This window comes from Salvia splendens, chromosome 1 (genome assembly GCF_004379255.2).
Source record: "Salvia splendens isolate huo1 chromosome 1, SspV2, whole genome shotgun sequence".
Taxonomy (NCBI): domain Eukaryota; kingdom Viridiplantae; phylum Streptophyta; class Magnoliopsida; order Lamiales; family Lamiaceae; genus Salvia; species Salvia splendens.
Genome location: NC_056032.1, coordinates 44318710 through 44441596, shown reverse-complemented (window position 1 = coordinate 44441596; position 122887 = coordinate 44318710). Strand labels below are relative to the sequence as shown.

At 36.3% G+C, this 122887-nt stretch overlaps 13 protein-coding genes and 1 pseudogene across 16 annotated transcripts; 6 read left to right on the top strand and 8 right to left on the bottom strand.

Moving 5' to 3' along the window:
• Positions 1–8639: 8639 nt before the first annotated feature.
• LOC121792492 lies at positions 8640–9674 on the top strand. The gene has a single exon (XM_042190470.1). It carries the CDS (start codon positions 8640–8642, stop codon positions 9672–9674), a length of 1035 nt encoding a protein of 344 aa, XP_042046404.1.
• Positions 9675–24032: 14358 nt separating this feature from the next.
• Positions 24033–27218, top strand: LOC121801459 (protein spinster-like). Its single transcript, XM_042200956.1, has 3 exons — positions 24033–24507; positions 25427–26178; positions 26291–27218. The coding sequence occupies exons 1-3, from the start codon at positions 24220–24222 to the stop codon at positions 26763–26765; spliced, it is 1515 nt and encodes a 504-aa protein (XP_042056890.1). The 5' UTR covers positions 24033–24219; the 3' UTR covers positions 26766–27218.
• A 5339-nt stretch (positions 27219–32557) lies between these two features.
• On the top strand, positions 32558–34964 carry LOC121801449. The gene is made up of 5 exons (XM_042200945.1): positions 32558–32953; positions 33047–33120; positions 33843–33978; positions 34064–34348; positions 34439–34964. Exons 1-5 carry the CDS (start codon positions 32837–32839, stop codon positions 34697–34699), a joined length of 873 nt encoding a protein of 290 aa, XP_042056879.1. The 5' UTR covers positions 32558–32836; the 3' UTR covers positions 34700–34964.
• Positions 34965–35311: 347 nt separating this feature from the next.
• Positions 35312–37723, bottom strand: LOC121801441 (annexin D2-like). Its single transcript, XM_042200933.1, has 5 exons — positions 37593–37723; positions 36497–36642; positions 36159–36377; positions 35852–36064; positions 35312–35768 (listed from the first exon to the last, which is right to left on the bottom strand). Exons 1-5 carry the CDS (start codon positions 37666–37668, stop codon positions 35472–35474), a joined length of 951 nt encoding a protein of 316 aa, XP_042056867.1. The 5' UTR covers positions 37669–37723; the 3' UTR covers positions 35312–35471.
• Positions 37724–46073: 8350 nt separating this feature from the next.
• Positions 46074–46765, top strand: LOC121805410. Its single transcript, XM_042205256.1, has 2 exons — positions 46074–46267; positions 46486–46765. The coding sequence occupies exons 1-2, from the start codon at positions 46091–46093 to the stop codon at positions 46627–46629; spliced, it is 321 nt and encodes a 106-aa protein (XP_042061190.1). The 5' UTR covers positions 46074–46090; the 3' UTR covers positions 46630–46765.
• A 923-nt stretch (positions 46766–47688) lies between these two features.
• LOC121754606 lies at positions 47689–52077 on the top strand. The gene is made up of 8 exons (XM_042149938.1): positions 47689–48099; positions 48592–48732; positions 48855–49082; positions 49778–49985; positions 50287–50423; positions 51241–51321; positions 51491–51557; positions 51634–52077. The coding sequence occupies exons 1-8, from the start codon at positions 47792–47794 to the stop codon at positions 51931–51933; spliced, it is 1470 nt and encodes a 489-aa protein (XP_042005872.1). The 5' UTR covers positions 47689–47791; the 3' UTR covers positions 51934–52077.
• A 75-nt stretch (positions 52078–52152) lies between these two features.
• Positions 52153–54964, bottom strand: LOC121754615 (nudC domain-containing protein 2-like). Of its 2 annotated transcripts, XM_042149949.1 has the most exons (7): positions 54829–54892; positions 54691–54749; positions 54498–54602; positions 54274–54422; positions 54110–54158; positions 53073–53215; positions 52153–52445 (listed from the first exon to the last, which is right to left on the bottom strand). In XM_042149949.1, the coding sequence occupies exons 3-7, from the start codon at positions 54544–54546 to the stop codon at positions 52359–52361; spliced, it is 477 nt and encodes a 158-aa protein (XP_042005883.1). In that variant the 5' UTR covers positions 54547–54602; positions 54691–54749; positions 54829–54892; the 3' UTR covers positions 52153–52358. The 2 variants fall into 2 exon arrangements, with proteins under 2 accessions (XP_042005883.1, XP_042005879.1); XM_042149945.1 differs by lacking the exon at positions 54691–54749 and having other exon boundaries at positions 54829–54964.
• Positions 54965–59186: 4222 nt separating this feature from the next.
• LOC121754598 (14-3-3 protein 7-like) lies at positions 59187–62553 on the bottom strand. Its single transcript, XM_042149932.1, has 7 exons — positions 62385–62553; positions 61270–61576; positions 60883–60970; positions 60603–60712; positions 59946–60094; positions 59540–59574; positions 59187–59419 (listed from the first exon to the last, which is right to left on the bottom strand). Exons 1-7 carry the CDS (start codon positions 62449–62451, stop codon positions 59414–59416), a joined length of 762 nt encoding a protein of 253 aa, XP_042005866.1. The 5' UTR covers positions 62452–62553; the 3' UTR covers positions 59187–59413.
• Positions 62554–63463: 910 nt separating this feature from the next.
• Positions 63464–66071, bottom strand: LOC121754587 (5'-adenylylsulfate reductase-like 4). Of its 2 annotated transcripts, none has more exons than XM_042149924.1 (4): positions 65663–66071; positions 64576–64793; positions 64367–64491; positions 63464–64276 (listed from the first exon to the last, which is right to left on the bottom strand). In XM_042149924.1, the coding sequence occupies exons 1-4, from the start codon at positions 65864–65866 to the stop codon at positions 63837–63839; spliced, it is 987 nt and encodes a 328-aa protein (XP_042005858.1). In that variant the 5' UTR covers positions 65867–66071; the 3' UTR covers positions 63464–63836. The 2 variants fall into 2 exon arrangements, with proteins under 2 accessions (XP_042005858.1, XP_042005863.1); XM_042149929.1 differs by having other exon boundaries at positions 64576–64763; positions 65663–66069.
• Positions 66072–69840: 3769 nt separating this feature from the next.
• Positions 69841–74892, bottom strand: LOC121754576. Of its 2 annotated transcripts, XM_042149918.1 has the most exons (5): positions 73875–74892; positions 72960–73101; positions 70742–72871; positions 70550–70668; positions 70245–70440 (listed from the first exon to the last, which is right to left on the bottom strand). In XM_042149918.1, the coding sequence occupies exons 1-5, from the start codon at positions 74825–74827 to the stop codon at positions 70386–70388; spliced, it is 3399 nt and encodes a 1132-aa protein (XP_042005852.1). In that variant the 5' UTR covers positions 74828–74892; the 3' UTR covers positions 70245–70385. The 2 variants fall into 2 exon arrangements, with proteins under 2 accessions (XP_042005850.1, XP_042005852.1); XM_042149916.1 differs by having other exon boundaries at positions 69841–70440; positions 70550–72871; positions 73875–74891.
• Positions 74893–80585: 5693 nt separating this feature from the next.
• LOC121754569 lies at positions 80586–83888 on the top strand. Its single transcript, XM_042149910.1, has 5 exons — positions 80586–80772; positions 81036–81408; positions 81506–82913; positions 82999–83145; positions 83237–83888. Exons 2-5 carry the CDS (start codon positions 81352–81354, stop codon positions 83746–83748), a joined length of 2124 nt encoding a protein of 707 aa, XP_042005844.1. The 5' UTR covers positions 80586–80772; positions 81036–81351; the 3' UTR covers positions 83749–83888.
• Positions 83889–85955: 2067 nt separating this feature from the next.
• On the bottom strand, positions 85956–87521 carry LOC121801433 (protein WHAT'S THIS FACTOR 1 homolog, chloroplastic-like). The gene has a single exon (XM_042200920.1). It carries the CDS (start codon positions 87459–87461, stop codon positions 86268–86270), a length of 1194 nt encoding a protein of 397 aa, XP_042056854.1. The 5' UTR covers positions 87462–87521; the 3' UTR covers positions 85956–86267.
• A 688-nt stretch (positions 87522–88209) lies between these two features.
• LOC121754562 (probable pectin methyltransferase QUA2) lies at positions 88210–93294 on the bottom strand. The gene is made up of 9 exons (XM_042149903.1): positions 92982–93294; positions 91752–92479; positions 91540–91669; positions 90860–91100; positions 90073–90298; positions 89794–89966; positions 89389–89692; positions 89051–89189; positions 88210–88738 (listed from the first exon to the last, which is right to left on the bottom strand). The coding sequence occupies exons 2-9, from the start codon at positions 92465–92467 to the stop codon at positions 88580–88582; spliced, it is 2088 nt and encodes a 695-aa protein (XP_042005837.1). The 5' UTR covers positions 92468–92479; positions 92982–93294; the 3' UTR covers positions 88210–88579.
• Positions 93295–111216: 17922 nt separating this feature from the next.
• Positions 111217–113299, bottom strand: LOC121801424 (annotated as a pseudogene).
• Positions 113300–122887: the final 9588 nt, after the last annotated feature.

Sequence of the window (122887 nt, the reverse complement as noted above, 5' to 3'; positions counted from 1 at the left end):
TCGATTTGGTGTACACGTGGTTCAAATTGATGACGTTGTTGAATTTTTATTAAGTGTGTTAAGGGGTAATTTTCACGAACTTTGAAAGTATTCTTAAAAATCTTAAACTTTTGAAGCTATGCAATTTTCCTAACTTGCCCGAATCGAAATTTTTCCATAGACATGAACTGACGTGGATAGCCGTGAAATCAATGGCTTAGTCTCAATTACAAATGAAACGATATCGATTTGACGCTGAAATTTTTGATTTGATATTGAACAATATGTGCCTAATCGAATAAAATATGCCTCGTAAATCTGTCTGGTTTGAAGAATAGCCCACCGTGGAAAATTGACACTAATCTTAAATTTTGTGATTTTTTTTTTATCACTTTCAAAGTTAGTGGAAAATATCAGAATTCACTCAAAGATCATAAATTATAAGCACAATATCCCTTTTTAAAATTACAAGACGAACCAGAACTTAATTAAAAATCATGAATTTCTGATCATTTTTCCTTGTATAAATTCTAAAATTCGTGCAAAATAATAATCGTACAATTTATATGCATAATTGAGAATGGAGAATTATGAACACTGGCTTCTACAATTAGGGTTCTTGTTTTCAATTTCCTTTTTTGGGAGTATTATGTGTTACATAAGTACGTACAAATATAAGCATACAGACTGGATATTTATGTATTTTATTGTAAACCCTATTGTTTGTTCTAGGAGGTGATGTTATTGGAATTTGAAATTCGGAAACATAATACTTTTTCCTTTCCAAGATGGTTTTCTTTATTTATAAATAATTATAATCAGCTAGTATTGTTGTTTTCTGATAAAAGTAGTTATAACCATATTTTTTTTTATCGATTTTACATATCATAATACAAGTATTTAATTATATATAGTAGTTTGAGGGATCCAATCTTTTTAATAAATTTATAAACATTGAAAGTGGTGACCACATCAAGAACGTAACGTGGAGCAATAATCAAGTGAGGATGAAATGATGAAAATATTCTTTACACTAAGCGGAATTTTAGGTAGTATACAAATCTCAAAAGTGTTACAGATGTTACTTTTTCATAATTCTTAATAGTTAATTACGAACTTTAATATTCAGATTTTTGGGGATTGATACACATATAATCCCATCATTTGCTTCGTCATCAACATATTATATCTACTCAAATATATACACCAACTTTTTCCAAGTAGTAGTACATAATTGTTTTATTTTATAATAAATATCCGTTGAAATAATTACAAAAGGATTATTATAAATAGTTTTACACAAATACTTTGAAAAGGTTTCATAAAATGACAAAGAAGTAGTATATATTTGAGGTTATTTCGATAATATAAAATATAACGTCTTAATATCACAAAACTAAGTAACGAAAATAAAGTGTGTTAAAAAACTTGAATTTTATTATTAGGCAACAATTAAGGCTTGTGGACATATTTTAAATATTTTCGAGCGAAAAATTACATTATTTTATTTCATATAGTATAATTATGTGGACCAAGCCCAAATATAATGGGCCTTTTGTATTTAATAATTAATGCTGCAATTTTTAATATATTTACTCTGAAATTTAAGTGGACCCTAGATTCTTTAAGCCCAGTAAATAATGGGCTTTGGAAGCCCAACAATAGTTCATTATTTGAAATTCGACCCACCTTATATCTGTTAGGTAGACCGCATCGGGCTTAAATGAAAGGCAAGTGTCCTAATTAGCAGATGCAGCAGATGCACCCTAATATATACACAAAAATAAAAATCGTTTTAATTGAACATCGAAATCGGAGTAATTGCTAGGTATATTGAGTTAAACTTAAAATGTCAAAATTAAAATGACAATTTTTTTTAAATAAATGGAAATAATAGTACTAACGTAAATAATTTTTTTAAGATACAATTATATTATACCCCATGTTTTCCGCTAGATTCGTCGGAGTGTGTTAAGAGATGATTTCTCTTAACAAGATTCCGGCGTCCCGATTGCAATCGTCGGAGGGATAAAAGGTAGTCGCGAGAGTTTTGTCCGTCGTTCAAACCAAGAACAATACGAAATTGAAATAAAAGCGATATTTCTTGATCGAATAAAGAGAATAACAATAGTCATATTTATAATAAGGATACTAACTTAATGAGCAAGACAAAAGATATGAAAAAAATATGCACTCCCTAAATATATAAATAATGCAACTAAATAATAATGCAAGATATGAAAGATATATGAAATAATAAACGTATCAACTCTCCCGCGGTTAAAATCCACCTTGTTCTCAAGGTAGGAACCACGACACAACGAAGAGCGACGCGAACAGAAGCTTTGGCGAGCTCTCCCCTCCTGGATCAAACGCACACCGAATGGTTAAGCGTCTCCCTTCACCAATTCCTCGGCGACCAGCTTGGCCGCTTGATTTTATATACTCCCCACCAGATATCCACCCAAACATGATAAATCCATCCTGGAATAAGATTTCCATGACTTCCTTTCGTATGGGTAGTGAACCTAAGCCTCGATTCAACAAGGGCAGCAAAATAGAAACATGCGGCAGATTCTTATCATCATACACCATATTTTTCTCGGCCGTTGCCTCAACGAGCACTTGCGGCGACTCCTCGACGTTCTTGACGATCTCTTCAAGGACCTTATCGTTTGGAACATCAAGAGTAGCACCAACATTGTGAGTAGCGTTGTTGGGAACTATGCCGTCGGAAACATCCTCACCAAATACCATCGTGGGAGTATTATCAGCGGACAGCGGTGATGGCAGCGGGGCAGCAGCGAGCAGCGTCGCTGTTACTGCTGAGCGGCAGTGACTCGACGGCCACCAACTCAAGGGTGAGCGTGGCAGTGTTGGCGGCAGCGGTGGGTGCAGCGAATGGTTGGAAAAATGCAGCGGTTGTGGTGGTCAATATTCTGGCTGCCATGGATGATAACCAACTTCAGGGATACGTTGCTGTATGTGAAGATTCATGCCACTATAAGGCAGGCGTGCGTGAGGGCTTATACTCGGGCTGCCATGGGGGGTACCCGAAGGTCGAATATCGCGGCTGCGCGACTGGATCCCAACCATTATCTGGCTGTCGAGCAGGTTGGTAGTCTGGTTGATCCCAACATGAGGGCCGGTACGGTGAGTGTTGGCCGTATTGCTGAAGTCCGAGATGCCGGTGTTGGATGGGTGGGTTCCAACAAGTTGTTGGGTATTGTGGCAGGGGATGCAGCGTCGGGCTTGGTTCGGCGGTGTAGCAGGGCTGGTGGCCGGTGGCCTGGAATGGCGGTTGTGCGGCGGTGTACAGCATGGCCGCGTCGGGTGGATCAGGTTCGGGCCGGAGCGGAGAGTGCGTTGCTGCTACCCTGCGCTCATGCTCAACCAATCGGGTCTCGAGTCGGGCGAGCCAAGCGTGGATATATTCCAACGTTGCTGTTGTTGAATTCAGTTGCAAGCCTTCAGATGCTTGCGATATCTCCGGCCATGAACGGAGATTGACTTCGGCCATGAGTTCGAGTATGAAAGCACTAATTAAGAGATGATTTCTCTTAACAAGATTCCGGCGTCGCGATTGCAATCGTCGGAGGGATAAAAAGTAGTCGGAGGGATAAAAAGTAGTCGCGAGAGCTTTGCCCGTCGATCAAACCAAGAACAATACGTAATTGAAATAAAAGCGTGAAACTAAAATAAAAGGATAATTGATATTTCTTGATTGAATAAAGAGAACAACAATAGCCCTATTTATAATAAGAATACTAACTTAATGAGCAAGACAAAAGATATGAAAAAAATATGCACTCCCTAAATATCTAACTAAATAATGCAACTAAATAATAATGCAAAATATAAAAGATATATGAAATAATAAACGTATCAGAGTGCTTGGACTTATATGTAGTGTTTATTCATTTACATGTTTAAATAAATATACATAAACTTTTTTCATTCCATCAACTAGTCACCGATCGATAATCATTAATTCGCTCTTCATTGGCTAAAAAATACACAATTTATTCATTTTATACATACAACAATAAATATCACTATCAACCCAAAGAAGGGGTTACACGCGTTTCATTTTCGTACAACGAAAATATGTCACTTTTAGGTTGGATGTTACCACTATCATACCCCATTGCTAAATTAATAGAATTATGAAATATTTTTCCAAACTTAGGAATAAAGGTGGAACAAAATAGCCGCAATTTTCAAATATTCCTGACCGAAATACGTGGGGAATTCGGATCTTAAAAGTTGGGAATTTGATTGAGTTGGCCAATGCCTCCACCAAAAGGAATATAATATTTTTTAAATAAATTAATACATAAAATCCAACAGATTTTTAAATATTTTTATATAATTCGGTTAGCAAAATATTTCTCTGACGTGCAAGTTCCTGAGCACACGCTGGTCACTCGAAAAATGTGAATATATAAGTGCCAAACGTTGTACGAAAAGGATATCCTACTCCAACACTCCTACTTCATTTCTACTCCAAAACTCACGAATACAATAAAACAAAATAATGTTATAAATATGTAAATGATGGTGGAATTTTATAATATTATTTTATTGTATTGTGAGTGTTGGAGTAGAAATGAAATAGGAGTGTTGGAATAGGAGATCCGCATTGAACGTCGTAAAAGTAGTATAGTATATTTGTTGAGTGTGTGTATTCGAAAGGGGGAGTTTTTTTTAGTTGCAGCTAACAGAAATGTGGTTGAACTAATCAATCCAAATAGTTAATTTTTAACTATATATCAGCAAAAAAAAAATTAAATGGAAATCAACCAGCTCTTAATTAAAATAGGCACAAATCGAGATTTGAAAAGAATATAACGTGAAGATTGTGGGAGAGAATATTCAAACATGTGTAGCAGCTACGGTTAGACTTTATCAAAATTACATGTTAATATATATGTATTCATTTGTTTTATTCACTAAATAATATCTTAAAGATGTTGATCTCAATATTTTTTGGGGGGATAAAGGGATAATAGTAATATGGAGTAATACATTTGGTAACTTGTCCAGTAATCTTTCAATTAATATTTACATTTTACACTCAAATAAATTAAATAATTCAGTCGGTGTTTATGATTATATATTCATTTCAAACATGAATATATTGCCAGAATATATACAAACTATATTATTCGCCAACATGCCACTAAATAATGCAGCAGGTGTAAATGATGATTTTAAGCTCAATTATTGTTCAAATTAAACGAATATTTATTACTCCCCAAAAATATAAATTAACACCTGAATTAAATATATAACCACATATAATTAGTTACAAGGAATAATAATTAAATAGACACTAAAAAAAAGGAAAGAGCATCAAATGTGTACGTACTCTACTTTCCAATATTCGAATACTCATTTAGATCTTGAAATTAACGTGACGGCGGCGATACCAACCATCTAATTGCAATTTGTCCTTGTTAACCTACCTTTTTACCCAAACTTAGGCAATTTTTAATTAACCTAGCCACTTATACTGATTCCCTTAATTAATTAAACTAATAGTACTTTATTTCTTGTAGCCCACTATTCCGATTAATGAATAAATAGTGTTTACCAAATTAATTTATCTAGAGTCGACTATATTACGATACATCGTTATACATCGATGTTTTTAGACAGTAGTACTGTAGTAGATCATATCAATTTCAATAATTAAGATATAATAAAATAATTGCCAAATTAGCAAAATAAATGAAAATGAGTGGATTCGATAAGTTAGTGGAATATGAGTCTCACTTATATATATTAGTTTTATAATAAAATGTGTGGGTGAAATAAATTGGTGGAATGTGAGGTATATTTACCATTTATGGTAAAAGTAAAATATGACACTTATTCAGCTGCAGACGTAAATGGCAAAACAAAACTCTTATTTAAGGACGAAGAGTGTATGTATCATAAATTTTTCAATTTCTCAATTGTCTCATAACCAAAAAAATCTAATATTCCATTGATGTCTTTAGTAGTTTTTCTTGCCTTGTTGGTCAGTTAAAAAACACAATCCAGAGACTATACATCAATAAACGAAGACGAAGGCACATAGAATGCTAATGTTTTGTCTAGACAATTCAAAGAGGGATAACATCAGTTACTTCCATCAATTTAAGGCACTTTCTGAGTTTTCTCATGAACTTCGAAAATAATCAATTAAATCACAAACTTCTGAGTCACGTGTAATTTTCTCAACCCTTCTTTTTTTTGGTGAAATTTAGCTGACGTGTCACGCTGATAAATCTATGTGGAATACGTTGGGAAACCTGACGTGAGAAAATTACACAAAATTTAAAAATTTTATGAGTTAGAGCATCCAAAATGGCGGCCGTCCGCCATTAGGCGTGGGAGGGACTGATACGGACGTCCACTGTGGACACCGGAGTTCCGCGGCATTCCGACGACGTCCGTCGTGACGTCCGCCATTGCGGGTTCCCGACGGACGTCCCGAATTTTCATTTTAAAAAAACTCTATATATACGGCTCGTTGAACTTCATTTCATTCGCACCACTTGTTTTAACGAGTTTCTTTCTCTACGTTTCTGATGACGTACGTCGGCGAATTATAGAACAGTTGCGGGCCGTTACGTCCATGGAGATAAATCGAACGATACAAGCGTCCTTGCAGCAGCAGCCGGCGGTACCTCGACCCATCCATCGTCCAACTATAGTACCCCGGGACCACATCGCTGCACACCGTCGGTTGTATGAGGACTACTTCGCTCCAGAGCCGCGATTTGGGGAGAACATGTTCCGGCGACGTTTTAGGATGCATCGTCCGCTATTTCTGCGTATCGTGAGTTATTTAGAGCGTCGATACGAGTATTTCAGGATGAGGGAGGATATGGTGGGTAAACCCGGCCACACGCCCATACAGAAGTGCACTGCCGCAATCAGGCAGCTGGCATACGGAGGTGCAACCGAAATGTTTGATGAGTATCTCCACATCGGCAAGACGACTGCCAGCGATTGTCTGAAGTATTTTTGTGAGGGCGTTAGGGAGATATTCGGGGATGTGTATCATTGGGCAGCATAGATTGTATGCATTGGGAGTGGAAGAACTGCCCCGCCGCCTAAAAAGGGGTGTACACTACCGGTTTCAAGGGCAAGAATCTCACGATGATCCTTGAAACGGTAGTTGACTACCGGCTGTGGATTTGGCATGCGTATTTTGGAGTAGCCGGGTCGAACAACGACATCAATGTCATCCAGTCATCACCCCTTTTCAACGACCAGTGTATGGGTGTTGGTCCGGCCGTCAGTTTCATCGCCAACGGCAACCAGCACAACATGTGCTATTATTTGGCGGATGGGATATACGCTATGTGGCCCATCTTTGTGAAGACGATCAGATTCCCCACAGAAGAAAAGAAGGTTTATTTTGCGGATCGTCAGAAGGCAGCAAGCAAGGATGTAGAGCGGCATTTGGTATGCTCCAGGCTCAATGGGCGGCACTGAAGGGTCCATCACGACTGTGTTATATTGACAACATCGCTGATATCATGTACGCATGTATTATCATGCACAACATGATTGTCGAAGATGAAGGTCCAACACTGACTGATTGGGCAAATGATGATGTTGATGCTGCCGGTTCAAGCCACGGCGTGGCCACCGCCAATGTATGTATGTGGATACCCCATGAAGAGGCCGATCGAGTCCGTGCATTTGCCGACATGCGCCAACGACAAGCCCATATTCGACTCCAGAACGGTATTATTGAAGAGATATGGACGCGGAGGGGTCGTCGTTGATATTTATAATGTAATTTGTTTAGATTTTTTTTGTTGAAATGTACTTTTTTTATTTTTTTTATTTTTTTATTTAATGGAATTATCATTGCACTTTCTTCGTCCGTATTCGTGTCGATATTTTAATTCCGTAAATTGTTTAATTTGGTTAATTTGTGAATTTTTATTATTGAGTTAGATACATGGAGATAATAAAAAAATACTACTAGTATATGATTTTTATTTATAAATAGTTTTAATTTTTGTGAATATAATCTCATATAGTAGTACCTTTCTCTCTGAATCATTTTCCTTCAATTCACACTCAACATCAAACTGGCCAACCATTTTTCTCTCACTTTCAGTGTGTGTGTGTTTGAGTTTGACCCGTCGCCACCTACCAGCAGCTTCCTTCCTCTGCTCCAATCCCGGTCCCACCACCCCTCTTTTCTTTTAATGGCGTAAACAAAATGCAAACCTCTTTTTTAACTGCCTTTATTTAATCTCTCCTCTTCTCCCCTTTCACCCCTTTTTTTTCCACCTCCCAAAACCCTACTTCTCATGAGAGCTACACCAGTCTCTCTCTCTCTCTCTCTCTAAACCAATCCATGAGAGAGAAAGGATGAACTCATTCTTAGATAGATGTGTGTTTGTGTGAGTGTGATATTTATGCTTATATATGTGAAGCTTTTTTTTTGTCTGATTTGGAAGAGATGGTGTGATCTTACCTTTTACATGCAGTTTTCCTCAGATTCTCTCCCCTTTTTCTCTTCAACTTTTGCAACCATCAATTTCTGCTTGCTGCTGCTGGTTTACCAACTCCATCAATAACACCATCTTTAAGACTTTAAGCACCTCTCCCTCTCTCTCTCTCTCTCTCTAGAAATTGATTGAGCCATGGATTCCGGCAATAGCGGGAGTATGCAGTCGTCAAGCGGCGGCGATGATCAGGAATTCGATTCCAGCTCCTCTTTCCTCACCGCTCCGAACAATTTCGGCGGAATTACCGCGCCGCAGTTTCTCTCTCATCAAAGCCCCAATTTCTTCGACCCTAATCTCACGCAGAGCCTCGATCACGCCGGGGGATACGCCAACGCCAACGTCAACGACGGCGATCTGATTTGGTCGAGGGGATTGAGATCGGAGAATCAATCCGTCGCGAATCTCGGGAATTCGGCGCGGCCGGCGCGGCCGCAGCAGGTTGCGGCGGCTCCGCCGCCGCCGCAGCAGGCGAGAAACCTTAAGAAGCGGACGCGAGCGTCGCGGCGGGCGCCGACGACGGTGCTCACCACTGACACCACCAATTTCAGGCAAATGGTGCAGGAGTTCACCGGCATCCCCGCCGCGCCGTTCTCCGGCGGTTCGCCGTACTCGCGGCGGCTCGATCTGTTCTCCGCCGCATCGGCGTTGAGATCCGCCGTGCATCTGGACGGCCTCGGGCCTCTCTACCCGCTTCGCCCCGCCGCGCATAAGATCCTCTCCCCGTTCTCCTCCTCCACCTCCGCCGCGCCGCCACCTCAATTTCTGAACTCCACAATGATCGACGCCATAGTTCCGACGATGATCGCAAACAACAACAACACCGCGTCCACATCGAACGTCAGTCCGAACAATTTCCAGCTCTACCAACACCACAGCATTATTACTCCACAAATGAATTTCTCGAATTTGAGCGGCTTCCTCAACCGCGACGGCGGCGCATCCGCCTCCTCCGCCGCGGCGCAACACGACGATCTGAGCATGTGGAAAAGCGGCGAAACGGTGAGGAATAACGATCCGATTCAACAAAATCTGCCTGAATTCAACAACAACAATATAAACAGCGGTGGATCGCAGAATTACAATTTGAATGTTGCAGAAAAAGGAATGGAGAATGCTGCTTCGTCCACTGCTGAAGGTACAGTTGCTTCATGGATTTGTCCTTCCGATTAAATCAATATTTTTTTTCTTTATTTGTAGATTAAGTTGAAGTAATTACGGATTAGTACGTTAATTAATATATTTGTATACATGGATATTTTTTTGGTTTTAATTTTATGATAGTACTGTTTATTATCACCCTTTACCGTGATTTTTGGGATTTTTTATAAATTTTTATTGATAATTGTAGTACTGTGATGCGGCTGCTTTACTGTTCTTTTAAATATCTCAAGGTCCAATTATTTATGAATATGTTTTTCGTATTAATTAATCTTTTGATACTGATAAGAAAGTGAAATGTAAGATGGATTAGAACACAAGAAGATGATGTTTTTGGAGCTTCAAATTTTCATAAATAAATAAATCTACTATTTTTCATTATCTTATTTTTTCTTCCCACCAACCCCCATTTGATAGAAAGGGATAAATTGGAGAATATACATAAAATAATGTGGGTTGTATTAGCTCGTGCCACGTCCAAATACAGTGTATTAGGACTGCGACAAAATTAATTTTCAAAGTCATTTTCAGATATTATAGTTTTAAATTGTTATGCAAGATAGCTAATTATAGATATAAATAAAGAAATAGGATTGGAAGTAACAGAGTTTTTACATTTTATTAGTTATTACTGCATATTTGTCATATTTGTAAATGACATTCTAATTTAAGTTTTATTAGATTTTTCAAATTTTGATTTAAAAGACGTCATCAACCTGAGACGATTTCGCCATTGCAAAATAAACTTTATTGTGGAGGTGTGTTTAAATCATCAGTTCAAGACAAAAATAATTATAGGCAAAAATAAATTCTGTATCCAATATCATTATAGGCAAAAATAATTATAGGAAAAATAAACTTACAATATCTTCACGCCGAAAGAAGTTCTAAATAATAATTACAACAAACTATTGAGATAAAATCAAATAACCACATATATCAATAAATATAAATAAAGTACTATTGATCAGATAACCACAAATGACAAACTTTCAAATTTTGCAGAGTCAACTATATATTTTCTACTAGAAGATATCAGCAAAATAAAAAATCATTTAATGAGTTTTATGTCATTTGGAGTAATCTTACAAAAGATAGTGAAGTGTGTATACATATCTTGCTTTTAATATAATAACCCATGCAAAATATAAATATATAATGATTTGAGAAACTTCTCATATCTTTATTTCGTTGTATATTTCACATATTGTACGTTGTAAATAATTTATATATGGAGTACTATATGATATAAATGAATGAACAGATTGATATATTTCAGTATTATACGGTTCCCATGCATTTATCAACCGTGGAAATAGGAGTATGTGATAATGTGTTACTATTTGATATTTATACTATGCAATTAAGATTATCAATAAATATCATACTTATTTGTGTGAACGTTGTCGCATCATTCTATAGACATGCTAATTTGATTCTCTTATATAAGTATATGTTACGAATAAAAGCGTCAAAATATATGCCCAAAAATAGAATATCAAATGTGGATATATACGAATGATGATTTTGAGCTAGACTGATAAATTAAATGTGGAAACTCATGTATTTCTAATTTCAGTTTCACAAAATCCTAAATCCTATAGATAACACCGAGAAAATTATTTTGGTGTATTTATAATTTATTTAATAAATTGGAATATTTTATAATCCAATATATGGGTGACATGAATTATGATTTTGAATGCGTTATGCAAACTTTTTTGTATAAATCATCGTGAATAAAAAGCATACTCATATCCAATTATTTACTACTTACTACTCTCCCCGTCTCATATCAAGTGATTGACTGCTTTTCGTCACATGTTTGAGGAAAATGAAAATAAATAGTTAAAGTGGAGAAAAAGTAAAATAATTAATATAATAATGTATATACGACTCTCTTCTACATATTTCTTACTTTACTTTCTCTCCACTTTAATTATTTATTATTATCTTCACAAAACAACGGCCAAAAAGAAATTAATCACTTGAGCTGGACGGAGAGTGTACTATTATTAAAAAAAGCATTAAATTTTCATGCATAAATTTAAATGACAAAAAAATATGGAAATATGACATCTGAAAATTGTAGCCTGGCATGTGCACTGCAATTTAATCATTATGTGTGCTGCACGAGTTTGTTGAAATTGATGTAAAAATGAGTGTGCAATTAATTACTCTAACTATGATGACAAATGATTACAACATATCTAGTCGGTAAAAAAGTTTAATAACTCTTTCCATCCACCCTAACAAGTCCACATTTTACATAACACAAATTTTTAAAAATATATAAAAAATAGATAGAAAAAAGTTAATCAAAAATAAATCATAATTTAATATATTAATTTTATAATAAAATATGAATGAAATATAGTTAGTGGAATCTAAGATCTATTATCAAAAAAAAAAAAAAATATAGAATATTTATTGGTGGACGGATGAAAATGATAAAATATGATGTTTATTAATGGACGGAGGGAGTAGAAGATAATTAACCAATCATTTTAGAAATTGTATATACGTACATTATTGCAATTGTTCATATTAATTTATGTGAAGCTTATATATTTTCATGTTCAAAGTTATATAATATCTACTATATCTGCATTCAAGCTGTGTTTAGCTCAATTTAATCTGCCAATAAAAGACAACCAATTGTAGCTACAAATTTATAAAATATACTGATACATATAAAATAGTAATTATAACTGTTATTGTTATTGTTATTATTATAAATATATAACAACATGTTTGGCTCCACATTTGTTTTTGTTATGAAAGTATGCAAAAGATCGATGATAACAACAACCATGCGGAAAAAGAAAGAACACTAGAGTTTTACGTGGTTCGATCGTAAGATCTACGTCCACGGCCAAAGGCAATATGATTCAGTATATTGAGAAATATGCAGAGATTTACAATTACTCAAGAACTCTCTCCAAGAACTCAACACCTCTAATCTAATTCTAAACCAAGAACTAATCAAGTGATAGTTTGGAGACTCTTTTCTTGAATATCGAAGTAGCTGATTAACTTTTCCAGATGCAGCCTTCGTCTGCTTTATATCAGTCCCTTCATCCTCCAACGGCTCTCTTGAGATGTTAGTTAACAAACCAGTTATAACTGTTCCAACGGCTACTTCCCGTTTCTTGGTTTGCATCAACATGCCGAAGTGCTGCATGATGCCGAGCTCAATAAAATGCCGAGCTCAATAAAATGCCGAGCTCAATAAAATCTTGAACGAGCTCAACCTCTAACAAATCTGCAGCTGTTGAGAATGACATTGATTTTAGCTTGCTGCATCCAACGGTGATTGTGAGATTATACTCCAACAAACTCCACCTTAATCTCAGAATCAACAATGAATCATAATCCTCTGACAAAAATCTCAAACTCATCACTCCACAAGTCCCACCAGCCCCAAGCAGTATTTAAACTTCATGGCTGGCAACGGCTTTGTCAACATATCAGCCGCATTATGCTCAGTAGATATTTTCACCATCTTGACTTCACCTCTCTGTATTTCATCCCTTATGAAGTGCATCCGCACATCTATGTGCTTACTTCTTTCGTGAAACACTTGGTGTTTGGCAAGGCATAAGGCGCTGCTGCTGTCACAGTTTATCTCCACTGTGTCTTGCTTCTCCCCAAAATCTTCTAGGATTCCCTTCAGCCATATTGCTTCTTTCACAGCCTCTGTCATTGCCATGTACTCAGCTTCCGTAGTAGATAAAGCAACCACATGTTGTAATCCAGATTTCCAGCTTATAGCAGTGCCATTTAGGGTGAACACATATCCAGTTTGAGATCTCCTATTATCTCTATTTGATGCATAATCAGAATCGCAAAACCCCACCAGTGCTCCACCTTGATCCTTACAATCTGCCTTGTACAACAGACCATAATCTGAAGCACCCTTCAAGTATCTGAGCAACCACTTCAATGCTATCCAATGCTCTCTCCCATGGTCTGACATAAAACGGCTAGTAACACTTATAGCCTGAGCCAAATCTGGTCTTGTGCATAGCATTGTGTACATTATGCTTCCTATGATGTTTGCATAAGGTATCTTGCTCAGCTCTTTCCTCTCTGAGTCATTCTTTGGTTTCTGATCCATGCTCAACTTAAAGTGAGCAGCCAATGGTGTAGAGACAGGTTTGAAGTCATCAGCCTGAAATTTCTTCAAAACTCTCTGGATGTAATTCCTCTGCAACAACCTGAGCTCTCTCTTTGGCCTATCCCTCAGTATATCCATGCCAAGGATTCTCCTTGCATTTCCAAGATCCTTCATTTCAAACTTGGATTCCAGTTCAGCCTTGATTCTCTCAATCACTCCCAGATCTGCTCCTGCCACAAGCATATCATCAACATACAAAAGTAGAAAAGCAATTGGTACACCATTCCTTTCTCTGATGTAAACACAGCTATCATACTGCGATTTTCTGAAACCAATACTCATCATATGCTCATCAAACTTGAGATACCACTGCCTACTACTTTGCTTCAATCCATACAAACTTCTCTTGAGCAAACACACTTTGTCTTCATTCCCAGCCTCCATGAACCCCTCGGGTTGATGCATATATATTGTTTCTTCAAGTTCACCATGCAAGAAGGCTGTCTTGACATCGAGTTGGTGTAACTCCCAATCATACTTTGCAACAAGAGCAAGCAATATCCTGATGGAACTGTGTTTTACAACCGGAGAGAACACATCATTATAATCAATCCCCTCTTCTTGAGTGAATCCTCTAGCAACAAGCCGTGCCTTAAATCTGACACTCTCAACTTCACCAACTTCAATCTTCATCTTGAAGATCCATTTGCAGCTAATAAGCTTTTGGGTCCCTGGATTCTTCACCAAAATCCAAGTATGGTTTTTGAGTAGTGACTGGATCTCTTCTCTCATAGCTGCAAGCCATTTCTCCTTTTCCTTACTCGACATAGCTTCAGCATAGGTGGATGGCTCTAAGCACTCCAATACCTCAGCAACACAGAGAGCAAAAAAACTCATCTCATAATCACTGAACCTGGCTGGCTTTCTGATCTCTCTTCTGTTTCTGTCCCTGGCTATAATATGTGATCTCTGATCATCATCAATCTGATCTCGTTGCTGGGGTTGCTGTGGACTTGAAGCTTTATGGGAACTTGAAGCTCCACCTCCATTCTGATCATCTGGATCACTAGGTGGTGGCTGGCCATGCTGAACTTCTTGATCAATAGATACTCTTTCACCCATCTGATCCTCAGTCTTCAAGAATGGCATATGATGCTCATGGAAGACCACATCTCGGCTCACAATTATCTTCTTGTTCCCCTCTTCAGTGCACCACAACCTGTACCCTTTTACTCCATGTTGGTACCCAACCATCACACATTTCTGAGCCCTTGCATCAAGCTTTCCCTGCTTGCAGTGGGCATATGCTCTACAACCGAACACCTTGAACTGATTGTACTCTCTATCTCCACCATACCATCTGACATCTGGGATTTCATTTCCTATAGCTGATGATGGAGAACTGTTAATTAGCACCGCAGCAGTACACACTGCCTCCCCCCAGAACATCTTTGGCAAGCCTGATGATAAAAGCATGCATCTGACTCTATCGAGGAGTGTTCGGTTCATTCTTTCAGCAACTCCGTTTTGTTGCGGATTAGCCGGGACTGTCCTATGCCTTTGTATCCCATTTGATTTGCAGAAAGACTCAAAATCTTCAGATAAGAACTCCAGCCCGTTATCAGTCCTCAAGCACTTGAGAGTGGTGGATTTCTTCAGCTTCATCTCTGTGCACCATTCTCTGAATTTTTCAAAAGCTTGTGACTTCTGCTTTAGGATGTATATCCAGACTTTTCTGCTATAATCATCTATTATCGACATGAAATACCTGCCTCCTCCCATAGAAGCAGGCTGAGCTGGACCCCATAAATCACAATGCGCATAGTCAAGAGGTAATTTGGAGGTGTGTTTACCAGCCTTGTATGGTAGCTTCTTGCTCTTTCCCAGAGCACAGTGTTCACATTCCTTGAACCTCTGATCACTTCCAGCCGGAATGACCCCTTTCTGGATCAGTTCTCTCATCCCACTTTCTCCAAGATGGCCGAGCCTCTTGTGCCACAGACTCATATCAGAGTCCTCTGCAAGATTCACTGAAGCAACAACAGTTTCTGCTACTAGATAGTATAAACTGTTTCTTCTCTCAGCAATCAGCAAGATTTTTCCATTAAGTGAGACATTCATATAGCCTTTCTCAGAAGAAAACCTGAAACCTCTAGATTCAAGCATGCCAAGTGAAATCAAATTCCTCTTAATCTCAGGAATGTACCTGACTTGAGTAAGCAGTTTTGTTGATCCATCATGAGCTCTCAATCTGATATCTCCAATGCCTTTGATGTAGCACATCTGATCATTCCCCAACATTACTGACCCGGTTGCCTCAGAAAGGTTTTCAAACCAAGCTTTGTTGGAACAAATATGGAAGCTGCACCCGGAGTCCATTATCCAAGAACTCTCTATCCCACCGCTCACCACATTCATGATCTGGGGTGGATCTGTGTCTTCTGCAAGATCAGCCTGATTTTGGGTAGCCTTCTCTTCGTTTTGCTTCCTTATCCACGAGTAGCAATCCCTTTTGAGATGCCCAGGTTTCTTGCAGTAATGACAGCTTCGCTTCTCCTCATTTTGCTTCTGATACTTAGGCTTTTGATTCTGATTGAATTTCTTTTTCTTGCCTTTGAAAGCCTTTACATTCAAGGCTTGACTGCCACTTCCTTCATTTGTCGTCGAAGAGTTCTTTTCCAGCTCCTTTGATCGAAGAGCACACTGAACTTCTTCATATGTGATGCCAGATTCTGCATTCCGGCCAAACAGCATTGCATCTTTAAGATGCTGGAATGTTTTGGGAAGAGCATTCAAGAGCAAGATGGCCTTGTCTTCATTCTTCATGGGGCCATCTACATTCTCCAAATCATCCAGATTCTTGCTGAAATCATCAATCTGCTCTGCGAAGGGTCGGTCTTCAAGAATCTTGTATGAAAAGAGGCGCTGCTTCATGTATAGGCGATTAGCAAGCGACTTGGTCATGTACAGCGCTTCGAGCTTCGTCCATACCCCATGCGCCGTGGTTTCCTTCGCAACCTCGCGCAACACCTTGTCCGTGAGATTGAGAATAATGGCGCTATGGGCTTTCTTGGCAATCTCAGCCTTCTTCCTCACGCTCTTCTCATCGAGATCTTCTTTTTCTTTCCCCTTCGGATCAATTGGCTCGATCGCTTCATCGAGCCCTTGCTGGATCAACAGAGCCTTCATCTTGATCTGCCACAGACCAAAGTCATTCTTCCCCGAGAATTTCTCCGCTTCGAACCTCGTCGTCGACATCGATATCAACTCCGATTGCGTTTCCCACAGACGGCGCCACTTGTTATGAAAGTATGCAAAAGATCGATGATAACAACAACCATGCGGAAAAAGAAAGAACACTAGAGTTTTACGTGGTTCGATCGTAAGATCTACGTCCACGGCCAAAGGCAATATGATTCAGTATATTGAGAAATATGCAGAGATTTACAATTACTCAAGAACTCTCTCCAAGAACTCAACACCTCTAATCTAATTCTAAACCAAGAACTAATCAAGTGATAGTTTGGAGACTCTTTTCTTGAATATCGAAGTAGCTGATTAACTTTTCCAGATGCAGCCTTCGTCTGCTTTATATCAGTCCCTTCATCCTCCAACGGCTCTCTTGAGATGTTAGTTAACAAACCAGTTATAACTGTTCCAACGGCTACTTCCCGTTTCTTGGTTTGCATCAACATGCCGAAGTGCTGCATGATGCCGAGCTCAATAAAATGCCGAGCTCAATAAAATGCCGAGCTCAATAAAATGCCGAGCTCAATAAAATCTTGAACGAGCTCAACCTCTAACAAATCTGCAGCTGTTGAGAATGACATTGATTTTAGCTTGCTGCATCCAACGGTGATTGTGAGATTATACTCCAACAGTTTTGTTTGCAACGTATGAGATTTTAGAGATCAAGCAATAAACAAATATTCTTGCAATTAAAAAACACTATGCCCCTTAAAGTGGAACATCATGTTCGCTTTTATCTTTATATATTTTTGATAAAGGCTTACCAATTCTCATGTGTCAATTTTCATATGTACAATATTGTTCAAATATTTATTTGTTTAAATACATGCGACGATATTACAAAAATAATGGTGGCCAATTATGCTAAATGACATTAATTAATATTCCATGCAAAAATAATGTCAACTATCATATTTATATTCTTCTATCTTCTTATCTTCCTTCTTTTATTTGAAGCTTTTTCACAGTTTGTTAGAGTAACAAATATTATGGTGGGGGGGGGGGGGGCATATAGTTAATAATTGAAGATACTAAACCTAAGATTCTCTAAAGATTGAATAAAATAAAGAAAAAATTTAGAAAAAAAGAGGATATAAAATGACATGAAATGAAAGATTAGACTATGATTACCGTGGAGAATTTGAAGAGATTTGGGGCCTCCCCAATTTTTGATAAGATATACACATAATTATTAATATATGGTGACATGTGACATGGTTTGGTGGGGCCCAACTTCTTGAGAAATAGAGAAAATTGGTGTAGCTTTTGCAATTATATATGAACGTTTCTCTCATTTTTTCAATTTTTCCCACTCTCTTTGCACGTGTGACATTTTCATTTTATATATGTTTTTGCAAAACCTAAATACTATTGATGGACCTCGTGTGCTGATCAACTTGACCGTTGTCCTTCACTTTTTTAGTTTTATTTTGTCCTATAATATTTTTATTTATCAATTATTCACCTTTTTTATTTTACATATTTTAATTGCTAAACATTAAAATGACAGGTATTATAAAAATTAATTTCTCTAACCAAAAAACTGAGAGTTCGAATCACCTCAATAGTGTGATTGTGAATTTTACATTAGTTTTAAATGAAATTGGTCTTATAAATGTGGTGAGGTTAAAAAAGGAATAGTGAAATTTATATGAAATAATTTGGCGAGGTTATAAAATTTATAAGTATATATATTACTAAAATATAAGGTGAATTAATTAGTTAGTGAAATTGATGGTTATTATTATTATTATTATTATTATTATTATTTACATATTTAGAATCCCCACTAAACATTTGTAGATCAAATCTGTAGGTAATAATTCAATTAAAAAATAAAACTAAGCTTTATAAGAACAAATGAGAATCTTTTGGGTCAATAATATAATGAATTTGACGTTCACGTTTGGGCACATATACATTAGTTAAATGCGAATGTTTTTCAACATATAGTGTGGAGTAAAAAACAATTATTAGACACATCAAAATCATATATATAGCTTAAATATTACGGTAAGTTGCAAGGAGTTAATTAATAACTCTTTGATGAGAATTTATAACTATTTAATTTCCTAACCAAAATAGTACAAAGTTGACATATTATATTTATCTATGCATCATATAACCTATTTTATTAACTTTAAAAAATATTATGAAACCCTAGTCCACTAACATTAAATTTAAGGTGCCATATCAAATTTATATAAATGCGAAAAAGAAATTTTCTATTTGATCATCAACCTAATTAAATTTTTTTATAATATATAAAAAATTATAATAAAGTGTAAATTGGAATTTTGAAGTATTATGGACTAGAAGAGTTGTACATTTTTAACATCCTCCAATTAAAGTTAGGGTAAAAGGTCATAAATGACATAGTAGTAAATAAAGATGGGCTATAAATGTTTAAGCTATTTACTATAGATTGAGTTTAAATTTGTTACCCCACAATTTTGATATTTTTAGTTGTGTCCCAATTGATGTATAGGTATAGCTCTCAAAATTTATCTTAGCATTATTAATGAATTCAGTAGCCAACTTTGTTAACTCCCATTAATTACCATGTCCAACGCAATTACTGTTACACATGTCAAATTTGAGTATGTTTGACAAAGAAATCTCAATTGTAAAATCTCAATAGTAAATTATGATGAGTAGAGGAGAAAATAAAAGGTCCAACATATTACATATATTCCTTTTAAAGCATCAATATATTAGTATTATTTTATAAACAAACACTCCATCAACTAGTCGGCACACGATTTATTCCAAAACGTGACATTGACAAATATAACTCCCAATTGTGTCTATCACCTATATTTGTAAACACAACATCATTTTAAACATGTAGAATTAATTAGTCACCATTTTTAAATTTGGGTGAAATTAAATAATCCTACTATTTTAATTCTAGGTTAGCAAGGAGGTCTTACGTGGCCAATAGAAGAATCCATGTTGACACGCCCCATGCCAAAAAGATGTCTTATTGTTAAAAATCAACATTTCAATTTCATAATTTTCTTGTTATAAAAAAAGTTGAATAGCTATGCCCATATATAAAATTCAAACTCAAACTCGAAATGTGTGAGCAAAACGAGAGTCAAATATATATGCCACGAGAAAATATCATTGAATATAATTACTAGATCTACATTAATGATGGAAATTGAAAACAAAACTTGTGGCATTTTAAATATAAATATAATTGTCGGTATTGGAAGGTCAAGATAGTGCAACGGCAGTTCCTAAAATCGAACTTAATGGGATCGTGATCACTATTAGCAAAATACAATGGTCGAAAACGATGTATCTTAAAGAAAATGTTATATAGCATATAAATGAAAATATGAGTATCTTTATTGCCTACATTTAATATTCCCGTCGAATTGCGATGTACCCACTATGTGATAATTTTCGTATATTTACCCAAATTTTATTTCTTACAGAACAATAATTTCATAACTAGGAACTCATTTTATATTAGCACACTATACACTCATTATTTTTTATAAACAAAATATATGGAGTCATACTATCATTACTAATGGGCCATTGTAATGGGTCAAACATCGTACGGTACATGAAAAGTCCAAAATGACGGCCCAAAATGGCATTGTCTGACTTTTTTCAATTTTAATTAGACAATAGTCACGTTTTCTTTGATGCGCAATTGTCACATAATGCAACTAGACTTTAGGACCACGCTTCTGTTTTTGTTTGCAATTAATATACAAGCAAAGTCGGTTATTTATTGGAAAAAATGAGGTTTGTGTTCGTATACATAAATGGCTTATTTTGTGTAAGGCGATTTTTTATTTTAAAAAAAATTATATGCTCGAATCGATAATCTTTCAATTGCTACTAGTATTAAGTAAGTAAAAACATGAGATGACATTTTCATTATAAATTAAATATTACTACTAGTAATTAACAATGTGTTTTCTATATCATTATTTAGTATCTATATATAGCAACGCAGTCAAAATCATATACTATTAAAATGGTAAAAAAAAATTCTAGAACAAAACCTAAGATAACCAAATTTTTATTAAAGGTACGGAATGGTAGAAAATTGAAAGTATTGATTCTATTGAACCGGTCGAAAAATAGAAACTCATATTTTGCGAAGTATATGTGATGCGCTATGATCGAGAAGGTCGAATATTATGTACGCACATATTGTGAAACAAGGAACAACATGACTCAACTAACAAGTACTACTACGTTAAAAACTTGAAATGTTGACCAATAACGCGGCAATTATCGTATTAAGGCGGAACAAGCACGCTGCATTGCGGGTGCCCTTAACACTTCACTTTTATTAGGAAGTGTAATTTAAAATTGCTATGCTACCAATTTCATTTAATTAGTACAAAAAATCATTTAATTACTTCTTTCGTTCCCTCATAGTTAAGTCGTTTTTTTCATTCTGGGAAGTTTCTTCATAGTTGAGTCATTTCCATATATAGTAACTTTTGTCTCTTTCTTACTTTACACTCTCTTACTTTATTTTCTCTACTTTATTCACTTTGTATTTTACTCTCTCTACTTTTTTCTCATTCTTACTTTTTTATCTATTTATTTAACACACTCAATATCCTTTTTTTTAAACCTCGTGCCCAAAAGTTTTGACTCAACTATGAGGGAACAGAGGGAATAGTATTTTTCTAGAAAAGTGAACTACATAAATGGTACCTGATTTTTATTTTATATCATTTTTTATACCTATAAATCACATTTTTGGTACCTGATGCAAATTTCACCCTAAAATACCCTCTAAATAAATTCATTTTTCCATTTGTGTCACAACGGGTATTTTGGGCATACACAAAACTAAGTACCAAAAGTGATATTATAATATCTTCTCTCATTCTTCTCACTCTTTATACTATTATTATTAATCAATATTAATATTATTATTTTGATGTTATAAATTAATAATTAATTTATTTTTTAATATCATTTAAATATACTTAATCATAATTATAGTTATAACTATATTTAATTATTATAATAGTATTATTGTTATAATAGTAAAAACTAGTAAGTAATTAATAAATAATAATTATTATTTTATATTAAATTAATAACTAATCAATATAGTCTTAATCAAAATTTAAAATTGTGAATTGTATTCATAATGATAAAGAGTTGAATATTTTTAGTTAGGTGTTTCAACCCTAAAATGAGTATAAATAATTTAATTAAATTTTGTGTTCGTATACATAAATGGCTTATTTTGTGTAAGGCGATTTTTTATTTTTAAAAAAATTATATGCTCGAATCGATAATCTTTCAATTGCTACTAGTATTAAGTAAGTAAAAACATGAGATGACATTTTCATTATAAATTAAATATTACTACTAGTAATTAACAATGTGTTTTCTATATCATTATTTAGTATCTATATATAGCAACGCAGTCAAAATCATATACTATTAAAATGGTAAAAAAAAAAATACTAGAACAAAACCTAAGATAACCAAACTTTTATTAAAGGTACTGAATGGTAGAAAATTGAAAGTATTGATTCTATTGAATCGATCGAAAAATAGAAACTCATATTTTGCGAAGTATATGTGATGCGCTATGATCGAGAAGGTCGAATATTATGTACGCACATATTGTGAAACAAGGAACAACATGACTCAACTAACAAGTACTACTACGTTAAAAACTTGAAATGCTGACCAATAATGCGGCAGTTATCGTATTCAAGAGGAACAAGTGCGAGACGCTGCATTGCGGGTGCCCTTACACTTCACTTTTATAAGAAGGAAGTGTACTTTAAAATTGCTATGCTACCAATTTCATTTAATTAGTACAAAAAATCATTTAATTACTCCCTTCGTTCCTTTATAATTGAGTCGTTTTTTTCATTTTGAGAAATTTCCTCATAGTTGAGTCATTTCCATAAATAGTAACTTTTGTCTCTTTCTTACTTTAGCCACTGTTACTTTATTTTCTCTACTTTATTCAGTTTCTATTTTACTCTCTCCACTTTTTTCTCATTCTTACTTTTTTATCTATTTATTTAACACACTGAACATCTTTTTTTTAAACTCCGTGCCCAAAAGTTTTGACTCAACTATGAGGGAACGGATGTAGTGGTATTTTTCTAGAATTGTGAACTACATAAATGGTACTTGATCTTTATTTTATATCGTTTTTTGTACCTATGAATCACATTTTTGGTACCTGATGCAATTTTCACCCCAAAATACCCTCTAAACAAATTCATTTTTCCATTCATTTTGGGCACGTATACATGATGTCGACCATGCTCTCCATGAACCACGTACGAGCCGGGGCTTTGATGATGTTGAAGCACGCTTGGAGAACCCCGAACGCCCTCTCCACATCTTTGCGAGCAGCCTCCTGCTTCTGCGCAAAAAGAGTTTGCTTTGGGTTCACAAGCCTGCTGCACGTCTTCCATTATTTGACGCATTTGCTCAAAAGGATCCATTAGTTTGATTAAATTTGGTAGAAGAAAAACAGAGTTGGTTTGAGATGAAAATTGGAGTGGAAATAGAGAGGATTTGAAAGGAATAGATGTGTGTTTGTGTGTGAAATGAGTATGAAATATGAGTATTTATAGAGTAAAATAATTAAAAAAATAAAAAAATTTGAAAAACGGCTATAAAACGGTAACATTACCGTTTGGATTTTAAATTTTTGTTTTTTTATATTTAAATTTGTTTTTTTTTTTAAAAAATGAATTATTGCGTCAGTGTGACGAATCCCACTCGCGGGCCAGCGAGTGGGCGTCACGCATGGTCTGGGAGCTCACCACGTCGCCTTGGCGCGTGGCGAGAAGTTGCGTTACGCGTCTCGGAGGGACGGAACGTGGGACGGGACGGAGCTCTGCAACGCGTCTCTCCGCCATCCCGTTCCCCCGTGACGGAACGCGGGATACCCGCCTGACGCGTTGCGGGTGCCCTAACTCTTTCTAGAAATATTTTACGAATTCAACATTTCGTGGCATTTGCCGCGTGGAATATTCCCGCCTTTCGTCACTCCATTTTGACTACCGACAACCAATCCGCCACCGCACCGCCACCGCCTTCCACCGCTGCTTCTTCCACAAATAACAAACTCCAATTCAACGCAATTACCATAAGCAGACAAATCTACAAGCAGATCATAAAATATCAAACCTAGAAGAAACATCCCCAAATTCGTGGAGGATGAAGGCAGGAACTCTGACGCTTGTGCTGGTGAATCTCGCCGGAATAATGGAAAGAGCTGACGAATCGCTGTTACCAGGAGTCTACAAAGAGGTCGGGGAAGCTCTTCATTCCGGCCCAACCGGCCTGGGCTTCCTCACTCTCTTCCGATCGATGGTGCAGGCAATTTGCTACCCTGTCGCCGCTTACTTGGCGGCTCGGCATAATCGGGCCCACGTCATCGCATACGGCGCATTCCTTTGGTCTTCCGCAACCTTCCTCGTCGCCTTCTCGTCCACCTTCTTTCAGGTTTTCGATGAATTCCTCGTTGATTTGCTATTGAATTACTTGAATTTAGGTTTTGTTGGTAAAATTGGGGATTGTTAGTTTGTGAATTGTGTTGCTGTTCCGGTCTTGTGATTGAAGTGTTAACTGTTGTGTGGAATTAATTGTTGGTGCAATCAGTATTATTCAGTTTCTGTAGCTCAACATATTTAAGTGTTTCATTGCATTTTAGGAAATTTTGTCAATGGAAACTTGCAAAGCAACGTGATTTCTTCTAAACATCTTGGAGCATTGAGATTTCTGTGAAATGAGAACCTGCTATAGAAGATTATATTGGTTGAGCAACAGAATTTCTCGCCTATAGGTATAGAAATGGTGTTTGGTTTATATATGTTGCCTGTGTCTCCATCAGTCTACGGCCTCTCTAGGAAGCTATGATGCTAAACTATGCTGTCGCAGCCCAAATTGGACAAACAAGTAGTGATTTTGGGTTACACGTGCATATGAGCGAGTTGCGGGCGTAAGAAACCGTTGCAAATTTTGATGGTACTTATCGACAAAGCTGTCTTAGTAGAAAAATCATGTGGACTAGGATAAGCTTCCAATGCTCGTGTAGACTAAAACCGAGTTTTGAGTTCTTTTATGCTGTATTGTTTTAGTGAATCATTTGATATTGTTTCTGTCAATGCTTCTTTAAACTTCTTCCATGATCAGTTTGAGTCAGTAGATGACGTGAAAATGATAGCTTGTGTCTCTATGCTGCAGTCCCCTTCTTGGCAATCTGAAGAAATAAAGTCTTGCAAAAAACGATTTGAGACTGAAGGACTTGTTCCGGTCTATCAGCTGTAATACTTCTTTGTTTAAATGCATTGCAAGCTGAGGAGTGCAGGGTGGGAGGGTAACCTTATAGAGATGTAATTAACCCGAAAAAATTTTCTGCCAGGTAGCAGTATCGAGAGCTTTGAACGGGATTGGCCTTGCCATTGTTGCACCGGCAATTCAGTCCCTCGTTGCTGATTCAACCGATGATTCTAGCCGTGGTACGGCTTTTGGGTGGCTTCAGCTCACCAGCAATCTTGGTTCGGTTATTGGTGGACTGCTCTCGTTATTGATAGCTCCAATTACTTTGATGGGAATCCCTGGCTGGAGGATTTCTTTTCACCTTGTTGGCATAGCCAGCGTCATTGTGGGTTTTCTAGTTTGGTTATTCGCCATTGACCCTCACTTTCCGAAAGGTGGCGCGAGCGCTAGTGATCAAGCGCCCCGCAAGTCCTTCAAATCGGATGTGAAGGACCTTGCTCAGGAAGCCAAATCAGTGATCGGGATCCCTTCCTTTCAAATTATAGTAGCTCAAGGTGTTATGGGTTCGTTTCCCTGGTCAGCTTTGTCGTTTGCTCCGATGTGGTTGGAACTAACTGGTTTCTCTCACGAGAAGACAGCTGCCCTCATGGGCACATTCATCGTGGCAAACTCCCTTGGTGGCGTATTCGGAGGCATGATGGGTGATTTCTTATCAAAGCGCCTCCCAGATTCTGGCCGGATAATATTGTCACAGATAAGCTCGGGATCTGGAATCCCTCTCTCTGCAATTGTTTTGCTAGCAGTGCCTAACAATCCGTCTACTGTGCTCGTACATGGTATTGTCATGTTTATTACGGGTTTCTGCATATCTTGGAATGCAGCTGCCACGAACAAGTAAGACATTCAAGAAACTTTCTTTTTCATTGTGAGGCAAGTATTGAGCTTGCATTTCGTTCACATTATCGTTCTATGATGTTGAATATCATAATGACTTAGCCATAAACAGTTCAATTTTTGCAGAAATAGTCCCAGAGAAATCTCGAACAAGCATCTACGCATTAGACAGATCCTTTGAGTCCGTATTTTCATCATTCGCTCCTCCCACAGTCGGACTACTGGCTCAATACGCCTATGGATATAAGCCCATCATTCCAGAAGGTTCAGATGGCATCTCTACTGATAGAGAAAACGCTGCATCTTTGGCCAAGGCTCTTTTTGCTGCAATAGCTCTCCCAATGGCTTTGTGTTGCGTCATATACACTTTCCTGTATCGAACTTACCCAAAAGACAGAGATCGTGCCCGGTTGAAAGCTATCATGGAGTCGGAGATTCAGCTGATGGATTCCGAATCTTTACAAGCTGGAGGAGACCATGTTCAGATTGAATCTGGTGAAACAAGGGAGCTCAATCTTGATGGAAAAATCATTCTGTTGCCTTTTGAAGACTACAGTGATGAAAGAAGACTACTTGTTACCCAATAATACATCGTTGTACAGGACCGCTCTCTCATATTGACTGTACAGATAAATTTGATCCTCAAAGCGCTGGCATCGTACGCGCACCATCAACTGTTCCTGCATTCGGCGGGTAAGTTCTTGCTTGACCACATAACCGGTATTTTAGCTTCGATGCTCTTTAATGTGATGCCAATGAAGAAACCTTAGTAATGACTGGAATAGCGATGAATCTGTGTTATGAATTTAATTTTGTTACATTTTATCAGTGGCTCCTAACCGAGTTGGATAATGGTTGCGGGTAGATTGGTCAAAACCAGTCCAATCCAATTTTTTATCGGATTGGGCTCGACTGGTAGTATTTAGGTCCGTGTTCAATCGGGAACCCTCTGTTCGACTTGAGCTGTCAAAACTGGTCTGGCTCGGTTTTGGATGGGACTGGGAAATTCTTGCGTTGATTGATGCAAAATTCAAAGCTAATACATTGGTCGGATCATTCATGTAAAATTGAATTGCAATATACGAAAGATGAAATCTTTTTGTTGATTCCTTAAAAAAAAATGTTTTCTTGGTTAGCTAGAGCCTAGATGAAAATTGTGTTGAGCATAAAAGAATAAAATAAATATGGAGAAGTGTACAATAATTTATGTGCTGTTAGCGACAAAAAAAAAACAGCTGGAATGTAAAGCTAAACATAATCTAAGAAGCAAAAATCTTTCGGAAAAAAAATTAGAATACTTATTACTATGTGAAAGACTTAAAACTCAATGGCATACATATATAATACATCCCAATAATGTATTTTTGGAAAACTCATTAAAATAGCTTTATTACTATCTAAAATGACTCTTTATTAATTGTGCCACGATAAATACTTAAACAATTTGGTCATGAATGTATAAAACAACAAATTGTAAGAGAAATAAAATTATTACTACTACTACTACTACCTAAAATTATTGCTTTATTATGGAATCCGATTATAACTGTTGAAATCACCGAGTACTGTTAAAATATTGTTAGTGTCATTTTTTTGCAAGTATTATATCCGTATACAGAACAATGTCTTTTGATAATACTCATATGTAAGTCGTTTTTTTATATAGACAAGACAATTGGAAAAAATTAAAATTTTGTGATTGAATTCATTTGCATATATAAGGATATATTGGTAGTAAAAATTGATCATACTTCATGATTTAAATAATACTAATTCCCTTGTTTTATCAAAAAATTGGAATACCAAAATTCCCTTAATCAAGGCAAAAGTGGAAGTTGAAAGGATGAGGTATTTATGGCTTTATATAGGATTCTCATTTGTTGTGTGTGAGCCAAGTTAGCTAAGCTTGCATTGCAAAAGAAGTTGATATAATCATAACCCCCCACGTGTATTGTTGCACCCTTTTCAGCCCATCCCACTTTCTCTTTTCTTCTTTTCAATACTTCAATTTTTTTATTTATAAAAAAATAACTAACAAATTTTGCAATGAATCACAATATCAATTAATTTTCTACACATATTAGAGTTGAACTTAGAGTTTAATGACTATTTGACCTTTAATTGTGATTTGTTAATTCAGTGGGAACGTTACTTTAAGGATTGATAATTGATATAGTCTTCTTCATAAATGAAAAATAGTGGTATTCTAATGCTGTAGAAAAATAGTGGTATTCTAAAGCTGTTGATTACAAGCGTTCCTAATTAGATTAATAAATTCTATAATAGACTAATAGTACTATAGTTTAACTAAGATGTATTTTAATGAAATTTTAATCTTTCTGCGCACTTTCGGGAAATATTCATGTGGTCATTTTTTACAATTGTCAGATAAATAATTAATAGGCACTTTTGTCGAAATTCAGTGCTAGGCTGCTAGTCGAGAATGTTCCATAACATTGCTTTTCATATGCAATTTTTGTATGTGACGAATAATAATTACTAATCGAGCGAACTACATAAATGGTACCGATCTTTATTTTATATCGTTTTTAATACCTATAAATCACATTTTTTATACCTGATGCAATTTTCACTCCAAAATGCACTCTAAACAAATACATTTTTCCATTTATGTCATTAAGGTTATTTTGGGTATACACAAAAATAAGTACCAAAAGTGATATTATAATATCTTCTCTCATTCTTCTCACTCTTTATACTATTATTATTAATCAATATTAATATTATTTTGATGTTATAGATTAATAATTAATTTATTTTTTAATATCATTCAAGTATACTTAATTATAATTATAGTTATAATTATATTTAATTATTGTAATAATATTATTGTTATAATACTAAAAACTAATTGTAATTAATAAATAATTATAGTATAATTATTTAAATTATGAATCACATAATATTATATAATAATAATAATAATTATTTTATATTAAATTAATAACTAATCAATATAGTCTTAATAAAAATTCAAAATTGTGAGTTTTATTCATAATGATATTAAGAGTTGAATGCTTTTAATTGGTTGTTTCAACCCTAAAATGAGTATAAAATAGTTCAATGAAAAATATTTAATTGAATTAATTATTTTAAATAATTCATTTAATTAGGTGTTTTGTTCTTGATTTATATTATGAATGCATTTAGATGTATGTATAAAACACTCTAAAGAAAGAAGAAAAAGAAGAGAATAAAAAAGAGGAAATATAAACTAAGGAGAAAAAGAAAGAAGAAATGAAGATAAAATACTAAAAAGAAAGAAGAAAATGAAGTAAAAAGAAAGAAGAAGAAACTAAAGAAGAAAAAAAAGAAATAAGAAATGAAGAAAAAAATAATCACATGTTTGGTAGTATTATTTAATGAAAATTTTCAAAAATATCCTCCATAAAAAAAAACACATATTTGGTACCTAGGGTTATTTTTGTCACTGGGTACCAAAAACGATATAAAATAAAGATCAGGTACCATTTGCGTGCGAAAGTGAAAGATCAGATACCATTTATGTAGTTCACTCTTACTAATTTAATTTTATGTTCATTCACTTTTTAATTTCCAATTTAACCTCAAGTGCATTGTATGTGGAGCTATTATCATTCTATAATATCTACTACGAAAGGAAATATTCAAATACATTGTACACATATAATTAGCTTCCAAATACATTGTATACATATAATTAGCTTCCAAATACTTGTGTTTGTTTTTCCCCTAAAAAGAAAGACGAGATAAAAACCCATAACTTCATTTGTCATATATGTGTCATTGTGAGATTTCATTAATTTTACTATAAAAAATTTAACCTATAGTTGGTTTTCTTATGTAGTATGTGATCTAGTCTATTGGGCTTATGATAAATTTGTTGCTTAGCGGCAAACGACCGTTCTTATTATGGTGAGCATTCGGATCTATTTTTTTTTTATCAAAACTAAAATTGATCGAAAAATTCAAATGTTCAGATAATATAAATCCTATCGATCTGAAACATTCAATAATAAAAATTCAAAATTTTCGATTTTCTATAGGTTCGAATCATAAAATTACTCCATATATTTTATTTAATGCAATATTTAAATAAAGTGTTATATAAAATATAATTTGCGTTCTAGGAATTTTTTTTGGTTTAAAAAAAAGCAAACCGCATCATACCAGAAGTCTGAATTTTGAATAAATATAAATTAGATCCGAAAGTTTGAAAACCCGAACCATTCTTTGATTTGCTTCAATTTAATTCAATTCACTTATTTGGATTGCAAATATTTTGCTTACCCTTGTCTTTTTAATAAATGAACTTGCTTAGAATTAGGCCTGTCAAATTGGGTACCCGCAGATACCCGATCCGAAAATTTCGGGTACCCGATCCCGAATTTCCCAAAATTTAATACCCAATACATGATCCAAAAATAATTTCGGGTACCCAGATACCCTACTCAGGTATCCAGTCATGAAAAAACGGATATCAAGTCTCGATTGTGGATTTATTAATATTTTTTCAATTATTTTTTAAAGAAAATTAACTACAAAATTTTAGAAATACAAACTTGTAGTTCGAATTTGGTACAAACTTGAAGTAGTTCGAGTTTAAGATTAAAAAAAACTAATACAAATTATTATAAACAAAAAATTCATATCATTCATCCATAATAAACTTCACAATTCATACCTTAACCCTAAAGGTGACTTAAGAGTGAAGGATTTCGAGAGTACATTTGATTTTTAAAATAGTAAAATAGATACATAATTTATTAAATTTAAAAGAAATTTAAAAAATCGAGTAATTCAGGTATACCCGATCGGATATCATGTTACCTAATACCCAATAATCCAAAAATCATATACCCGAACCCGATCCGAAAACCCAAAAAATCGGGTATTGAGTATCCAATTACCCGATATTTCGGATTCAGATATCGAATATCCAATTCCCGATATCCATATTAATAGCCCTACTTAGAATATTAAAAAACCAGTACAATTAATTTGACAGTGTTTTGACAAAAGGAGGAAGAAGGGGCTATATTTAATTTGAAAATTCGTTTTTCTTATACCGCAATAGTAGCGGAGAAGCGAGCAACAATAATTCTCTCACTCACAACGGAAACTTTACATCCACGTCAGCCTATACAAGTTTTCAAATATTATACGGGACGTATTTGCCCTTTTCAGATTATAATTAATTAAGTATTTAATTACTTTCCTGCTAAATTACGAATTAGTAGGTGTGATTTCCTAAAAAAACAGAAAGGATTAAATTTTTTTGTACTACTTGATATTAAATCTCCTCGAAATAAAGTCATTATGATGAGACGTATTATCGCATTGGATGCTTCCTTCTTTCACTCGAAATTAATCGCAATAAATTTATTTTACTAAAACTCATTCAATTTACATAGTAAACCAATTACATTCATTTATTTTTTATAAGGTTTAGGTAAGACTTTGCATTTGATTAATGAAGTGTGTACAAAAGAATATGAGACGATTTAGGCTTTCTCGAGCTAATCATAATTACAAGTTAATTGATCTCTTATGTAAATCAAATGTTTATTATTTAAGCTTCACTCATTTGCCTAGTAATATTAGTCAAAAGCACCTTTAAAAGAGTAAATAATTTTTTTCTTTAAAAGATGACGTAATGTTCGAGTCATATATTTTGATACTCATCTTTCGTAATAAAAATATCTCAAATTAGTTTATAGAAAACGTGATTAAACAAGCATTTATGACTCATGAGTCATGACACTACTGATTAGTGCTATGCAATTTTAATTGAGGAGTAACAATGTAACATATTCTTCACTTGGACATGTCGATATTTAAAATTCAAAAACCAGATTTGAGAGTCAAGATATTTTTGTTACATTATACTCCTAGTATCGAACAATTTAAATAGTAAAACATTTTTTAGAAAAAGGGTGTACACATTGATATTTTTATTTATTTTCCCAAAAGTTAATTTTACCAAGGAGAAGGCATAGTGGGGCATACTTTAAATACACAATCAAATCGAATTTGTCTTTATAATGGCAACAAGATTTCTTAAAGTTGAAGCTTACAACTATGAAATTTGCATCGAGACATCGTTCTTGATTGTTTCATGCCACGTTATTTATAGATAATTAATCAATTTCTCATAACCATAGCCATAAATAATGCCATTTTAGGAAAATGGAAATGAAATTAAATAAAACTCCATCTAGAAAATACCTACTACCACTAAATTAAACCAAAGGACAATGTGGTAATTTCAGAAAAAGGCTTTCTATTCTGTCATTGTCACGTGCCATCCAACTCGAAGCACATGCCGTCCCCTATAAATCCGAGGCGGAATATGAAATTCAAAAGAAACCCAATCGTCCCCTCCCTCCAGTTGTCGCTCCTGCGGTTCCGTCTTTTTCGTGAAATAAATACGTAAATAAACAGAAAACTTGAAGAAAATAGGGACTGACGAGTAGTATAAATAACAGTAGAGAGGAACGCTCTCTTCCATTGCAGCTCCCAACCAAAAATCAACAGTGAAATCTCAAGTAATTAAGGAAGAATTTCATCAGCTTCAGATCTCGAAGTTCGATTCCGTCGATTTAGCGGAGGAATTCACTTTTTTTTGAAGAGTTTGTCGGTAAATTGTTCGTGAGCAATGGAGAAAAGCACGCCGGTGAGGAAGCCTCACACTTCGACGGCAGATCTGCTCACGTGGTCGGAGAATCCGCCGGAAAACTCGCCGGTTCCGCCTTCCTCCACCCGCTCTCACCAGGTACAATTGCCATTTGCCGAGGAATTGATTATTTATTTTTATTTTTTATGTTGCTTTGTTTGCGATTTTGAATTGTTTGAGATGAAAAAACAGCCGTCGGATGGGATCAGGAAGGTAGTATTTGGAGGTCAGGTTACTGATGAAGAGGTTGAGAACTTGAATAAGAGGTCAGAGATCTAGCTTCAAATTCATTTTCATTTGTTATGTACGTTGCTTTATTTTTCAAAAATAAAATAAAATATTTTTGTCTATTTATGGTATATTTCTGAAGTAAGCATGATTTATTTTTTTAGTAGTTTATTATTTGGTGTATTGAATTTGAAGCTGAGCGTGTTAGTCAGTTATAATTGAGTTATGCTGAGTTGCTATCATTGCTAAGTCAAGTAATGAAACCAAAATTTTGAGATCTCTGTCTTTATTCTTCGTTCTTGGTTAATTGTCATCCTGATTGAAAGACTTGCAAGTCTGAAATTTAATTTTGTCAATCGATTTCTTTTTAGTTGTCAATTGATTAGCAACAATTTCAGGGGAAGAAAGAGGATTAGGTTTTTAGCAGCATAAATGGTTTGGATTCAGTTATTAACAATGAGTAGAAGAAACAATCTCTTGTTTCTTTTCTGTTTTCAATACATAAGGCATTGATCAGCTTTGTTGTTTTCCCTTTCTAAATTTCTAATTAATCCAGTTAATCTTTTTTAATGGCACATGTTGGATGGTGGAGTGTATGATCCACTTATTCAGTTGACTTATTAGATTGAAATTTAAAGATTTTAGATTTGATATTGATATCGAGATGCTTTGTTCTCTGTAGATCCAAAAGGATGTGTGTGAGTGTGTGTTTTCATGTTTTGGTAGAAAGCTTGACTCTTCTACATTGATGGGTATATAGGAAGCCATGCTCTGGCTACAAGATGAAGGAAATGACTGGCAGTGGTATTTTCAAAGGCAAAGGGGAAAACGGATTGTCGGAAGCTGATGAAGCCGATGAGACATCAGCCAACAAAACTGGGCTGCGTATGTACCAGGTAACTCCTCCGGTGTTTCTGGCTTATTCTATAAATAAATTTGATGCTGTGAAGTTCTAATCTTTAAATTGGTATTTGATGCTAGCAAGCGTTGTCGGGAGTCAGTCACATCTCTTTTGGTGAAGAAGATACAGTTTCTCCCAAGAAACCAGCCACTCTGCCTGAAGTTGCTAAGCAGCGAGAGCTGAGCGGAAATCTAGAAAGCGAGTCTGAAGCAATGTTAAAGAAGCAACTCTCAGAGGCCAAAAACAAGGAGCTCAGTGGCCACAATATCTTTGCCCCGCCACCTGAGATTAAGCCCCGCCCCTTGGGTGCTCGAGCTTTGGCATTACGAGAGAGCGTAACAATTGGAGAAACTGCTTCTGGCAATGTAAGTTTGCAACTCCATTCTGTATGTAAATTTTAATTTATGGACAAGTTTGATAACTTCTGATTGAGCCTGCAAATAATGTTCATAAAGGGTGCTGGCAATGGTGGTTCGAGCGAGGTGCCTCTCAAGACAGCAAAGAAGATACCTAACCAGAAATTCTCAGAGCTCTCGGGGAACGACATCTTCAAAGGGGACGGAGTAGCTGCATCAGCCGAGAAGCCACTGAGCTCAGCAAAGTTGCAGGAGATGAGCGGGAGCAACATCTTCTCTGATGGCAAAGTGGAGTCTCGCGACTATTTTGGAGGCGTACGCAAGCCGCCGGGTGGGGAAAGCAGCATTGCTCTGGTGTAACTTGTTAGGTCTAACCTTGAAATGTTTTTCCTCACTTGTTAATTTGCATCTCGGTTATCTTATTTAAATGCAGGATTGTGCTCTGCTCATATGATTTTCGACCTGTGTTATATGGGTTTTGGTTTGTCTTAGGTTTGGTTAACATGTTCTAAACTTTTTACAGAAAAAACATAGTTGGCTAATTGAGTTGTGCATGTCAATAGGTATCTGTGCTGTTGTTTTTAATCATATGTGGTATAATACTCAAATACCGTATTTCTTTTCATTGGCGTATGGCTTGTCAAAATGTTTAAGTTATTTCAAATTCTTAAAAAGAGACATTAGAAGCAATATTCGATTTACGAGATAAATGTCTTCATATTCTGAGTTATGATATCTTTGTTTAAGCTGCTGACATTTATAATATGGGTGAAATGAATTTATACTTAATTTCGATCTCGTACACTTGGTCAGAAACTGAACCAATATTTTCCTAAAGATGCACCAGTTTGTCAGAAACTGAACCACGAGTTCATTTTGTAGAGTTAATATATGAGTGTATTCTAATGTATCTTTTCGAAAGTATAAGTAATCGAATTGCCATATTTGTCACACGCACAAACACCCACAGAATAAAAGTTTGCAATCACGACAACATTATTCATCAGCTCAAAACAAAAACAGCAGTGCAGAAACATGGAAAACTAAAACAAGATACACAAAGTTCAAAGAAGCTTTTTATTAGCATAGATAGCCGCAGGCATCGACCAAACCTCATCTATTTCCCAATTTCTCATTCTTGGACAACTCCGATGAGGGTCAGCAACATCTTCTCATAGTCACCATGGGTGTCCTTAGCGATGGCTTTGTCGAGGGGCACACTGCTCCGTTTCTCGTACAGTTCCTTGATGGTCTTCATGTCCACCTCGGCCCTTGTCACGACGACCCTGGTCAGGGCCCACTCGTCCGTCCCTAGCTTGTTGATTGCACGGCGGAGCACCTTCTCGAAGTACTTCTCGGGGAAGACCAAACACTTCACAGTGGCCCTCAAGAGCGCGAGGAACTCGTCTTTGGGATCAGCTTTCAGATCCTGGCAAGACACAGACAACCTCAAGATCACACACACACCCATTCTTTCATAGTCTTGCATTATAAACTAGGAAATGAAGATACCTTGTTCACATCGTTGCCAAAGTCGTTCTTGTATTGGTTGAGCGTTGCGTTGATCTGTGCCTTGCTCCTCGTGGTCAGGATTCTGATGACGTCGTCACAACTGTACTCCTTTGCAGCGATCTTCTGGTGCAGGATCTTGGCTTCCGATTTAGCAAGACGGAGGTCCACCTCGTCTCCACTGTAACGGTATGTACTCACTAAGGGTACCAAGAGCTGAAAATGTTCAGCGAACCATATATCCACATCTTTAGTCAATATGACAACTTCATCACTGAATTTTGAGAATGATCAGTTCAGTAGATTTCACCTTGCGGAAGTCTCCAGTCGTGTGATAAGCAACATCCTCCTCGAGAGATTTCTTGAAACGAGCATGGTAGGCTTCCTTTGCAAGATTCAACTGCTTGGGTGACCTCGTGCAAGCAATCTCCACGAGGACTTGATTGCTCGCTGTCCACTTCTTTGTGGCCTCGTTAGCTAGGTAGGCATCACGCTCTGGAGGATCCAGTACCGACACTAACACAACTCTCTGGACTCGAGCAACGAGAAAATAGATTTAGATTACTCTGTTAATACACTTGATGACCCAAAATCCCTAACAGAAACAATCAGAAATCGAAACAGAAATGAAAAATGCTCGACTCAAACCTCAAAGTCACTCGAAAGTTCCTTGTCCAAGGCTTTGAGCAGATCTTCACCATAAGTCTCGGCATAACAATGTCTGATAAGCTTCCGCTGGCTGGCATTTCTACGGCCCAAAATTGATATGATCAAGTCCTCGTTGGTTCCCCATCCTACACGTACGTTCCCACAACATATAAAGGAAAGTTAGCGTGATAAATCAGAAATCTTTGTGCACAAACAAGAAACCAAGATCAAATATGAATGCAAAAGGAAATCAAATAAGTCGAAGAGATCAAATTAAAACCACACAAAACAACATTATATCTATCACATTCCTCCTTCCAAATGAGGTCTAAACAAAATTTTCATGAGGTGATCGGCCAACAACTAATTGACAAGTCGAAAGAATCAACATACGATCACACATAACAACGTTAGATCTATCACATTCTCTATTCCAATTGAGGTCAAAACAAACTTTCATCAGTGATAGGCCTAAACATAATCGACAAGTCAGAAAAGATCAACAGTCACAAAAAAAACAACGTTAGATCTATCTCATTCCTCCTTCCAATTGAGGTCCAAACAAAATTTTCATCATTGATCGGCCTACAAATAGTCGATAAGTCGAAAAGATCAACATACGATCACACAGAACAACGTCAGATCGTCACAACCTTCCTTCCAATTGAGGTATAAAAAACAACAATCATCAACGATCATCAGCCTACAAAATCGGGGGAGGATCTACAAAATTCTCATCACCAATCAGCCTAAGATCGGTCAAGCATCAAATAAACTCTAATGATATATCAATCTGTCATCAGATGCGTTTCTAAACTTCTTCCCCTTCCCTTCTCCATCAAATGTAAAATCAAACAATTCTGGATTTAATCAACAATTATCACTGATCGCTAGCTGATCAACTCTCACATATTCATAAAAAACAACAGAAACTCATCAAAACATACATACATTCCTCAATCTAAACAGATCATCGTAGATCAAAGCTACACATCGAATTGGATTCAGGCGAGAGAGAAAAACAATCAAATGATCCGATTAAGAAATAATTAATCGTCCAATCCGATAACAGAGAAACGCTCTGATGGAATCAAACCTGAGAATGCCTTGTGCAGCTGCTCACAGTCTTCGGCAACAGGGGGAACTTGGGATGGAACGCATAGAGTCGACATGTGTGTGTGTGTGTGTGCGTATTTGAGAGAGAGGTTTGCAGTGTCTGAAACTGAACAGAGAATATGTTGTACGTATAAATGTATAATTTCACTAATAAAATTTAGATAATTAAAATTGCATTTGATTTTAGAAGATTTGGCTATAATTATGCAAATAATTGTTTTATCTTCTCCTTTTCTTCTATAATTCATTTTTTCCCCAAAACCGTGTAGAAAATTATATGCATTTCTTCAAAAAGAAGATTGGGATAACAGATTTAATTTGATTTAAAATATGTGAAAATTTTATTTAAAATGAATAAGCTCTTCAAACCAAATTATATATATACTACGGCCTATTCATATTATGTACTTTTTCCACAATCTCATCTTAATTTATTAAACTGTATTTTATACACATTTATTTCATATATTCGGGATAAATTGAGTACAAAAGGCAATAATAGTGTCGTGTGTAATTTAATGCAAATTAATTTTTCGAGGTACGACATTACATACGTAAGAGCATCCCAACCCCATCCCAAATTAAGCCCCAAGTCATCTCCACTTCATCATTTCCTTAAATTTAAGTCCCAGGTCATAACTCCTCTAACACTGCAGGCCCCAACTCGGGCCACAACTATTAAATTGCATTATTTACAACTATAACCTATTTTACTCGTAAAATAGAATACGTTGAACAATTAAAACCGAGAAAATTCATTGTTCAGTCGAAAAATAGAAAATAAAGAAAATTAAGAAAATTACAAATCCTAGAAATTTAAAAAAACTACTTCTTCTTCATTTATGCGCGAAGGTATCCGATCATCTCATGGTGCAACTCGAGCTCGAACTCCGACATTGTCGAGGTATCCCTCGATGTTAACTCCGTCAGCTGGCCCATCCGCAACGTAATACTCATATCCGACATAGAGTCGGATATCTTATCCATGGAAGGATTGGGCGGCGGCGGCGGCATAGCGGAGTAGCTCGCAGTTACCTTCCCCTCCGCTTTCCTCTTTGCCGCCTTTGTGCCCATCGGGCGGCTTTGAGTAACAGGGGATGAGAGGAAGATGTCGTCTGTTACGTTGAGGTCGATTGGCGGACCTCATTCGCTCGAAGAGTACTATCCGGCGGCGGAAACTTTGGTTCTCTTCGGCGCCCCACTTGCCGTCGGTTCTGCCCCATCGGTGTACTTCGGGCTCTTCTCGACAAGCTTCCAAACGTCGAAGTACTTGAAGTGCCTCTTCCCGTCAGCGAAAAAATCCGCCTTGGCCTTCTCCACGAGGTCCATCTCGATGTGCCCGCTCGACCACATCCGGACTACGTTAGTCCACTTGCCATTCCACTTGTTCATCTCCTTCTGGACCCGACTCCAATGCTTGCGTAGCTTCACGTAGCTACGCTCGAACGACCCTCTAGGTCGACCAGCTTTGTACTTCTCTGCAATCCGCTGCCAAAACACTTTGCCGCTCTTCTGGTTGCCGATGATAGCGTCCTTGGAGACGTCGACGAAGTTCTTGGCCAGCCACATTGTCTCCTGCGGACTATACTTCTTCGACCCCTCCTCATCCGCAACCTTGCCCTTGCCCATTCCTTCAGCAGGCTCCATATCACAGATGTCGTACTCATCAGTGTTAACTGGCGATGTTATTTCCATGTTGGTAGGTAACCCCGGACTAGGCGTTGCATTTGGGTCGGGCATCGGCGACACGTGCCAGTTGTTGGCGTTGAAGAAATCGTCCATCTGTCGTTGGTCGCTGTTAAATCAATCCATAGAAACCGGAAATATTGGAATACAAGAGGAATGAAAGTGAGTTTGTTTGGAAGAGTGGTAGAATGGAACACAACAAGTGTATAAATAGGCAAACAAAATTAAAAAAAAAAATTAAAATCGAGGGGACTTGCGGCCCGGCCCGAAGACATCTAACGCCGTGCCGGGACTCGCTCATTGCGGCACAAGCGTCGTTAACCTTGAGCCGGGCCGGACCGCGGGCGCGGCCGCGGGATGCAACTGCGTCCTCGGGACGGTCCCAGGCCGTAAGTCGTCGACGTTTAATGCAAGGCCCGGGCCAGGACTCGCTCATTGCGGCCCGGCCCCAAGCGTTGGGGATGCTCTAAAATGTCATTTTTTTTAATAGAAACGTTATCGTAAATAAATCCATATGTTGGAGTAAAAACGAATCTCGAAAAATTATTGATCCAAAACTTCAAGTTTTCATGCTCATTGAGAGGCGAGAGCAATGTTATCTGCGAATAGAGTTATATAACTCCAGAAGATACAAATATACAAAAAAATATATATACTAGACTCCAAATTCTTTTTATTTTTTTTAAAAATCATTAATATTATCAGTTAAAGTAGATATATATAAAAATTTAACAAAAAATATCCCATATTGTGTTTTCGACTTTTGTATGTCATTATGGCTCGCTTAATACCACATGAAAATTGCAATTTAATATCATAAATATTCCTGCATAAATGATAGTAAAACATAGTCGTTTTAATGCATTTACTATTTCTATACACTATTTTGTAAAATGATCTTACTTTTATGTTTTAACCACTAGTTTAATTAGTTATTTGTTTAAAATTTTCATTCGATCTAAACTAAGTTATTCAACGTTGTACTGTGTTAATAATAATATCTTTGAACGTCAACTTGGATAGTTTAATTATTGATGGGCTTAGCCTTTTGTTAGAAGCTTAATTTAATGTGAGCTTAATTATCGATCTAAAACTACTTAATTTGTTGTTACTTTATTATGATTTTCATCTAATGGATAAAGTCAAGATCATGATGTGATGATATGTTTATAAATAGTCTAAGTAGTTAGGTGATTGTTGTTGGGATTAATTGGTGTATTATTAATTTCAAATTCCACGTAGCACGATGAGCTTTAGCGAACATTGTAATCACCGATAATTGCCCAATAATGATTATTTTAAAGTAGCAAAAGTCTAAGTAAGAGTGACATTTCTAATTGAGAGATTGTTCCGAAATTATGGTTAATTATAATCGGTTAATTATATTTTTTGTATCAACTCAAGAAAATTGGGTATCCACAGCTTTGGATTCTGGGTTTAATTGGAAAAACAATAAATGTATTTTCCTCTCTTAAAACGATGTCTATTTTTGCAAGCACCATGTAAATATCATGTCATTCTGACTGTTTTTTTGTTTCGGCAATTTCAGCGTCAACGACGTCGCCTACATAATCGGCTAATCTTCCTCTCTCGTGTCACTCTGACATTGGTTTTTTTTGTTTCGAGTTGCATTATATTAGAGTTAGTTAGTTAGAGGTGTTAGTTAGTTTGATGTAAGCCGGCATAGCTTGGTGTAGTTTGAAAATACTTTTACAATGTAGTCAATAAAGATTTTCTATTCTCTACATCTCTTCTTCTTCCCATGCAATAAAAATTGGTAGTTTTTCTCTGTAAATATGTAAATATGTTCTTCATCTCCTTCCATGGAGTTCTATCATTTCTTCATCCATCTCTTCACATTTCACCTCTGATTTTCACCATAATCGGTTTGATAAAACTTAACATGGTATCAGAGCGAAAAATCTTCCGCTGCGTGCTTCATCTCCGCCACATCCGACTTCGACGGAGTTCTTCAAATTTTTTTTGGATCCGCAATTTCTCGTCGGATTTCATTTTTTTTCACCGGTGCCTCTCACCGCAATTTCTCACCGATTGAATTCGGTTCTTATCCTCTCAAATCACCGATTGAATTCGGTTGTTTTTTCTCTATCGCAGATTGAACTAGGCTTTCTCATAGTTTTTCTCAAGTGAATCTCTGTATTCACGATCTATTTCAGTTTTTCTCAAGTAAATCTCTGTGTTCACGATTTGTTTCGGAAGTGAATCTCCATGTTCACGATCTGTTTCGTTTTTTTCTCTTCTCAAGTGAATCTCCGTGTTCACGATCTGTTTCGTTTTTTCCCCTTCTCAAGTGAATCTCCGTGTTCATGATATATTTCTTCTCATTTTGAATCGGTTCGATCTTTCTCTCTTCGGCGTTTGATTTCAGCCGATCAATTTTTTTTCTCCAATTGTATCGGATATTTCTGAGGTTTGATTCGGTTATGTGGAGATTACAGCTTGAGCAAGCAAGAGAGCACAGCTTGAGCAAGCAAGAGAGCATGCAATCCTACCACAATGAGCAAGCAAGAGCATGCAACCCCGAGAAGCTGATCATCTGTAGAAGCTTCGAGATGATGATTGAAGTGAAGAGGTGATTGTTCGAGTGAAGGACAGAGCCCAACTTATCCTAGCCGTTAGCTTGTGAAGTTTGAGTCCATGCATGAAGATCAAGTTCAAGTTCACTTTGTCATTGAATCTGTTTCAGAATATCCTTTTACCATTTACGAAATATCATTTTATCATGTTTGGTTTGTTGTTTTGTTGTCAAGATGGTAGCAATTGTCTTACTTCCATCTTGAGGGGGGCTATTAGAGTTAGTTAGTTAGTTAGTTAGAGTTGTTAGTTAGTTAGTTAGTTAGTTTGATGTAAGCCTATATAAGGCATAGCTTGGTGTAGTTTGAAAACACTTTCACAATGTAGTCAATAAAGATTTGCTATTCTCTCCATCTCTTCTTCTTCCCATGCAACAGAAATCGGTAGTTTTCCTCTGTAAATATGAAAATATGTTCTTCATCTCCTTCCATAGAGTTCTATCATTTCTTGATCCATCTCTTCACATTTCACCTCTGATTTTCACCATGATCGGTTTGATAAAACTTGACACATTACTTGGTGTTGATATATAGCCTCGTTGTTTATAGTTTTGTTGTTGAAACATTTTAATATGGTCCAACATAATCGGCTAAAGATTATATATATATATATATATAGGGTAGTGATCAAGGTATAACTAATCTTAAGTGTATAACTAGAGAACAAATCTCAGCCACACATTATCTTAATCCAATGACTAAAATAAGCATACATTTTTAACTCATACAAATTGCATAGGGACATTTTGGGAAATCAAACACACACACCATTCCTGCATATACACACACCATTCTCGTAGACACAGTATGCTCTCTCTCAAAGGAGGTGACGGAGCACGACTCCACTTCCTCTCCGGCGACGGGATGAAGAATTACCCGGCGGCGCCGGCGTACTCCATCTTGGACACGAGCTTCGACTTCTCCAACTACACGACCGTCACAATCCCCACCGTGTCGTTCGCATTCGGCGGCGGAGTGAAGATCGACCTCATCCCGTCGGGGATACTGATATCGGTTTGCTCCACGGTGGCGTGCCTTGCTTTCGCCGGAAACGGAGACGCCACAGACACCGGAATCTTCGGAAACACGCAGCAATTGACATTTGAAGTGGTGTATGATGTCGCCGGAGGGAAGCTGGGATTCGGTGCAGCTGGATGTTGATTCATAGTAGTAGTTTCTTACATTAAAAAAAAACATATGAATTTTCTCCAAAGAATGGAAATATGTTAGTGTGATATGTATATGGTATGATTTCAGAAAATTTTAAATAAAAAATTGTGTTTCAAGAAACAGAGGTGAACTGTTGGAGTGATTGTCAAATTGAATTTGTGATGCACGATGTGCGTTCAATTACATCCTTGAACGGCATTTTTCAATGTCTTTAACCCGGTAACAAAATACATCACTCTTAGCATGATTTTACTTCACTCTTGTTTACAAAACACATCACTCTTAGCATGATTGTACTTCACTCTTGTTCACAAAACACATCACTCTTACTTAGATTTTACTTCACTCTTTTTCACAAAACACATCACTCTTACTCAGATTTTACTTCACTCTTGTTCACAAAACACATCACTCTTACTCAGGTTTTACTTCACTCTTGTTCATAAAACACATCACTCTTACTCAGGTTTTACTTCACTCTTGTTCACAAAACACATCACTCTTACTCAGATTTTACTTCACTCTTGTTCACAAGACACATCACTCTTACTCAGATTTTACTTCACTCTTGTTTACAAGACACATCACTCTTACTCAGATTTTACTTCACTCTTATTCACAAAACACATCACTCTTACTCAGATTTTACTTCACTCTTGTTCACAAAACACATCACTCTTACTCAGATTTTACTTTACTCTTATTCACAAAACACATCACTCTTACTCAGATTTTACTTCACTCTTGTTCACAAAACACATCACTCGTAGCATGACTTTACTTCACTCTTGTTTACAAAACACATCACTCTTATTGTGATTTTACTTCACTCTTGTTTACAAAACACATCACTCTTATAGTATAAACAACAACAACAAAATAAGTAATGAAATCAATATAATAATAACATCAAAATTGGTAAGAACTTACGGGCAATATGATTTGGAGAAAATGACAATTTTATACTACTTATCCTAATTAACATCAAATGCACAGTATGAATATCTAATAGTGTGATACACACTGTTAGAAGTCACACATAAAAATGTCGAATGAATATTACAAACCGAAAAAGAATTTCAAAAACCCCAAACACAGCAATTCAACTGATCCAAACCCCCAAACACCGCAAATCAATATATATTACATACACACTTCGCCATATAGCCTAGAAAGGAAAATAAAAACTCAGGTGATGAGCGCCGCGCCGACGACGAACGAAGCTACGGCTACGGCGACGGCGACGGCGAGCGACGGAAGCCAATGCCGGTGCGGGACCTTCCTGCGCGGCTGAGCTACCGATGAGAGCGAAGACGGTTTCGGCAACCGCCATTGTCGCCACCAAAACTCTCTTCTGCGACACCGCCAACTGCGACGAGAAGAGGAGAAGAGAGAAGAAGACGCGACACAGTTTGAATTCAATTTTCAAAATTGGATTTAATTCGCTGTGCAATGACCAAAATACCCCTGACTTGTTATTATGGAGTAAATTTGTGATTGAGGGAGCTAATATCTCATTAAATTCGAAAATTAATATTAGCCCTTGATTTTTTTGATCTTGTGGCTATGATTTGTTCTCTAGTTATTTGCTTAAGGAGTGTTTGCCATAGATCACTACCCTATATATATATATATATATAGGATTGTGATCAAGATAGAACCATTCTTAAACGTAGAACAAATGCCAAACGGAGGTCGTTAGATCTTTTAATCCAATGGTGTTGATTTGCACAACAACTTCCCATTACAACCAAAACTATTATTAATGGGTGAATGCGTATAAGTGAAAAAATAAAGCATGCATGGACTCTTCTTCGTTTCATTCATTCTTCCATCAACATGTGAGTTTTTTCACATGTTGAGTCCGGAATGTCGTGAAAACATAGTCTAATATGTATGATTTTTAATCTTGATCGTCATTTTTTCCTCATCCAATGAATAAAATATGTAGAGTTCTAGGTTCTACACTTAAGAATGGTTCTATCTTTAACGCAACCCTATATATATATATATATTAGAGTCCTTACAGCACTTTAGTATCAAACACAACACAAATCACAACACTTGGATCATTGGATTTGATGGTTTTGATAAGCTACATTATTAGTCTAAGATGCTACCACATTTTTAGCAAGCTACATTATTAGACTAATAATCTACATTATTAGATGACACATGACATTAATCTAACCGTTAGATCACAAGATCCAATGGACTACAAGTGTTTTATTTTTGAACAATATTTACCATTTGAATATGAATACATCCATATAGATATATATAGGGATGTATAAATTTTTGACTATTTATTGATTGACCCGATTACATGATCTACTAAGTTAGTACTGTGTAGTATAACTTACATGGTCAAACGATCGTCTATAAAAGTATGAGGATTATTGTGCAAATACTACTTTGGATAACTTTAAATTTATTATAGGTGAAATTAGAGTTATAATAAAGTTAGGGACTTGTTCTCTAAATATAAGGTTGTGGTCCTCAAGTACAACCTATAAATGCATCAATACAAACTCTTCTCATCAATGTTACTATATACAGATAACAAAGAGTATAGATTCTTAGTGAAAGGTTGACATTTGGAAGACGGATTTCTATACTTCAGAAATCATCAAGAACATCACAGATCATGAATCTGAATTCGTGTACGATTTCCCATTATGTCCGCCAATCGTATCTAACGCGTAGTATAATTTTATGTGAACCATTAATTTGATTCCACACTAAACATATTCTTGCAAATTGAGAATGTTCGATTATTTGTTTGTGTTTGAATTAAGTTACTCTTGTGTACTCTACTAAAGTCATGGTGATTCGGAGCCATGGTGTCTAAGGTTAGGTTCGAGACTCTCCCAACCCAAACATTTTTATTTGTCTTCCCCAATTACTGGAAAAATAAAATCTCAAAAAAAAATGAAAGTATTTAAGCCCTTTAAATATCAAGCCGCCTAAATATTTTCCCTCGCTTCACTTCAAAACTTGAGAGAGAGAGAGAGAGTAGAAGAGTAAGATGGAGAAGATCGCCGAAGATCTGCAAACGGAGAAGCTTAAATCGCAGATCGACGAGGATCTGCAAACGGAGAAGCTGAAGACGCAGACTGCAATTCGTTGCGCGAAAGCAGCGATCCTTCTGTCTTCCCTCAAAAACGCCACAAAAGCTTTAACCACCGATGTTCCCCAACTCCAGGTCTATTTCCTCTCTCACACACACAACGATGTTTTAATGAATGCAATTCGATTTATGAGTATTCTTCTGATTCAAAATCGATTGAGATTCATTTTCAAAACACGATAGCTGTTGATATACGAATCTAGTCTGTTTGTGTTTGGATTTGATGCGAAATGTGTTATAGTATCTCACACCGGAGTGAAAATAGGAGCTGATTGAGAATTTATTGATTTCAGAACGAATCGAAGATCGAGAAGTTGATGATCGATTTGGTGAAGGAGAAACAGAAGCTGAAGAAGTTAAGGCATTCGATCGGAATTTTAATCCTCTTTTACTTCTTAGTTCTGTTCATCTATCCCATCTTCCTCAAATTTCTCTGACCTTTTGCGTCCTGAAATGGCTGTGCTTCACGCGATTTCTGCAAAATCTCATTGCTAATTCTCGATTAATTAGATTTGTGAAGATTTATCTCGTATTGATTTCGAAGGAATGAAGATCACCGTTCAATTTTTTGAACTTGTGAGTGTTTTTCGTGTCATTCTCTTTCTCTGCTTCCGTTGATTACTGTTGCAATATTTTTGGGCTCTATTTAGGCCCAAAAAGTTTCTCTTATGGTTCCCGATCCATTTAACAACAAAAAATACAATAAAATATGAATTCACACTAAAATAATGATATAGTGTGAAAAAAATACAATTATGAATTTTATATGCCGAAAAATATAACTTTTTGATAAATAAAATATACTTGGTAAATTGAAATATAGAGTAAAATATTATTAATCGTTGTCTGAAAAGAAATATTCTTATTGTTTCACTATAGTAGAATCACTTTTTTTTAAATACTTTTAAACTTTTTTACTATAATAATTATTACTACTATTTTTCTTCACTTAACTCACTAAAATAATTTTCTAATATTTTTGTACCTAAAATAAACGATTAAGTTATATAATAAATGTTGCGTATTATTTTATGATGAAACTAGTAATAGTACTATATATATAGTAATAGTAGTAATATAAATGTTGTGTTATGTAATTTAGTTTAATTTTTCTATTATTAACTTAGTTCAATAATTATTATTGTAAAAATTAGTGATGTGTACAGACTTTTAGTACCACACGCTAGCTGCCCACCACACCATACCCACAATAAATGGTCCATAAAACCATAACTAAAATTTCTATTACTAGAAAGAATAGTTTTGACATTTTGTTGAAAGGTAACATCACAATTTAGATTAGTTCTTAATTCTAGTATATGTCCGAATCATTTTATTCTCAGATAAAGAATTGTGAATTTGAATATAGTTCCAACAAATAAGCATCTCTTTTTTTTTAATTTAATTATTTAATCATTATATATCTTGCACGCTTTCATATGTTCAAAAATTAATTTTACCAATAAGTTAAGTTTTTCTAAAGTTAAAACTAAATTAAGTCCCAAAGCAGCTTCTTTTAAACAACGTTCAACTGTGAACCCCTCGCTATTGGCTCGATATTCCCAATCTCTCTCTCTCTAACACTCGAGTGCGACGGAGATGGTGGAATCCGGCGACGGAGGAGGGGAATACAGCTCCGCCGATGCGGCGGCGGATTGCACGTGCGGCTCCAGCGATTGCGCCGAGTGCTGTAGGCGGAGATCGTCGAGCTCGAGCCTGCCATCATCTTCGTCGTCGTGCTCTCTGCTGAGCTTCGACTCCTATCCGGTTCAGGACTACGATAAGCTGTGGAGAGTCTACACGGCTTCCGTTAAAGGATTCGCTATCGGCGCCGGACTCAAAGGCGGACTCGCAATTTTCGCTCTGCTCACTCGCCTCCGCCGCCGGCAAATGCTCCCCTCATCTAGGTAGTGTTTTCGAGCTTTGCTTTGTTAATTGATTGAATTTGCTTCGCAATTTTTGGATAGATCTGAATTAGTATCCTTTCATTTAGGTTGTTGTATTCTGCTTACACTAGTGGAGTTTGAGTTTTATTTGCCTTGTTGCATTAACGCTTATTTTCCTAAAATTAGGTTATTGTGGAAGTTCTGGAACCTGAATTAATTGTTGCAATACACCTATCTTTAGGAGCCTACTAAGTTATAATGTTCGTGTGAAATCAATTGTATAAAGATGGCTTAAATTTATGCATGGCACTGTTAAGGCTGATATTTCAAGAAATTCTAGATTGTGTTTTCCTTGAAGGTTTTAAATAAAAGATTAATGTCTGAAGTTAAAAACTAACGCACATGATATATGATTGCTTGTTTGTTAGTTAGCATATGTAATGTTTCATACATGAAATAACTGAGGAACTTACTTATTAATCAACACTCTGTGAATATGAATTTTCTTTTCAGGAAAGTAGAAATGACTACAGCTAGTGCAGATTTAATCATTGCTTTGAAGGAGACATTAAGATACGGACTGTTTCTTGGTACATTTGCGGGAACATTTGTTTCTGTCGATGAAATTGTTGCTGCTTTGGGTGGTCACAGAAGGCATGGTTTCATAAGCTTCATTACATTATGTAAATAGTTCAAGTTTATTATCCTTCATATGTCATGCTTAATATGTGTGCTAATTCAGCATCTTTGGTTGTTGGAATTTCTTATTTATTTAGGACGGCAAAGTGGAGGGCTTTGCTGGCAGGTGCAATAGCAGGGCCATCGATGCTGCTTACTGGGTTGAACACTCAACATACAAGCTTGGCAATTTACATTCTAATGCGTGCCACTGTTTTGGCTTCACGGTGTGGGATAAAAAGCAAGAGATTTGGTCGTATATGTAAGCCTCTTACATGGGCACATGGAGATATTTTCCTTATGTGTCTCTCTTCTTCCCAGATTCTGTAAGGCTCTATTTCCTACCCAAAAGTTCTGTTCCTGGTCAAGTTGTTAGTTCTCTATTTGTATTTTTATATGTCCCACCTTGATCATTTTTTAAATCATTCTGGAAAACTGGGTCAAGATCAATTAGCTGCTAACACTTTGGTGTCTGTGAACGGTATATGCTGCTTCTTTTGGAGTGTTAATCGTGGAACATTGACATGCAAAGTTGGTTTATTAGAATGATTGAGGTTGCTAGTTAATGTCAAAGGTGAAGAGGGTATAATGAGCACATCTTAACTATTTCAATGCAGAGTTCTGGGTGCCTTCGCCATAGTAATATGTAAGTTCGACCGAAAATATAAGAGCTGAGAAGTTTAAAATTGAAGTAGAAGCATGTCTGAAAAAAATTATTTAATCAAATAATTGAGTTTATGACATTTACGATATTTGTGACTGTGGTTAAATTATGCTTTGCTTCTAGACCTGTTTTGTATGACAATCTGAAAGACCTTTCGAGATTTTCTTTTCATGGTGATCCAGTTGATCTGCCATGACAATGTTGATTCTCTGAAAAACCTAGAGGTTTTTAAAGCTGAAAATTCCACTTCGTATATTAGAAGACCTCATCCCAGGACATGATCTGATGTCCTTAATTATACTACAAGTTAGTTCATTTTCCTATTGATATACTAATATATGGGGTATTCTTTTTCAGGTCAGCTTACATTCTGAAGCAAGATAGTTTGCCCCAATCTTATAAATCGTTTCTGAATAAGCATGGGGCAAAGGCACCTGTCATCCTGAACGGTGTTAGAGATATTGCATGTGGTCTACCATTCACAAATTTGGATGCAATAGAGAAATACTACAAGTCCAATGGTGTTGATGTCAAACTAGATCCACAAATGAAAATACCTTGCTCGGTAGGTTCAAACTACCTTAATTTAGCATACACCTTTTCTAGAACCCTTTTGAATATTGGGTCCTTCAAATGCACGCGTGTCCGCACACACACACATCCATTCATTTCTGTAAATCTTACCGACCTAGTTTACTCTTGAAAGAAAAGGGTCCATAATCACAGGCATTCTGCAAGATTTGTTGAGAGTGTCCCCATGAAAAATGAGTTTTGCATGTTTTCATCAAAACATGGCTATACTTCATACTTCCATGCTAATACTTGTTTCTTGCATCGATTTATTTCTAAGATATTTTTTTCTTCAGATTGTCCATGGGAACCAAGCATGTGGATCACATTTCTTTTCCTTTCTTCTCCAAGCTTATAAAAGAGCAGTACCAGTTTATCTCCCAGTCTATCTGATACCCGCCCTAATTGTGCATCGTCAAGGTCTCTTGAAAAGGTTATTCTTCTTCTTTTTTTAGCTTCTCTTTGATATATAATTCATTTGATGGCTAATTTAGATTCAGTCATGTGTAGGAATTTCTTCTGTCTGAGTGCCTGTTTGCTCAAGTAGTCTCCAATAATGAAAAGCATGCGTGCTCTTCGATATGTAATTTATTTGATGGCTAATTTGGAATCAGTCATGTGTTGCAATATCTTCTATCTGAGTGCCTATTTGTTCAAGTAGTCCTCAAGAATAAAAACATGTATGCTCTAGTAATCAGATGACTAAACTGCTTGCCTGAGTTTAATAAAAAATAATAAAATTAACATGGAAAATGTTTTGGTAAACCTTGCCATTATATACAATACATGCTCTGATTGCCCAACGGACATATCATATAATGTGCCATCTTATTCTAGCCTTTGAAAATCATGTTGCTTTATGTTAAAAACCCGAACAGCTCAATTTCAAATCCCTTTCCTGGAAACCGTGTTAACGTGTTATCATTAGACTATACAGAGACAAATTTTCATATTAGCTGAACTAACTGGTTTCCTAACTATATTATTACGAACTTTATAATACGTTGGCTACAGCCTACATTATACGAGTAGTATTTATATTTTCAATTAGAATATGTAATTTCTCCACTCTATATTTCTGCCTGATGTATCACGAAGCTATACCTCCCTTATTACCTAGTGTATACTATGTCGATCTTCTGTGTAGTTTTTAGTAACTTCTTCAATTTGTCGATCTTGTGTGTGTGTGTAAAAGCATGGATACTTTTAAAAACTATTGCTGATATATCTTATGATTAAAAATTTTCCAGGCCTCACAATATTTTATGGAAAGGTATTCTTGGTACAGCCAGGTCAAGCTTGTTTCTCTCAATGTACTGTTCATCTGCTTGGTAAGCAATGAATTCATGTTGAAATTTGATGTCGTCCACTCTTTTCAGACAAATGCCAATTTCAAATTATACAGAACTTTCCATTGGATAATCCCCTCTTTCTTTTAATTTTGTTTAATTAGTTTTGTGCTATAATTGTTGATTGTCGTGTTACGATATCTCCACTCAGGATATGGACATGCTTCCTTTTTAGGATCTTTAAGAGATGTAACATTCCCATGGTGGCAGTGGGAACGGTAAATTTTCATTCGAGCAAGTACAGTTCTCAAAGTGAGTGAGCTTTTCTTGCACTGAGCATTTTATTTGTAACAGTTTCCAACTGGTCTAGCTCTAGCAATTGAGAAAAAGAGCAGAAGGATCGAGATATCCCTGTACTGCCTCGCACGAGCAATCGAGAGCTTCTTCACGTGCATGGCTGATGCAGGGTACTTGCCTCACTCGAAAAGATTCAAAAGAGCCGATGTCTTGGTCTTTAGTATATCAACAGCAATTATCATGCACTGTTATGCCATGGAGAGAGACGTCTTCCGGTCAAAGTACCTCAACGTGCTTGACTGGGTGTTTGGCGTCCCTCTTCCGCCGTATGATACGACTCCACGCAAGAAGAAGTGATAAATTGTTGTTGCAAACTGTAAGCCTCCATTTCTTGAAATTTTGTTGTAAAAAATTCTTCCCCAATCTCGTGGGAGCAAAAGCTTGTTGCATACAATGGATGCTTTTTGAAGTTCAATTTAATTTTTATATCACGCTGAACAATTTTCAGTGGGTTGATAGAATTATTTCCTCTCTCCTTTACTAACATATGTTAGGTTCATCAAATAAATCTTGATATATGGAAAGAGAGGAACAATGCTTTTATTTGGGAACTTAACAAGTGCTTATACAGATCTTCGATCGTAAGCATTGCTACAGCACAGTAAATATATAACTTCGAACACAGATCTGAGAAGAAGTCAAGAACAATGGGTGTGAGAGGGAATGAGATTGTGTCCAGATAAGGATTATGCTACATATACAGAATTTGAGACCGATGAGCATCAACCAGAACGGATCCCGCCCATGAAGGTCTTTGGGTCAGGGCAATTCCCAGTGAACTGAGCTTGCGAGAAGTCAAAGCCCGGGTTCTGCAGAAAAGATTTCAGTGGAGAAGCAAATGTGAGATTCTAGACGTTACAATATGCTTATATGTGTTGATGGGGAACCAAATCTTTCAGAATCCAACAAAAGAAGATTTTATGCAACGAGGTTCGCTATATAAAAGTTTCTATTATAGATCAGGAACTTAAGAAAACTAGCTATGACATGACTATACAGAAAATTAGATATTACTCAAATGTCTTATAATATGGAACATACAGGTGCAAATAGTAATATGTAGTAGTATGTCCTAATCCCTCCATCCCATAAAAATAGTCTTCTTTTTCCATTTTAGGCTGTCCCACAAAAATAGTCATCTTTCTTTTTTGGTATGTTTCTCTCTCTTATTAGGTGGGCCCCATTCCCCACTAACAATATTCCAATAATCTTTTCTTTCTACATCTCTCATACTTTACCAATTTTGCAATAAAACTCGTGCCGTCCCCAAAGTCCCTATTTTTATGGGACGGATGGAGTATATTTCATGCTAGAAATATATGAAAAACAAGTTATGTCCTTTAACTGAAATATTACCAAAGCATTCACCTTTCATCTATCAAACAATCAAAAGATAAAACCTGGGTTGTTTTCGGTGAAGAATTAAGATGTACTACCTCTTCTTGAAATCGTTGAAGCATGAGACGCCTCTGTTCGAGATCAGCAGCATATGGATCCAACTGGGCTTGGCCCATTATAGGTGAAGACCATGTCTGACCTTTGTCCCTCTTATGCAAGGTTATGTGCATTATATTGTCCTCTGCAAGATACCAATTTGAAAATACTGCTAAAGTCACGCACTAGGAAACAAAGTCAATCACTAGCATATAATGATATCCACACATGTAAAGTTAACTACATTAATTTAGCATGAGAATCAACTGAACCCATTGCCCATGCTTTTGTGCACATAGCCACATATAGCGATAGGGGAAATCGCAGGGCATTCCAGAACACATTAAATTCCCCCAACATCAAGAACTATAGCTTCGTTACATCAGACAATTTTATGAGCATGTCAAAGTTTGGGCATGTACTTGTTGTCACAGGATTCATTTCTAAGCATTGCAGAGACTTTTAGTCCAAATGAAAATGTTAGCATTGCATTCCATAATTGGTGGAGTCAGATTTCTCAGATTTGTAGATTCAAAGTTATCCATATTTAACTATACTTGAGCAATTAAATAATTACAAATTCCTTTTGAGTTCTTACACTTGTTCTTCCAAAGATTACTGATATATAGAATCTTAAACTCTTGGTTTCTATTAAAAAGATGCACAGCAAAAAACCATCTCAATAAAATAGAAGTTACTACATAACTAACTACATAGTACATATGGCTTCTTCAAATGTTTCAAGATATATTTTTTTGCAAAAAAAGTATTCAATCCTCAAGCCCTAAAATTTGGAAGATACTTTGTTCTATGTTAACTTTGTACCACAGCACTAAAGCTATCAAGAAAAATTAATAAAGAAGCAACAAAGCTATCATACTCATCCATATTCTACGCCATGATTTCCCAGGGAGAAACGACTTATCAATGTAGACTCACAGCCTCATCTACCAAAGTGGTATCCCATAAACTTTTCCTAGAAAAAAATAAAACTGATATCTTCCTTTTAAGTAAAAAACAACAGAGCACAAGAACATACCAAGAGTCCAAAAGGAACAATCCGTCTTCACCGGGAAGGCAAGGTCGTGCTGCAATTCATCAGTGACGGAAACGAGACAAAATCATTCTCAGCCATCTATTAAAGCTAACTAGTCACAGAAAGAAATGGGACAAATTTTCCAAGAAAAAGGCACAAAACCATACATTAAGATAGGGCGTATTCCCTTTGATCCCAACTTCAACATGCTTGGAATCAATTTTGCAGTGAAATAACTTCTTCGGAACATTAGGTGGAAGCTCAATGTACATATTCACCTCTTCCAGCGTCTGATCCCAGTCGAACACCTTTTGCCCTAAACACCAGCAATTCCATAAGTTCATTCTTCATCATATCTATATAGAAAATTTATTGTTCTATAAATGATTACCATTCTGAATGTAGCTGTGGCTTTTCTCAGGAGCTAATTTCTCGGCCATTTCTTCTGTGTTTTTTATCGGAGCTTCTCTCTCCTCTCGTCTATACGCTGTTAGCTCTGGAAATTTGATCAATCAAAATTTTCTACCTCAGCAATCCAGACAATCAAGTAACAGTAAAAGGCGAGCACAGTATTGAAAATTTACAGCAAATTTTGCATTAATGCGATAGTAGTATCATTTTCAGATATGGATTTGCTCAATTTCTGAAAGGCAGCTGAAACTCAGAAAAGATGGAGACGGATTCAGTAATTGAAATAAATCGCAACAATTATACGAACGAACCAGAAAATTTCACGAACACCGTTGAAATTAAGCTAAAACGGCGAGGTTACGTCGGCGGTGGCGGTAAAGTGGAATTTGGTATTGTGTGATTCGAAGTGAGAGATTGGGGATTTGATTACAGAATTTAGGATAAATTCCATTTAGACCCCATGACATTAGATCATATACATTTGATACATTTAATTATTGTGTTAATACAATGAGGTCCCTAATGTTTAGTTTATAGCAAAAACACACTAAAACATTTCAAATTATTATTTCCGGTCATTTATTTTAAAATTTTAATTTTGTTTACACGAAAATGATTACATTATTATTGGTGTGATTTCGTATTAATTCTGTTTTCCTTTGCTTTCCGTTTCAAAACAATATTGGAAATAACACATTAAAAAATAAGCATACTCATTGTTTTTTTTGTAAAATTAAGAAAATCCTCTTAAACAAACACGAACACGAACAAGTTAGTTTGACATAAAATTATTGTGTCACGAAATTATACGAATCTAACATAAAATTATAGTGTCATGCCTTCACACTAATCAATTTATTTATTATGTGTTCTTGTCATCTTTGAAATTGTGAGTCCTAATTTTTAAACTATTATATATTGGTATTTTGTTTGCTTTAATCTCTACTATTACAAACATTTAAACTTGAGGATGATACAGATCATTGTAGTCACAACTCCGAATATTATGGTATCAACACGCTTACCCTCCGATGAGAGTGTTGAGCAGCAACGCGCCCCCGATTGCAACTCCACATAGTGCCCCATTCTGTCATTCATAGAATTTTAATATCTAGGATTTATAATTTGTGACTGAAAAATTACGAAGTAAAAAAAAAAGCAGGTGAAAAATGTACCGCTCTATCATCTAAAGCAACTCCGAAAATGGTGAAAATTAGTATGAAAGTGAGTATGAATTCCCACACAATGGGCTCGAGATCGGAGGTTGAAGTCGGAGAGTATTGTGTTAGCATTGGTACAAAGTTTATTTGGTGTCTAAATAGTAGTCTTAGTGTAAAAGATGCTAGTGTTGAGCCAAATAATTGAGACAACACATAGATTGGAACCTGCAAAATCGAATTTGAGTTAGAGAAATATTAATGAAATTTAAATCATAAATCAGTATACTAAGTCACAAGACATCTTATAGATTTCAATCTCGCTTTAAAATGGGATCAAGTTTCCTATATCAATTTCTCACTTACCCAATTAAAATATTATTCTATTCGTCTCACTTTAATTAGTTGACTTGTATTCGTTTTTGAGTGTTTTATTATACTTGAACATAAGTTATAATATATGGTAAATCGCACATAAATAATCAGGCTAAAGAAGAAACAGGTAAAGTGAAGTAGGACACTTACTTGGATGAAGGGCAATCAATCTACGCGCCATTGCAAACGCAACAGTGACCGCAGGGTTGAAATGGGCCCTGGAGACGTGGCCCACGGCGTAGATCATGGCCATCAAAGCAAGTGCAGGGATGAACGCGGCTGCCAATGCCGTTGGGTCTTCTCTGTAGACTAGAGCGGCCCCACGGCCCGCGAATACGAAAACATACGTGCCCACAACTTCTGCTATAATCTGTATAACACAAACAAACATGTGTGGCCCTCTTGTTATATTACTACATAACATAGATGGTGTTTATTAAGGGAGGGTACGTTTTGGAAGTGAGAAGGAGAGTTGGCCATTGTTAGAGCTATACGATTTGGCTAAGTATAGAAATTGATGATATTGAGTTCGATTTGCTTATGCATTTTGGGGATATTTATAAGTAGTGGATTGTGTTTGATAGTTTAAGGTGAATCGACATATGGAGAGAGGAGAGGGGCTTCTAATATTGTGTTTTTCATTTGAAATTCTTGTCTGCTGTTATTTTGTTAGTTATAGGTAAAATGTATTGCTCTTAATAATTACTATAAACTTTAGCATAAATTTGGTATTTTTTACAAACTTGAAATGTGTTCGCAGAAATCATGAACTTTTATGTAGTGTAGTGAATTTTCAACGATTTGCAATTCCGGCAAAATATGGGAGGAAATTATAATCATAAGTAACGCACAGAACGACGTCGTTTACACCAGATGCCGTTTTTTGTATTGGCTGAATTGTCCAACTACATTCTTCGATTGGCCACATCGAATTCAATTAAGGAAAAATCGAACTCGTGAGAAATCTTCTGTAAGACATAATTTCGTGATATTAACTAGTAATTAAATTTTAAGTTCAAACACCAAATTTGTGATTTCAGGAAATATATCCTCATTAGTATAATATTATTACAAATTACAGACGACAGACGCAACGGTCTTGTTTTTTTATGTAGTTACATACAAAACTTTTTATTAGGGAATCATGGCATGGCATCCAAGATTATACTCACATTGTAAATTTTGTTTTTTACTCTAGACTCTTAACATATTCATATTGTCAAGAAATCTAGTGAGTATCTTAGTTCCAAATTAGCCGGCACAACTTAGAAAATAGAAAGTACTAATTGGAATATATTGCGTCACGTTTTACCATTTCTCCTATATTTGAATTTCAATATACGTATAAATTATCTTTCATCGAATGAGCCGAGCATATCCAAGAATAATTAACAACTAAACGACCAAATATTTTAGTCAGTGATTGGCATCGAATGTCATATTAGTTGGTTTTAGCAAGCAATGTTCATTCATATAAAAGTAGTACTATCAAATAATCGGCATTTTTGTGCAATTGCAACAATAATCCGCATCAATAAATTGAATTAGAGTAAATTATCATCTCAAACTCTAAATTCAGAAAAAATGCAATTCTTCCTGCCAATTATTTATTCCATGTTTGGATGTACGTAAGAGCAAATGCAAATGCAAATGCAAAAAAATATTGGTAGTGATATTGAGACAGTTTCTTTCAATACAAAAATCATACCAGTAATATATATAGTACTCCTAACTTTTTTAAAATAAAGCAATATATCAATCTAACTTAAAAGGTACTATTTTTATGCAAGATTTGATTTTATTTTTTCTCTTATTCTTACTATTCTCCATTTTAACATTTTCTTTCATTTCCAAATCAATTTTTTTGTCACAACTTTTCTTCATTTCTTTCTGAAATTCCAACCTCCAACAATTGGACTTTATTTGCGTAAAATTTAGTAAGGGCTAAATACGATTTCAAACAATTTGGATAAAATGAACATTATACAGCAGAATTAAATGTTGTTGTAGAGTGTGTTTTATTAACTCAAGATTAAAATGATCAAAGTATTAGTTACAAAATGGGCCCAGGAACTCATTCAAATGAGGCCCAGCCCACTGTACACCAAAACCCTAGAATTCAATACCCTTTATAATCCCACCTCTCTCTCTCTCTCCAATAACTACATCTCCACCCACATTCGTGCGATTCAGCAATGGTGAATGGAATTTTAGATCTCAATTTTTTTCATTTGTTTTGTTTTAGATTTTGAAAGAATTGCCTCTTCTTTCGGCTGCAAGGGAGCTGAGATCATCTTGGATGATCGATTTCCTGATGGCTTTGTTCTGGAGGCATAGATTTAAATTCAGTCAAAGCGTTAGATAACCCACTTCTTTTTTGCTCAAAGTTTGGGTTCGCTCGCTCTGCTACATTTCCATTTTATTTATGAATCCTTTTCGCTTTTGCGTGTTAGTTTTTGGAAAAAAATCGAAGCTAGTTGTTTGGATTATTCGAAACAAAAATATCGTTTCAAGCATTTTTTACTTCACCAAAATGCTCATGGATTTCCGTGTTTACTTTATATTTTCATATTCTGTAAAAATGAGCTGACACATTTCTTCCAATAATTTTCCATGAAATACAGATTATAAGACAAAAACGAGTATTATGATAATAATATTGCTTATAGATCATTGCAATAGTAATAGTAGTACAAATTTTGCATTTCAAGCTGAAAGCACTCACCTGTTTTCCAAAAAATAATCCTCATTGGCATGTACTGTCAGTTTAAAAATTTTAAATGGCTAATTGTTGGGAGGGAAAAAATGACTGAAATTATACTCCTAAAACCCAGTTTTAATTGTGCTGAGGAAATAAAGAGTTATTGAAATGGTTTAAAAAATGGATTATCATTAAAAGTATGAATAAATTCAATTAGAAACATTTATTTGCGGAGAGAGAAATGACAAGTTAAGGCAATTAATGATATACTAGTACTATTTGGCTCTCTTCTTCAAGTGTGCATCCCAACTACAAATTAGAAATTTATCTCGAGCTTTAGTACCACCTCTCTTTCACGTCCCTTACTTCTAACAGACTAATTAAATTTGAACAAGTTTGTGATAAGAAATCGAACTGAATCCAGTTTCATGTCACATTTTTCAATCGAATTGATTATTCAAGATTCAATATCTTGGAATAATGATGAGTTGAAATTAAGGAGAAAAATGGCAGTAGGAGCTTATACAGGATCAAATCATGATCGCAACTAGTTTAGTATCTTGCCATTTTAAAACAAGTTAACAATCACAGGATAAAAATGAAACAACACCACGAGGTTTTAGTCATTCCCACAACGTTTCTCTTTTGCACCATATTTCCAAGCTATCTCTGTAGTTTGGTAAAAACAAGCAAGTGATGTTAAGACCAAAACAAAAGCAAGAAATTTGTGATTCGAAAAAACATACTGTAACACGTTAGTTTCAAAGTTGCTCAAGCAACAAAGCTTACCTCTGCTTGAATCTCATCGCCCTTGGATTGCTCACCTGCGCCATGTAAACAAGATGGAGATGACGATGAGAAACGCGTTGGACAATTTCTACTACCCTCGTCCCAATCAAGATGACCAACACATTTAAAAGCAAAGGTTCACATCTTGAATGAGACAGAGAGAATATTTTTCTTTACATCTAAACAAACGTAATATTGATAAAAAGATCTTCTAGTCAAACATATATCCATATAAAAAAGGTGAAGATGAGGATGAGAATCATATAAGAATATGATCCTCTTGGGATGAAATTGGTCAACTGAAACTCGTCGAACTTGTAAAACTAGAGCATACATGGTTGTTTGAGTTTTGAAAATGGAATGCAATACAAATTTAAGGGGGTAGTGTAGGAAGAAAAGATAATACCTCCCTCTTCTGGAAGATCTGAGGTCCACAAAGTAAGATTGTCCCTCAGAAGCTGCATGATGAGAGTGCTGTCTTTGTAGGATTCTTCATTGAGGCTGTCGAGTTCTGCTATAGCTTCATCAAAGGCTTGTTTTGCAAGGTGGCAGGCCCTGGCAGTGGTAATATTCATGTTAATACCAACCAATCAGTAGGGAAACAATGATCCATACTATCTGTGAAAGCATAACAGTGTTTAATATCATAGGCACTGATTCAGCCCTTTCTAGTCACTGATTTAGGTTTACCAATAGCACATAGCAATATAGCATGCACATCGGAATCTGGAATGAGGAGTGATAACATTTTTCAATGAGACTATTAGTAACATTTTTCTTATTTTGCAATGAGACTACATAACTTTCCAGGAATCAGGATGACATACGACTGTTAATTAAATTGCCAGTTTCATTTAAAATTGTTTGATTTTAAGCCATATTTTTTGTATGTTATTTTTTTCAGTTCTTTTCGTGGTTAATAAATTTGCCTCAACTTTCATTTTAAAGTAGTAGCTTACTAGTGGATTAGAACATAGAATGATCTACTCATGGAAGAGAGAGAGAGAGAGAGAGAGAGAGAGAGAGAGAGAGAGAGAGAGAGAGAGAGAGAGAGCATGCACACCTCTCAGGGGAATTCAAGATCTCATAGTAGAAAACAGAGAAGTTAAGGGCCAAACCAAGCCTAATGGGATGTGTAGGAGCAAGGTCAGTGGAAGCAGCACTAGTGGCAGCCTGAAACGCAAAATTAAGTCCTCAAATTATAAATCATGTAATATAACAAAGTAAAAGGAAAACCTATGCTACCCATTAAAACATAAAATAAATGAATTGGTGACTCCAATGGAATTATTTATCTAGCAGTTACTGAATAGCAAAGGTAAAGGTAAAGTTAAAAAACTAACTTCGTATGCCTTGAGTGACTGGTCTGCTGCCTCTTTACGATCATCTGTACCCTTGAATTCAGCTAGATAGCGGTAATAGTCTCCTTTCCTTACCATATTAGAAAAAATATTTTAAGCAAAAAGCAACCTATTAATCAAAATAATAACCAAATTCCAAGTGATTACAATATTAAAGTGAAAGCAACGTCGGCTTAGTGAGAAACAAAAAGTAGGGGTGTTGTTACTTAGACGTCAGATTTGATAGTGAGGAGAGACAATTTCGGGTGGGGGGCATTAGCTCCAGAATACCACTTGCATATTCATTATTTACCTTATGAGATGGTGGTTCTTTTTCACTTTTCTTTTTCAATAGCCCTTTACACATAAAGCCTGGAAAAATGTACTTACATTTTATAATAAAAGACAGATGACTCTCCTGTCGTAGAAGATGGAAGTAGATGGTCATCAATCACAGCGAGTATGTCCATGCATATCTTAGTGAGTTCATCTTCAACCTGTTGTCTGTAACTCTTTATTCTCTTCACATTCTGTTCATGCCCCTTACCTTCCTCTTTTTGTTCAATGGAAGATAAGATCCGCCAGGACGCCCTTCTTGCACCGATAACATTCTTGTACCCAACTGAAACCAAGTTCCTCTCCTCGACAGTCAGTTCAACATCCAATCTCGCAACTTGTTTCATTGCTTCCACCATTTCTGGAAAACAAATTGCGAAAAAACATGATGGTCATCACACAAGCAAGAAAAAACTTAACCAAATGAAGTTCAGCAACACTTGGAAAATGCAAATGAAATAAAATACCGTGCCCTAAGATTTTGAGTCAACATTTCTACACAAAATGAGGTACATCCACATTAAAGCTAATTAAGGTGACAATATATTTATTATCCTACTTAATGAGCCACCTAAATTTTCTTCTCTGTCTAGGCTGATAATAAGACTCTTGGTTGAAAAGCATACACACAAGTTCAGGAATCAAAACTCATCCACCCTTATAAATCCCTCTGATAACCTACCATAACACTAAATCTAAATATGTCTACAACTCAAAACTTCCTTTGACAATACATTAATCTCAAATTCCTTTCATATATATTTGTATACCTGCTATCTATACACCTCAAACGAAATGACTTTGTCAATCTAAGAAAAAATCCCAGTAGATCACTGCCCATCCACGAAATAAACTAACCAATAGCAGTTTTCCCCACTAGTGTGAAATAGCAAACATCATTTTATTACAATAAATAAACAAATAGAGCTCGTCTACTCTAAATCACACCGATAAAATCAACAACAAACCAGAATCCCCAATCAAAATCAACTAAAAAATCATCAGAATTGGCTTAACATAACAGAAATGACTCAGATCGGAAATTGACCGAAACAATCACACGCTGAAACCGCGACAAAAATAGCATAACGATCCATCAAAACAACAGACAACATTTCTACTTCAAAAACACTATCAAAAATAAAAGAAAACAAGCGCGAGAAGTTTACCATCGTATCTCTCAGCTTGCTCAGCGAGCCTGGCCAAGTAAACTTGCTGCTCTCTCTCCTTCTCCATCTCTCTCTCTCTCTCTAGACTCTAGCGTGGACAAAGCGAATTGCACGATCTTCTCTCTCTACAAAGAGACGACTTTGTGGCGGTGGTAACTGTATTTCTCGAGCTCAAGAGAGAAAAACTAGGTAATTCATCTCAGCCGTTGGTTTCTGAGATTGAGCGCGCCCACAGCCGTTGGATCCAAATGTTAAACTGACTCTTTGGCCTTAGTCGCGTTTTGGCGCATGCGCTTTCCGATCTAAGTAATTTATTGCTGATTCAGTGATTTGTCATCGACGACTCATCACAAAATATATCGACATTATGTTTAATTTATTTTCGAATAATAATATTGTATTTTAGAGTTTAATAGTAATAATAATAAAAATAAATACTCCTTCTATCACACTTAAAATATCTTATTTTATGAGTATCAAACAGAAGGAAATTAGAAATTAAGCCAATTAATCACACAATTAAATGCTTTTATCATTTCTTGAAATCGAATTGAACATATGGAATGAAACGGAAACACTAGCAAAAGGTGCAAAATACTAAAACCGACAAAGCTATGTATAAAAGGTTATAATCTGACTTTACGTAAAATTTGTATTTATGAAAAGATGATTCTGCTTTATTAATGAGATAATTGTTGCTACTTTTCGTTTTTAAATATAGCAAGATATGATTCGTTATGTCTATAGCTTTAATCCGATACCAATTGGGTTGACAATTATATTGATATTTTTGGAATAAATTTCAAAAGAGCGAATTTAGAATATATAGTTGGTATTAGTCAAAATTCACCAATTTGGCAAGATGATTATGATATCTTATTCTCTCGAATTTATGCTGGAAATTGATTCAAATTTTGAGTATCTTAGTATTACCTAAAATACAAAAATATATAAATAAAAAACTTAATCCCTCCATATCCACCACCTCACATCAATATTCACTACTTCCTCCATCTTCGTTCATCTAAAGAGAAACTAAAAAAATTGAAAGAATACAACAAGATGGAATCGAAACTTGATGCTGCAAAAATAAAGGAAGCTACACAAATTGAAGGTAAAGATATAACAATTCTTCAGGGTTGGTGAAACAAAATCAGCACTAGGTTACAAGAACATGAGAGATGTGGCGCCGTGCAGTGCCTGAAACACCTACCTAAAGAATTCGATAAAGAATAGATGCGCGAGCCAACATCAGCAAGCACTGAACCTCGATTATGGTTGTGAGGGTACCACGTTGTTGTTGTTGTCCCTGATTACAAGGCTTAATTGGGGCTTAGTCCAGTAAAGACCTTGTTCAGGCATGTAGCTCAAATTCCGGTGATACTATGAGACATCTTCGTCTGCTTGAAAAGCTGCTATCAAGAAATATACATAGACGGAGGTCAGTGGAGATTACTGAGCATTGCTATGGCTTGAGCTAGCATCCCCGAACGAGACAGTTGCTAGAGACTTGGATGCCCAAGCTTTGGCGTTTTTAGCTCCTTCTTGCAGATTGCTTTTCTTGCCGGGCTCATTCAGAGATTTGAACAGCTGTAAGAGTCGATTGATGTGGACTACAGAATGCTCCCACAAGTTACTGAAGCTCGCGTTTATGATGTACCTCCTCCAAGCCAACTGACCGTACCTGTGTAATGTTGGGAAAGTGCAGTAAAGCAACCTCATGATCACAAAAATGGTAGCTAAGGCCAAATATGTTTCCTGCTGCAGCAAATTCTCGGGTGATCGGGCCCAAGGGAAAGGGCATGTTTCCTGGTGATTGTTGTGCCTTTCGTCGGATCCTGAACATCCAATCTTATCCAGATACACTGGATCAGTAAATGATGTCTTCAAGCCTGAATTTTTGAGACAGGGTTTCAAGGTTCAATTCTCCAAGCTAACTAGATTTATATAGACAATATTAGAGAACTCTTTGATAACCTTACCCGTAACATCACCATAAAAAGCGATTAGAGATTCCATAGTGCGAGAGCCCTGATATCGCATGCGCATGGTAGAGTTTAGAAGTATCAAGGTTGGAAACCCGTAAACTCCATATTTTGACAGAATGCTGAAAATAGACATAATTTTCTTTTAAATTAGTCGTCCTAGAATGTCAAAAGGAACATAAGAATGAAGGTGCTGATAATCTAACCTTGGCCTGACTGATGATTCTTCGATTGCAAAGTGAGGGATTGAAGGATATATCGAAGACAAAACGGAAAGCTTTGGCCTAAATGTTCCAGAGAAAGGACACCTAGCCGAGTAAAAGAGGACAGAAGCATAGTCATTTTCGTTTTTGTGGACCATATGCAGTGCCTTCTGCAATGCAACCTCATTCCCCTTCAAAGTGGAATTCATTGTTACAGGGCCCTTAATAAACGAGAAATACAAGCATACACCAACTCAAGCAGTTGAGTTAAGATCAAAATGAAAAATAGCAGTCTCCATCCCCAATAGACATTTAATGGAAACAAAAAGAGCACCATGCACACGTGCACGCACACACAGACTATGACAGAACATCATTTACATTTGGGATAAAGGGAGTAAGGGACTAAAATGGATTTTCAAGATGCATCAAATACTTGCAGACATGCTAAGTCTATGCTGTGAAACTAGAAATGCAATTCTTTGTTATATTCTCAAGTAAAGGGATCAACGGATCGTTCGTGACATATATTCTCCATACTAGTGATATAGCACACACCCCAAGAACACAAAAGTTTCTTTGCAAGTGAAATTTCCAAACTAAACATTCATCTTCTTCAACCCTTCACTATTCTCAAGTGATAAACTTCACATGAATCTAGATGCTAGTTCTTTCTTAACACCATTAAACCTTCATATAGTATTGCTATGCACATACTTATCAATTCAAGACGCAGCTACCTACTACTATAAATTAATGTATTATATATGAAGTTATAATCGCATATCAAAATCAAATGCACCAAAAAACTGGATCGTGGTAAATCCTCCAAATATTCTTAAATCACTCAGTCAAATAAACTAGAGCAAGAGCTAAAAATTCCTATGAAAAAGGTTTCAGCTTTCTTCACTAAATTCACAAACTCTATCCCACAAATCAAAGAGCTTCGGCGGTCCTCAGTGATCAACCGGTGACCGCGAAAATAAACACTGTATCTCACATAAACTTCTCAGAACAATTCAATTGCGTATACGCAGAAAACAATTTCACATAAACCCCCAAAATAAACAAAAATTGAATATGATTATACCTCAATCACGCCGACAGGGTGAGAAAATCGGTCGCGACTAATGTAACAGACATCGCTCCGGGGAGCGAAGAACGAGTCTTTGAGGGAGTCTAACACACACAGGGGCCGCGACGGAGCCCTATCGGCGTCGGCGCAGGTTAGCCTCCCGATGAGAAGAAACACCGTCAGTCCAGCAAGCTCGAGAATCCGGTGCAGATCCTCCATTTTCTGAATTGATTAATCGAATAAATCAGGGTTTGGAGAACCGATTTGAGGAGGCAGAAGACGGGGGGAAGTGGTGGTGAAGAAGGAACTCGGCGCGTTTTAGAATCTAACACCTTGGTTTCAGCTTTTCGCCTTCTTTCTACCTCTCTTCGTCTTCGCTATCGCTACCTATTTTAATATTTTGTCATTTTCTCTTTTTATTTTTTAGATATTTTAGATGTTAGAACTTTCAAATATCCGTTATCATTAGGGGGGAATTAAATTAATGAAATGGAAATACTATTGGCAGTCACGTGTCAACTTCTTATACAATGGAAATAAAATATCATATATTATGGTTGTTATAATGTACCATGTGGGTCAACTGATTCTCTAATTTTTTAAAATATAGTAGTAACTTATTTTTTCATTTGTTCGCGCCGGCGTCCTGCGACCCGTCCAGGAGAGACGGGTCCGTCGCGCGACGCGTTGCAGCTCGCCGTCCCGTCCCGTCCTGTCCCGCACCCCGTCCTGCATCCCGTGCCGCCGAGACAAGCGACGGGCCGTCTCGCCACGCGCCTAGGCGACGTGGCGCGACCCGGCGTCGTGCGTGACGCCCACTCGCCGGCCTGCGAGTGGGCTTCGTCACGTGCTGACGCAATAAATCAATTTTTTATAAAAAATCGAATTTTAAAAAAATACTTTTATTTATAAAAATTGTTTTTATATTTTAAATCAATTTTTACAAATAATTAAATACAAGAAATTTGTAATAGCCCACATATATTTGATGGGCTTGCGAATTTATGAAACTCATTCTTGGTTGCTTCTCTTTTATAGAGACAACCTTGAATGTTTTATGTTCCACTTTCGATGTGGGACAAAAGTCATTCTTGGTTGCCTGTCTTTTATAGAGACGGACTTGAATGTTTCATGTTCCACATTCGATGTGGGACAAAGTCATTCTTGGTTGCTTCTCTTTTATAGAGACAACCTTGAATGTTTTATGTTCCACTTTCGATGTGGGACACTGTCATTCTTGGTTGCTTCTCTTTTATAGAGACAACCTTGAGTGTTGGGACAAAGTCATTCTTAGTTGCTTCTCTTTATTAAAGACAACCTTGAATGTTTTATGTTTCACTTTCGATGTGGGATAAAATCATTCTTGGTTATTCTTCTTTTATAGAGACATCCTTGAATGTTTTATGTTTCACTTTCGATGTGGGACAAAATCATTCTTGGTTGTTTCTCTTTTATAGAGATATCCAAGAATGATTTTGTCTCACATCGATAGTGAAACATTCAAGTATGTTCATATAAAATTATATTTTAAATTAGGTCATTTTTATTTTTTTAAGATTTTAATTATGTTTTTTTTAAATTTTCAGTTGTATTTTTATTTTATGTTGTAATGTTGTTTTAATTTTAATGAATTTTGTTTGTTTAAATTGAATTGGGTTGGAAAAAAAATAAAAAATGAAATTGAATGAATAGTAATTAAGGGACGATTAAGAGACGGAGCGTTGCAGGTTCCGTCCCTTAGGGCATCCGCAACGCGGGCCGTCGGCGTTCCGCCGGCCGTTCTGCCGGAACGAAACCGCGGCGGCACGCGTTGCAGCCTCCGTTCCGATGCCAAACCGTTCCCAAACCGTGCCGGGTGCCAACGGCACGACCCGCGGCACGGTCTGCGCCGCCACGCGCTTCGGCGACGTGGCTTCTCCCCGCGTCGTGCGTGACGCCCACTCGCCGGTCCACGAGTGGGCGTCGTCACTTGCTGACGCAATAATTCATTTTTTTTAAAAAAAAATCGATTTTTTTTTTAAAAAAAATTTAACGGTAATATTACCGTTTTTTTAACATTTTTCATTTTTTTTAATTTTTATTTTTATTTTCTTATTCTATAAATACTCCTACTACTTCATCCTCATTTCACACACAACTACACATCTATTCTTCCTAAATCAACTTCATTTCCTCTCCAATTTTCATATTCAATCTCTTCACAAAATGTCCGGCGACGGCAACTACGGCGGTGGCGGCTCCGGTGGGTGGGATCTCAACGCGTTCGGCGATTAGGAGACCATGTACAATACACTTGGTGGTTCCAATTCGTCGACGCCGGGCACCCAGGGGTCGGCGACGCCGGGTGGGTACCAACCACCCACTTTCGATGTGGATGCATACGCTCGACCCTCTGCCTCACGGCCTTCGCAAGGATTGTCCCAGATTCGGGAGGATATCCCCGTTGCACCCACCCAGGGAGGAGCCGAGGCGGTGGAAGCTCCAGGGCTGCGTCTGAGGCGGCCGAGGAGGAGGAGGAACAGGAGGATGAACCGGAGGATCTGGGCCGGCATCCGTACAGCAACGAAGAAACAAAGGCGGTGTACAACGCCTGGCTCACCGTCTCGTACGATCCCATCGTCGGGAATCAACAAGCCGCCAAGTGCTTCTGGGAAAAGGTACGTGATGTCTACCACCAGACTTAGCCGAAAGGGGCCCGGAAGCGCAAATATACAATGCTCCGTGCTCACTTTCGCCGAGTCGACGTAAAGGTAAAAAAATTCTGCGGCATCTACTCGCAAGAAGCGGCGCAATTCCAAAGCGGAGCTTCTGGCACCGACATTCTGAGGGCGGCTTTGCGCGCCTTCCACCTGGACACCGGTAACCAATACAAATATGTTGATATTTGGCAGCTCGTCAAGGACGAGGAAAGGTGGACCGGCGGTGTCCGCTCCAGCTCGGGCTCAACCTCAAAGCGCACGAAGCACACGGCGACCGGCAACTACTCGTCTGGTGACACCGGTGAGGCCAGCGAGGGTGAACCGCAGGTGTTTGGGAGTACGGGGTATCCAACGCCCGACGAATACGGCGGATCCAGCCGTGGGCGCCGTCGGCCGCAAGGGACGAAGGCGGCGAAGGCGGCTAGAGCGAGGAAGGGCAGAGGCGAATCAAGCCAGCCGGCCTCGGGATCGGGCTCGCGGGGACGCTCGGACACACTTATGGTGGCGTACATCACCGCCACAATGGCGGACACTTCCCGCTTCTCGTACGCCCAATTCACGGCCTGGTGGAACGGAATTGTTGCTATGGCAGCACAACTTGACCTTCAGACTCCCCCTAAACCTCGACCGCCTCCGGAGGATGATTCGCCGGCGGAGTAGTTTTTTAATTTTCCCACGTTTAATTGTGTGTTTTTTATTGTGTGTTTTTTATTTTTTTAGGTTTTTAATTGTGTGGTTTTTATTTTTTTAAGTTTTAGTTGTACTTTTTTTAATGTGTGTTTTTTAATAAAGTGTGTTTGTTATTTAATAAATCGTGTTTGTTTTAATTGAATTGAGTTGGAAATAAAAATAAAAAATGAAATTGAATGAATAGTAATTTAAGGAACGGTTAAGGAACGGAGGGTTGCAGGTTCCGTTCCGTAGTTAAGGAATGGAGTAAAATAGTACAGTGGGCCCTCAAATAGTAGTTTAAGGAACGGTATAGGAACAACGTTGTGGATGACCTTAGTTAAGGGATGGAGGAAAAAAGGACAGTGGGGCCCTCAAATAGTAGTTAAGGGACGGTATAATTAAAAGTAAATTGATAAAGTTAGTGATGTAAATCCTACTTTTACAATATAATATAAGAAAAAATGAATTAGTGAGATGTAGAGTTCATTAACAATAGTAATAGTACTAGTAAAATAATGAGTGTAACAAATATTGACGAACAAACTAAAAAATAAACTAGTGACAAGTAATGGTGGACAAAGGAAGTACTATACTAGTTTCGTCAATTGGACATTTGATCTGGTGAATGTTTATTAATGAGAAAAATAGAGTGCAAATAAAGTATAAAAAGAATAACATAAATAGATACTTTAAACGTAGGCAAAATAATGAAATAGGAGAGTTAAATGAGAAGTAAAAAAAATTTAATTGTGCTGAATTTTGTCAAAAGGAGAAATAAATAACTAATAACGGAACAACCTAAAAATTAGATATGACCTAAGATTGAAAAAGAAGTTTATGAATTGAATTGATAAAAAGAACATCTACAATCTGTCAAAAAAAACACATGTACAGCCATATCTACTGATTCATTCTAAAACTAACCATAATTCCAAAAATCTTTCTGTAATAATCCTGCAACGAATGGGTTACCTATTGTCATAGATATTCTTGGAGTTGCAAAAGAATTCATCTGAGGAAGGCGGCGCTGGAAGGGAGATCGGGGTGCACTACAGTCTACAGCATATTGAAATGTCCCGGGATTCTCGAACTGCAAGATGGGCAGATAGTGCCAATAGCACCTGTCTGTACTCCTGCTTCAACGTGCTCGTTCAAGAATACGTTTCTGCACCAAACGCAAATGGGCGTAGCCTGACTAATACGGGATGCATTTGGCGTTAAAGCATCCTTTCCCAACCAAAATGAGGGATCCATCTCTTGTTCCATATTTGTACCATATGGAAAATTCTTGGCTTCTCCAGGTAACGAGTTTACACGTTGCTCACTCATGAAACTGTATTCGACGGGTTGGGCTCTAGCTGGCCTCATCATGTCACTTTGAATACCGTAGTTGTGATCCACACCAAATGAGCTTTCTTGCCCCTTCACAGAAAGCAAGTTGACAAAAGCATGAGCATAGCAAAACAAGAAAGATTTCCATTACTGTTAATGAGTCCATCTAATATCACAGAATAAAGATTTCTGAAGGTACCATAGTTGGTGCAAGGCCAAAAGTTGGAAAAAAGCTAGAAGATTGAATGTGTGGGGCTGAATTAGCATCATAACAACCTCCAAACAAATTAGCAGGACCATTTCTCCAAGAACCATCAGCTGCAGCACACTCACTGGTTGGCAAGCTGCTATTCCCAAAAGCACCCATAAAGTTCTGGCTAGAAGTTCTTACCTCGTTTCCTCTGGTCCCGTCCCAGTCCCTTTCCCCCTGAACCACGTTAAAACTATTGCCAGGTTCATTTGTTGTGTCATTGAAGGATATATTAGAATATCCAAAAGGTCTGGCTTGTTCCATGTCAGCAGCTATGTTACTACTCAGGATACTTGAACGAGTTGGATTGCCATATGTTTTAAGGCCAACGGGCTCGATGTTAAAGCTATTTCCTCGATAGCTTTCCTGTTTAACCCTATTCGACTCTGCACACATATCTGTCTGAAGACTACCAAAAGAAAGGCTTAGCTCATGCTTACCAGCAATCTTGATTCCATTGAGTTCAGAAGGATTAGCAGTAGTGTAAACCTTATCGGATGAAAATGCCCCATTTGATACTTCTGAAATACCAGACTGATTGAGTAATATACCTTCAGATGGATCCTGTCTGTGCTCTTTCATAGCATCATTGAACATCGTAATCATATTATCTTCTGCAGATAACTGCTCATCAGTTGTAGATATAAAAGGAGAGCACACTCCAAGTCTTGTATCCTGGTTGGCTCCTGTAATGGAATTGGAACTTACTATAGCAGAGCTGCTGCTGAAAAGGTCACTAGTTTGACCACTCCCAAAATTTTGGAGACAATCAAATTCGGGCATTTTTGTCTCCCTTCCACAAACCCTACCATCATTATTTTCATAATGATATGTGTCTTTATCATTAGCAGCTGCTAACTGACTTTCAGACATGCCGTGCACCCCTGGCACGTCCAAAAGATGAGTGAACACCTCAGAGACATCTTTATTGGTCGCATTTTCTTGCGTATTCCAAGTCTGAATAACTGAATCCATTCCATATTGCAGTTCCTCATGCATGTTCGCACCTTCATTATTCGCCTTGGAACTGTCATTCTCACATTTACTGAAACCAAGTGTATCACCAACTTTACATGTAACTGCAGAGCAGGGAACATTGTCTTCTTTACATGCTTTTCCATTATCAGCTATGGGCATACTGATGTTAGGACCTTTCTCAAGTTTAGATGCCTCTTGTCCAGAAGTTACACTCTCGGTGGTAGCAATGTCCTTACAAGGCAAGATTTCCAAATCACTCTTACTAACTGCTAAATCCTTCTCCTGCTGTCCTTGACCTTGAGTCCCAAAAAGAGAGAATACAGATTCATTCAATCCAAGATTCTGAGAATCAAAGTTGAGCTCCATTGTTTGTTGATTGCTATCATTTCTTCTATGCTGATTATCATTCCCCACCGGACATTCTTCCGTATGATCATTAGAATCTAATAAACATTCAGATGCCATACTTTGCATGGGGTTATCGGTAGATACAGAATTCTCAATCACACTGACAGTCATATCACTATCTGCAGCGCCATTTTGGGACAAAGTTGATTCCATCATCATTCCCCCTTGCATCATGGAACCATCTTTATTGATTTCAGCAGCAGAATCGTTCAGGCCTGCGTCGTTATGCGAACTTTTATTCTCATTGCTGGTAAAGAGAACCTCCAGAACTGACGAATGATTTGTTTCAGTGACTGTATCAGTAGCTCTATCCATCCCTCTAATGTTTCGACTACCATCTTCTAACTCTCCGAAATGGCCATCAATTTTATCATGATTTGAGTAAATAGTTGGCCCATTATTTGTGATACTGTTACAAACATCCATAGCATTATTAGACTTTGATGATCCTTCCACTGCATTATCTTGAGTAGGATATACATTGACAGAAGTGGGATAAACAGACTGAGAAAACTCTCCAACCATCTTAGGTTGGAATCTCACATGGGTACCAACATGACCATTGTATCGATGTCTTTCACTAAATGTCTTGTGACAGAATTGGCACTCATATTTTCCATCCTTGATAATCACTCCATCAGTAATGCGAACAATGTTTTTGTTTCTGTTTTTCCGGTGAAGCGATGATTGGTGGTTCAAGAATTCATCTTTGTCTTTGAAAGTTATATTGCACTTGTGGCAACATAGACTCTCTCCTATTCTATCCTCTGAAGCATTCCCCACATTTAATGTAACTTGGGTTTCAGGATTAGCAGTTACCAAATCCAAAGGAGGTGATGGTGCATGGGAGAAGGTTTCAATTTCATAATCATCTTGTACAACAAGCTGCAAAATTAGTCACGTCCACCGTGAACAAATTTATAACGAGAGAAGATAGACGGACAGATAAAAGGAAGAAAAACAGATAACTTACTGGGACGGTAGTCAATTTATCAGCATCATTCACGATGTCATTATATTGGACAAAGGTGCATCGATTTGTATCTTGCATGCCATGAAGAGAGAGCAAATATGATGATACCCCCTTGCATGTAACAAAATGCAGTCCACTGGGGCTGAAATGAACAACATATGATAAACTTACTCAATAAGAACATGAAAAAGGAAATTGATTTAAATGGTTTTAGTTAAATCATAGTAGAATTTTTAAAATGAATTGCCACTTCAAGCAAACAGGTTGGTAGTGCCACAGTAAACCTGTCATACTAAGCATGGGTAGGTCACACCACTATAAAGGTTTGAAGTATGTGAAAAAAATTATTGAAAAATGACTTTTCTGAGAGAACTTGAACAGAAGGTACAGTCAGATGTCAATAAATTAGTTCCTAAATTACTGAGACCATAAAACTAATAACTTAACATCCCAAAAAAGAGTATCATCAATCAACAAAGGAATCATATGAGTTTATCTTCAACACACCTAAATTTACAAATGCAATGTAAGCTTCATAAAATTGCATAGTAAGTCTTAACAATGTCTAATATTCCAATCAATGCTCCCCAAAAAGAACCACATGTTACTGTGGCAAGTCTTTTCTGATCCATTTATAGGATGCAACAAGCCTAGAATCAAATAGTATATGAAATACCTCCCTCACTCTCTGCAAATGTCATGAATTTCACAACATTGGTGATGGAAGTTTCTAGAAGTGGAAAGACAGTAAGACGATCACGTGAATCAAATAATACTGACAGTTTCCCCAGATTCGTAGTAAGGCCATTAACAACAAAATTTACTATGATGATATCACTTTTTCCTTCATAAATCCAGTTAATAGGAAAGCACAACACATAGAAATGCAATGTAAATAAATAAAGATAGGGGAACCTTATGTAGCGACGGCAATAGAGCCATACATTGCCATTTTTCTTCTTCACGGAGAGCGAAAGCTTCCAACCAACCGGCAGCTTCGATCCGAACTCATTAGCATCAACAATCCTCTTCTTCTTCCTCCTACTTCCCCACCTTCCATTCAATCCCGTCAAAAACCCTAACAATTCCTCTTCTGTTCGCATTCCATCGGTCCTCTGCCGAATCTCCTCCCGATAAGGATGCTCCGAGGCGCCCAACGCCGCCAAATCCACGGCCACTCCGTCGCTATTCAACACTTCTCTGTCTTTATCCTCCGCATTGTCACGCGGAATGAATTCACTCAGCGATGGCATTGGCAATTGCAACGTATCCGCATAGCTGCCGTCAATTACACTAACTTCCACGGCCTTGCGGGGCCGGCCGCGCTTCCGTTTGACTCCAATAGAGGAGATATTAGCCGGGGGCGGAGACGGCGGGGATGATAATTGCTGCGGCTGCAGCGAATTTAGGTATTCTATTTTCACCGGGAATAAATCGGCGGGATCCATGTCCGCGACGAAGAATTGCTTCAGGAGATTGATGATTTGGTGATTCTCGACGTTTTCCGGATCGGTTTTAGTGTTGATGGAGCCATAGGCGGCGGCGGGGGAGCGGAGATGGGGCGTGCGGGAGCGAGGAGTGGCGGGGGACGAGGAATCCGTGGGGGCGAGGCGGAGGCGGGAGTAGGTCTGCTTTCTGGAGCCGGCGGACTCGTTGAATACGGAGCGGTCAATGATTGGGATGACAACGTCGTCGCGGCAGTTGGGGTCGGCGGCGGCGGAGGAGCAGCGGGAGAGGGAATAGAGCTCCGATTGGGAGAGGAGGCGGAGATCCACAGTGGGAATTGAATCCAATCGGAGTAATCCGCCGTCTGTAGTGCTTGCGGTGGCGGTGGCGGTGGCGGCGGAATCGACGGTGGCGGAAGCCATAGGAAGGGACGGAGCGTGGAAGTTGGTATGGGGTTTAATTGTGGGAATAGCTGATGAGTTTAAATTTACTTTTTCAACCTTTCAAATTTAAATATATTCATTTTGGTTGTAAAGGATTAATTTAATTATAATGAAATTGTTAAAAAAAATACTACAACTCAATTATAATTGAACAATGGAATATGTAATACTATATTTTCAAAAAATTTGAATCAACTAAAAGCCCTAATTGCCACTCCAACATAATCTATAAAAGCATTTCTAAGAACATCTCCAATTATACACTAAGAGCACCCACAATCTTGCTCTTGCCAGCGAGCACGGTTTTCTGCCTACTCTTCGGCAAGAGCACAACACCCACAGTTGTGCTCTTCCGCAAGGACGAGCACAATTCAATTTAAAATTCAATTAAATAAAAACATTTCCATGATATTAAAATTCATTAAAACCCGAAATAATATTACAAATTACAAATAAAATAAAAAAAACCATAATTATGAACTTTGAAAATTTAAAAATTACATAATTAAAATCCTAAAAATTAAAAATTACATAATTAAATTCGTAAAATTAAAAAAAAAAACACTACTCGTTGCCGAATTTCGCTCACATGTGTTTGATTAAGTCTTCTTGTAGCTCAATGTGGGTTCGGGTATCGCGCATTGTGTGCCTTGTTTCTAGCCTCTCCCCCACCGTCGTATGCCGACCTCGTCATGGGGGAGACCTCGCGGTTGAGCTTCCGGCTTCATCCTCGTCGTAGAAGCTAGCTCCCTCGGTCCTTCGTCGGCTATAATCATGTTGTGTAAGATAATACGTGTACATGATGTCGGCGATATTGTTAAAGTACCACAGCCGAGCCGGGGCCTTCACAATGTTGAATCGGGCTTGAAGGACCCCAAAGGCTCTTTCGACGTCTTTCCGCGCGGACTCTTGACGCTGCGCAAAAAGAACTTGTCTCTGGTCTTGCGGGTTGCTGAGCGTCTTTACGAAAGTCAACCACCTTGGGTAGATACCATCGGCGAGATAGTAACCCATGTGGTATGTATTTCCGTTAATGGTGAAGTCGATCGTCGGTGCTACACCATTCATCACATCATTGAAGAGTGGTGAAGAATAGAGCACGTTCAAGTCGTTGTTGGATCCGGCAACGCCGAAATATGCATGTCAAATCCATAGGCGGTAGTCGGCGACCGCCTCAAAGATAAGTGTTGGGTCGCCGCCTTTGTGACCGCTTAAGTGTTGCCCCCTCAAAGCAGTCGGGCAATTCTTCCACCTCCAATGCATGCAGCCAATGCTGCCAAGCATTCCGGGAAAGCCATGGACTGATTCGTGAAGACGAAGCAACCGTTGGCAATCATCGGTGGTGGGTACCAGAAGGAATTCATCACCGAAAGCTGTACGAACGCCCTCGCACAAATTTTTTAGACAAAGGATTCCAGTGGACTCACCGACATGCAAATACTCGTCGAAGAGGTCGGTCGTTTGCCCAGTAGCGAGTTGTCGGATGGCACACGTACACTTCTGCAACGGCGTGATACTTTGCCGGTCGGCTGCATCTGGACCTGTTTGGAAGAATTCAACACGTGCGGACAATGTGTTGACAATTCACGTAAACAAGCGCTTTGACATGCAAAAACGGCGTCTGAAGTAATATGCCGGAAACCGCGGTTGGTCGGCAAAATAGTCGGCAACGAGTCTTTCGTGGGCTCCCTCCCGGTCATGATGGATGTAGCGGCGAGTTGATCTAGTTCGTGGAGGAGGAGGAGCGGGGGTATTCACCGCGACATATGCTTCATAAGCGGCACGATATTGTTCGTAGTATTCTTGTTGTTCGCGCTCCGCTTCCGTCATAAGATGGGTGAAATCCATTTGAGGTTTTGAGTGAGAGATGAAGGTGAAGATAGGTTGTATGAAAATTATGAATGAGAGATGATTTGATGTGATAAATGGATGATGAATATATGTATTTATAGATAATTTTGGAGGGGGGAAATAAAAAAATAAAAAAAATACAGAAAAACGGGCAAAAAAACGGCCATATTTTTGGGATTTAGATTTTTTTTATCAGTTTTTATAATTAAATACCGATTTTTTTAAAAATAATAATAATATTCAAAGGCAACGGCTATGTTGTTGCCCAATCGTAGCACGTCACGTCAGCTGCTCGCTGGCACGGACGTGCTCGATGCATCGAGGAGCGCCGTGCCAGCGGCGGACGACCTCATCCGTGGCGCTGGCACGGACGGACGGGCGCCGTCCGTCCACCGTTGCAGATGCTCTAAAACTCATTTTTGGTGCAGACAATTTCTCCAACCATACACTAAATTCAAATCTATTTTTGAGTTTTTCAATGGAATAACAACCTATTTGGTGTTATTGTAAATTTTTTGTGAGATAAATACAAAAAATGGTGTAACTTTTAAATATAGTGTGAATGATTGGAGAAAAATTACTTTTTGATGTAACAAATATTAAAAATGAGTTTGAATTTGATGTAAATGGTTGGAGATGGTCATAATCACTTTTTTTGACGTGTGGTGGCATGAGTTTTGAAAACGTATATCGGAGAACTTAGTAATTTGGAAGCAATTGATTTGAAATTTTATCTAATAGAGATAGGAAAAGGCATGTTGACGATGAACGAAATCAAACAATAGTATCATAAAACCTTGGTCGAGCTAATTGTTGCAAATCATGATTCAATTTATAGTATGTTGTTTTCATGATTTAAATTATGTAATTTTTTATTTTTTAATAATTTAATTTATATTAAAAATACGACTATAATTTTAATAAATATATTAAATTTAAGATTAATAAAAATAATGATTAATAAGTTTAAAAGAATAGTTGTGATTGAAATTTTATACTTGAATTATTGATTTTTTTAGCTGAATTTGAGATGTTTATTGTGGTAGTTTGTAAATGAATAACAGAAGTTTGATAGAGATTTAGGGTGGGTTGTGCGAATGTTTTATGACACCCAAAAAAAATCTTTAGAATTTGGAGTAAGTTGAAAGTAATTATGCATAAACCATGCTTTTACAACCCCTCGAATTATTTAAGATTTTCTTTGAGTAATAGCTACTACTAATTAATTGAACACTTATTCTATGTTAATTTTTATTTTTCGAAAAATAAAAATTATCTAATTAAAATATCATATGATTACAAGGCTAACCAATCCAATAGACAATATAAGAATTAAGAACTACGTTAAAATATATTTCTGCAAACATTTTTAGAATTAGTAGTATCAAAGTATCGAACAATGGATGCATATGTACATATTTTAAACATAATATAATTGGATACTTTTAATATTTCAAAACAAACCGATGTGTACGATTCCAACAGTAGTAATAATAATAATTAGACTACCAAAATTTTAACTAGTTTTCAAGTAAAAATTAATATCCATGAAACCTTCTTGATATCAAGATATACCCCACAAATGTCTAGAAGATGTGTTGATTAAATTTATCATAACAAAACGATATCATTCGAATAATTTAGATTTTAATTTTATCTGAATCTAATGTTGCAATCACTAATTCGTATCATAGGAAAAAATAAATTGTGTACCTAGTAGTAGTATAAAAGATTATGAATAATCAGAGATAAATCAATTTTAGGCTCTTCACGCTTGAAATGGGACATATCACATATGGCTCTTGGAATCAACTAAGAGCATCCACAACCGTGCTCTTGCCAGCGGCACGGTTGTGGGTCCTGGCGGTACTATTCATGCCTGCTCTCTGGCAAGAGCACAACACCCACAACTGTGCTCTTCCGCAAGGACGAGCACAATTAATTTAAAATTCAATTAAACAATAACATTTCCATAATATTAAAATTCATTTAAAATTCATGCATGCTTTAAGGCTTCAGAGCCGGGCCGAGCCGAGCCGAGCCTAAAGTTTCCTCTTAATGGTACGCCGTTTGGTAGTTGGTACGAATATTTAATGTGATGACGTGGCGATTAATTATTTTGTCCACTTCCATATCTGTAATTCCGTGAAATTATTTTCTTTGTTACTTTCATTTTGATCTTTGCATGTGAAATTATTAGAAAAAAAATATAGTACTCGCTCCGTTTCATTTAAAATATTCATATTTTTGTGTGACACATGATTTTAGGTGGATTAGTCGATTATGATAAAATAAAATGTAAAAGATGATTGAATATTTTAATAAAGAAAAAGGAGAGAGAAATTTATTTTCAAATATGACAAGTGAACATGTTAAGTGTTATAATTAAAAAAGGAAATGTGGATATATTCAATGGGACGGAAAGAGTAATAATAAAGGTACAACTTACGAGGTTATTAGCAATTAAATCTTAATTTTGAACGATTTTACAAAATTAAACCCAATTTTCAAACCATGACGTTCAGTAAATTAGACATCCTAAAGTAGTATAATTTTTTGTTCTCTTGTAAATGTTTGATCCTTCCATCCCATTAAATATGATACATTTCTTTTTTACACAAGTTTTTAGATAGTATTGTTTAGCTATTAAATAAAGAGAGAGTAAAGTATTAAAGGAAAAAAAATAAGGAGAAAAAATAGGAAAGATTATAAAATAAGAGAGAGAGATATTTTTTTAATAAAAGATTGTGCCTAACTTATAATGGAATCGAGAGAGTATTATTTAGTCTAATTTAAGATTGAATCTTACAAATATTATTCGATTAGGTAAATTCTAATGGGATACACTTTTGGGACAATGTCAAATAAGACTGGTTTAGATTCATGAACTCGGTTCTTCTATAATGACAAAATTAGTTTTAAAATCAATTCAATTATGAAAAGTTAATTTTAAACAAAAAAACAACAAACTTTATAAATTTGGATCTCTTATTCTTGACAGTAATTTGCACTAACCTATACAAGTGACACGATTTAAAACTACTTTTTTCTATTCGAATATAGTAGAGAATTATTAGAGTTCACTTAAATATTTTAGGAGATAAACATGTGTACACAATAATCAATAGCGTTAATTAACATTATCGTGTAGGCCATGACAACGAATGAGAGCTATGGAAAACTCATCCATGGAAAATTGTGGCTTGTTTTTCACTTGGACCCACCTATATCAGTTTAGACTTTAGGGGTTTAAATAAAGATAGACAATCATTTTTTCTTCTTTTTCTTATTTGAATAAACATCCTACTACATTTTTATTATCTTTAATTACTCTTATCGGTTAGAAAATAGTAGTTGCCTTCTCATTTTTCACGAACTTTCAAGAAAAATCTATTCATTACAGTATTTAAAATGGTTGATCTTAAAAATGAACAAGATTTGATCTCATGCGATATATGATAAGTAATATGCACTCTTTCATTTTTAGTACTCCATGTCCCATAAGAATATGTCATTGTTTTAAGTTAAAATCTCATAAATTTTTATTTTTATAGTATAACAAGTTAACATCATTTAGAAAACTAATATAATCTCTATATTCGCGTTGAAATTATGAATAATATTCAAATATATTAATATAACCATGACATGCTAACGTACTATGTTTCATTTTTTTTAAAAAAATTCCACACGGCGTGAAACCACCACTTGCAGTATTAATTTAAACAAAAAATCGAATTCTTAGTAAAAATCATTAGTGTAGAAAAGTACTCTCCCATGTAAAAAAGTTACCATAAATAATTAAATATGGTGCTTTATCATATAAAATTGCAATAATAGATTATTTAAATGCATAGAGGTACCACCGCGGGGATTACGCGTACGCTTATTCATGAAATTGCCGTCTATTTCTAGTCACTTCTGCTCCACCTTACGATCACCATGTTTATGCTTCTCTCAATTCCTCAAACACGCACTTTTTCACCTCCAAAAACACGCACATAACAGCTTCATTTAGCTTGCTTCTCCCTATATTTGGGGCTTCTCAACCGGGCCTTATTTTTTTCTGCACGGTAAATCTTTACCTGTCTCAATCATTTTTCCTTTTCTTGGTTTATGATAATTAATCTTTCGTGGCTATGGTTTAGTACACCTTTTAGGTTTTGGTGATTTTGGGTGAATTTGGTTGTTTGTTGATTTGGGACTTGTCTAATTTGTGGTGGGCTACCTGGAAAATATGTTGGGTGTGTTTAAATAGTGGAAAGATTGGATTTTTCGTGTGTTTTTGGGACTTTCTTGAAATGGGATTGTGATTTTGTTGCTTGGTTTTTTACAGGAAAGGAGGTTGGTTGAGGTTCCAAATATGCATTGCTGAGTTTGATTGATCACTCTGGACTACCTTTCCTTTATATTTGAGATGTCTTGGTTTTTCTGGAAGCAAGTAAAGCAGGTTGTGAGGCTGTGTTTCTTCGGTTTTCGGGCTAATCCAATGTGAAATTCTGCGTGTGTTTTCGGGGAATTTATTCGTTGTTGTTGTTGTTTTTGTGCGGGGGCTTTGGTTTGAGTATACAACTGCGGCTTAGCCTGAATACGAGTAGAGAAGGGGAGGGGAGACGAATCACGGTAGTATTAGTGAGGTTTTGATCTGAGGAATGGCTTCTCTTAACTGCTTTTGCCCTTCTTGGATGAAGAAGAAGAAGAAGAATAAGGTGATTGATTGTTGAATGTGTTGCTTTTTAATTTGATGATTTGTGTGTGTGTTGGTTGTGTTTCTTGGTTGTTGAACTGATTTGATCTGGGGTGTAGGGAGGGAAATTGCGGCGTGTTGAGCTATCCGGTAAGGAGAAGAATGGGAATGCTTTGCGCGTGAAGCTCGAACATGTCCAGGCATCTTCAGAAAAGAACGAGTTGAGGTCAACATCTTTCAGAGTTCCGGTTCCTTTTCGTGTCCCAGGGAGTTCTAGATGCAGTGTGAAGGTGATGAATCACGAGAGCCCCGTTGCAGCTGATTCCCATGAACCGGACTATGAAGGGGGAGACGAGCATGACAGGGCTTCCCAGTTGGGGAGGGATTCTGAATTCAAATTTCAAGCATGCTCTGGAAATCTAAGCGAAGAAAAAGGAGGCGACTTTCAAGGTACCAAGAGCTCCGGCTCCTTGGATATAAACGAAGGAGAATTCAACTTCCAAGCGTGTTTTGAACATCCCAACGAAGAGAAAAGGCCAATTCTACGAGAAGTGAAGTCCTCATGTTCTTTGAACATTGATGACAATGTTGAACACAGCCACACGGAAGCAATGTTTGAGATGGATGCAAGTGGACACCTGAGTGATCCAGGGACCGGGAAAGCTAGGTTTTGGGCTTCTCCTGAGCTCAAGCGCTCGTGCTCTAGTTTGGCAATAAGAAGCGTCACTCTAGAGCTCGAGAAGTGCAAATCTTACGAGGATATGCAGATGTTGGCTGAAATGCACGCGCCGGGCAATTTTGGAGGAGACAGTGGAAGAAGTCCTGCGTCTATCAAGACGCGATGCAGTGCTGATAAGGTGATGCTGAAGAAGCATTCCTCGAGCCAGATCCTTCCTTCCGGGAGCCGGAAACTGTGGTGGAAATTGTTCCTATGGAGTCACAGAAACTTGCATATAACAGCTGATACAACGAAACCGCTCCTATCTGAACTCGAGGCTGCGCCTCTCAACCAGCGCGGTGGCTATTCATCAGATACAGTCGAGCCTAAGCATGCCACCGGCTCTAGAAACATGAGATCTCCGAGCACATTGACAGAAGAGTCGACTGAGAAGGGCAAGTGCAGCACGGATGACACGAATTGGGATGGATTGTACGGACACTCCAACATGTGGCCTCAGAATCAGTGGCTTGCCTTCCCTCCCGACTCGTCTCCTCTGTGGAGAGTGAACGAGTGGGTGAGAGAAGCTTCCTCGCAGCCTCCTTGCCTAGTGGACGGAGATGAGCCTCAACACGAAGATGATATTTATTTCCCGTCCTCTCCTGAGCACGATGCATCACATCCACAAGGCTCGTCTCGACCTCCGGCTGCAGACACACACGAGGAAATCTCACATGCCAACACTGTTACCCAGTCCTTGACCACTAACTCGAGCGTGGCTCATATCACAGGCCTCGGACTTGCAGTCATTCCCTCAATTTCGCAGTTTTCCAGCCTTCGATCAGTCAACTTGTCTGGCAATCTTATTGGTATATTTCAAATATGATCATTTTAAATATCAGTTGAATGCTTGTGAGTCTTTTTGCCAATGATTTATTCCGCTTCTATTTGCAGTTCATATAACTCCGGGATCTCTACCAAAGGGTCTCCATGTTCTTAATCTATCGAGGAACAAGATAAGCACGATCGAGGGTTTGAGGGACTTGACTCGTCTCCGCGTGCTCGACCTCAGCTACAACCGGATCTCCAGAATTGGTCAAGGTACGTTTCTTGCAACCCGTTCAAGTAAACCCATACTAGAAACTCCGAGCTATATATCAGCTAACACGTCGTTTTCTTGGAACGATGACAGGGCTGTCGAACTGCACTCTTGTTAAAGAGCTCTATCTAGCCGGGAACAAGATAAGCACAGTGGAAGGTCTGCATCGACTCTTGAAGCTGACCGTGCTCGATTTGAGCTTCAACAAGATCACCACAGCGAAGGCGCTAGGCCAGCTCGTAGCGAATTACAGCTCCCTCATTGCAGTCAATCTACTCGGGAATCCGATCCAGAGCAACATGAGCGAGGATCTATTGAGGAAGACCCTCTGCAGTCTGCTGCCAAAGCTTGCCCTGCTCAACAAGCAGCCGATAAACCCACAGAAGGCTCGAGAGATACGCGTGGACTCCAATGCTAAAGCTGCGCTCGGGAGCAGCGGCTGGAGCAGTCGGAGGAAACCAGTGAGGAAGGGGGCAGCAACGGGGGCATCGTCGTCGTCTCACAGTGCTCGTAGAAGCAGCCCCACCGTAAGCACCAGCCGTAAGAGCAAACACAGGTCAAGAAGCACTTCTCGCCATCATTCAACTTTGAGGGAGAAGGCTTGATTTTCTTTTTGATTTTGCTTGGTTTTTTTATTTCAAGCATTCAAGAATGATTTTTGTGATCTGTAATTTGCTTGTGCTGTAATTTGTGGCTGCTTGTGTAAATTTGGCCTTCACCTATATATAGCTTTGGATTTTGAATTTCTCTCCCTCTCCTCTCCCTCTCCCTCTCACACACACACACACACACACACACACACAGTGATGAGAGAGAAAATGCATTGTCTAAAATAGAACAAAATCACCCAAGATTGGAGAAGTTCCTCATTCTACAACTAGTATACTAAGACCATCCACAACGGGACTCGCCGGCGTCTCGCGTCTCGTCTCAGCGAGACGAGACCCCGGCGAGACGCGTTGCAGCCTCCATCTCGTCCCGTCTCGTCGCGCGACTCGTCTCGCCGAGCCAGGAGACGAGCTGGCTCGCCACGCGCCTCGGCGACGTGGCGCAGCCCGGCGTCGTGCGTGACGCCCACTCGCCGGCCCGCGAGTGGGCGTCGTCACGTGCTGACGCAATAAATATTTTTTTAAAAAAAAAAATCGAATTTAAATAATAAAAAAAAATTTTGTAACGGTATTATTACCGTTTTTTTTGTTTTTTTTTATATTTTTTTTGTTTTTTATTAAATTTTTTACTCTATAAATACTCCTAAACCCATCCTCATTTACACACAACTACACATCTATTCTTCATATCATCTAAATTTTCTCTCAAATTTTCGCTGAAATTTTCATAACCCAACTCAAGATGTCCGGCGACGGCGAGGGCAACTATGGCGGCTCCGGCTCCGGCGGGTGGGATCTCAACTCATTCGGCGATTGGGAGAACATGATCAACACATTGGGCGGTGGAGGTTCGTCAACGCCGGGGACCCAGGGTTCGGCGACGCCGGGGGGGTACCAACCACCCAATTTTGACCTTGATGCATATGTTCGTCCCAACGTCCCGCGGTTTTCGCAGGGATTATCCCAGATCCGGGAGGATTTTCCAGTTGTACAACCCCAGACGGGCGAGGACGAGGAGGAAGAAGAGGAAGAGGATCTTGGCCGACATCCGTACAACAACCTCGAAACGATGGCGGTGTACAACGCCTGGATCACGGTCTCGTACGATCCCATCGTCGGGAATCAACAAACCCGGAAGTGTTTCTGGGAAAAGGTTGTCGAGGTCTACCACCAAATAAAGCCGAACCGCTCCCGCAAGCGCACAGTTAAAATGATCCGCTGTCACTTTGACCGAGTCGACCGACATGTCAAAAAATTCTGCGGCATCTACTCGGCGGAAGAGGCGCGCTACCAAAGCGGCGCCACGGCCACCGACATTTTGACGTCCGCTTTGCGCGCCTACTACCAGGACGAGGGACATCAATTCAGATTTGTTGATGTTTGGCGCGCCGTCAAGGACGAGGAACGATGGGCCGGCGGTTTCCGCTCCAGCTCGGGCTCAAACTCGAAGCGCACGAAGCATACGGCGAGTGGCCAATACTCGTCTAGTGCTGGTGCGTCTGGTGGTGACACTGCTGAAGGCATCAGCCAACATGATGCTGAATCCCAGGAGTTTGCGGGTACGGTCGGCGATGCAGGAGGATCCGCGAGTACGCGCCGTCGGCCGCAAGGGACGAAGGCGGCGAAAGCGGCTAGAGCAAGGAAGGGCCGAGGCGAATCAAGCCAGCCGGCCTCAGGATCGGGCTCGCGAGGAGGCTCGGACACACTTATGGTGGCGTACATGACCGCCACAATGGCGGACACTTCCCGCTTCTCGCACTCCCAATACGCGGCCTGGTGGAACGGAATTGTGCATATGGCAGCACAACTTGGCCTTCCGACTCCCCCTCAACCTCGACCGCCTCCGGAGGATGATTAGCCCTTCCGATTAATTTTTTTTTATTTTGTGTGTTTTTTTATTTTGTGTGTTTTTTTATTTTGTGTGTTTTTTTTATTTTGTGTGTTTTTTTATTTTGTGTGTTTTTTAATTTTGTTTTAATTTTAATAAAGTGTGTTTGTTTAAATTGAATTGGGTTTTAAAAAAAATTATAAATTAAATTGAATGAATAGTAATTAAGAGACGGTATAGAGACGGTTAAGAGACGGAGCGTTGCAGCCTCCGTCTCTTAGTTAAGAGATGGAGGAAAAAAGGACAGTGGGGCCCTCAAATAGTGCTCAAATAGTAGTTAAGAGACGGTTTAAGAGACGGTATAGAGACAGCGTTGTGGATGGCCTAATACACATGATTCATTTACAAGTACGTAGAAGTATGATCCTCAGCATAAAAGGTGGAGTAGTACTAACTTTACATAAACCCTAAAACCTCTCTCACACTCTCTCAATTCAAAATCGATTTTCCCTCCACTCTCAAGAATCCAATCACAAATCACACCCAAATCTCTGCTCCTCTTCCCATTCTTGTTCAACCCTGCAATCCAATTGCAATTCTTGCAAAAATCAAATCTTTGAAGCCTCAATCCTCATCTCATTCTTCTTAAACCCTTCTTCAATCCGACTCCAATTCTTGCTCAATCCAATCACACTCCACACCCCTGCTCAGTCCTGCAATCCATCTCGGACTCCTGCATATCTGCGTACTTATAGAGCTTCTCGTTAAATGCTACCTGCGCGTCCTTGTCAACGAGCTCTCCATCCTCGCCATAGCCATCCTTGAGAAACACGCACCAATTCATCTGTGTGCCAGCGAGGTAGAATGTCCGGGGTTGCTTGAGAAGCATCTGATACGTGTGCTTCGTGAGGCTGAACTCCTCCTTAAACTCCACCACATTGTGTATGTAAGCCCTCTTCTCCAAAGTCAAGCTCAAGAACTCGTGGATGATCCCCACTCTGTACTTCTCCGCCTCCAACGTCCACAAATCGAGCTTGCTCCCATCCGAATAGGGCGAAACCAAAGGCAACGTGTTCAACAGATTCAACTTCCTCTCATCCTCCAGCTCCAACTCCAGCTTCCTGCCATGCTTCACTGGGAATCTGAATGCCTTCTTCACCTTCTCCTCATCAGCCATGAATTCCTTCTCCAACGCGCTCACAGCCAGCGAATCGTCCCAATTCACTAGCTCAAGAATCCTTTTGCCATCATCTTCAACGACTACTCGGAAATAATTAGGGTAATTAGCGATTTTATCCCTAAAATCCTCTGAAATCCCAAACAATAACCGATTGTGGTAGATTTTGCTCAAGGGGATTCGTTTATTCACTGACATCATAAGCAATTTCCTCACGACATCTACCTTATGAAGCTCCGATTTAGCTTCGATTTCGCGCTCCTCGCGGAGGAGATCTTCCATGAGATCGGTGAATCCGAACCACATCTTGCCGTCGGAGTGGCGGTAGGTTTGGAAGACGAGCGGGTGGCGCAGGATGGATTTGAGGACTTTCCGGCCGCGGGGAAACCCTAGCTGCTGGTGGAGTTTTCCGGCGTCGTCGAGAAGGAGGACTTGCTCGCGCTGTTTGGAGAGGAATTCCTTGGTTTTCGTGAGGAATCGGAAATGAGCGTCGCGGTGGAGGATGTTCTCGAAGTGGCGGATGAGATTGGGCTGGGTTTGAATCGATTTGGTTCTAGGGCTTTCCTTCTTCTTGCGCTTTTTTCTGAACTTTTTGGGGGTTTTGGTGATGAGGAAGGAGGTGGAGTAGAAGGCGGCGGAGGAGGAGAGAACGTATTGGGGTTTCGACGGGAATACGGTGGTAGAGAGAAAGCGGAAAAGAGCCATGACGGCGGCGATGGAGGGAGGCCGGCGGCGGAGCTGAATTAGGGGTTTTAGAATGTTAAGTTTAAATATTTCAAAATCTAGAAAAAAATTTAGGTAAAACATTAGAAATTGTACTTTAATAAAAAAATATTAGTACTACTAATTTTTTTGTTAGAATTTTATGAGTTAAATATACTAATTCTTTTGTTAGAATTTTATGGAGTGTTATTTTATGAGTTAAATAGAGTGATTTTTATTTGATATGAAATTTTTTATGCACTGTTATTTTGTTATTTTGAATTTTAATGTCATATAAAATGATCTTAGCACAAATTTTAATCATTGTGCATAACAGAAAGGGTGTAATTTTACTTGCTTCAAAATTTGAAATAAATCAAAATATTCAGCATTACCAAAATGCAATAACCCAAGAAATATTACTCCCTGCTTCATTCTCAAAAAATAGACAAACTTGTAAATGACATGAGTTTTAATGTATAATTGTAAAGTAAGATAAATGAAAAAAAAGTTAATGAAATGAATGTTAATGAATTGTGGGGTTCATATTATAAATGACGTATAACATTATTATTTGTTGAAAACTTTCTATATTTAGAATTCATTTAATTTTAGGGGACGATCCAAAATGGTAAACTAGTACTTCCAAAACGAATGCTTAAAACGAAACGCATCTAACTACAATGAGACAGAGGGAGTATATTGGATGGGGGGAGTACAAGTACAACTTAACAAATAAATAATGCAGAAGTAGAGAAGTTAAAAAGAATATGTATACACAAGTAAACCAATTTTTGCTTATTGTATGTTTCATCCATCACAGTTTTGAGTATATATGTATGAAAATGTCCCTAAACAGAGGCATCAAAAGAGTAACAAAGTCCTCTATCTCTCCCACATTGCCCTTCGTTTTCGATCTCTAGTTACACGGTCTTACAGACGCCTTGCGGCTCCATAAGAGCTGTCAAAAATAACGCGATCATGCAGTTTCTGCACCGTGCCATCAACCCCTTCTCTTCAAACTCTCTTTTCACCATTTCAATGGAAGCTTGAAGAAGGTAGGTGCAGGAAAGAAATGAATGTGAATATAATCGTCTATCATATGCCTTTTCCCCAGAAAATCAGCTGGCTTGTCTCTTGAGGAATGGCTTCTGGCAGATTAGGAGCCTCTCGCTGCTGTTGCTCTCGATCTCCACGACTCGTGCATCCCATTTCAGATGCGTTGTCAGAGATCTTGCAAACTCAATGAGAGGAGTGGAGTCCCTCAGAATCAACCATCCCTGTTATTTTCCACGTTCATCAGCAAAAAAACGAGAGATTCATCAACAACAGAGCACATCGAAGCACACGAGCAAAATCTCATTTTTACTCAGTATTAAAGCAAATAATGAGAGACATAGAGAAGAGACAAAGAGATTTGGATAAAAACCATTTATCTAATCTTAAGCTTTTAGACACTAAAACAACGTAAACTTCAATGATATAAATGATCCCGTCTCGATCTTGATTATCCAATCCATATATTGTCTCATAAATCGTCATTTAGCATAAACTAACATAGTATTATTTGGAACTTGAAGTTGAAAATAAACCTCTGGACGAAGTAAACGATCTATCTCAGCAAATATATCGATCAATTGGCATTTTGGTTGCTCGGAAAATTCAAGAGAGAGAAGTCCTTCCGCGTGAACTAGATCATACGTCCTTGGATACGATGGAAACGGTTCACACCTGCCAAAAAAATACAAACTTTATATCCAATAATGATCTGGGAGGAACATAAAGATGTCGATAAAAAAGAGAAGCTCGGGACACCTAATTTTTATCGAGTCACATAGGTAACTCAATTCGGGAAATTTATAAACCATAAACAATTCCAATGACAAAAGGAATGAAACTATATTAATCTGTAATAGAAGGTAAGAATTACCAGTTATGCAGCAAGCCGGTAAAGCCCCGGTCAACTATTAAAGGGAGGCTGTTACGACCGCTTGTAGGGACAACGTTCATAACCCAAACCGATTTCTTTGTCTCTAATAAGGCAGCGTTGAAACCTCCCAAATGAGCGTTCATGTCCAGCACATTTCTCAGCATGTTATAAGGCGGAGAAGGATCTTCGTCGCCAGGCCTCTTTGGATGGTCTGAGAATATGAGAGGTGAAAGCAGAGACCAAAAATCTTGGACAGCGGATTTGCAATTTCCAGAATCCTCTGCAAACTCTTCTGCGCTATAGCCTACACGAAAACCAAAATGAAATCAGTCAGGATATGCTAATGAAAGGTAACACGGAATGTGTTCTGCACCAAGCAGTCTAGATTATGTCAATTTTATTTACCATAACGTCCGAGTTCAGCTGAGGTCAATGCCGCCTGTGAAGGCCATTTTCTCCTTTCTTCAATAGGAAGCCAGCGGCGGTTTTGAGTCCCTCCAATGCATGATGGGAGCGGTCGATAATATGGGGTCTCGATATCATGGCCCTTGCTACAGAGAGAAAATGAACCACTTTTCCTGGAAACATGAGCAACCATTTTCTTCTGAGGGCATCAATCAATCACTTTTTGGAATAAAATACGTATCTTATGGTTGCAGCAAATTCACTTCGTGCCCTGCTTACCTTTTGGAATAACAATTCTTCTTACTAGTCTTCTTCCACACGACAGTTTCTTCTTGCTGTGGGAGCATATCCCAGCAGAGATTTTCTGCTGCCAGGCGCACCGTATCCCATTTTTTCAAGTTGGCTTTGTTGCGCAAGGAACGCTGAGAGTTTATAATGGGATCAGTCCACACAAAATATCCACCGGGGCGCAACAACCGATCAACTTCAAGCAAATATATGCCATCTGCATTAAATGAGATAGCACTTAAAATGTAGGAAGATAAGGTTTACAATAGTAGAAAACATGTTTTCTGAAGAACACACTTGGTTACAGAACAAACCATGAGACATATATCAAATTGTCGATAGAGTAGTTCTTGAAGGTTTATAATGCAACAACCTAAGAATCATCTCTTCCTATTTCTATGCAAGTGTTCTTGGAAATTTTATTGAGAGAACTTAGGGATCTATGCGACATCAACCTCATTTGACGTGGAAATTCAACAACTCTTGAGTAAACATAAAATACAAAAGGAGGTTTTTTAGCATTTAAATGGAAATACACACATAAATAGGGCTGCTCGACCTGAAACCATCAATCAAACGAACTTTGTCTATGATGCCATTAGTGCAAGTAAAGCATATTTTGCATCCATGCAGTGAAAAACTTGTCGCATGATTCGCATCATTTTCCTCTGTTACATTGTTTCACATGCGAAATGTATTTTTTAGTGTAGTAGTAATAAAGTAACTTCTGCAATTTTTTCTCTTTAACCATTAACAAATAGACATTTAAAAAGAGTACCTTTTGTGTCCCAATCAACTCGACATCTGGCACAATGAATCATGTCAAATGATATAGATGGATATGGGAGCTGCTTCGATGTAAATGAACCAATCATTGCAGGGAGACCCCTTTCCAGGGTTAGCTGGACTTGACTGCCTGATGCCTCATAGTTTGCTAAACACATGGTTAGTAGTTGGTACGAAGATAAACGTGCCCCAAGACTACCATAACCACATTCTATGTCCAGGATGGTTCTAACCTGAAAATGGAACAAATAAAAGTATACTCTGTATGTCAGAACCCTGAGAAGAAATTATCAAGTATGAAAAGGCATCAAATATGGTAACATAAACTGATACGTAGTATCAATCTGTCAAACATAACAACTCTCTAACGCAAATGATCCATCCCGTATGAATTGCTCTTATAATGAATCGCAATTTTTCATTTTTTTTACCACTCAATGGATTTTGTAACATGAATAAAAGGTTTTCACATTTCAAATGCATCATCAATGTTTCCAGCAAACAAAGTCGAACCATTCCTCATATATGACTGAATAGAAAAATATAAGCCAACTGCTAGATCACCATCATGCTCTCAACGAATGATCATATTTCCCACATCTACTGCAATAAGGACATTTCATAAAAAGGAGCTGAATCAAGCAAAGAAAATGAACGATGGTTTTCACTTACTCCGGCTTGTATAAACGAGGACTCGTTTCTCAGCCCAATAATTTCTGCAATTTGGTGAGAATAATCTTCAACATCAAAGGTAGAAGACACCGAACGAAATGAAATCTGGTCTTCGTCCAACATCATCATCCTGTGATAACACAATAGAGAAAAGATATAAGATACAAGAAAGCCATTTCCAACATCAACTTCAGTTCGACTACGAAACTCACCTCTTAGTCAAACTACCAGAAGACAGGACCTCCTGCGCTGTAATATTAACATTCGCAAACCAGATTATATCTTTTCCAGCAGGCCACCGTAAAGGAATCCTATAGTTCACAGGTGGAAGAACCAAGCAGTTCTGCTTCGACCCATGCACACAGTGGCGGTCATACTCTTCGCCCCCAGAAAACCCCAAAGCAAGATTCTCCGAAACATTAAAGCACAGAACATAATTCTCCGACTCCTGAGAACAGTACTCTAACTCCCTGAACCTCGACGAACTAAGAGAAATCTCCCCAATTTCATACATATCAGAGACGAGCTGCTCCTGAAGTCGCCTATATCCATGGAACACTTGCCCTCTCGACGTTGAGGCTATAGAGAGCGACCACCAGTATGAACCGGTAAGAGCAAGAATCACAATGACTACTAAACTGAATTTGAGAAGGGAGAGTATCACTTTCTGTGAACTCCTAACCACCCCCGGACTGAAGGGGTCCGATACAAAACCGTGGTCACCCAAACTGTGAGGTGACTTTGTGAAAAGAAACCGAAAAGGGTTCTTCAAAGATAAATGTGTGGCGTCATCTTCATTCGGCTGATTCCGATTCAAATCTTCCTTCTCCAACTTATCTTTCTTCTGAGAATCATCCCAGTAATCATTACTATTCCCCGAGAATCGCTCACCGCCACTCAAAACACCGCGGTAAAGCGGCCTCGACATCTTACTTACCACCTAAACAGCAATGATCACATGAAAGCTAAAGAATCAAAACCATTACCAATCAAAATATCTTAAAAGGAGAAAAGGGCAAATTGATATCATAAGGAAAGTGGTGAATTTGGAATAGACTATTCCCAAATCTGATAATAGATCCTCTAATATTAATTAAAAAAAAGATATATAGCACACATCGTGATTTATGGAAAACACATGCATACACATACACGGCGTGATTTGTGGAGAGTACATAGAAATCAAATCTAAAGGATGAAGCTTTACACGATACAAGTGAACTGAACTAAACCCAGAAATGGGAAATGCAAAATCCAAATCAAGAAATCAATTTAAGTGATAAGCTAAGAAGATATCTGAAAAAACACAACTAAGATTCCAGTTACAGAATAAAAAAATCACGCTTCAAATCTCACCCAAAACCAAAACACAAAAACCCATTTCGATCGAAGGCAACAAATGAATTGAAACAACAACATAAATGCTGGGCGCCAGTGTTTACCTAGAAAGATGCAAACTTTGGTAGAAACAAGAGAGCCCTCACTTTCAGCTAAATTCTGGGGCAAGTTTTCATGGATTTCTCACAACCCAATGTTTATTTGTCGTTTCCCAAAACCATTTTTCATACCTTGATTTCACAGTTGAGCTTCAGATCACATTACAGAAATGGGAGCAAGAAAAAATCCAGCTAGTAAGTAGAGATGAAAGAGATTGCAACGAAGTGGAAAGGGGTGTTATATATATACGCATACAAATCGGTGGGGCAGTGAAGAAATTCTACTGCGAAGTGGGATCCAATCTTATCATAGGCGGCTCGGTTAAATTGTATTTTTCGAAGATCTCTCACTCCTCACTCTCTCTCTCTCTCATTTTGAAGTTCCCGTGATTTCTTATCTTCTGTTAAATTGTATTTTTCGATTAATTTATTTTCACTTGTGTCGAGCTTTAATCATTTTTAATTGAAATCAAATGTAAGTACACAATACAAATATTTTGGTTATTTATATCCATTTAGTTTGTTTATTTATAGGATATTAATTAAATTCGCTTGTTGTTTTATTGCTTATATTTATAGGATATTAATTAAATTCGATTGTTGTTTTATTGCTTATATATTTAATATTTATCAAAGCGACTCAATTGAAGTTTCATTTAAACGATTTTATTGTAATGTATCGTTTTGTTTTTATTGTTTAATACTTTGGTATTAAATTATTACTATCCTTAGTTTGAAATTAAAGTAAAAGGAATTTAATAAATATGGATGAGTAAATTAAAGAATATAGATTTTTTCAAAAGAAAGGAAATGTAAAAGTAAGCCTGTAAAATTAAATATAGCGTGTAATCATTATGATGGATTTTTTAAAATCTTTTTTAGTGTGTAACTATAATTGCGAACATTGATAAGTGGAGTCTAATCACATTAATACCAGCCATAATTCAGGGGTTATAATTATCACTAAAAATGACAATTTTCAGCAGTTTCTCCAATTTAAATAATTCATGTAGTAAATTTAAAAATAAAATGCATAGTGTATATCTTTAGGTCATGTATATTTATTTCATATTTTAGATTTTTGATGATAAATAAAGTTTAATGTTTGATGATAAGGAATTGCATGGACTAGTCCATTTCTAGTGGCCCGCCATATTATATTCTACTACTACTAGAGATAGGAGTATAATTTTATAATAGAAAAATATTTTTTTATTTAAATATTGCATCTAAATATCTAATATAACATTTTTTCTATATAAATCGACTTCATATCTCTTGGAATGTACTCCATTATCTCCTCACCGTCTTTGTATTTTATTTTAAAAAAATAAAATTGTCATTAATGGTTAATTAAGACTAATCAGATAGTCAAACAGAGACCAAATCTCGAGGAAATTAAATCTAAAACTCCCTATATATGTACTAGGTTTCTTAGGCCATCCACAACGCCGTTCCTATACCGTTCCTTAAACCACTATTTGAGGGCCCCACTGTACTTTTTTACTCCATTCCTTAACTAAAGAACGGAACCTGCAACCCTCCGTTCCTTAACCGTTCCTTAAATTACTATTCATTCAATTTCATTTTTTTTATTTCCAACCCAATTCAATTTAAATAAACACACTTTAAAAAACAAACACACTTTATTAAAAAACACACAACATTAAAAAAAATTACAACTTAAACTTAAAAAAATAAAAAGCACACAATTAAAATCCTAAAAATAATAGTTGATTTGAGATGAAAATTGGGGTGGAAATAGAGAGGAATAGTTGTGTGTTTGTGATTGAAATGAGTATGAAATAGGAGTATTTATAGAGTAAATAAATAAAATAAAAATTAAAAAAAATAAAAAACGGATATTAAAAAAACGGTCTCATTACCGTTGCAAAAAATTTTTTTTATTAAATTCGAATTTAAAAAAAAATGAATTATTGCGTCACCGGACGAAGCCCACTCGCGGGGCAGCGAGTGGGCTTCACGCGTCGAATGGGAGGCCGCCACGTCGCCTCGGCGCGTGGCGGAACGTTCCGTTCCGCGTTCCTCCGGAACGGAACGCGGCACGGCATAGGAATGGCGACGGCACGGAACGGCGACGGAACGCACCCCGCAACGCGTGCCGCCGCGGAACCGTTCCGCCGGAATGGCATAGGAACCGCAACGGCACAGCGTTGCGGGTGCCCTTATTTACATGAATAATATGGGTAAAATCCTACTCACATTTGGACTGATTTGATTGGGAAAAAAAGTGTATTTTCAATTTATATAATTAATAAATTTGAAATTTTTTTTAGAAAGAAGTAACATTGTTGTTATATAGTGAAATGGACATCTTTATCTCGACTCAACTAAAAGTTGGATTTGTGCTACCTTTTTGCGTCAAACAATCAAAATAAGCATACATTTCTATATACGTATGTTTATTAATTTATTAATAAAAAATATTAATGTAATTTTGTAACTATATATAACTACAACTCGAAATTTCATCTAAAATCCCCAATGTAGTGGTCACCCTTGGATGTATTAGGTTGGGTGGGTATATTCACCAACCTTAATAAATGTGTGCATGTCCAAATTAGTCACAATCAATTGTAACATTAAAAAATAGTTGTAGTAATATTTAGGATAATGAAAAGGAAATTCGAAATTTATATGATTAATATAGCTAGAAACTTGTAGAATTTGCATAGTTTTATTAATTTGGAAGTGGGATTAGTTATAACTAGTCAAATTATATTGTATAAATTTAGTTTGGATTTACCTAGATTTAAGGTTGAAGCGAATTGAATTTTGAGTGTAACGCGGTAGTTAGTTGGACAAGTTTGGATTCGGGTGTATAGTCAACCTTTAGATGAAACTTTATGCTATATTAATATATTTAATTAGGGAATGATTTCATTGGCTAAATCAAAGTTGAGTTCACATATGAAAGGCTTAATTGTGATTAGTTTTCAATAGTTTATATTTTGACGAGTCAATTCAGATCTTGAGTTGGTCGTTCGTTAATAACAAATTTGAAAGTGAAATATTACTATTTTTTGTTAGTGATAAAAATTTCGTCCATAAAGTACTAATATTACGTATTCGAATCGTCCATTAAAATTAGACGCATTTTAAATAAGGAAAGTTTAAACAAATACTCAGTAATGACTATACACGTCATTTTAAAACTTGTGTCATTTACAATTTTGTCTTTTTTTGGACAGATGTAGTATTAAATAGGGCTGGCAATTTTTGACACGACACGATAACACGACACGAACCGACACGAAAATAATGGGTTTGGGTCAGAGCTTATTGGGTTCGTGTCCTTATCGGGTCGACCCGTTAAGGACACGAAAATTTCGTGTCGTGTTCGTGTCGGGTTCGTGTTATCCGTTAACAATACGTGTCCGTGTCATGTCCGTGTCGTGTTCGTGTCGTGTTCGTGTTATCCGTTAACAAATAATATTTTAATATTATTAATTCTTATTATTTTCATTTTTAATAGGTTTAACTGTTATCAGGTCGTGTTGTTATCGAGTCGTTATCGTGTCATCTCGTGTACGTGTTGTTATCGTGTCGTGTTGACCCGAATTGGTTCGTGTCGTTAATGGGTTCGTGTCGTGTTCGTGTCTGAGGTTTTCGTGTCGTGTTCGTGTTCGTGTTTGAGGTTTTCTTAACGGGTCGTGTTCGTGTTTGTTGTTATCGTGTTCGTGTCGTTATCGTGTCGACATGATAACGACCCGACACGCACGATTTGCCACCCCTTACTATTAATAATGATGAATTCATGCCGATTTTAAAAATTGCTAGATACTATTATTTACTACAAAATAATGGAGGAAATAGTTTTAATTTGTACTTCAAAATAATAAATTGCGTTATAGTACTATATAAAAATAACAAGAGGTAATTATTGTGAAATTATATTCTAGTTGTTAGACACGTTTAATATATGTAGCCAATAAGTATATGGCAAGAAAAATATATTATTATTTAAATATATTATGGAGACTGGAGAGTAGATGAATATGGAATGTGGAGTCGGCACTGTCACTAGATACAGTTCAAGTTACTTCAAGATATCTAATAAATAGTGCATATGATTATACAAAAATATTTTTTAAAAAATAAATGTGATACACATATTTATTAAATGCGTATAAATACATATAGCATAATACATCATGATTCATGAGACACGCTAGCGTGACTTCGGATATACGGTGCACTAGTCCTTATAATTAAATCAATAATTAATTAATACTCCTATCAAATAGAAACTAATCAAAGAAAAGTATAAATTAATTAATTCTTATATAGTAACTAATATTCTACATTAGTTCATTTCAAATGGAGTGTGTAGTTAATTTCTTTAGTTCTTATAGAAGTTTGATTAATTCGATCGAGCTGGCGCAAGAAAATGTTAACATGCATAGTATATACACATATTTATAGAATTGTTAGTATAATTGGATAATAATATTTTATAAGGAAATGGTCATGGCTTAGTTACTGCAAAATCAGAATAAAATACGAGGATCACATTCTGTAATGAAAAAAAAATGACAACAATAAATTCGATAATATATTTCGAAGCACTAAAGTCAGAAGCAGCAAAATAATAATATTTCTGTCTTCACTCGTGAATGTATTTTGTGCATTTTCACACTGCTATATGTCCCTTTGTCGACCTCAACTTTTCGTCACTACATAAATAAACTGAAAAGTTACATATATATAAATTAAAACTAATGGAATTAATAAATAAAATAATAAATTTGAATTAGTATAATTCAATTTTTATACTACAACTTTATATTAAAAAATACTTTAAACAAAATATGTGCCCAGTCAATTACATGGCTAGATTCGAAAAAATAGAAAGTTCATAAGTAAAAGATTGTTAATTTTAATTAGTCTAACATACATCGAGGCAAAATTTACACTACTTTAAACAGAAAACAAATATCATCCTCACCATATTATTCGAGTTTTCACATTTCAATATGAACCGACTAAATTGATATTAAACTGACTAATTAAGTTCAAAATAAAATTTTGACATCATGAGTGACGTTTCTATAAATTTTCATTCAATTTTTAAATATATATATTTTAAAGTAATTTTTAGATAAATGAGGATCGTGGAAAAGGAACTTGTAAGATCAAACATTATAAATAATTAAAGCGTTGATAGTTAAGGATAGTGGAATGTAAATCATAATTCTTAGGATTTGAAACTTCATTAACGCATATCTAATAAAGTTTTCTATCTCTTAGTCGACCTTTGCCTCAACCTAAATCCACCATTAACTGTCGTTATTATAACAATACTTAAGTGAAATTTATGGTATAAGTTCCAACATGCATAAAAATACATTTTAAGTTCTGAATATGTGGACAAGATCCACAACCAATTGGGATTGGGTTCAATGATGGAAGTGGACTTGTCACACCCTACAATGTGGGTCATTTTGTCATTAATTACCAAGATGTAGTGCAAGTCCCCCACTCAATTTCTTTAATGCTTATGGAATTTTTATATTTTATACTCCAATCCGTAATTTAAAAGTACAAACTATTTTCTTATCAGTTTGTCCCTAAAAAATATTATGAACTTTCTATTTTTATAATAGCTAAACAACAAATTACGCTTATACATTATTTTATTTACAAATTACAAATAAAAACATGTGTTAAATCAAATATTTATACTTTTCATGGACGGGAAGATATACTAACTTTGTCTCTTAGTTAAGTTCAAGGCTCTTGGAAATAAAAATTGGATGTATTAAGTGGTGAATATTTCTTAAGATTGAATCAAGAATTTGATATTGAACTCCCTCCTTCCCAACTAAATTAGATCGTATTCATTTTTGAGATGTTTCAACTAAGTCGAGTCATTTATTTTATTGACAAAAAACAAAACATATAATCACCCTTAATTTATTTCATTATTTGTTTCTTACTCTCCCTATCTCTCCTACTTTATTCATTTCTCCTACTATTTAACATAATTTTTTAATCTTCGTGCTCAAAAGTTTTAACTCAACTTAATTGAGACGAGGGAATGCAATTTTTTCGTTTTGGCTGCCCAAAATTAGTGCATCCTTATATATAGTTTGGATACAACTTTTCAACTTCACATTATATTAAAAGGTATCGTAATGAATTGATTAGCCTCTTTGGATCATCCCCAAATTTTCAGTAAAATGTGTATTATTCACCTATAAAATCAACATTTTATATTTTAATTACTATACTGACAACTCTCCGTAACTATTTTTTTTCCTATTTATCACTTTTTTTATAATTTTTAAATGAAAAATAAAAGAAGAAAATAAAAGAAAATAACAAAATGAAACGAAAATTCAAAACAAATACTTATTAAATATAAATTGAAATATCTGCGACTTTTCCACGATAACAGCCAGCATTGCGGATGCCACACCCTAACCTTATACAATTGGTCGGACCATGGGCACCATGCACCACATGTCGCAAAAGCGGACGCGTTGGAGGTGACATTGTTGTTATAAGTGTTAAAATTCATATATTAGTACCACACATAATCTCAAAAATTATTCAAAATCAAAACAACAACTTTAATTTGACATAATGTACATTTGCGCGCGCGCACACCACACTAGGAGGATTGGTCCCACCACAAGATATTGGATATTTTGTAGAGGTACAAGCAATTATATATTCTGTTTTTTTCTCATGAATATTGTTAAGATAGTCGTGACCAATTGTACACCTAATTATATACTCCCTCCATATTAAAAAAAATATATAAATATTTGAAATGACACAAGTTTTAATGCACAACTGGTAAAGTAAGTGAGAAAAATTGAAAAAGTAAGAGGGAAAAAAAGAAAAATGATTAAAGTAAGAGAAATGAAGAGAAAAAGTAGTGAAAGTAGAATTAGTGGGTTGTGGGGTCTTTGTGCTAAAATAAAAAGATTCTAAAGTTTTTATTTTTAAGGAACGATCCAAAATGAAAATAGTTGCTATTTAAAAAAAAAAGGAGGGAGTATTCTGTTTTTATTTGGTATCATGACCATATCACGTTATTATTGTACAACCGATTTTAATTATTTTTTTTGTTTGGTTTGGTTTGGAAATTTCAAATATCTAGTAAATTTTATTTTTGGTTGTTTGTATTATTAGTTAATACTAATATGGAATTTTTTTTATTTTTTACTCTCGTGTTCAATTAAATCCTGAACTATTTATTTAGGACATCTCATTTGTCAATTGAACAGTGAGAATGGCTAGAAATTATAAAAAAAAAGTTCAATATTTAGGCGTCTACTTTTCTTCATTTTAAATTAACTGAGAGTGTTAATTATTTTTATAATAATGGGTCCAATTCAAGTGTGGACGTTTCTGCGGTTCACGCGACACTATTAAATTTTAGATTAATTAAATAACATCAAATAAGATAATGTTACTATTATTATTATTCAAATCAATTTCAGATATCGGTACCATAATTTGATGATAATAAATTTTATATGATCAAATATCGAAGATGCAAAAATTTTTAAAAATCCAGCGATAAAGTAAAATTTCAAATAATTGTAAAAATGTAGGTCATGTACCTTATGCAAGTAATTAGATTATGTCATTTTACTTTCACATAAGTGCACAGTTTAACCATGGCTGGAGACATTCACTGTTGTCATTAATCAATGACAACTTATACTGTCACTTGATAATAATTAAGAACAATTAATTTAACATTTACTAATTTTTATCTACTTAGGACAAAAAATATGTGCTGTCACTAGACATATATTAACAATTTAACATGCATCCAACTTTATAAATAGTTCGCTCATGACTTCCTTGCAATTTTAACATTAATTTATTACACATGTAAAGTTTTTTTTTTCAGAAAAACATATAATCGTAGTAGTAGTACAAAAAAAGGCAAAGCATAAGGTCATCCACTACGCTGTCACTATACCGTCCCTTAACCGTCCCTTAAACTACTATTTGAGGGCCTCACCGTACTTTTTTACTTCATACCTTAACTAAGGGACGGTACCTGCAACCCTCCGTCCCTTAAATTACTATTCATTCAATTTCATTTTTTTCAACAAATTCAAATAAACAAACACACTTCATTAAAATTAAAATAACATTACAACTTAAAATTCAAAAAAATGGAAAAAGACATAGTTGAAATCCAAAAAAAATAAAAATGACATAATTTTAAAAAATAGAAAAAGACATAATTAAAATCCCACATCGAAAGTGGAACATAAAACATTAAAGGATGTCTCTATAAAAGAGAAACAACCAATAATGAGTTTGTCCCACATCGAAAATGGAACATAAAACATTCAAGGATGTCTCTATACAAGAGAAACAACCAAGAATGGTTTCATAAATTCGCAAGCCCATCAAATATATATGGGCTATTACGAATTTTTTGTATTCATTTATTTGTAAAAATTATTTTTAAATATAAAAATCAATTTTTATAAATAATTTTTTTTTAAAAAATCATGTTTTTTAAAAAAATGAATTATTGCGTCAGCGTGACGAATCCCACTCGCTGGCCGGCGAGTGGGCGTCACGCATGACGCAGGGGCGTGCCACGTCGCCATGGCGCGTGGCGAGACAACCCGTCTCGTGTCTCGCAGGTACGGGTCGCGGGACGGGCCGGTGTGCCGCAACGCGACGGAACGCGGGATGGTGGCGCGCCGCGTAGTGGATGCCCTTTAAATTATAACTGTATTCACTTAACTCATAGTCAAATTTATGTAACAAATTAAATTCATCAATCATTCCTATAGAAAGTTAAAAAAATGATAGACTATTTAAATTGATGAAATATATAGTTGTATGGTTGTATGTTGGAAAAGCTTTGATGTGTCAATTATCATGTATACCACCTAGTTATGTGGAAATAATTAAATAAAAAACGTGACAAGATATATGTACTCCCTTTTCTATGAAGAGAATTAGGAATTTGAAAAGAAAATTGTGACATCCATTTTGTCGAAAATAATTCATTTGCAGGTTATAAAAGCAATAGTATAATTAGAGTCACATGTATACCTATGTGTTCAATCACGCGTGGGCCCATTAGTTTGAAGAGTCTGTTACGTGACGGCAGAGGTCCACGTGTCACATTTAATGAAGTAATGAATATATTGTGTCACGTCATATAAATAATTTAAGAAATACAAATAGTGCTATAGTATTGTCAATGGAGTATTAGTATATTTTTATGTAAAATTGGTAAATTACAGGAATAGATAATCCGCGTGTTTTAGTTGGAAATAAGTAAATAGGAGAGAAAAAATATAGTGAATCAAATTTCTAAAAATAAAAGAATGGAAAATTTGATGCATATATATTAAAATGAAAAAAGATGATTATTAGCTATACATAGAGAAAATATGCCATAAATGATGAGACTGGGAGCTTATTAGTAAAATGTAAAAAATATGTAAATACGAACAAATACCTTTTTGCTATAATTTATTTGGAGCTAAGGCCACCCGCAACGCGTTACGCGGGTGGCCCGAATTTCATTCCTCCGTGACGAAATGGTGGCGGGACGCGTTGCAGCGTCCCGTCCCGTCACCATCTCGCCGGAACGCCCGTCACGCCGAGACGCAGCGCGAGATGTCTCGCCACGCGCTCCTGCGACGTGGCGCGCTCCCAGACCATGCGCGACGCCCACTCGCCGGCCCGCGAGTAGGTTTCGTCACGATGAAGCAATAATTCATTTTTTTTTAAATTCAAATTAAATAAAAGAAAAAATTAAAAATTTGAAAACGGTAATATTACCATTTTCGACCGTTTTCTTTTTTTATTTAATTTTTTACTCTATAAATACTCCTATTTCATCCTCATTTCACACACAAACACACATCTAAACCTCTCAAATCCTCTCTCTTTCCTCTCCTATTTTCATCTCAACTCATCTCTTTTATTCTTCCCCCAAAATTTAATCGATCTAATTGATCCATATGAACAAATGCGTCGAATAATGGAAGAATCACTTGAAGAAGATAAATGCCGGGAAGCGGAGGAAGCCGCGCCGCCCCAAAGACGCTCCCAGACTTACATTCATCTTAACCGGGAGGAAGCCGCCGCAAGGTTAGTCCGCGACTACTACAGCGATAACCCGATGTGGGAGATACCTACTTCCGTCGCCGTTCCCGCATGCGGCGACCGCTATTTCTCCACATCGCAAATACATTGGCGGCCCAGGAAGAGTTCTTCCAAGAAAGGTTCGACGCCGTCGGCCGTCCCAACCACATGACGTTGCAAAAATGTACTTCAGCAATCTGTCAGCTTGCGACTTGACAAACGGCGGATGTGTTCGACGAATACCTCCACATTGGAGAAAGCACTGGGAGAATGTGCTTGCTCCAATTCTGCAAAGGCGTCCGGGACGCCTTCACCGACAAATTTCTCCGGAAGCCAAGCACGACAGATTGCCAGTTCCTGCTCCGCCTTCACGAAGAAGTGCACGGATTCCCCAGGATGCTTGGCAGCGTCGATTGCATGCACTGGCAATGGAATAATTGTCCGGTGGCGTGGAGGGGGTCGTACACAAGCGGCCACAAAGGCACCCACCCCACCGTTATACTCGAGGCCGTTACCGACTACCGGCTATGGATCTGGCATGCGTACTTCAGGGTCCCCGACTCAAACAACGACATAAACGTGCTCCACCAATCCGACCTCTTCGCCGAAGTTTTGGATAGTAAAGCGCCGACCATCAACTTCACCGCTAACAACCGACGCTATAAAATGGGGTACTATCTTGCAACGACATCTACCCGAAGTGGCCAACCTTCGTGAAGACGTGCACCAGGCCTGTGAACGCAAAGCAGACGCTTTTTGCGCAGAAGCAGGAGGTTGCTCGGAAGGATGTGGAGCGGGCGTTCGGGGTTCTCCAAGCGCGCTTCAACATTATCAAAGCCCCGTCTCGTACGTGGTTCATGTAGAGCGTGGTCGACATCATGTATACGTGCATAATCTTGCACAACATGATTGCCCAAGACGAAGGACCCGAGGCGGGAAATTGGTTCGACCTTGAAGCCCCCAGAAGCTCTACCGCAAGTAGTCCACCACGCAGAGGAGTGCATCCGTCTATACAAGAACGGTTGTCTATTCGGACAAGGATACGTGACTCTTCCGCCCACACCCAACTCCAAGATGATCTAATGGAGCATATTTAGGCAAAATTTGGCTGAGGAGATTATTAAATTATGTATTTTTATTTTTTTAAGAAATTATTAAATTATGTTTTTTACGAATTTTATGTTGTAAGTTTATTTTATTTAATGAAGTGTGTTTTTATTAATTTAATTTGGTTGAAAATAAAAATAAAAAATGAAATTGGGTGAATAGTAATTTAAGGGGCGGTTAAGGGATGTAGGGTTGCAGGTTCCGTCCCTTAGTTAAAAGATGGAGTAAAAAAGTACAGAGTAAAAAAAGTACAGTGGGGCCATGAATAGTAATTTAAGGGACGGATAAGTAACATTGTTACGGATGACTTAAAAGGGACAAAAGATAATTAAAACCAATCTATATAATAATTGTTTATATGGAGTTCATTAACACTGCAATAAAAAGGTACAGTTAATGATTCCAGACGTATTTAAGTCCTTGGAATAATCTTCAATAAATTAAAACCGTACAAGATATTTAAAACACAATTAAATTGAGTACTAACTATACTAAATAGTTAAAATTATGATGACTACATTTAAAATTATGATGACTACATCTGTGCAATGTAGTGACTACTAATAAATGTGATCTTAATTAATCTCCTTAATACGAAATCGTCGCTTAAATTGAATTTATTAAAATTAAATATTCATTTAATTCACCGACAGTAGTATGGATTGGATTGATGGAGAACAGATCAGGTGACGTGTCGGCCGTGTGAAAGCGGCACAGTTGCATTATACTTATCTCAATATTTCATAAAAAATATTAGTAATAATAATTTTTAATTGTGAATAATTCGAATTTTAACGTAAAAAATAATAGTGAAAGAAAAAATAATTAAGAACTATTAGTGAAAAATAACATCCATTTTATTATAGAATGGAATTTAACATAAATAAATGTGATTATTTACTATAAGCAAAAACTAGAAAAGTATTTTATTAATTTTCATAGATAAATTAAGTATAATGTTTATTAAACATAAAGGCTCGCGAGATACATAAGATTTGTTTTCTAGTAATATTGCAAATTATTTAATTTTTTGCTGGCATCGATATTGATCCATAAAATAAGGCCCAAAAATAAATACTCCTTATTAGTGTAGTGGACTAGCAATGTCAATTAAATTAGTTCGTTAAATTGAAAGTACAAATCAAAATTTAGATTTATTTGGGAGTCAATTAAATTAGTTTGTTAAATTGAAAGTACAAATCAAAATTTAGATTTATTTGGGAGTGTTATATTGCTAAATATTTAATTGTTGACTATAATTAAATAATAGTCATTAGATATTCAAATCAACGGCCTAGATCATCAGCCCCGGAGTATTAATACGATCAACAAAAAACGTCAATAAGGGTATTAAGGTCAATTTACAACAAATTAGTTATAACTAACTTTAAAACGCATATAACTTTCTCGATTTAAATTATTTTTTCCACAACGTATATCAAATTAAAGATAATTTCATAAGGATTTTAATGAGATTTCTCTTGCATATGTACCGATGTCAAATTTGAAAAAAAAAAATCAAAAATTTTCAGTTTTTTCGTACAGCAACAAATGTCAACATAGTATATAAAATATGTCAATATAATACATGTAGAATGTCAACATAAGCAATGTATTAACATTCTCAAAGCATTGTGTTGATATTTTCGAAATACTATATTGACATTTTCATCCAAAACCCTAATTTGGTAGTTTTTTTTTATCTTTTTCGATCTAATTAATAAAAACAAAAATTACACGTGGCAAATTTTAGACCACAAGATTTCTAAAATCATGTGGTCTTAAATTAGTTATAGTTAGCAATTAAATGATGAGTTAGCAATTGATCACTCCTCAATTAAAATACTAAGTAAGTCCAGAGCCTTTGTCATAGCGGCAAGGAGCTTAGACATTATTGCATGAGGTGCTAAGTTCGAGCCCTCTTGACATCAGTTGTAATTTTCTCCTATCTATAGGAGTTAATTTTTTTTTAAAAATACTGAGTAAGTTTTTTATTGTATCCCTAAAGCTAGTAATATACATATAGCGTAACTAATCGCGACTTGAAAATTAAACACAAATTATTAACATCAGTTGTAATTTCCTCCTATCTATAGTATATGAGTTTATTTGTAATTTCCTCCTTTATATAGGAGTTATTTTTTTTAAAAAAAATACTGAGTAAGTTTTTTATTGTATCCATAAAGCTAGTAATATACATATAGCGTAACTAATCGCGACTTGAAAATTAAACACAAATTATTAACAGATCCAATCAAATGACCTTATACAAATAATTGACTTCATTAGGAGAAAGTAAAATTGTTTTAAATACTGAGCAGCCTGCAGGGGCAGTGCAGTTAGTTTCGGAGGTATAGATTTCCTCGTATCTATAGTATAGGAGTTTATTTGTAATTTCCTCCGTTATATAGAAGTTATTTTTTTAAAAAAAATAAAATACTAGGTAAGTTTTTTATTGTATCCCTAAAGCTAGTAATATACATATAGCCTAGCTAATCGCGACTTGAAAATTAAACACAAATTATTAACAGATCCAATCAAATGACCTTATACAAATAATTGACTTCATTAGGAGAAAGTAAAATTGTTTTAAACACTGAGCAGCCCGCAGGGGCAGTGCAGTTAGTTTCAGAGGTACAGATTCACAAGAATGTTCAGGATCGATTTCCACTAATGTCGTGTAGTTGCAACACCTCTCAGGCACAAGTGTGAGGCCTTGAGAGGACAATGGATTACGACATTTCCCCTTAGCGGGTCACTGCATATCTTAATTGAACACCTCTCATAATATTGTTGGGCCAGAATGTGAGGGCTCTTTGAGGTTGGGGTTTCACCCTTTTTGCAAAAAAGGATTAAATGAATTGAGCTGTCTACTTAAGATTCGTCCAACTATGTGAAGAATTTTCCTCCTGTGACGGCGCCGTTTTATTGATTGATTATGTTAGCTGGCCAAACAATGGATAGCGTACTTGTTATTTGAGGCAAATAGTTTCGTTTAAATTTATTACTAATAATTAATATAAAAGGAACTGTATATATAAAAGGTATTCGAAATTATTCTTGAGTTGACACGAATTAAGATATAAATAAATAAGTAATAATTTATCGGTTTGTATATTGAATAGTGTAATGACTTTTTTTAAAAATCAATAGTTAAAAACTATAATGATAAAAATCGGAAAAATTTTATCGTTGATTTATTTTGAACTGGTATATTTATATTCATTTTCTTTAAATGCTAATCTTGTTGGTATGTTTATTTTGTTTGATTTTAAAATGTTATTTTAACGGAAAAATATTAATTTAAATATTGAGTAACGTCTAACAAAGACTCAAAGAGTATCCACCTTTCACAAAAACAAGATAAGAGTAATCATAATAATATAATTTGGGCCTTCCAGGCCCAGTAAATATTCATATATACCAAAAAAATATGCATATAGTACTCCTCTTATAATGCATATCTGTAAAGTATAAATAATTGTTTAGTTTGATAAAATGAGTAGATTCTAAGTTTCTAACCAATATCTTTCGATTATGTATAAAATTATGTTTCTACAACCAATCAACTATTATTTGAATTAAACTTTTAAGTTTATGTGGATAAGCCTAAACTAATTATTGTGTCGCCTCCAAACAATTTTCGTTCTACATTCAATACATTTTTTTAGCACTAACACTTTACTCTTAATGGTATCGAATTAATTCGGTGAAATTTTTCTAGACCAAAGGGAAGAAAGAAAAATGTTACTGTACTCTTGTATACTAATAAATTCTCTCATCGAAGATTTTAAAAAATATATTACAACTGAAGACAATTTTGAAGAATTGATTCAATCAATCGTGTCCAAAAGAATTGATTAAATCGTTGAACTTAAAAAATGAGTATCATCTCCAAATAATGAATTGATCCAATCGATCTCCAATTGGAATCGAAAGTGTAGTATGTAATTGAAGAAACGCCGCAACTTCAGAATCGCCAGGATTGTATGGAATTGCGTGTAGTACTCAACTGATTAGAAAAATTGAAGAATCATCATGATTTTGTTTGAAAATTGAAGAATCATCATGATTTTGTTTGAAAATTGTGGAGATGTAAGTCAAATTAGGATGGGGAAATTAAGAAAATAAGGTGATTGAGGGGAATAGAATAATTTTTACTATATTGAAAGTTCCAATATAAGCTTAGTTGTTGATTTCATAATTTTAAAAATTAAATTGATCTGACTCATGGCAATCTCTTAGCCATTTGATTGTTAAATGTAGGATAAAGCTATGCAGCCATTTTGTAAATATATATAAAGTAAACATTAATAATTTAATTGTGTCATTCAATGCTTGAATGATTTTTCTCTGTTACCCTTAATCATTTATTTTAGTGATATTATGTTTTTGGTTTTTACATTATTAAGTCTTTTAATTAATTACAAGAGTCATACGTCCTTTTCTCTTTCACTAATTATTCTGATTTGTTTTTTATTTAACTAATTTTTCACTTTCACTACTTATTATGAGTCTTAATTGAATTTGAAATTAATATAATGATTAAGAGTTTCAATTGGTCATCATTTCAATTAAAATTTGGAGATTTCACTTGGATTTATTTTTATTTGAAAATAAAATTATCACTATACAAATTTTGTTATTATGAATCTTAATTGATAGTATTAAATTATATTAGGTTATTAATTGAACGACAACAGATTTTAATTGATTTTAGATTAAATTGAATAATTATACTTTTTAGTTGAACCTAGAATTACATAGAGATTCAGTTTGACATTCAATTGATTTTCTATTAATCGAACGATGGAGGATTAGATATATTTGGGTTTTAGTTGAACACTTGGTTACAACTGATCTTATAATAAAAATCACAATATGTATTACATATGAGAATAATAAATAAATTTTATTACTAATTTATTTATTTTCTGTAATATTATTTTCATATGTCAATGTATTTACTAACTATAACATAGATAAATAAAAAAAATATGACTACATTATTTTCAGTTGGACCATTTTATGAAAAAAGATTTTTTTTATTTTTTTAGTAGAAAAAGATTTTTGGTATATCCGATTACAATAAAGTCTAACGAATGTAATAAACACATAATTCATCATAAAACAGCTAAGGATGAAGCCCAACTGAGAGCTCCTCTCAAACATGAACTCCCCTTTAGAACACCTATTAGAATTATACTTCTGTTAACATAAATTATTATTTATAATAATACGATAATGTGTGTTAGATGATTTTCTTGGATAAGAGATGGAAGTCGTTGTTAGATTAAGAAGAGGTGTTTTTTCTATTTTAGTTTTAAGATTAGTACAATATATTTTTATTTATTAATTTAGTTTTACATTTAGATTCAATTTTTATTTACTTTTGATTATTTTTTTAATAGTTAAAATCAAAATAAATTATATATATAAAATCAATGATGATAAATGTGTAACAAAGGATGATAGTGCTCATATATATAAGGTGCTCACATAAGGTATGTAACATATTATTTCTCAACTTAGATTTATGAATTGTCATTGATTTTACCTATACTTGTTATCAAATATAATCCAATAATTGATGGTGTAAATTTTACTGTCAATTTTATATTTCACTTACAAATAATATATATTTTATATAATTTAATACTAAAATATTATTCCTTCTTAACTAGAAGACAAGTATTGATTACTGACACTGTATTAGATCTATATTTTATTTCTACAAAAAAATTTAGTACAAGCAATAAAATGTAGTACAATTGAATTAGTTATATAATGTAAGTAATTTTAAATAAGTAAAACTAAACACAAATTATTATTAACAACATGAATCAAATATCACAAAATATATTGATACATTAATTTAAAATAATCGTACATATTAAATAATTTAAATAACAATACGTAAAAATAGAAATAGAAATAAAAGAAATGAAAAGGCCATATAAATCAAAATGTCACTGTAATTTATAAATTTACTCGTCTATTACAAGGTTATAGTACTCAAGTTTACTTGAATAATAGTAAAAATAGGTATTTCATTGTATAATTTTAATCTAGTTAGGACAGATTAAAAATGAAAGATTACATATTCTGAGACATAAAGAGTAATAAAAAGCAATTCAATATCTAAATGATGATATCTTATGTAATTTTAAATTATCAATACATATTAGGAATTTAGGATACATGTATACCTCTACATCGTAATAATTATTATCAAATTATTTCCCGATTCAATAGTAATAATATCATATAGTTATAATATGCTATCATAGTTTTTAAGTCATCACTGCATTTAACTATAATATGTGTAATATAAATAAAATTATAAACAAATTACAAAGTACAAAAAAAATTTACAACTTTAAGAAACCACGCTTTCCAATTTCCACATCTTTTATAAATATCTTCAGTTATTTTATGGAGTATATTAAGTAAAAATAGATTTAATAATAAAGGGTACAATGGACCGAAAATATTAGATGCTTTTTAGGTGAATTGATTACATTGAATCAGCATTAAATACATCAAAATTTTATTATTACTTTAATTTTATGGCTGGCCATAATATGACCATTTAGCATCACTCTTAAATGTAAGGGTGTATATTAGTAGTATATTGTCATTATATAATATATCCATGAATATGAATCTCTTCTCCCCGCTCTTCTAGTTTGGTTTAATCAGAAAGGGTAATTGTTTTAATAAGTCCACATTGGCCGATAAAGCCGATAGTGGTTGTGAAAAGACTAGCTTAATAAAGCTCCAAGTGGAGGAGATCAACAACTCATAACCGTATTCTTCAAACAAAGAAGTCACTCACTTGGGCTGGAAATAAATTAATAAAATGTGAAATCCATATATAAAAATGGAGTAGTAATTTAATACCGAATTAATGAAATAAATACTAAACGTAATTTTAGGTGACATAGAGGTCTAGAGTCCAAAAATAAAATTATTAATTGAAATACAAACAAAAACATCAAATTCCATCAACCTAAACAAAACCTCAAACTTTCCCCAACAACACTTCATCAATAACCCTACGCAGATTCCGTCGCGACGCCCCTTTCGCCGCCTCCGCCGCAAGCTTCTTCCATTCCGCCGCCCTCCTCCTCATCCCCTCCCCTTCCTCCCCCACCATCAAACTCCTCACCTGCTTCTCCACCTCATCCCTCTTCACATCACCACCAATCTCCTTCCCCACCCCCCATTGGTTGCAGCAGTACCGGCAATTCGTCTGCTGCTCCGCGAAAAATGGCCAGCAAATCATCGGGACCCCGTTCGACACGCTTTCCAGAGTCGAATTCCACCCACTGTGCGTCAGAAACCCCCCAACTGCAGGGTGCCTCAGCACCCTCTCCTGGGGGCACCAGCTCGCCATCCGCCCCCTCCCCCTCGTCTCCTCCAGAAATTCCGGCTCCAGAACCGCATTGTCCCCGGAGACGAGGTCGGGGCGGATGACCCACAAAAAGCACTGGCCGCTGTTGGCCAGTCCCCATGCGAACTCGGTGAGTTGACCGGGTGTCATCACGGTTATGCTCCCAAAGTTAACATAAACAACCGAACCGGGTTCTTGAGAATCGAGCCAGTTAAGACACTCCGGTTCTTCCTTCCATAAGTTTGAACCAAGTCGGTCCAACCGGTCGGTTAGACCGGTTTCGAGTAAGTGGAGCGGTCCGACCGCGTATGTGGGAGGGAGGAATGCAGAGAGCGCTTCGAGCACGTCTTGCTCGAGAGCATCGAATGTGTTGAGTATGATTGCGGAGGCGCGTTTGGCGCGTGTGGTCTCTTGCGAGATGAATCGGAGCATGAAGTCGTCTGGATCCGTAGTGCGGATGAAACTCGGATGTCTCTCAAGCGTATGCCTTTCATGGCGGGGATTCCGTCCACCACCGTGTCTAGATATCCGTTGGTTAAGTCGGTCGTGTCTGCAAATTAAATGTGTCATAATTTATACTAGTATATTATAAATGAGTCACTCACCCCTTAAAAGGCTTATAAGGAGGAGAGTTATTCATACTTATATAGACAAGTTAGGATGATCACCAAGTCCACGTGAGATAAGATTTAAAAAATTTAACATAGTAATTTCTTAAGAATGAAAAATATTCAAATTCAAGCATACAAAGTACGTCTAGTTCAATAAGAATAAAGTAGCAAAATTAAAAATAGAAACTTAGAACAAATAATGGAGGAATAATTAAGATGTAGAAACATGAATATTAGTTGTAATTAAACGAATAATAACTGATTAATTGATAGTGGAAGAAGCTAAGTCTATCAATCAAAATCTTGACTCAATTTCTTCAATATACACTCGATTAGATTGTCTATACATTTTTTCAACCGACACGATAATAAATAGCATAGTAATAATGTTAGGTCCCTCTCTTTAATTATTTCGATCGATTTAGAATCCAAACACGAACTCTTATGTATAGCTGGCCAAAAAACTTTACATATATAGACTATAGGTTATATTTGAATAATAAAGCATCCATGTACCTTTAAGTGGAGCATAGCCCATTATTTTAATCTTTTCAAACTGCGTGTAAGCGTAAAATCCACACGCGCTGGTAGTCCAAAACAAAACCTCAGGGAGGCCTAGCTCGGCCGCGGCGTCGAGGGTGAAGCTCATGACACCGTCCGAGACAATGCACGAGACAGGGGGCGCGTCCCCCGCCTCATTGAGCCGTGCGATGAGCTTCTTAAAGGGGGCTAGGCACGTGGTGGTGGTGGAATCGCACAGGGACGGTATGTCCTGGGTGGCGTCCACAGTCTCCGAAGGCGGGAGGCCGTCGGGGATCGTCTCGAAGCGGAAGGTGGGGAGGCCGTCGAGGGCGTTGGCTCCGCGGGCCTTGAGGAGGCGGCGGTGGTTGTACTCGGTGTTGACGAAGGTGACGTGGAAGTCGCCTTCGTCGTGGAGGAGCTTGGCTAGCTTGAGCATCGGGTTTATGTGGCCTTGGGCGGGAAACGGGATGCAGATTGCATGAGGTTTTTGTGCACCCATGATACCGGTTTGCGGATTTTTATTATACTCTCTTCGTTCGCGAATAGAAGGATATGTGGTTTGATTTGATTTTGTACGTTGTTTTGGAGAATGAGAAGTGATGGTGCATTGCATGGGAGCAATTTTGATGAGTTATTTATAGATAGAAAAGGACTATAGGTATGCATTGATTTCACAACCTGTATTTAATTTAATGGGAAGTAAAAAACTAGCATAGATCTCAATTGACTTTTGCACATTCATAAATGGGAAGGGGAATAAATTAGGTAATCTTTATCATCGACATGCATTACGATAGTGAATATGTCATGTCAATATATGACATATTAATATGTAAGCTATGACTAATAGATAAATGCAGCAACCGACATTTAGGTCAAATAAGAAATCGATTTTGATGTGAAAACTGTAATAGTGGTATCACATTTTTGAGTGATCAGGATTGAGAACAGTGTATTCAACGTAGTGAAATTAACTTCTACTGAAAAATAAAAAAAAATCGTTATAGTGGAATTTGAATTCAATGTAAAACTATATATATTCATCAAATAAAGAGATACGGAGTATTTTTAAAAAATCATATAGAAGGTAAAAAATGTTTCTCAATTCTCACAATATTTATATATTTTCATTTGAAAACATCCTTATTAGGAGTGAGTTAATATACAAAAAATATGATAAAATTAATAAAATAATTGCCTTTAAAGTGAAATTATCTAGACTCAAAAATGAAATTTTGGGATTGCACTATTGTAAATTTTCAAGATCAAATAACTGAAAATGATTCTCTATAAGCTCTACATTTCATATGTTGTTGGCTTGATTAGATCTCTCTTTTGGTTTTGTCATGTAGATCTTGTTGTGATAGGAATGTGGTACCCATTTTTGGTTATAATGTCTCACTTAAAACTACATTATTATGGACTATTATATATCTACATCTTACTGGTTGGAGCATTTTGTAGAGTATTTACCAAAAAAATATCTTTTTTAAAATTATTATGACTATCAGTGAATAAATAATAAAGTATCATTTTCATTTAGTCCATATTAATACTATTTCTTTTATTTTTATACATTTAGATCGATTCTTACTAATGATGCCAATATAGAAAAAAAAAAGAGTACTAGTGCTTATATTCAATGATAGCATTGCGTTAGATAAAGGGGATATTGGTTTCTAAAACTATGACTATAAGTGAATAAATAATAAAGTATCATTTTCATTTAGTCCATATTAATACTATTTCTTTTATTTTTATACATTTAGATCGATTCTTACTAATGATGCCAATATCGAAAAAAAAGAGTACTAGTGCTTATAATCAATGATAGTATTGCGTTAGATAAAGGGGATATTGGTTTATAAAACTATGAACTTTTGTCAAATTTTAGTATTTCCCATGAACTCTAAAATTGGTCTAAAATATCACAAACTCTACATTTTGTTTGTTATTTCCAATGGCAGGTCAATCACCATATCCAACCAACTTCCGTGCATTTTTTATCCTACTCGAGACTACTAAATCAACGTGGTTTTCTACATAGCTCTTTATCCTACTTGTAACGTACCTAAAAAGTAATCTAAAATATTATAAACATTTCACGGTTGCCCACGTATAATAAGATTTTTGCCGGAGATATCTTATTTGGGCTGCCATGAGAAATAACAAATAAAATGTAAAGTTTGTGATATTTTAGATCAATTTTAAAGTTCACAGAAAATACCAAAATTTGACCAAAATTCATACTTCATAGTTAAAGCGACCTATCTTACGTCTAAACGCAGTTGGATTAATTCCTCTATTCGTACAATGCGTTGATTTTTTTAGTGTGTATGTAAAGCAGTAGAATATATCAATGCAAGAACAATACAAACAATAATTATCTAAAAATATCTGTAAATAGGAAACTAGTCTAATTTTCAGCACCAATTAGTATTTCTGTAAAATTACTCAACTAAAATAAAGTATTTTTTGTTTTTTCGTACGTATTGTCTAAACTTAAGTTTGTACGATGAATACAGATATTACATTTTTAAAATTTCCAAAAAATTTAAATGGGACAAAGAAATGCGAATGACTCAAACCACGATTGAAACAGTTCAATCATGCAATGGATATCTTTCCTATTTAAATTATCAAGAATTAATTTTATGCGTCCAATACTACTCAATTTTATAAATAGAATATGCAAATTCTACCAAATTCTCGAAACAAGCAAATGAAAGTGACACGATATAATTGGTCAAATTAGATAGATTTTTCTTGCATTTATTTAAATTTGTTGCCACCCTCATTAATAGTTGCGATACACGACGAGTGACATAATTGTCGAACCACCATGTACACAAACGGTATTTCTACTTTTCTATATTTTAATAAAATTATTTTCGAGTTCTAACATTGTTATGGTTACATATATCGAATTTAATACTTTAATTTACATTTGTAAATATGCCAATTTTTCTTTTATAGTGATTTTGGACATAAAATCTGTTATTTTTTTTGTTGTTTTTATTGTAAAATGCATTACTACTATTTTACTGTTCTTCAAATTTAGCTCTAAGCATTTTTTGTCATAAAGAACATTTGTGTGAAACGCATTTTTTTTAAATATATATATTATGAATTGTTTGAACTTTGATTTTATAAATTGCTACGATGATAAAGTTTTTTTCAATATGTTTTTATCGAGGTCATAAATAAATTTCCATTGCAGAGACGTACTATTTCAGTAAAGTTAATGTGTGACAATACATAATTCTCTGTTATATGGATAGATTCAACTCAATGTGGTGGTCACCCATCATTAATTATTTGATCATTAAACATGTACAGATAAAATAACGTTGAATATAATAGCTTACAAATAATTAATCCTATTATATGTGAGTAGCATTTAGAGCCTCCACTACGCTGGCCACCCACCGTCCCTTAAATTACTATTTGATGGCCCCACTGTACTTTATTCCTCCATCCCTTAACTAAAGGACGTAACCTGCAACGCTCCATCCCTTAACCGTCCCTTATTCCGTCCCTTAAATTACTATTCATTTAATTTCATTTTATATTTTTTTCCAACACAATTCAATTAAAACAAACACACTTCATTAAAATTAAAATAACATTACAGCATAAAATAAAAATACAACTTAAAATTTTAAAAAAAATATAATTAAAATCTTAAAAAAATAAAAATGACATAATTTAAAATACAATTTTATGTGGACATCCTTGAATGTTTTATGTTTCACTTTCGATGTGGGACAAAATCATTCTTGGATGTCTCTATAAAAGAGAAACAACAAAGAATGATTTTGTCCCACATCGAAAGTGAAACATAAAACATTCAAGGATGTCTCTATAAAAGAAGAACAACCAAGAATGATTTTATCCCACATCGAAAGTGAAACATAAAACATTCAAGGTTGTCTCTATAAAAGAGAATAAACCAATAATGACATTGTCCCACATCGAAAGTGGAACATAAAACATTCAAGGTTGTCTCTATAAAAGAGAAGCAACCAAGAATGAGTTTCATAAATTTGCAAGCCCATCAAATATATGTGGGCTATTACGAATTTCTTATATTTATTTATTTATAAAAATTGTTTTAATTATAAAAACAATTTTTATAAATAAAAAGTATTTTTTTAAATTTGATTTTTTTTTAAAAAAAATTGATTTATTGCGTCAGCGTGATGACGCCCACTCGCGGGTCGGCGAGTGGGCGTCACGCATGGCGCAGGGGCGCGCCACGTCGCCACGGCGCGTGGCATGACAGCCCGTCCCGTGTCTCGCAGGCACGGGCCACGGGACGGCATGTCGCAATGCGTCGCGCGATCATTCCGTCCGTCCGCGACGGAACGCGGGACGGTGGCGCGCCGCGTAGTGGATGCCCTTTGTGGTTAAATGAAAAGAGAATAAAATAGAAGTGCAAAAAAAGTATAGAGAAAAGGTAGAAAAATGAATAAAGCATGAGAAAGATATAGTGTTGTTTTTTTACTATAAAAAATATATATCACTTGTAATAAGACGGTTCATAAATGAATACGCCTCGTTTATAATAAGAGATAGGGAGCAGTAGATAATTACAACTACTCCATTACCTCACTCAAATATAGGTCTAGAGATGTGCTACGAACTTAAAAATGGCTAATGGCTTGACGTATAACTAAGAATAACATTTAAAATTGTGTTAATCAAGGTTCAAAAATAAGATCAAGTCTCTCTTTTTGTGTTTATATGAAAGTGACTAATTTTTGTGAATATTTTGAAATGATAAAAGTAACCATTTTAAGATACCCATATAGTACTATTAAACTATAAAACAGAATAAATTAATTCTTTTTTCTATATCATCACAATATAATTGTAAATTTATTGGGCCACATAATAGTACACCTACTCATGTAAACTTCCCATATATATGTTCAAACTATTGACTAGATGGAGTAATACTTTATTCACATTCATTTAAACTCAAGATATGTTTTGTAATTCAACATTGGAACTAGCGTTACGTATGAAAAATGATAATGGATAATTAATTGGTCTCTCAATTGAAATATAGGGCTTTTTTGTCTCATTTGGATGTAAATGGGCTGAAATTGGATTCAAACTCGTAGGCAAAACTGGCCTTATCTAATTAGCCCACACAATTTGTCAATCCAATATGAGTGTATACGTAACTCCCATTAAATTTATAACTTAATTAAATACATAATTAAAGATATGACTTTCTAATTAATCCATAACCCAGGCCACGAGTTTTCACATGTTTTATAGGAGTGGCAAATGCTTATGATAGGTTATTACTTATATTTGTCTCAAAATCAAAAGCTCGTAAATGTAATAGGAAACAATAATTACTATCATCATTTGTCATTAAAATAACAAAAAAAAAACAAACGACAAAATACATACTCCATATTTATACATTGAAATATATAACTAATTTTACATGCATAACTATAGAATTTCACTTTGAGAACGATTTAGTTCACTACTTTGGTCTATTTAATTATTGAAATTAAATTAAGGACTATATTATTTAGTTGTTTAAACTACTAGGCATTATCTCACCCGTGACATTTATAGACCCTTTGTGGGAAACAAATTTGCTTCACATTTATCAAATTAATTTACAGATTTTAAAAAGGATACGTTTAAACTAAAAAAATAAAAAGAAAATTTAAAATTAAAATATGAATAAGAAAAAGGATATGCCTAGCTTTCTTCAATTTCAATATATGATGCTTTAGTTTGATGTTATAAAGTTTGATTTGTTTTATAACCATTTTGTTTGATTATTTAATTCATAAAATGATTATTATGAATCTGAACCAATTCAATAAAGTCACGTGAGCTTGCAAGAGGAAACAGTGATAATTTATTCCAGAAAATTTGTAAAATTATTTTCTTCAGCTAACCAGGTTTTTTCCTACAAACACAAACATAATAATTAATGGAGTAAAGATGCATGTTCCAATTTCGAACATAATAATTAATGGAGTACTAGTTTTCAGCTTATTATTTTACGATATACTTAGTTCGATAATTAAATTATTAGGCACTAATTCCTAACAATTGTTAATAAAATGGTGGTTATCTGTAGCGCATCTTGTTTGAATTACAACACCCATTTCGAATATCGAAGGCATGCACGTTACCCATTAGTATTATGACATCATTAAATATATGATCCCAACTCTAATCCTAATTAGTAACTATAAGTGTCGTTCAATTATAATTAGTATAACTATCATATAATAATCCATCTAAAATTGAGTTGTGAGATTATTTTAGTTGAAGGGAGTAACTATGACTAATTATCACATGATTAATTATTTTTGAAAATTTGTGAGACTAAATCTCATGAACCAAATATAATACATATTTAATCTCTAGATATAATTTGCAAATCCAACAACTCCATAAAATATTCTCTTAATATTGTCTAAATTATTTAAAAGCATGAGATTTGGTCAAAATCTAAATAGTCACTTACCTTTTAACAATCCGTTGTAAAAAAACATGATATTTGAAATCACTCATAAAAATCCAACATCAGACAAATACGATAGATCGCGTGTAATATATCATTTTTATTTAAACTAAACAACGGTATTTTATGAATAAATAGGCGACATTGTTTAGTTCATTGACAATAACGTTTACACATGATTTTCCAACAATTATATGAATACTAATACTATAATTTTCCCAATTTATCGAATAATTTATAAAATTGCAGGACCGACCACACAAAGCTTCACGATTTTCCAAAACTTAATTTTCTTATGTTGAGAATTATGGCTAGCCTATTTATTATTGGTGCAATGTCACGGTTAATTACATAGTACTCCTTCCGTCCCCGAATAAGAGTAGCTAATTTCCATTTTGGGTCATCCCCGATTAAGAGTCACTCTTCATTTTTACCATAAATGGTAGTAACCCCAACATTCCACTAACTCACTTCACTCACATTTTATTATAAAACCAATATAAAAATGTGGGTCCCATATTTCACTAACTTTTTTCAACCAATTTTTCTCTATATTTCTTAAAATTCGTGTCCGATCAAAAAGCGACTTCTATTAGGGGACGGAGGGAGTACTTATTAGACAGGTCTCACTTTCTATGTACTTCTACATAACTTTAATAGGTGCAAAAAGTAATTCAATGAATTTGGGCACCCTAAATTTTATCAGACCTTTATCTTTTTGGCACTTTGCTTCATGGATAAAGGAATTAAAATATGATAATCACGTGACTATATTATTCGAGCCAATGAAACTTTTTTTTTTACTTTTTGGTTGCCCATAAAATAAGTTTCACTTTCGGTGACCGGGTTTAGACTAAGATTAATAAAAATTAGTAGTAAATTAAAAAAACGTGTGCATTTACTAAATAATTTTTCAGTTTTATTTTTTCTAAAACAAATAACTTTTTTTTTCATACAGAATATTATGGTGTTGCGATTCAGATGGAATTATGCTCTTTTAGTTAGTACTGGAAATTTATAATCATGACAAGATTCATTGAATTCTCCTATGGATGAGAAATATAAGGTCATCCACAACGCTGTCTCTATACCGTCTCTTAAACCGTCTCCTAACTACTATTTGAGCACTATTTGAGGGCCCCACTGTCCTTTTTTCCTCCATCTCTTAACTAAGAGACGGAACCTGCAACGCTCCGTCTCTTAACCGTCTCTATACCGTCTCTTAATTACTATTCATTCAATTTAATTTATAATTTTTTTTAAAACCCAATTCAATTTAAACAAACACACTTTATTAAAATTAAAACAATATTACAACTTAACATTAAAAAAACGAAGACATAATTAAAATTCTAAAAAAATAAAAATGACATAATTTAATCTTCTCCGCCAAAGTTTTCCCAAATGTGCTCAATTAGATCCTCTTGGAGTTGGGTGTGGGCGCTAGAGTCGCGTGTCCTTGCCCGAATAGCCAACCGTTCTTGTATAGATGGATGCGCTTCACTTCGCGGCGGACTACTTGCGGTTGAGCTTCCGGGGGATTTGGGGTCGAACCAATTTCCGGCATCGGGTCCTTCGTCTCGGACAATCATGTTGTGCAAGATTATGCACGTATACATGATGTCGACCATGCTCTCCATGAACCACGAACGAGCCGGGGCTTTGATGATGTTGAAGCGCGCTTGGAGAACCCCGAACGCCCTCTCCACATCCTTGCGCGCAGCCTCCTGCTTCTGCGCAAAAAGAGCCTGCTTTGGGTTCGCTGGCCTGCCGCACGTCTTCACGAAGGTCGGCCACTTCGGGTAGATGCCGTCGGCGAGATAGTACCCCATTTTATACCGCCGGTTGTTGGCGACGAAGTTGATGGCCGGCGCTTTACCATCCAAAACTTCGGTAAAGAGGTCGGACTGTTGGAGCACGTTTACGTCGTTGTTCGAGCCAGGGACCCCGAAGTACGCGTGCCAGATCCAAAGTCGGTAGTCGGCAACGGCCTCGAGTACAACGGTTGGGTGGGTGCCTTTGTGGCCGCTCGTGTAGGAACCCCTCCAAGCCACCGGGCAATTCTTCCATTGCCAGTGCATGCAATCGACACTGCCAAGCATCCCGGGGAATCCGTGCACTTGTTCGTGCAGGTTGAGGAGGAACTGACAATCCTCCGTGGTTGGCCTCCGGAGAAATTCGTCACTGAAGGCTGCCCGGACGCCTCTGCAGAAGTTGAGCAAGCACAAGCGCCCAGTGCTGTCTCCGATGTGCAGGTATTCGTCGAATATGTCGGCCGTTTGTCCAGTCGCAAGCTGCCGGATGGCTGCAGTACATTTCTGCAGCGTCGTGTGGCTGGGACGACCGACCGCGTCGAACCCTTCTCGGAAGAACACCTCCCTGGCCGCCAAAGTATTCGCTATGTGGAGAAATAGCGGTTTCCGCATGCGGAAACGGCGACTGAAATAGGTATCTCCCCAAATCGGGTTATCGCAGAAGTAGTCGCGTACTAACCGTGCGGCGGCTTCCTCCCGGTTCCGATTGATGTACTTCCGGGAGCGTCGTGGGGGTGGTGCGGCTTCCTCCGCCTCTCGTCGTCGATCTTCTTCGAGTGATTGTTCCATTAATTGGCGCATTTGCTCAAAAGGATCCATTTGTTTGAGTTGATTGAAGATGGAAATTGGAGTGATAGAGAGGATTTGAGAGGAATAGATGTGTGTTTGTGTTTGAAATGAGTATGGAATAGAATTATTTATAGAGTAAAAAAATTAAAAATTTAAAAAATGAAAATAAATATTTAACGGTAATAAAAAAAATTTTTTTTATTAAAAATCGATTTTTTTTAAAAAAAAATGAATTATTGCGTCATCAGTGACGCCCACTCGCTGGCCAGCGAGTGGGCGTCACGCACGCATGGGGACGTGCCACGTGTCCCTGGCGCGTGGCGAGATAGCTCGTCTCGTGTCTCTCCGAGACGAGCTACGCGACGAGACGGTCGCGAGCTGGAGACGAGATGGGCGCTGCAATGCGTCTCGCGGGGGTCTCGTCTCTCCGAGACGAGACGCGAGCCCGGCGCGAGACGCGTTGTGGATGGTCTAATATAATTTGTTGATTTTCATGGAGTACATTACTAAGAACCGTATTAATTTAGATTATTTATTTAATATATTCATTCTTGGGTAAATTAAATACGGAGTATTCTACTAATCTATTAACAAATGAACCGAATTTCATTTGAAAATGTTCGAGATGAAGTAGTATGAAATATTGTAGCACTGTATTAGTTTAGTAATGCTTTTTCCTTCACAGTGAGATGTTTCATTTTGTCAAAATTGATGTTCACGGTATAATATCTCATTTAATTTTTTATAATTTTGATAAATATTGATTAGAGTTCTATATTTCCCAACTCATTTTATTTACTCCATATTTTGTCTATAAAAAGTGTAAGATTTATATTCCATTAATTTTTGTTCACATTTTCGTAAAACTTGTGCGTGGATGGATGAAAATACTAGTTTAACTTAGAAATGATTTCAACTATACAAATAAATGATTTACACTATACACAACTAGACTAATAATCTTTGAAAAAAATCGTTGTATGTGCCAAGTTGCTTCCTAAACAAACATATCCCATTAGTCATAGTTGATTATAAAATGTATTTGCCATTAATTG

Coding starts and splice junctions, on each gene's coding strand:
- LOC121792492 (XM_042190470.1), top strand. CDS start 8,640: ATGGATTCCGGCAATAGCGGGAGTATGCAGTCGTCAAGCGGCGGCGAT.
- LOC121801459 (XM_042200956.1), top strand. CDS start 24,220: ATGAAGGCAGGAACTCTGACGCTTGTGCTGGTGAATCTCGCCGGAATA. Junction 24,508..25,426: donor TCTCGTCCACCTTCTTTCAG/GTTTTCGATGAA, acceptor ATTTTCTGCCAG/GTAGCAGTATCGAGAGCTTT. Junction 26,179..26,290: donor AATGCAGCTGCCACGAACAA/GTAAGACATTCA, acceptor AGCCATAAACAG/TTCAATTTTTGCAGAAATAG.
- LOC121801449 (XM_042200945.1), top strand. CDS start 32,837: ATGGAGAAAAGCACGCCGGTGAGGAAGCCTCACACTTCGACGGCAGAT. Junction 32,954..33,046: donor CCTCCACCCGCTCTCACCAG/GTACAATTGCCA, acceptor ATGAAAAAACAG/CCGTCGGATGGGATCAGGAA. Junction 33,121..33,842: donor GTTGAGAACTTGAATAAGAG/GTCAGAGATCTA, acceptor ATGGGTATATAG/GAAGCCATGCTCTGGCTACA.
- LOC121801441 (XM_042200933.1), bottom strand. CDS start 37,668: ATGTCGACTCTATGCGTTCCATCCCAAGTTCCCCCTGTTGCCGAAGAC. Junction 36,065..36,158: donor CGACTGGAGACTTCCGCAAG/GTGAAATCTACT, acceptor GAACATTTTCAG/CTCTTGGTACCCTTAGTGAG. Junction 35,769..35,851: donor TTGGCAACGATGTGAACAAG/GTATCTTCATTT, acceptor GTGTCTTGCCAG/GATCTGAAAGCTGATCCCAA.
- LOC121805410 (XM_042205256.1), top strand. CDS start 46,091: ATGGAGAAGATCGCCGAAGATCTGCAAACGGAGAAGCTTAAATCGCAG. Junction 46,268..46,485: donor CCGATGTTCCCCAACTCCAG/GTCTATTTCCTC, acceptor TATTGATTTCAG/AACGAATCGAAGATCGAGAA.
- LOC121754606 (XM_042149938.1), top strand. CDS start 47,792: ATGGTGGAATCCGGCGACGGAGGAGGGGAATACAGCTCCGCCGATGCG. Junction 48,100..48,591: donor CAAATGCTCCCCTCATCTAG/GTAGTGTTTTCG, acceptor TTTTCTTTTCAG/GAAAGTAGAAATGACTACAG. Junction 48,733..48,854: donor GCTTTGGGTGGTCACAGAAG/GCATGGTTTCAT, acceptor TTATTTATTTAG/GACGGCAAAGTGGAGGGCTT.
- LOC121754615 (XM_042149945.1), bottom strand. CDS start 54,546: ATGGCCGAGAAATTAGCTCCTGAGAAAAGCCACAGCTACATTCAGAAT. Junction 53,216..54,109: donor TTGTTCCTTTTGGACTCTTG/GTATGTTCTTGT, acceptor GGTATCTTGCAG/AGGACAATATAATGCACATA. Junction 52,446..53,072: donor TTCAACGATTTCAAGAAGAG/GTAGTACATCTT, acceptor TCTTTTCTGCAG/AACCCGGGCTTTGACTTCTC.
- LOC121754598 (XM_042149932.1), bottom strand. CDS start 62,451: ATGGAGAAGGAGAGAGAGCAGCAAGTTTACTTGGCCAGGCTCGCTGAG. Junction 61,577..62,384: donor GCAAGCTGAGAGATACGATG/GTAAACTTCTCG, acceptor TTTGTTTTCCAG/AAATGGTGGAAGCAATGAAA. Junction 60,095..60,602: donor ATCTTGAATTCCCCTGAGAG/GTGTGCATGCTC, acceptor TACCACTGCCAG/GGCCTGCCACCTTGCAAAAC.
- LOC121754587 (XM_042149924.1), bottom strand. CDS start 65,866: ATGGAGGATCTGCACCGGATTCTCGAGCTTGCTGGACTGACGGTGTTT. Junction 64,794..65,662: donor ACCCTGTCGGCGTGATTGAG/GTATAATCATAT, acceptor TCGTTTATTAAG/GGCCCTGTAACAATGAATTC. Junction 64,492..64,575: donor GAATCATCAGTCAGGCCAAG/GTTAGATTATCA, acceptor GTCTATTTTCAG/CATTCTGTCAAAATATGGAG.
- LOC121754576 (XM_042149916.1), bottom strand. CDS start 74,827: ATGGCTTCCGCCACCGTCGATTCCGCCGCCACCGCCACCGCCACCGCA. Junction 73,102..73,874: donor TATTGCCGTCGCTACATAAG/GTTCCCCTATCT, acceptor TGTTCATTTCAG/CCCCAGTGGACTGCATTTTG. Junction 72,872..72,959: donor ATAAATTGACTACCGTCCCA/GTAAGTTATCTG, acceptor CTAATTTTGCAG/CTTGTTGTACAAGATGATTA.
- LOC121754569 (XM_042149910.1), top strand. CDS start 81,352: ATGGCTTCTCTTAACTGCTTTTGCCCTTCTTGGATGAAGAAGAAGAAG. Junction 82,914..82,998: donor CTTGTCTGGCAATCTTATTG/GTATATTTCAAA, acceptor TTCTATTTGCAG/TTCATATAACTCCGGGATCT. Junction 83,146..83,236: donor GATCTCCAGAATTGGTCAAG/GTACGTTTCTTG, acceptor GAACGATGACAG/GGCTGTCGAACTGCACTCTT.
- LOC121801433 (XM_042200920.1), bottom strand. CDS start 87,461: ATGGCTCTTTTCCGCTTTCTCTCTACCACCGTATTCCCGTCGAAACCC.
- LOC121754562 (XM_042149903.1), bottom strand. CDS start 92,467: ATGTCGAGGCCGCTTTACCGCGGTGTTTTGAGTGGCGGTGAGCGATTC. Junction 89,693..89,793: donor AGCTGAACTCGGACGTTATG/GTAAATAAAATT, acceptor GTTTTCGTGTAG/GCTATAGCGCAGAAGAGTTT. Junction 88,739..89,050: donor ATCGTTTACTTCGTCCAGAG/GTTTATTTTCAA, acceptor GGAAAATAACAG/GGATGGTTGATTCTGAGGGA.